The 144,179-nt window shown below is 42.2% G+C and overlaps 2 protein-coding genes across 4 annotated transcripts; one reads left to right on the top strand and one right to left on the bottom strand.

The window, feature by feature from the left end:
* Positions 1–13,947: 13,947 nt before the first annotated feature.
* TTC9 (tetratricopeptide repeat domain 9) lies at positions 13,948–45,564 on the top strand. Its single transcript, XM_069858167.1, has 3 exons — positions 13,948–14,391; positions 37,854–38,036; positions 43,425–45,564. Exons 1-3 carry the CDS (start codon positions 14,040–14,042, stop codon positions 43,502–43,504), a joined length of 615 nt encoding a protein of 204 aa, XP_069714268.1. The 5' UTR covers positions 13,948–14,039; the 3' UTR covers positions 43,505–45,564.
* Positions 45,565–76,122: 30,558 nt separating this feature from the next.
* MAP3K9 (mitogen-activated protein kinase kinase kinase 9) lies at positions 76,123–134,382 on the bottom strand. Of its 3 annotated transcripts, none has more exons than XR_011337528.1 (12): positions 133,934–134,382; positions 128,430–128,843; positions 106,293–106,473; positions 98,491–98,639; positions 94,848–95,023; positions 92,183–92,423; positions 90,902–91,024; positions 90,066–90,219; positions 84,726–84,838; positions 83,244–84,059; positions 81,379–81,987; positions 76,123–76,470 (listed from the first exon to the last, which is right to left on the bottom strand). XR_011337528.1 is itself a non-coding variant. In XM_069858166.1 (12 exons), exons 1-12 carry the CDS (start codon positions 134,214–134,216, stop codon positions 76,459–76,461), a joined length of 3,000 nt encoding a protein of 999 aa, XP_069714267.1. In that variant the 5' UTR covers positions 134,217–134,382; the 3' UTR covers positions 76,123–76,458. The 3 variants fall into 3 exon arrangements, 1 of the variants encoding a protein (XP_069714267.1); XR_011337527.1 differs by having other exon boundaries at positions 81,429–81,987; XM_069858166.1 differs by having other exon boundaries at positions 81,650–81,987.
* Between the last annotated feature and the right edge of the window lie 9,797 nt (positions 134,383–144,179).

Here is a 144,179-nt window from a genome sequence, read left to right as displayed (position 1 = left end):
TTGTGAATATTACCTTTCTGAATTCTGATTGCCTTTCACTGCTGATGAAGTGGAAGTGACCAGTCTTTTCCAGACTGTAACTGTATCATGTCCTGTACCAATTTTCAAAGCAACAACTTGTCTCAATGACATCCAGAATCTAGTTCTTTTTAGGAGCTGTGTTTCTCATTCTTGTAAACCTGAGACCTCAGTCACTTGTGCAGATAAACACTGGGTTTGTGGGTGCAAGATTATGTCATAACATCACCTATCAGAGAGAAGAAAAAATCATCAATGAAGCTCCAAAGATGTCGCTGCTAATCCAGTTTGTCTACACAAATCAACCTGTTCATAAAATACTTGCTGCAATATGAAAGTGATCTGCTTGCTTTCATACTATAGAAGACTGGGTTATATTATGCAATGATCTGACTGGTAACATGAGCATGATACCAGGTGATTGTATAAGTTCCTTTATCCTTAGTGCTGCTCAAAAATCTAATGTCAAGCACTTCTAAAACGCTCTTAACGTGTAGTATGGTAAGTACTTAGAAGCAAGTTTCCAAGTGTTTTGTCCATGTCTGTCATCTCTTCATCTCCTCATTCACTAGGAAAATGCTAAAAATGCATCATACATTTATAAGGTGGCTTCATACATACACTGATACTGGCCCTAGTCCCCAGCCCCTTGTAGGAGATGCAGCTGAGAAGCCTCAATCCAGCAGGTGGTGCTGGGACATGCCAGAGGTCATTGGGAGAAGAGGGAATGAATCAGAGAGCTGGGAAGTTCATTCGGCTGAGATGCACAAAGGAAAAAAGAATAATCAATAAAATAAACCAAATACAAAATGGGTTAGCAAGTAAACTATATGAGAACAATTGTGACATACCCTGTTACTCCCAGCAGACTGGCCCAATTCCTACCATCTCCAAAGCTGCCCAATACAGAATGAGTGATCTTGCTGAAAAGGTCAAGCATAGCTTTTTCTTTGAACTGCTCTGTATTTTTCAGTACTGGTCTTCCTAAGCCTAGCACTGTGATGAGAACAGTCAAATAATTGTGCAACTCCATAAAGGAAGGCAACAGCTCAGTAAGAGAATTTTCTAGGCGATCCTCATGAGCAAACTGTCCTTGCTTGAAAACCAACGGACTAAATGTAGAATCAAATCTGGAAACTGAAGACAGTGGGTAGTTGATGGGAGATGCAATCAGACAAGCAAACAGAGGCATGGTCAATGACTAATTTCATAAATCTATATTAATACAGATATTTTCATTTTAGAGGAAGTGTCCATTTTCTTTATGTTGAGTCAGTCTAGATTTGGTTAATATAAATTTGGAGACTAATGGGAACAAGAAAAGCCTGGTTTCAGATTAATTCCTCATACACTGCACCTGACCTCAGCATGAGAAAATCCTGGAGAGCACCTAAGTCTATTATATACTGTAAATTTGGCAGGTTTGCAGACAGGCTCTCAGGACGTCTGTCATACTCACGGGCCTTTGAATTTATACACAGGGATTTTGCAAGTCCATCTTTTGTAGAAGGGGTGCCTTACTGACTTCAGCTGGACCAAATCAAGCCTTTACAACTGTTTGTCCCTGCTTAGGAAATGGGTTTTCTCCTTAACCACTTTTCTCCACTTTGCCTATCTTGGAAATTTTGTTTATTCATTTAGGAACAGTATCTCCTTTTTTTTTTTTTTCATTTGTAGAGACCCACGCCTTTGGAGCACAGACTACAATCCACCTCTGGTACAATCCGGTAAACAATCATTGCATGCCACTTCACAGATTTGTCTGAAGAAAACAGTGAGTCAGTGCTCAGACAAATTCTGCTTGATGTTCCTGTCACAGGGATTACTAAAAAAAAAAGTAATTATTTTAAATTAACTTGGGATTAAATGGGCATCTCCAGAGAACAGTCATCTGGATGTCAAATGTTACCTGCATGGTGATGATAGATAGAAGGCCTTTGCACATTTTGACTGGTTATGCCTCTGCATGGGTTTTTCACTGCCACTGACATTTAGCTTTGCTTCCTTGCTCCTATGCATGTGGACTCTGTTTGTCCCAGCTCTAGAAATCCTGATTCCTGCAGGCATTCCATCCAGCAGTTCATCTTTCAATAAGTTGTATCAGCTCCATCTTCAAACATCCATTGCTTCAACACTGAAGTCCAAATGTACTGGTTTTATTGGGGTATTTTCCATTTTCTTTCTAATTCATGACATCCTTTTAGTTCATCTTTTCCACTTCACACTCTCTTTGTTCTTTCAGAGTCTCACTACCTCTGATTTCAAAGCTCCTGTTCAGTTCCTTCTCTGGAGCATCCATGTGATGCTCTCTAGATCACTGATTTTTCATTTTTCAAGCTGCCAGAAACATATTTTTTCCTTTCTAGCTAGTATTTAACTCTATCTGCCTTGAAACCACACAGTATTCTACAGAAACACTGGATTGGAATAAAAATTACTTCCAGCCTCCAAATCCAACATTAATCAGGACTGTAGCACTGTTTTTTAATAGATACTATATATCGTATATACTAAAGTTTTTACATAAGGCATTATGAAAGAGGAAACATATTATTGATATATCAAGAGAGGAAGCTTATAGCTACTGTCCAAGACAAAGGAATTTCCAGCTTTAGATGCTCAAAGCAGCAATTTCCCATATTTCTCTGACAACATGTGCTATACTTTTTAATGATTTTCATACTCTGATCTTCTAAGGCAAGTGCAGGGTAGGGAAAGAGCATCATGAATATAGTTCACTAGGCCTCTCCTTTTAGAGAAGCTTGGAAAAGCTCAGATGAAACTACCTTTTTTTACCTGGTGTATACTGGTGAAGGGACACAACTTGTACAAGGTACTTTCTCCAGAGCAAAACTGAGCCACGTTACAGCTTACTCACATTTTAGATGGCCTAATTTAGAAATAGTCCAAATACAGGTGCATGAGAGTAATGCTGAAAATGATATTTTACAATGGCAACTGTTTATTTTTAGAACCAAAGTTTTCGGATTGCATTCCCATTGCTCCTGATTTAGCTAAGGACTCTAATTTGCGTGTATCTAAGTACACATACACATACACATATACATATGCAGAACTTGCATTTTTATATTCAACAAGGACATTTCATCAAAAATCTTCACATATTGCCTGTCATTGAGGTTTGGGAGCCAAGCTACCATGCCAAGGAACATTTCACTGTCACATAAAATGTAGGAGTGAATTAGAAAATCACAGAAAAGGCCCAGAAAAGGCCCAAGGCAGGCAGCAACAAGAAAAAAATCTTGAAACGTTAGAGGAAACTCAAATGCCAAGGCATAAGACAAAGCCTTCTCAACAGCAGGAAACTTTCCTTTCCTGAGCTGCCTGGACGCTCCTGCTCAGGGTCAAGAAACTATTGTGACAGATGCACACAGACAAGTAGAGCCATGAAGACTGCTCTTTGGACTCTCCTCAGGACAATCTTGTTAATATAAGCTGTGCAAAACAGTTTATGGGGAAAGAAATACCTTTTCAAAGAGTATAATATTGCAACAACACTGTGTTGCAGGAACCCCTAAATAATTTTTCTGCAATGAAACCCTAAGTGAGCTTCAATCAAATAGCGATAGTGCTAATGTCTGTCTGTCCACACCCAGCACCTTAAGTTTGCAATATCACGTGGACCCTCTAAATGAGTTTAAAAGGCTTTCATAGATCAAGGTCCATTAGAACGTCTCTTTTCTTTGCAGGATGAAGCAATGTTGTTTCCTCACTTAAGGTTCACTTAAGCTCCTGGTATACACAGCGTTATATGGATACTACACCATCCTGGCCACCTTTATCATTGCAGTGTCCTGGGAGATGAGGTCTGGCTTGGAAAACTGCCTGAATGGGGAGAAGAACCATTTTTGCAACAAAAGAAGAAAGCTGAGAACCTCACATGTGAACTACAGGCCTGATGCTATGAGGATCACACACAGATGGTGAGCTTCTGGCCATGCTGCCTTTGCGCTCATCAGACCTCACAATTTGTTTCTAGCAAATCTAGGGTTGCATGTCCTTAGGAAAAACTGACACGCTACAGGATGATGAATTTGGGGGATGCAGCAAGAAGTGTCCCGCTTTCAGAGATTTTCTCCCTTTTTCTGCTTTCCTTTGAGCAGATACCCATACATGTGGTAAGTGACCTTAAACATCCCCAGTTTCCACTGCAGCTTTCACTCAAGTGGTTTTGCTCAAGCATTTCTTTAGATACAAGAATCCCCATGCTCAGAAACTGATCTGTCTCTAGGATGAAGTGAGCCATCTGCTTAGCTGTGCACTGCAGCACCCTCAGCATTTTAGAAGAGAGAGAAAAGCAAGCAGAATAAACTATATCCAACTGGAAAGGCAAGAGCAAATGCATTTACACTGAAATTTGACCCAGGCCCGGCAGCTTACACTTCAAACTCAATAACAGCACAAGCTTATTAAAGGTCAGAAGCATAAAACACCTTCATCTCATCTTCCAAAGATAGCATAGCTAACTGAGATGTAGGGCCTGCCAATCTGCCAAGAGAGTGGCTAAGTACTCTCTTAGGGGAGAGTACCATTTACTGCATCATCAGCCACACTTCCTGAAATAGCCTGTTTCTCCTTGGAGGCCACTCATCTGATCACCATCTAAAACTTGCAGGGACTTTTGAGACCAGACAGGAAAACAGTAGAAATTTCCCCTTTGACATCAGCCCAGTCAGGTGTGCCTAGCACAGCAAGCACCTTCCTAGAGGCCAGGGTTTGGTATGACAAAGTCTGTAGGCATTGAATCTTCACCGTAGCAATGATTGCCCCATGACACAAGACAATAAAAATGGATGCCACACATGAGACAATTCACGTAAGCCCTGATTTTCAAAGATCAGAGAATCATAGAATCATAGAATCATAGAATAACCAGGTTGGAAGAGACCCACCGGATCATCGAGTCCAACCACTAAACCATTCTCCTTAGCACCTCATCCACCCGTGCCTTAAACACCTCCAGGGAAGGTGAATCAACCACCTCCCTGGGCAGCCTGTTCCAGTGCCCAATGACCCTTTCTGTGAAGAATTTTTTCCTAATGTCCAGCCTAAATCTCCCCTGGTGGAGCTTGAGGCCATTCTCTCTTGTCCTGTCCCCTGTCACTTGGGAGAAGAGGCCAGCACCCTCCTCTCTACAACCTCCTTTCAGGTAGTTGTAGAGAGCAATGAGGTCTCCCCTCAGCCTCCTCTTCTCCAGGCTAAACAACCCCAGCTCTCTCAGCCGCTCCTCGTAAGACCTGTTCTCCAGCCTCTTCACCAGCTTTGTTGCTCCTCTCTGGACTCGTTCCAGAGCCTCAACATCCTTCTTGTGGTGAGGGGCCCAGAAATGAACACAGTATTTGAGGAGCGGTCTCACCAGTGCCGAGTACAGAGGGAGGATAACCTCCCTGGACCTGCTGGTCACGCCGTTTCTGATACAAGCCAAGATGCCATTGGCCTTCTTGGCCACCTGGGCACACTGCTGGCTCATGTTCAGTCGGCTGTCAACCAACACCCCCAGGTCCCTCTCCTCCAGGCAGCTTTCTAGACAGACTTCTCCTAGTCTGTAGCACTGCATAGGGTTGTTGTGCCCCAAGTGCAGGACACGGCATTTGGCCTTGTTAAACCTCATGCCATTGGTCTCAGCCCAGGGGTCCAGCCTGTTCAGATCCCTTTGCAGAGCCTCCCTACCCTTCAGCAGATCGACACTTCCACCCAGCTTAGTGTCGTCCGCAAACTTGCTAAGGGTGCACTCGATGCCTTCATCCAGGTCATAGAATAGTTAGGGTTGGAAGGGACCTTAAAGATCACCCAGTTCAAGCCCCCCTGCCACAGGCAGGAACAGCCCACTCGATCAGGCTGCCCAAGGCCCCATCCAACCTGGTCTTGAACATCTCCAGGGATGGGGCAGCCACAGCTTCCCTTGGCAACCTGTGCCAGTGTCTTACCACTCTCATGGTGAAGAAATTCTTCCTAATGTCTAGTCTCTATCTGCCCCTCTCCAGTTTATACCCATTCCCCCTTGTCCTATCATCACAAGCTTTTATGAATAGTCCCTCCCCAGGTTTCTTGTAGCCCCTTCAGGTACTGGAAGGTCGCTGTAAGGTTTCCTCGGAACCTTCTCTTCTCCAGGCTAAACGAGCCCAAATCTCTCAGTCTGTCAAGATATTGCCAAACTCGGCATTTTCCAGACAACTCTGCTTGTTGTGAGATCTTAACTCCTTCACAGATATTAAAAGGCAATCATTTCTCTAGCGGGTCTGCTAGCTCTGTAAAATTAGTGCTCACAGTTTTCCTCTTACAGCTCAGCTGTTAGAAGGGTGGGGAATAGCTGTGCCTCGCACTTTCTAGCTGTTGCACAAAGCAAGCAATTAGAAGCACAAGTGTCCCCATTTGCTCCCACATTTCATTTTTAGTCTCATAAATAGGGAGGGAGCCATCAAACTGAGAGAGATGGTTTTTTTCAAGCTTAAGGGTACTTAGATGCACATTTGATATATGTTACTATGGAAGAATTCAGCTGAATGAGAGTTACAGCTAAATGTGTGAGTTCAGCCCAGTGGTGCTGGTGTTAGTCATGTGGGTAATGGGCAAGTAATGACAAATATGCACTTATCCTGGAACGCAACTGCAATCATCCTGAAGGTGTAAGCATGACATAAAGAATAGGTGATCATCCTAACGCAAACACATAAACTGAGCAGGCTTTACTGCTGGTGGTCACTGGATGACATTTCTTCTTTGAGTGCCAGCAATTCAATGTTTATGGGGAGCCAGTGCATTTGAGGATTGTTTTTATGTTGTTCAGTAATCCAATTTCCAATTACACTCATATACTGTGGTTAGATACAAACCCAAGTGACATATTCCACACTCCTGTACAGATCTGAATGCCAAGTGTCACCTGCTTCACCTCTTGGAGTAAGTGATCTTTACTAAACTTGCATTACCCGCCAGTTATCTGGGCAGTGAGAGAACACCAGACACAAGCAGCTGTGCAGTAACTGCTTCAGTGCAGTCTTATTCCCTGCTAATGCTGCACAATATGCAGTCTTTCAGTGTTACAGGAATGAGCATCTTCACCTTCATGAAGTGTCAGAGGAGGCATCCTGCAGTCATGATGGAGCAGCTGATGTGCAGTAACTCGAGCCCATACTGCCGTGGCACAGCATTAAGCAGTTCTGCAGGTCTCCCTGGGGCAGCAGTTACTGGTATGATGGAGCGAGGGTCCACTTCCTTAGGGTCTCAGTAAAAGCATTGTTCTCAGCTCAGATCTAGGTCACTGCTTACTAAAAAACCTCACACCATGAGGCATCTACGCCTTTGCCTGGCATAGATGTGCCTTCAGTATTAGGACAGCCTTGGATGCTGCTAGATAAGATAGAGGGAAAATGAGGCCTGAAAGATACAGCAGTGCCTCCTTTGCAATTCTCAATATCTGCCTGGTAAGAGAGATGTGTGTGCATTTTTTTCCAAATCTACTCTTTTCACACACAACAGAGGAATCAACCTTGCTGCTCTTCAGTCCAGTCTGAGTGAAGTGCAAGAGCTTTCCCTGGACTCGGGGGTTTGCTTGAGAAATTATAGCTGCAGCCTTCAGATTTTAAGAGATTTAGAGTGTTTCTCAAACTTTGTTGACAGCATTCCTTGCCAGTGCAACCATTCTGCAAATTAGACTACTAATTTTGAATTAAAGGGCAAAAAGCATCATTGGGAATGATGACAAACGGTTTTTATTTGGCCTGTCCTTTGTCCTATAGCCTCCATGGCTAAGCCTCTCAGTTAGCAATTCACTATCATCTTTATGGAAAAGAAAGAAAGAATCCAGTATGTTAAAAACAGAATTTGGAACAATAATTTTAATTCTGAACAGCTGTTCTGTTTGAACATCTACCTCTTAATATTCTTTATCAGCAAACACTTCAGCAACAAAATGCTGCTCATACACATGCCCAAGGAATGGCTTGTCACGGAGACAAGTCTGTACACTATTCTGTGCTGGTTGTGTACTATTCCTGGGAAATTCATCGTTGTCCTGATTAACCATTCTCAACCAGGCAATCAGCAGGCATCAAACAGCCCAGCAGGATCAACTAACCGATCACACAACCTGGACTGTAGAAGAAAACAAATACACGCACAATACTCTTTATGGGAATTGTGCTGCATCTGATGCAGCACTTGTAAACAAAGGATCTCTTGTGCTAAAATGAATAGTTGTCTGCAAGAAATTATAAGAGACATCAAAGGAATTTATGCCAAAGTGACAACCTTTTGTTGAATATGATTTTATTTCCCTTTCCTCACTTCCTCGGATATAGTTGCATAAGACAGTCTCCCTAAAAAAGGATTTCAGAGCCTTCTCTGCTTTTTGTTTTTTTTCTCAGGTCCTTCAAAAGCTCTGTGTCTTCTTTTCTCTGTGCATGGATGAAAGGCTATGGTGCAGAGCTTTACATACAATTTGGAGATAAATAATAGATGATTGACTAAGATAGTGACAGGTAGTAGCAGGAGCAGCTGTGTATGCATGCTGGAAGTTCACTGCAACTTGGGAATTCTGCACCTGTGAGGGATCTCTTCTCCCATTCACAGGGGCTTGATGCCATTTTCATCACAATTTGGTTTTGGCCCATTCAAAAAGGGATGAGGCTTGTGGTTTGCCCCTGTAAGTATTCATGAAGGACTTGATGAAACAATTCTCATGCGGCAAACAGTCCTACCAACACAAACACAAATGAATGCACAAGGAGAACTAGCTTGAGGTCTTACAGGCTATACTGCTTTCCAAATTGATATCTGTTTTGAATGTACATAGACCGGAGTCCTCATAGCAGCCCTTGAAGTTTCAGTTCTCAAAATACCATGTTCAGTTTGGGGCCCCTCACTGTAAGAAAGACATTGAGGTCCTGGAGCATGTCCAGAGAAGAGTGATGAAACTAGTGAAGGGGCTGGAGAACAAGTCTTATGAGAATCAGCTGAGGGAGCTGGGGTTGTTTAGCATGGAGAAGAGGAGGCTGAGGGGACACCTTATTGCTCTCTACAGCTACCTAAAAGGAGGTTGCAGAGAAGTGGATGTTGGTCTCTTCCCTCAAGAGACAGGTCATAGGACAAGAAGGGAATGGCATCAAGCTATGCCAGGGGAAGTTTAGATTGGACATTAGGAGAAATTTCTTCACAGAAGGGGTTATCAAGCACTGGAACAGGCTGCCCAGGGAGGTGGTTAACTCACCATCCCTGGAGGTGTTTAAAAGGCAGGTAGATGAGGTACTTGGGGACATGAATGAGTAGTAGACAGGTATGGTTGGATTTGATGATCTCAAGGGTCTTTTGCAACCTATTCTGTGATTCTATGAATTTACAAAAATCCCACCTAAAAGCATAAACGCTACAGTAAATTCACACCTATCTAGAAAAATGTATCACCAGAGCCCAGGTGCCTAGCTTCCTTAGCTGTCCTCAGAAGCCCTTAGAGCTTCCTTATAGCACTGTCCTGAAATGCAGAGAATCTGTCCTACATCTGTCTCTGAATCAATCATCCATTGGACAGACACAATCACAATCACAGCTAGAAGAAGGTCTGAGATCTCACAGATATATCCAGTCCAGTATCTTTTTCAGTATTTACAGTTTCACCCAAGAACACATGTCCCAAACATAAGAAGGACCTCACAAAGACAATTTTGTTCAGGTAAGCTGTGAGCAGGAAATTATGGTTTAGTGAGTCACAGATCCTAAAATATCCCTATGAAGCATGTGACTGCTTAACAATAATAATAATAAAGCAATGCAAGTGTACGCCTTTGGAGCATGCTAAGGAAATCTCTGTGGAGGAGGAGAGTCAGGCACACTCAAGCAGCTTTAGACACTCACAGCACCTAGGGGCATACAGACAGACAGGCACACCCTATCTATTACAGAATGAGACAGATAAGCATGTTCTGCTTCTACAGACAAAACTCCTCACGGTGGGACAAAGGACAGGCATGACAGCTAATGCTGACCAACACCATGACCTCATCTCATGGCATATAGATAATGACTGCAAACTGGTTTCATTTTATCTGAATGTATGCCTTTTTTCATACTCCAACGTATCTATGTAAAATATAAACCTATTTTTACTGATGTTTTCAGGTTCCTCTCAGGCTTTAAAGCTAGATATCATTAGAGTTGTTGACAATTTGCAAGGCTGTATGGGAAGTCTGGTGGGTCGCAGGAAGCTGAAATCTGGATCTGAACATCATGTCATATTTTAAATTAAATGTGAGGTATCTCTCAACTACAAATCTTGTCTGACTTGGGAAGGCGGTATCTTCTCATGTTTCCCTCTAGGACCACATTCCCCTTGGAAAAGAAACAAACAAAAGCAGTCCTTTAGAGGAATGGTCAGTGTGGTGACCCTGTAATTGTCATTGTGATGTTTCCTAAATATTTTAGGGCAGCCAACACACTGATTTGCTCCTCTCTAGGAGGAAAGAGCTGATGGGCTAAACTGCCCTTTGCCAGTATTCCTGCACAAACCTCATGGCAGCATTAAATTCTCTGGCTGAGAAATCCAGTTCTCAGCTGAGGGATACTGTTTGGTATCAACACAGAGCCTAAGTCAGCCAACGAACAGCAATTGTTCAGACACTTCTGCTATCATCTATTTTGGGATTTACACAGTTGTGACAGTCCTTTTCATGTTCACCAGCAATCTGTCAGGAAGAAAGCTTGGACATTTCTGGAAGAACTACAAGATGAAAAACTCATTTGGGTTCTTAGGCAATATTTGGGATGAAGGCATAGTTTGGTATAGTCAGTGTAGTTCATAATGCAAGAAACATCCTGGTTTGTTAATATTATGACCTTTTCTGACCACATCTGGACCCATATTGGCAGTGACCACAGCCAGACTCTTCTGTAAGAAAACTGCAGCTTTGCATAGATGAAGTGATACTATGACCAGTACCCAAAGGAAGAAACTGCAAAGATTTCCTGAAGGCTATGACTATGACATAGTGGCAGGGGTGGGGGGGAGAAGAAAAGAAAGAAAAGTCACCTCAGTGCCCCCTATAGCATTATGTGCCTGGGCTCAGGCAAACTCTCAAAGAGAGAAGCAACATCACCTCCCAATCTCACTTTGCCACACCAGACTCCAAGAGACCCGTCCCTTTTTTCATAGAATAGGACGGTTTGGGTTGGAAGGGACCTTCAAGATCATCTAGTTCTAACCCCGCTGCAATGGGCAGGGCAGATTGCTTCTGCAGCTACTCAGATCTGAAGAATTAAATCTCCTTTCCTATGGCAAGGTCAGCATTCCAGTAAAAGAGATACACATTGCCCTTGTGATTCTCCAGAACAGCAATTAGTGATGGTAAAGCCGAAACTTCTCAAGTTACTTAAACTTACTTCATGCAATATCACCAGCAGGCAGATTGAAAAATGACCCAGCAGGAATTTTCCTTCCTTAAATTTTAGGTTGCATATATGAATTCAGCTCTAGTTTCTGTGACTAATATCTACCACCTCCACCACACCCGCCTCCTAGGATTTCCTAATTTCCAGATCATGCATACTTTGAGCAAGATTTGTGCGTAACTTATCTTATTCTTGGCTCAAGGTACCTGAAAATGCTGACCAACAATTTTCATAATGTAAGACTTCGTGACAATGTCTCTAGTAAGGCACCTGGAAATCAAAGCATTTGAAATCATGTAATCGTTGCTGAATATCTTAGCTCTAATTTCTCTCACAGAGTATTTTCAAAACTATACTTTATCACAAGTAGGATGCTCTATGCTTCTCCTTGAGGCTCTGGCTCTTGGATTCAAGAGACTAGACACCTGGCTAGACCACACTGCAACCACAACCCTAGCAAGGTCCAGAGGACTAGCAGCAGCGAACTCAAGTTACAGAAGCATAAAACCCAACTCATCAGCCCTGCTAACAAACAACTGTCCAGGCACCAGTTCCAGACCTGCATTGGTACCTTTACATGGAGTCTGCACTGCATAGCTGTCCTACTTTGCCCAGTACAGCACCGCCACAGGCCATCACGCTAGGCTGGGCATATCCCAAAGAGAACCCAAATCTCCATTTTAAAGTGTCCTCCTGGCTGGAGATGGAAGCTTGAACACATTGTATCACAGGTGCAGCTGTTAAGTAACAGTTACAGGGATAATGAAAATACTCCTCCAAATACATTATTGAGGAAAAAAACTCACTGTATTTTCATGCATCTTCTAATTTTCAAGCATGAGGTGCAATCTACAAAACATTTAGGTACACAACAAAGCACCAAAAATACATCACGCTGCTCTAATACACAACACAGACACGGTGTTTGGCCTAACAAAGCAAAGCCTGGTGCCACGAGCAGTTCTTCAGCTGTGTGCATGCTAGAGGAGATATTCCCCACTGACAGCCCCAAACCAGGACACATCAGTGAGCACCACCCCATTTTTCAGCCACACATGGGAGAACTTGATCCAGGAAAACCCAAGTCTCAGAGTGGTTGGTGCCAGAGCAGTTGCTGGGCGCTTCTGTTGTGCATCAGCAGAGGACACAGCAGGCTTGTTTGGCCAGGGCTTGTTCCGCCATCGATGCGGACTACACACACCAAAACACGTTTGGGCACCACGAGAGATGGTGGAGATGGTGGATGACCACCAGTGGGACTTGGGAGAGGCGAGAGAGAAGGGAAATCAAGGTGGAGAGGGGAAGGGAGGGAGAGGGGATCCCATGTGCAGACAGTGACATGAGACCCTTAGGTGTGAAAGGGGACTATCCCCTGCCCATCGCAGGGGGGCTGGAACTAGATGTTGTTTAAGGTTCTTTCCAACCCAAACTATTCTATGATTCTGTGATTCTATGATGCTATGATTCTGTGATGCATAGAATCGCTCGTATGGGAGGTGCTCCATTCCTCTCATCACCTTTGCAGCCCTCCTCTGGACCCATTCCAACATCTCCATATCCTTCTTATGTTGGGGATTCCAGAACTGGACACAATACTCCAGATGAGGTCTCACAAGAGAGGAACAGAGGGGCAGAATCACCTCCCTTGACCTGCTGGCCACTCTTCCTTTGATGCAGCCTAGGATATGGTTGGCCTTCTGGGCTGCAAGCGCACACTGCTGGCTCATAGAATCACTAGGAGGGGCCTGGAGAACAAGTCTTATGAGAAGTGGCTGAGACAACTGGGGTTGTTTAGCCGGGAGAAGAAGATGCTGAGGGGAGACCTCATTGCTCTCTACAACTACCTGAAAGGAAGTTGTGGAGAGGAGGGAGCTGGCCTCTTCTCCCAAGTGATAGGGTACGGGATGAGAGGGAACGGCCTCAAGCTCATTTCATGGAAAGGGTCATTGGGCACTGGAACAGGCTGCCCAGGGAGGTGGTTGAGTCACCATCCCTGGAGGTGTTTAAAAGATGGGTGGATGAGGTGCTCAGGGACATGATTTAGTGATTGATAGGAATGGTTGGACTTGATGATCCAGAGCTTCTCATCCACCAGCACCTCCAAGTCCTTGTCTGCAGGGCTGCTCTCAATCACATCAACCCCCACTGTGTACTGAAATCGGGGATTGCCTCAACCCAGGTGTGGAACCTCTCACTCGGCCTTGTTGAACCTCATGAGGTTCTAACAACCCCCTTCTCCAGCTCGTCCAGGTCCCTCTGGGTGATAACCTGTCCTTGCCGTGTGGCAGTTGTACCACCCAGCTTGGCGGGTGCAAACCCGCGGAGGGTGCGCTCTGTCTCGCCGTCTGTATCACTGATGAAGCTATTAAGCAGCACGGGTCCCCGTGCGGACCCCTGAGGGGTACCGCTGGTCTCGGATCTCCACCTGGACACGGAGCTCTTGACCACCCGAGCTCTCCCCTCCCGGTGCCGCCCCCCATCCCCATCCCCGGTGCCGGTGCCGGGCGGGCGGGGGCGGGCGGGGGCGGAGGACGGGAGCGGGCGGCGGAGCCGGGGAGCGGCGCGGGGGCCGGGCCGGCAGCGCGGCCGCGGCAGCGCCCGCCTAGGGCGTCGCGGGAGCCATGGAGAGGGCGAGCCCGGCGGCGGGGAAGCTGAACGCCGGCGGGCGCGGGGCGGGCGACGGGCACGGCCCCGCGGGGGGAACCCAGCCGCGGGCGGGCGGCGCCGAGCCCGGAGAGCTCATCGGGCGGGCGCTGGATTTCAAGAGCGAAGGGGCGCAGTGCTACAAGGACAAGAAATTCCGGGAGGCCATCGGCAAGTACCACCGCGCTCTGCTGGAGCTGAAGGCGCTGCTGCTGCCGCTCGGCCGGGAGCCGCCCGGGCAGCGCCCTCCCGCCGCGGCCGCAGGGCTCAGCGAGGAGCAGCGCCGGGCGGTGGAAGCCATCGAGGTCGACTGCTACAACAGCCTGGCAGGTCAGCGGGGACCCCCCGCCGCCTCCCTCCCTCCCTCCTTCCCCGCGTCCCTGCCCTCCGCTGCTCGGCGCGTTCCGTCTCCTCTCCGGCCGCCGCCTCCCCGCGGCCCCTTCCCGGGGCCAACCCCACCCCGTCGGGTTCCCCGAGTCCCTCTGGCCCTGGGTGACGGGAGAGGAGGCGGCGCGGCGTGCGGAGGATGCTCGGAGGAATCGCGACCCGGCCGGCATCGCACGCTGTGGGGTTGGTTTTTTTTTCCCCTCGGCCCGAGATGTCCTTCGGTCCCTTCACCGCCGCTCCCGCTCCGGTGCCTGCGGGTAGCGGGATTACAGACTCCTGCCGCATTTGATGTAAGGAAGGGGAAGGGTTTGGGCGCTGCTGCAATCATAGAATCACAGAATCGCTAGGTTGGAAAGGATCATCGAGTCCAACCATTCCTATCAATCACTAAGCCATGTCCCTCAGCACCTCATCCACCCGTGCCTTAAACACTTCCAGGGAAGGTGACTCAACCACCTCCCTGGGCAGCCTGTTCCAGTGCCCAATGACCCTTTCTGTGAAATATTTTTTCTTGATGTCAAGCCTGAACCTCCCCTGGTGGAGCTTGAGGCCATTCCCTCTTGTCCTGTCCCCTGTCACTTGGGAGAAGAGGCCAGCTCCCTCCTCTCCACAACCTCCTCTTAGGTAGCTGTAGAGAGCAATGAGGTCTCCCCTCAGCCTCCTCTTCTCCAGGCTAAACAACCCCAGCTCTCTCAGCCGCTCCTCATAAGACTTGTTCCAGGCAGTACTAGATTATAAAATGAATTTTTTTTCTGCCTTTTAGCGATGAAGGCTGAGAGCAAATATAGTACCGACTTTTCACAAGCCGTGGTCAGTAGGCATCTGATCGTCACTCCCTTTGCTCCCTGCCATCTGTTTAAAAGTGCTGCAGGAAAATGGAAGGGAGGGGTGGGGGGTGAAGTACTTTGTGGTCTGATTCTGAAGTCCTTACAAAGGCAGAACTCCTGTTGCCTTCAAGGAGCTATGCTCAAGTGAGAACCGCAGGATCAGAGATTATTTTTGGTCCCTAGCAGCGCATGCATGTTTTCTTTCCAAACCTGAACGCATCTCTAAAACAAAAGCTCCTGCTTAGGTGTGTACAGTGTAGAGTGCGTTCATAACTTGAACAAGGTGCACAAAATTGCAACATTAATAAAGCTCTGCTGTTTGCCAGAAGGATGAGGGGTCACTCATTACTCTTTATATCCTTGAGGGAAAAATATGGCAAAAATCAGGACATTAGTTTGTCAGCTGTCGCCATCACTTGGCATTTAGCTCTTTAGTCAGAGTTGGTTAGCTTTGTCTCCTGTTGTCTAGTGCTAAAAAAAGATGCAGAATAAAGCAAACATTTTGTAACACCAAGTCAGAACCTTCCTTTATCTTAATCCATGCCAAACTGTTAATATTCGATACGTCTTTTGGGATGTAGTGGAAAGCACAATTTAGCCCCCTTGCATCGTGTTTTCAAATACTCTTCCTTCAAAAGCCTGTTGAAATTGCATAGAGAGAGAGGCAGGTGAGGTTGCAGAGTGACACCGTAATTGCACAGATGTCTCTCCAAATTTCCGTTCACAGGTTTATTCAAATCTATTGTATTTGGAAAAGATCATTTAGATTGGCAGGGTTATACAAAGAGCCCATAATACTCTGAACAAGATAGCTCGGTGAGTTCCTGGGTTTGAAAAAGTACTCATAGGAAATACCTCTGCTAGATACAAGTGCAGCATGGTAGGTAGAAGGTAAGTGGAGTGGGAGGGAAGGATGGGATTTGCCTCTGTGGCACTCTCTGCTGAGTACACAAGTTCCACTTACTAGTAATGCCTCTTCTCCTGCTGACAGAATTGTCCTGTCTAATGGTTGTTGTCCGGCTCGTTTATTTACCGTTTCAGGTTTGTGCAGGGAAAAAAATTCACCGTATTTGATCTTGTCAGCAGTAGCAGTCAGACAGTGTGAGAAATGTGCTCCATCTTTAACCTAGATTTGAACAGATTTTATCCTAAATTTAATCAGTGTGAACACAGTAGGAGATGATTATAATTAACCCTCAAGTGTCAAGCAGTTTCCTGGGATAACCTCACAGCAGGTCAAGGTGTCACTTTGCACAGACGGTTTTCAGTAGGTGGCATGCACAGAGCAGAGGACAGAATTGGTTGTGGAAATGCATAGCTTCACGTGTGTCTGATGGGCAGTGTGAAAGCAATGTTAAAGGAGTGCCCTGCATGTTGGAGAGACGAGTGTGCAGTTACAGTGGAATTGCAGTGTTGTTACTCACAGCCCAGTCCCAGAGCTCCCATTCTAGCAGGAGGGTCTATGAATTTATGTCTAAAGGAAAGAGGGGAGGGACTTTCTCCAGGACTGTCATAATAATTAGTATACCTTTCCAAGAGCAACGGTAAGAGGTGCAGCAGTGGAACTTAATTTTCTAAGAAGTGTGGTGCAGCAGGAGCCACCAGTTTGTTGACACAGTGAGCTCTAGCAGAGGCACCAGCGCATACTGTTACAGTTGAAGTCAGTGTTATTCAATATGAGGAGGAGAGGAGATGCAGGGAGTTTTGCTTCTGAGCACTGAATGGGTGCCTAGAGCTGATAAAAAAATTCCACATAATGCAGAAAGCATAACAGCATTGCATGTTAATTCTAGAGAAGGCAGTTTTTCACTTAGCTCTTATGTATACCTGGTAGCATTAGCAGCTGTCATCTGAGTGTCCTTATTATCAAGTTCTTTTAGCGCCTCCACTTAGTCTCTAAGCTTAGCATTTAAGAAGCCCACCTTGCTTTTGCACTGTCATTTCTCATGTAGCCACCACACATCCACCTGTCAGTGATGTGTTGCATCACATAGATGCACACACACAATTACTTGTTTAGATGCAGCATACCAGTCAGAGAAGAGCATCAATTATAGATAAATAGACCCTTAGCCAAATAAACAGGTTAGAAATATACATCCAAAGGGGATTTGGGGCAGTCTCGTGGATAAAGGCTGGGGTTGGTTGGGTTGGTTGGGTTTTTTTATCTGACTGATTGCATGAGTAAGAACACGTGGGCAAAAACTATAAACTGTTGTCACTGCGTGTATCACCTTGCAGAATATAAATTTAGGCACAGTTGTACACACAGATTCTTGTTTTTCTCCGCTTCTTTTGTAGACCACTTTCAACAGGCAATTCTTGTACTATAAGGTAGGGTGACCAGCTCTTGAATTGCAGACACCATTTTTTGGGTTTTCTTACATTCCCTGTGGTGGAGCTGTGTCACCCCCATGACCTAAGTTATTTAGCTTGTTTCAAATGGTCCCAAATCTGCTGTTGATTCCAAATTCTTGGTGACTTTTTAAAAAATATTTTTTAAATTGGCCTAGGATTTTCAACACTTTACATTGGCAGCACTGCTTATACCTCTACCACTATGCCAGTAGCCGGGCTTCTTCTTAGTTTGAAGAGTTTTGCCTTAAAGGGACTCCCCCTCACATTTGCAAAATCCAGTGTTACTGTGTTCTTACATGGGCCTACCCATTCATTTTACCACAAGCAACTTTGATAAATGTCACCAGATGCAAGAGCAGCAGCATACTCGGGGCTCCCAGGAATTGCTAGGGTAAGCAGAGAAAAAGCCTACCAATGGCATAGAACCTCACAGAATGAATGCTGGGCTGTAAGACTAACAGTTCTTTCTTTATGACTCACCATCAGTCTCTGACCTTGAGGAAGTCACTTGACCTCTTTTTTCCTCTCTCAGCCCTATAAAGCACAGGGACCACAATCTCGTCCTGATGGTGCATTCAGCTGAGTTTCCTCCAAGTCAGTAGTTTGTGTTCTTCTGAAAAAAGATGAATGATGAAGAGCGACTGCAGCAAAGCAAACTGTTCAAATATCCTTCAGGTCTTAGTCTCCATTCCACTCCTACCGCATCTTTGATCTAGAAGAAGTTTAAATGCTTTATGAACTACATGCAAGTAGGGATCATTTACCTACTACAAATGCAACCATTAAATGTAGTGATTGTTTTATTCCATCATTACTGCCTAAAAGTTTACAGGCTCAGAAGGACTATGTCTGCTCTGCAGAGAGAAACAAGTCCTACTTGTTCCAAAGCGGCAAAATGCTCAGGGTAAGCATAATTTTAAGCTTTTCTTATGAGAGAATGTTGCAGCATGATAAGCAAACCTTTGTTGGTTTTCCTAAGCATGCAGAAATGCTAGAGCTAATCCTGGCAGGAGAAACAAAACAGGAGAGAGAACTAGGGAAAAGGACTGTCATTGCAGGATCTGGGTTTCTAATGCTTCTTCTCTATGCTGACCAGTTGTAGTATCTTCAAATTTCAAATCTCAGTTTATTCATCTGCATTTATGACCTCTTGGGTCCTCTTGTTAATTACATGAATGTAAATTAAATGTGATGTGTTTATATCCCCATTCAGGTATGTTTAGTTTATGAGTCTTGGCAGGAGGGCATGCATACCTGCACGGAGTATTACAAAATGTAAGCCATCCAAGATACATCTCAACCTGGATAGTGAGCTTTGGCCTCCTGCACTGGCAGAAACGTGCACTGGTAGCATTCATGACTGTTCTAAGGTCGTAGCAACAGTCCCACAAAACACGGCTGTCCCAGCAGTGTAGGAACCTCCTACCACCCTTGGGCTCTAGACCAGGGTGTAGATGCTACTCTCAACTGTCACCGGTTGCACAAGACATTGGTGAGTATTCCCACTAAAAAAACAAACAAAGATACTTATACTACTTAATCCAAGTAAAAATATAACTAAACGTGAGGGAAGCTGGTAGAACTTGCCTCCACTGACCACCCACTAGGACTCCTCACAAGGAATCTCTGCTAAAATCCCACCCCAGTATATAGCTGTTAACAAGTACAGATTCTACTAGGACACATGGTGCTGTGGGTGTTAAAGCAGTCTTGGATTGTGGCTTGATGTGAAGTTTTTTTTTATGTGCTGCATCAACAAAAAACACACTCTGTAAGGGTGCCATGCAAAGGTAAAGAGGGACAGCAGCAAACAGAGCAGGATATGGTCTGCACTTTCACTGACTGAGGTGGGAGTTTTCCCGGCACTCTCCATTTAGGTACATCTACCCAGCCAGAGAGGGTGGGAGTATCTTGTTTTACAGGCCTGATGCCATTATTGCTCTGGGTAGGTGCGATTACAGCAGAGAATAAATACAAATGACCTTGTGGTTTTTTTCGTGATAGGCCCAAACCCTGACAAGTATTTAAGAAAGAATTGGAATTTGAAGTCATCGTCATGAATTACCGGATATCTACCTATTCCCTTTTATTTTGGAGGACAAAATTCTCCCTGTTCATGGAGGAGTTTCTTGAGCATTGACGGTGTAGGATGGAAATACATACAGATACTGGGGGGGTGTGAGGGAAGAAAAGAAAGAATGGCAAGCTGGCTCCAAACTTGCTTTAAGAGGTACATGTCTGACAGCATCTCTCTTGCTGAGGTAGGAGATGTGGTTTCTTCTGTGTGTGTCACTATTCTTCCCAAGTCATTTCGAAACTTGAGGCTCTAGGGGAAGGTTTTTTGCAGACACTTCTATCACGTGTTTAATTCCCTCTGCATGAGAAGAAGCCTGTCCCAGCTGATCTTGTCTCCATTTGCCTGAAACAGCGAGTATTGATAAGGTATAGAGCCCCTTGCTAGACTGGCCCGAGGAGCTGCAGTTTGGTGAACAGAGATCTGCCAAGTCTAGGTATAGCTCACCATGGGAGATGAAGCAGGAGGTGCCAAAAATCAAAAAGCTTCCTCAAGAGCAGTAAATTTGTTTACCTAGAGGTTGTTCTCCACCTTGAGAACACTGGTATTTTTTCTCAGAGTTCTGTAGTGGCATGTCCTGCTAGCTTTACTCCATCCTCTTCTGAAATGCTGTCCTGGAGTTTCCTCCGCCAAAAGTCCACAATGAGTCATAGCCTCTTACACCTCCACAGTTTGCCATCAGTGCTATGCTGAAGATGGTTCAGCTGGTTCAGTAAACCTGTTGTCAAAATGAAAGCTGTCTACTGCTAAATACACCTATGAGCTCCATAGTTACCTCCTTTTCTGGGAGCTGGGCTACCTCTGCATGCTTCAGCAGGTGGAGCGTCCTTCTCTTCCTCTTGTTCGCTTAGGTGCGGACCCAGAAATTATTAACCCAACTCCAGACCCATTTCTCCAGCTGTTCTCCTGCAACTGCTAATCAGTTCAGCAAAAAAATCCCCAGTTCCTCGTCAGTGTTCTCTGAGCAGTGCAAATGATGCTGCAATAATGAGGGGTCATCAGAGGTTTTCACATTAGTATTTTAGGATGAGATCTAATCCACACCTGATAGAGCAACTGATGTGAAGAAAGGAACAGTAAAAGTAAACAGTATAAAATAAGAAGGGAGGTCTAAATATTGCCAGATACCAGTTTCTTCTTGGCATTGTGCCACCTCACGGAAAATAACATACAAAGGACTATGAAAATGAGGAAACAAAATGAAGAAAGGGAGAAAATACACAATGAAGTTTTGAGGAAATTTACTGGCTATTTATTGTCTTCTTTTTTTCTTCACGGATTAGAAACTGATAGAGATGGAAGACATCTTGTTTTCAGCTTACTCAGGTGACCATACCAGTTACTAATACTGAGAGTTAAAAATGGTTTGAGAAAGAGTCAATATTAACTGTCATTAATTAGAAAATTGTTGCTAATGGCTGGTTAGGAATCCATCTCCTTTTGTTCACTCCTGCACTGCATCTTGGATTGGAAATGGTAAACTTGGGACATTGATCAATGAATGCAGGTAAATCTTGTGGTGGCATGGAGCTTTACTATTCTCTTCTTTTTAATGAAGGATGTAGAGACAGTGCAGTTTCTGGAAGTTTTGCTGGAGTTGCTGAAGGTAGCTTCAGCTGGGGCACACTGGTGTGAGGCTAGGAGGTGGTGGTAGGACGTTATAGCTTGCTCTGTTCTTATATGCTTGCCTAGGTGTTGGCAGACATTGAAGGTAAGGTGGGAGTAGAAAGTCTGTCTCAATATAGCCATTCAGAATTTAGAACACTGCTAGAAACAATACTAAGACAATTCATGGTAATGAATAAGCCACAGTCACATTTTCTCTATGTGATAACCCATGGGAGAAAGGACAGCTGGGAGCAATGATGTTTAGCTGTCATAGCTTGACATGCCAGAGCTCATCTGTTAGTATCCATAGGCAATAGCTAATGTCATGAACTTTACTTCAAAATCCACTCTGTTCTCTCCACTTTCCAAAATTCTTGACGTACCATCGCCCCAAGGCTCATAAACTGGATAGCACCATCTGCTTCTGCTTGGCTTTGTCCTGTGTACCCAGTTCTCCTGTCACATTTCTCAGCTCGAGAGTCAGGGCTGTTTACGCAGTCCCTGCCTTCTCCTTTTGAATTCCTCCACTTGCTCTCCCAGTTGCGATGCAGCTACATCTGATTTCTTGACCTCCCAAAGTTTTGTCCCTTTCCAGGCTTCCCTCATCACCGTCCTGCCAGTGAGGTCCTCTCATCGCCTTTGCTCTCACACTCTGTCCCACAGCACCTTGTTGAACCTGATTCATTTGAGTTGATTTTGTCTGTGTCATACTGGTTCTGGTTGGACCTTCTCTCCCTTCCTCGCTCTCCTCAAGGCCCATTTCTGCTTCCTACAGGAAGCCAGTCATACCTACACATAGGTTACCTATTTATGTGTAACAAGGAGGAACAGCTCTCTACAACAGTGCATACATGTGCAACCATGGGACCATATTCCATATCTTCACACCCTTTGCCATTCACCTTAATAAAATTGCCAACTCTTCCTATCAGGGGCATGAATTTTAACACATGCTTGTCCTGTGTAGCCATGATCACAACTTTGCCCCTGACAACAGCACATACTTATCTTAAAAGCCTCGGGCTGTGTAAATCACCACCTCAGAATGGTTCTACAACAGTCTCTCAACAAGAATTAGGGGGGAAAAAAGCAATCTCATGCTGTTTGCACCTCTAATAGTTATGGATCTGTTTGCTGAAGAACCCAGAACTGCCTGGCAAGTCCCGTGTCCAGAGTTCCTAGCTTCATCATGACATCTCAGTTCTATTCACGCATATGTACCATCAACAAGGCAGGAACTGCAACTCTGTAGGTGTCCCTAGGTGAAGAGAACAACCATCTTTACATTCCTGCATAAGCCTTTTAGGATGCAGGACACTGATAATTGGTTGCAAGTCTGCAGCGTTTTCCTTCTCTAACATATCAACGTTTGACAGGTCAAATCTCTGCCCTACTAAACAAATACTTTTCTAGCTGCTGCTCAATATTCCCTTTCTTTCTTTAGTAGGAGTACTGTCCATTGCCTTCACTTGCTGCCACTTTAGGGGGCTGTCATGTAGATTGTTCTGCATCGATGGCAACAGCAACTCCTTTCATATCAGAGTGGCAGGCAGCAAAACTCTCCTAATCTAGTTGTCGATCTAGTTGCCTGGGAGCTGCTGGAAAAGAGCAGCTGGGTCAGCCAGTAAAGAGCCACCAAACTAGTGTTCCTCAAATTTTGATTCCGAAGCTCATATAATGCCCTGATTACAACTGTCAGTTCTGACACATCTGGTGTCACTCTGGTCTGGCCACCTCAAGGACATCTAAACCAGCCTATTTCCCACCTGAGATATCTACCTTGCTATAAGTGATCTTACACTGTAAAGCAAGAGGGTTCAGGGCCCTTTTGGTAGAACTTAATCAGGCAGCAGTGGAAGTTTGCTACCCATCTGAGGCATCTGTGAGGCTTAGCCAATCGTGCAAAGACTGATTTCAGATCAGCCCATCTGGATGCTGCTTATCTTAGGTCTTTTCCAACTTGAAAGACTTAGCTCTTGACTCCAGGAAGCAGAACTGTTTACTGCTCTCTGAAGCATATGGAGTGGAGAATAGAAAACAAGCAGTGGGGTACCTTTGCCCTGCACATTCCCCAGTGTAGTGTGTGGAAGAGGAAATTTACTCCTGGAAGCAAATAAAAAACAGAGGTAATGTCTGGGATTTGAAAATTTATGTCAGACCTTCAGTGCTTCCTTTGGTTATTCCTGGGCTGATGTGGCTAACAACATCTACCTCCAGTGTGCTGTGCCATCTCTAGAGTCACCATCTAATCCACAAATTCACCCTGATATGAAATGCATGATATAAAGAATGATCTTTCAACCATCTGCAGGGAAGAAGCTACGAGAATTCACATTCCTCTGCTCCGCTCCTGCTCCTAGAGAGGAAGAGGGCAGAAAAAATTGTGTTCCATTCACTCCTTCAAAGAATAAACGGGCCCCATGAAATGGCCATAGACTCTTTCAACCAGGAGCTGCCTGAATAGGTCATCACCCCACCCAGTTGATCTTGCAGAAGCAGGCTGAGGGGGGGAGGAGTCTGTTATGATGATCTGGAAAACCATTGTAAGTTGGCCCTAGCCATTGCTCTGCAAAGGCACCGTTTTTCTTGTCTAGTGTCTCAAAACGAATCAAATCAGAATCTCTGCCCCACGTCTGTAGTAGTGATTCTCTCATCAAACAGTATGGTGCAAAGTTAAGCCTCAACTCCTTTAGTCATCATACTTTTTTAATACTAGCATAATTCAAATCCTAGATTACTATCCTCTTAAGTGCTTTGCAGCGATTAATTTCTTAAGACACATAGTGCGTTCAAGTTGCAAGGAAACCAGAGCAGCAGAAGATCTTTACCTATACTGGAAGTACAGAGAAAATATATTAATTTTCTTTTATGCATTCTCTAACTACTGTGATGGAGCTCAAACTGAAGCAGCTCAGGAGCTTTGCTTGTGGGGTGAAGGGAGTAAATTAAATTAATATATTAATACAAAATAATTTTTAAAACTCAGGGCTGATTAACTTGGAGCACAGTGCCAGAAGGTATCATGGAGTTAAAGAACCTAATAAGGTTAGAAAAGAAGGCTTAGACACATAAGTAATCAGAACATTCACTGCTGTATTAGATAGATAGGATAAAAACTGTAAGGCAAATATTACATTTTCATGCTTGAGAATCACTGCTAACTGGTTTGGATGTATGAATACACCTCTCTGAGATTTTCATTTCCCTGTCCACAGCCATGTCACAGAAATGACTCAGTCATCTTGTGATCAGCTAGCGTATTTGCATCCTTTTCCTCTTTGGTTGTTTCCAGCTCATGAGCTCACAAATTCTACCAGAAATTCCTATTAATCCCAAAGAGCACAGTCTTGAATCTTGTATTACCAACTTCCATTCAAAATGAGTTTACTGTTGTTCACTAGGTCTTGTAGGGTTTTTTACATGGCATTTTCAGTCCCTATTCCTTTTGGCAGTACTCTCCAACTTTGCACTGTCAGTAGGGCACTCCTACTTTTACATCAAGAGCATTAAAAAATACTAAAGAAGCTCAATTCTGAAATTAATTCCTGAGGAGTTCTACTAGCGATCTCTGTTTACAGACTAATATGCTCATCAGAGGACACCACTTCAGCTTCTTTAACCGGCACCTAATTCTTTCACTATATCTCTTCCTTCCCTAGCTTAAACAAAAAGACAGAAAATGGCATTATTAGCCTGATTCAGTACAATGATTCTCGTGTTCCTGGTGCCTGAAAACAAGCTCTCTGCTTTGGGTGGAAGTTAGCCTCCACATGCTCCAAATCAAACACACACTCCTATCTCATTCTTCCACTGCCAGCAGTGCATTACATAGACATGGCTTATGAAGGATTTGGGAATGATCTGAGATCTTTACCTGAAGCACTTTGCCGCAACGTATATCAAAGAGCAGACATCTTATTACAGGACTGGCTTATGCTCCTGTACAGTTCAAACCCTGACTTTTTCAAACAAATAATATACTGAATCATTCCTCTGGTCTTCAGTTTACTCATTTTCAACCTGATTTCCAAAAGAAATTAGTTGTAAGCATGTATATTTTCTGTGGTCTGCCTGGCAGTCCCCTCCCAATAACTTTCAAACCTGTCGGCCAGATAGATTTAGTGGAGAGACAGATGTCTCAATGGTACTAAGTAAATACAATATAACTGGAGGACAGGGACGAGTCAAGGACACCTAGGTGCCCAACTACATGAAAGGGTAACGCTTAAGCTTGCTTCACATCATTTATCAAAGCTCAGCCAGGTGACACAGCCTAACACAAGCAGGGTTAGTTGGCTCTGTTGCTGACAAGCAACAGAGCAACTTCTCTGTAAGTATGTTCAGTGCTTTTTTATAGTAAGTAAGGTTGAGAGCTTTGTTTTATACTTCTCTCTCTTCAGTTGGTTAGAAAATGGTTGGTTCGGGCATCCTCTGCTTCTGTCAGTTTTCTCCACTCCATCCCTCCCACAGAGGCCATAAAGCATCTCTCTGTTTCAAAGCATCATTAAAGTGAAAAGGCTTTGGGCTACACTGGGCCTGGATAAAACACGTGAATGGGTTATTATTTTAATGAAGGAAATGTTCCTCCCCATTTGACATCTCCGTCTTGCCAGATGAGTCTTTTCATCTAGGGAGAGTCCACGTGAAAACCAAAAGCATTTCAGTCCCTATCAATTATACATGGCATGAAAACACAAGGAGATAGCCTCAAAGACAGCCTGCTCTCCGCCCCTTAGTGAACTCTGCAATGGTCAGCTCTTTCGTGTGTACTGGGAGGTGAACTGTGAGCCACCACAGGGCACAGCACACAAATGTTACGCAGCCACGTCATCCTGCCCTGTTTGTGGTACAGGATAAAGTGCTAGCTTTCATCCCAAACTGAACATGCTGCAGTAAGCCAGGCTTGAGGCAACTGCGGCACCCACAACTGTCAGTGCCTTCATTTGAGAGCCTTCAAGCTGTTCAGCTGCATTTCACTGCTGTCAGTTGCTTGAAGCACTATGAGTAAAGTACGCTTTACTCCTCACTAGAGAAGGCAGCTTGAAATCCATCACTTCCTTCAAAGCATTTCCCTACTTAAATAAATCCCCTCATTGTCTCAGAGGGGTTTAAAAAAAAAGAAACTTTGTTCCATTAATTTTGTTCCATTAAGACCTTAATTTCACTGTGTAATATACACTGGCAAGAGTCATGAAGTATTTGAAAGCACTTTTTATGAGTTGGACTGCTGTTGAACTCCAGGCATTTATGAGATGGTTGTCACCATCTGATGTTGCTGATTTCCAATAAAATTCTAGGTACTTTTCCTCTTGAAAATGACTCAAGAGACCAGACTCCTCCAGTGGGTGTCAGTAGCAACAGGGGGGCGGAGGAGGAAGGGGTATAAGAAAAGCAACTCAAGGTGAATGAAAGCAAATGGCAAGGAAGAGACAGTGGGATAAATAGCAGCTGGTGCGGTAGGTCTAAAGGCCAAACATATTTAAAGTTACATTGACTGGACTAGAGTGGACTAGCTGAGTACTGATTGTAAAAGATAAAGACCGATCAAGATTTACAAGATGAATATAAAATCAGAGACAAGGAGACCTCCAGGGGATTTAACTTGGCAGATCAATAATAACAGCCTTGGCAAAAAAAAACCAAAAACCAAACAAAACAACAAACAAAACGCCAAAAGCCAACAAAACCAAAACAGTAACCAAACAAAAGGGACTTCCATCTCTTCTAATGTGGCTGCAGGAGGAGCTACTGTTTATGAATACTATAGAATCAAAATGAAAATGATCTCATAGTTAAAAGCTGACTGAAGTTCTTGCTCTACTAGTGATTTTCTGGACTTTGCTCCTACCTCTCTTGCCTGGAGATGAGAAAACATAATATGGCGATCGTCTCCACCTTAAACTGTTTATTTTAGTAGAATAACGATTTGCTAGTACTCAGCTGGGGGCAGATTTTGGCTTCAGAAAACAACTCCTGTTTACTTGATGGCTAGATTTTAACTACTTAATATTACAATAGCTAAGAATTTCCAGTAAGCCTCTAGTTTTGATTTGAAGGACTGTAACTGTGGGAACTGGTAGGTCAAGATACCCTTTCAAAACAGAAGCTATAAGGATCAGATGAAAAGTTAGCTGAAAATCCTTGCTTCTCAAAGCTTCGGCCCTTTGAAGGAAAACTGCAGTATTATATTACAGGATTTGTGATAAAAAAGCATAAATCACCACAAACTTCTGAAAGTAGCTTAAGAATCATTTAGAAACAATGAACACTTCTAAAGAATTGCACTTTTGAAAATTAGAACAGTCTGATATGTGGGAACATAAACACACAGCAAAGGCAGGAAACATTCCTGCCTGCTTCTACTTAAGTGTTCACATATTCATAGAATCACAGAACCATAGAATGGTTTGGGTTGGAAGGGACCTTAGAGATCATCCAGTTCCAAACCCCTGCTAAACCCCAGGGACACCTTCAACAGATCAGGTTACCCAAAGCCCCACTGAACCTAATCTTGAACATCTCCCACAATGGGGCATCCACAGCTTCTCTGGGCAACCTGTTCCGGTGCTTAACCACCCTCATGGTATAAAATGTCTTTCAGCTTAAAACCAACTGTACTCCCTGATAAAGAACCCCTCCTCAACTTTCCTGCAGCCCCCCTGTTAAGTACTAGAAGGCTGCTGTAAGGTGGCCCTGGAGCCTTCTTTCCTCTAGGCTGAACACCCTCAACTCTCTCAGCCTGTCCAGTTCATCTCTGGTTAGGATGTTGATCTGACATCTCCAACAGAACCTTCTTCTAATAGGAATGGGCACTAAATGGCAGCTGTCAGGGAGAATTGAGGAGCGTTCGTGCTCTGAGTGTTAACAGCGCAATCCGTAATAGGACTGCAGAGCTGAACAACAATGAAAGAGTCTCCTATCCATACCCATGTGTGGTATAAGGGTACAAATAAGACATATCCCAGGTAATGATTGCTTAAGCTGTTCTTAAACACTCACAGAGGTCGGATCCTTTACAATTTCCCCAAGAAGTCTCTTCACTCTTCTCACTGCTAGAAAGTTCTTCCCTGCTGGAATGTAAGCCTTTTTCTTACATCCTGAATACAAGGAAGAACAGATTGTGTCATGGTTAAACCCTTCTTTGCATCACAAGTGGTTTTTTTTTTATTTTTACATATATGAACACTGCTGGCCAGTCTTCCCTCACTGTTTTCTTGAGGGTTTGTAGACTGTCTTCTCCAGACCTCTCGTTATTGTCAGGGTCCTCTTGTGGATTTCATCCATGTTTTCTTTCAAGATTGGCATCCAAACTGAGACACAGTACTCTCACACCTTCCAAACTGCTTCTTTTCATACATTTCAGTTTTCTTTATCAACAGTATAGCTTTGTTGACTTTAGCTGGTGATGCACTTCCCAGATCCTTTTCAGCAGATTCGCTCTCCAACAAACTGTTCCCGTGTTGTAGTTACCCAGAGGGATTTTTCCTGCCTAATTGTAGGACATTTCACTTGCCCCTGTTGAATTGCATCCTGTTTTTATCAGGATGCTGCTAGTTTTTGGGGATCCCATGGAAATCTAGCCCTATCTTCCATCATAGGCCAGCTCCTCACATCCTGGTGTTATCTGCAAACTGGCAAGGCAGCCCACAGTCTGTCATTTAGGTCTTTATTGACAATATTGAATACCATGAGGCCTACTTAATATTGTCTTTCACTTTGTTAACAGAGTTAAGTCTATTCATTTAGACTGTTCTCCTTCAATTTGCTTAAGAAAATGTCACTAAAATTTGTCATTTGACTAGAGTAAAAGCCAACATCTACTGTTCCTCCTTTATCCTCAAGATTGATCACCCTATCACGGACTGAAGTTAAACTGATTTGTTCTGACAGCTCACATTAGCTGTTTCTTATCTCCTTGTCATCAGCCTTGTGCACTCCAAGGGATGGCAATAGTCAGAGTCTTAGGATAGGCTGCCAGTTGCAAAAAGCCTGATACATAGGCTCATCAGCTCCTTTGAGAACTGCTAGATGCCTCTTAACACAAAGGATGGTGGAAGCTTCAGTTACTACTACTGTCTCTCTCTCCTAGGAAGCTAATGGGACTGGTGAAAACAGGGTCTTTGTTCTAGAAGAGGGATGAAGGACTCGGGAGCAGAGGAGAACTGAAAGAGATCATGGTACAAATTGGCCACAAAGGCAGGACAGGGAGGAGCAGTTGGTATTTGCCTATGAACTGAGGGGCAGGCTAAAAAGATGGGGAAGGCAGCATGGAAGAGGTCACTCCCATTGGGCTCCCCAAACATTTGGGGATCCACACCTCATTTAGCATTAATCCCTCCCTACAGAGAGAGACAACCTGTCATACAGTTTTAGTTTTAATTTTCTACACATTTCCCCACCAGGAGAAACATACAGGCACGTTTAGGCCTTTTTGTTACCTGGAGAGGAATAAATGAGAGCCACTGCCTGGAAAGTTGTTCTGTCATTCTGATATTCCCTTTTCATCCCATTAAGGTTGTCCAGGAACTAAGAGTCATCTGATCAGATTATCACCAGATATTATCAAGCTGTCTATAATTAGCTTTTTGTTGGTGAGAAGCCAGAAAATCCTCTTTGTTTGCAAGCTTGGACTATAGACAAAGAGGAGAAATATTTCATGGACGGGATTGTTTGGAAACTGCAGATCCTAATTAGCGTCTCAGCCTTTTAGTGAAGCTACATGCAGTGTTTCTCTGGGAAAAAAAGATATTTTAAACATCATCTTTTGAGGAGTGCTGGGTTGCATTCTTGAAAGGCACAGGCGCATGTGGGGCTCTGCATGTATGGATGCTTTACCACCTCCGCTCTGTTCCCTTAGTGTAGGCTTCTTCCATGTCTGCATGGTATACAACTTCCTTTCAGTGCCATTCAGCATTTAAAATTTAACAGGGGTTAAAACATAGGTTAAAAATTTGGCTGTGCCATCCACATGTAGCCTGTGCAGTCTGCACACTCAGGATCAATAACTTGAGCTTCAGAGGAATTTAGATAAGCATTCCAGTAGTCCAGATCTTTCTATAGTGTACATTAAAATTACAGTAGTTTAAGTCCAAGGTGACTTTTAATCTAAGATAACCGTTTACATTTTCAGCATCATCTTATGAGACACATTTTACCTGATTTATTTTAGAAGTTAGTTATAATTTAAATTACTAGCACATGGCTGAAATTTTCAATCTCATGTAGTAATTGTATCCTTTTTAATTCTTCCAGTGGATGCTGCAAGCTCCACATACTTTTTGTAAACACCATTTATACAGACTGCAGTACACAGAGATTAATGATACATCCATTAGTGGCATGGTTAGAAGACTGCAGTCTATTCCAACACAAACATTTTTCCTTTTTTCCCCTCCTGTTTATTTTTTTTTTGTTGTTATATTCCAGTAATTTTTCTCCCCAAACACTTGAATCAAACCAGAACTTATCACTATCATACTTTCTCTTTTCTGAGGAGAAGCATCAGCATGAAGGATGCCAAGACTCCTGAAGTAACAGAAATATAAGACTCTCCTAGTCGGCGCTATTATTTTGAATCATATAGAGATATGAGAACAAAGCCTGTTCAATGATATATAAAGGTCTTAATCAAACATCTGAATAAAACTCTGAAGCAGTTTTATCAAACCATTAATCATATGTTTTCCAAAACAGAACCAGAGCAAGAATATGCACCGTCTTCCTGCAATTTGAGTGGCTGGGGGAACTGGGGTTGTATAGTCTGGCAAAGAGGAGGCTGAGGGGAGACTTTATTGCTCTCTACAATACCTGGAAGGAGGCTGTAGTGACGTGAGTGTTAGTCTCTTCTCCCAAGTGACTAGCAGCAATAGGGTGAGAGGAAATGCCCTTAGAGCTGTGCCAGGGGAGGTTTAGATCAGATATTAGGAAAAATTTATTTACTGAAAGAGTGGTGAAGCACTGGAACATACTCCTCAGGGAAGTGGAGGTGTCACCATCCCCGGTGGTGTTAAAAAAATGTGTAGACATGGCACTTCGGGACATGATTTAATAGGCACGGTGGTGTTGGGCAGACACTGGACTTGATGATCTTAGAGGTCATTTCCAATGTTAATGATTTTATGATTCTGTGATAATTTAAACAGATTTTAAGTGAGCTATTGGCTGCTATTCTTAAGGTGAGATCGTATCAGAAAGTGAACTATTTTGCAGAGTTAATTGTGTTTATTTCTGGGAATGACACTGCCAGTTTGTGAAATAGACATTGAGTTTGTAGTGGTTGCAGTACGTAGCACTTGCTGAGGAGTAACAAAGCACACAGGCCGTTAAACTCCAGTGGTAGAGTCAAGAATAAATATGGTAAAGAGTGAACATCCGCTTCAAGTTTAAGTAGTAATGAGTTTAACTACTCCTCTCTGCTTTGCAACCAAAGAAATCAATACAGGCTTTTTTTTTTTCAGTCGAAGGGGAAGAAAACAAAGGCCATTTTGATTCAGGCCCTTTTGTATGGGTATACAAGAGAGGTGGCTTGCTGTTAGCTCTTGTGTAGTACAAAAGCTCCAGTTTCTGGGGACCATTTGCAAGGGCTAACTTTCAGCACTGCAGGTTAGTACTCCTTAGTGAGTATACTCAGTGGAGAAACAGATGATACAGAGCAGGAAAGGGATTGTGGTTATCTGGTAGAGGAGCTGCTCTCTCATACACACCTAGGGACACTAGTTTTCTGTACTTGGATTTCACTGTGGTAGATGTTCCTCTTGGTCCTCAGGCCAGCTGCACTGTGTCTCTATGTCCTTAGCACCTTGTCCTTCACTTCTCCTGCCAGACCTCCTCCTCAATAGACCTCAATTCCACACTTACACATCCCTTTCACCACCCCAACAGTTCTGTGCCTCTGTCCACACACAGCTCTCGGCCCTAGTTTCCTCCCCTTGCAAGTATCTCACAGTCTTTCTGTCGTAACTAAGACAACCCCTCTCAGCTTGGTTCTCACTTTTGCTTTTCTTTCTTCCTGTGACCAGCAAGCCAATAAGAGAATTTTCTTGCTTTCTAAGTTTACAAATCCTTGCTTTTTCCTGGAATGGATTGTGCACAAGGTGGACCAGATATTCATTGGATTTGGGTATCAAATTCTACGGCATGTCTATGGAATACTATATGCAGCACTATACTGGCTTTGTTTTCAGAAGGTTATCAGTTGGCCAGCTATAGATTACCCTGGGGATAACAGAAGGCACCTACTCGACACAAATGGTATCTGCCAAATTTCAGTTTGCAAAGCCAAACATTGAGAGGGCATGAGACAAATCCAAAGAGACACTCACCAGAGATTTTTAACAAGGGAAAAATAAGATATGTTTCCCTAGCCTGTTTTTCAAAAATACCTGAACAATCTTGGATGACATTTTCCAAAAGCAGGCATCAAAAGCAGACATTGCACATGGAATATTTTAGACCAAAAGACCAACAAAGTTAAAAGCAGCTGACTTGCATGAAGCAACCTTAAAAATAGGCAGCACAACCAGCTTACCTGAGTAATAGTGAACTGCAAACAATACAGGAGTTTGTGAAATCTGAACTTGCAACCCAAGATATTCCTGCAGGGCAAGGACATTTTCATCTCCCCAAACAGCAGCAAGTGGCATTCCTGTTATGACTAACACAACTGTTCTGAACCCAAGGAATACGCCACGGGGAAGGGATATGCTAACCTTGTTTGCACAGTCATTTGGCTCACTCTTTTAAGTATTCTGTAATACCAGCTAGGTCTTGAGTCTTGCCTACAGCGGGAATTTAGCCACTGGTATGGACTGTGTCTGGCGGATTGCTCTGGTATGCAGATTTACCCTTTGGTGAAAATTGCAGGGTAGGCAGGGCTCTTGATATAGTTAAAACCCATACATCCTACTGCCAGACTTAGCTCTTAGCTCAGCCAAACTTAGAAGCCTAAAGTCGGGGCCAAACTGAGCTCTTTGCATAACCTGCAGAAGTATTCACACTGAAGAGGTTTCTAGGTTTCTCTGGTAAGATGTTAACTGACAGCACTTTCAGTCATTTCAAGGGCCTAGAGAACAGCTATAAAAGTGAGGAAAGCTGAAGAATATGTTGGATTTTTTTTTCAATAGGAGACTCTAGGTACTTCTTTACAGAGGCTATTAAAAAGAAGGTGAAGAAGTGACTTGATTTGAGGCTCACAGTACTGATGCAACTTTTCATGGTAGCAAAGTGGTGGCTAGTAATTGCAGCTAAATAAAAAAAATCAGTATAGAAATGTAGTGACGTTTTTTAAACAATGAAAGTAATTAAACTTTGGGAGAAAAGGGCTGTGATTAATCCTTTCTTACTGGCATCTGTCAAGCCTAGATATCTTCCTGAAAAATATTTTCAAAATCAAATTAATTCAGGGTGCCATAAAGTAAAATCCAAAACCATGAACTTCCAGGGTTTTAGTTACAACTTCCCACCATTGCTAAGTACAGCTACCACTGAAGTGTAAAGATGTAGATGTATTTTGGCTCTACAGGTGCTTCAATCTATATTTTGCCTAACCTTGTGCTGAGCAAGGCCACGCAAATTAGCCTTAACAGTACCATTATTTACTGGTACCAGGTCTGTATTGCACTTCTCAAATTGTTGTAACCAGTGGAACTGTCTGGCATAGACTGAGTCCACAAGTTAAAACTTAGAAATCTAGGCTTAACACTCCTAGAAATAAAAACAGTCAAAATTCGTACCTCCTTGCTTAATTATTGACAGTCTAGATGTGGCACTTAGGGACATGGTTTAGTGGTGATCTTGGCAATGTTAGGTTTATGGTTTGGACTCATCTAAATGATTTTGTGATTCTGTGATCCAGTTGGGGAGTGTGATGGACAGGGTCTCTCCATTGGAGCTAGCAGCATTAACCTTCTCCCCCTTGCCATAGCACATTTCACACAATACTTTCAAAATGGCTTATTTTACAGCAGATAGGGAGCCTTCATCAGCATGTGTAATACAAGTTTTTAAAAATCAGGAGTTACTTATTGCTTAAGTTGGCACAGTAGATCAGCTGCGAAATTGAGAATGATAACCAAGGAGATGTAGCCACTGGATACTGTGTTACAATGACAATGAGACCTACAGGGAATAGCTGACTATAGGTTTTCATCTGCTCACCAAAGAGCTACTAGAGATGGTGGTATGTGGGACCAAGCCTCTGCAGTTTCAAAAAAGCAGGAGGAGGAGAAGGTGGATAAACCTCTCAATTCTGTTTCTTTGAGTGAGCTCTGTTCCTTGGAAGGATTCACTGGGGGCACATTATGAACCCAGAAAGAGGGTGTTGAGGTGTTTGTTTGATGTCCTAAACAAACAATTCCAACCAGAGATGCACATGTCTGTTTAGGAAAGCAACATGTTTTCAAAACAATTCTCCCTTGACTGAATTAGGTAGGAAGCACGAGGATTCCCTGTCTCTTCCATTTCTGAAAGCTAACTTACTAACAGCCTTAATATTTGCAGTGAATCACCATCCATTAAGATCATTTTAGTCCACCAAGAGCTGAGAGCACACACCTCTAAATATTTATGAGAGATACTCTCTCCAGGTTCATCTCCAAACACCACTTCCAATACTGGCTTTCCAAATGGCCAACTCTTCCAGCAGAATTGTTTCCCGCATGTCCATCTGCTCGCTTTGTTCACATGAACATGCATCTCTCCTGCTAGACATGTGGTACTGACTTCTTTCAGCTGCCTGCACGGTTAGTGGGGATGCCCTGCAGAATCTTTGCTGTGAATGTGAATCACAGAAAGAACCCAGCTGGATATCTGGAAGCCCGTTTGGGTTTATGAATTAGCAGGATGTAGGAGACTTTATTTTCTTTTAAACCCATCCATGAAGCAAGTTCAATATGGAATTACTGAGTTAATATACACAAATAGACCACCTGTCATTTTTCACAGAGTCATTTCTGTGACTCTACTGGAAATACCAAGTAGTAAATGAACAGAGAGACTGAAATCCACCCCCAGTTGCTCTGAAAGGCAGTTTCACAGAAAATGAAAGGCTGGATCAGATTGGCAGCGTGCAGAAAGCTACTGCCACTGCTGTACATACTACTGGTCAGCAGATAAACAAAGCAATCCCGTTTCCAGGGCTGTGAAGCCAGCAGTAAATTTACACAGCCATCTTTTTAATAGCTTTGAAAAAGAAAGGAAAACAGGTCACACTCATTTCAAGCTCCATTAGAAACAGAGAGAGAAAAATCAGTATTTGACAAATAGGAAGGGACAAATTCTGGATAGGGAAGTGCTGCTAAGCTTTTAGAAACATCTGTGTTTTTTAACTGGCAATCAAATAGTGAGTGACCAGATGTCTTTGAAATACATATGCAATTTAATGACAGTTGTTAAAATATATTGAGAGTCCATCATTAAAGCAAATGGGACAAAGCTCTTGTTAGTAATTACTGCGTCACTCAACCAAACGTATCAGCAGTGGGGCTGGTTCTGTAGTCCTTGCTTAACTCATACGTATCATCAATTCTTTGCTGGTAAAAGGCTGTTTATGGTTGTTTGCAGTTATATATTTAAGCTTTAAATGTGTACTTGGATTAGGAATGTATTCTGTGCATCTTAACTGATCATAGGTTTGGATTAATTTGGGTTGGAAGGAATCTCAGGAGGTCATCTTGCCAACCTCCTGCTCATGAAATATAAATTGAGATACAGAGAAGGTGCAGGGCTTACTTTAGGCGTGCTGGGGAAGGGGATCAAGAACTGTACTATATTCCAGATCTAGCATCATATCCTTTCAGCTGCAGGTTGCGGTTACCATACAAAAAGTCTGTCTGTTCATTCGTGGCACCTGAACTGTGCCAACTTGGATTTCCAGGAGCAGTGAATCGCCTTGTTGCCAGAGGCCCACTGAGTAACACCACCTGCCATGGGAAATTTATCACTAGGCCCTGGCACTTGACACTGGCAGCCTCTGATCTGATCCTTGAAGCAGCATCCTGTCTTCCTTCCACAAAATGTGTCATTCCAAAAGTTACCTTGGGTTGCAGCGCTAGGTGGGCTTGTGGACAGCACAGCTTTCTTTTTTCTTTTTTTTTTTTTCTTTTCTTTTCCGCTCCTCGAATACTGTGTTCAGTTCTGGGCCTCTCACCACAAGAAGGATGTTGAGGCTCTGGAGAGAGTCCAGAGAAGAGCAACAAAGCTGGTGAAAGGGCTGGAGAACAGGCCTTATGAGGAGTGGCTGAGAGAGCTGGGGTTGTTTAGCCTAAAGAAGAGGAGGCTGAGGGGTGACCTCATTGCTCTCTACAACTACCTGAAAGGAGGTTGTAGAGAGGAGGGTGCTGGCCTCTTCTCCCAAGTGACAGGGGACAGGACAAGAGGGAATGGCCTCAAGCTCCGCCAGGGGAGGTTTAGGCTAGACGTTAGGAAAAAATTCTTTACAGAAAGGGTCATTGGGCACTGGAACAGGCTGCCCAGGGAGGTGGTTGATTCACCTTCCCTGGAGGTGTTTAAGGCACGGGTGGACGAGGTGCTGAGGGATATGGTTTAGTGTTTGGTAGGAACGGTTGGACTCGGTGATCCAGTGGGTCTCTTCCAACCTGGTTATTCTGTGATTCTGTGATTTCCCCAAAGGCTGTGACTGCATCATGTCCTGTTCTTGTCAGTGTTCTTTAAATCATTCTTAATGCCCACTATGCCTAATGAAGTTTAGACCACCAGAGTAAGCACTACTGTAAGCCACGAGCAAGGCCCTAAAGCATGTCTCAAGGATCTTGCTTTTTCCTCTTTATTTCACTCCTAGTTGTGGGAAAATCACTATGGGAATTTTCTCCAGCTCCTTGACATTTATGCAAAAATTGTACTATAGCACAGAGTCCTCAGCATGCTGTTTCTTCACTATGTTACCTTTTCTATTAGGAAGTCAGCAGAACTGACATCTCGGGATGAACTTGTGTTGCAATACTTTGCAGAAACCACACAGCCTAGCACATTTATTCCCTGTACTGCAGGTCCGGGTGCCTCTGTTTTTCTAGCAGCACAATGCCTTGTTGTCTCCTGTAGCAAAACTCAGTACTGGATAAAAGGCAATTAAATATTATTTGTAAATCTAACAGCCCTGGATTAAGCTCAGTAAAAAATTTGATCTAATTTAATCCCTTTTTTCCTTGTCAGATGACTGCCTTTTTGTACTTTCCTGAGCTCCAGCCCTCACTTTGAGAAGCAGTTCTTCTACAAACGAAGCCAGTTGCTGCCACGATACTGTACGGTGTTCCCACTCTGTGGAGGGATGTTTACGTTCTCGTTCTATCCCCATTAGTCCCGTCACCCCCCAGCAGACACAGTCCCTTCATTATGCAATGCCAAAAATAGAAGCATTGGTATTCAAATTGTGAACAATTGGGATTGGCAAACAACCATATGACTGCACAGTTCTGAATCACCAGTCTGAGTAATTTCCCTCACCTAAGCAGGCAGGGAGAAATATCGCACTAATGTTCTCCTGTGTGTCTTGTCTGTCTCCCTGTCTTCCCTATCCCCTGCAGCCTGCCTGCTCCAGGCTGAGCTGGTGAATTATGAACGAGTCAAGGAGTACTGCCTCAAAGTGCTTCAGAAAGAAGGTGAGAACTTCAAGGCACTGTATCGATCGGGAGTGGCGTTTTACCACCTGGGTGACTTCAACAAGGCCCTCTACTACCTGAAGGAGGCAAGATCCCGCCAGCCAACAGGTATGAGGGGAAAGCAGGGACGTGGCTTTGCATTGAGCACGTCTTCATTTCTTTTCATGAGACTTTGTCCCTGACTTGATTTTATTGATTTCCACAGGGACAAGCATTAGTCACTGTATCCTTACCTGTACTCCCCTTCAAGCACTCCTGAGTAGTGCAGCAAGGTTGCAGTGCCTGAGGATTAACCACTGCTGTGGCTGCATCACAACTTGAAAGGTGGCATTGTTTCTAGAATGCCCTCTGTGCAGGGGTCCTGCCTCTTTGTCCCTCCCTAGTTTATTTTTTAAGAAGAACGCAGGATGGGGAAGAGTGTATCCAAATCGTTACGTTTTCTGACTCTTTGAGAACAAGCTTCTACCCTTTAGCAAAGACAGGAGATTATTTGTAATCCCCAATAGCTATGCCTTCCAGCATCCCAGTAAAGGGTTAGTATTTTAATTTGATCAAAGAGACAGACGTTTACTCACAAAGCATTCATCAAAGATCTTTAACTTCTGCTGTGCAATCAGCGAAGTGTCTGTCATCCGTGCATCAAAATCCAACAATAAACTTTGGAACAACAGAGAAATTATATATTTGAACAATTTGGGCTTCCCAGAGTAACCGTCTTTATGCTGACCTACCCAACCTCAGAAGGCAGGTACAAGGTCACAAGGAAGAAATGCTGCTTTTTTTTTTTTTTTTCAAAGAACCACCTAACAGGGAGATAAAACTACACTAGTGTTTAAACCATTTGCCTCAAGCTCCTCCAGGGGAGATTTAGGCTGGACATTAGGAAAAAAATTTTCACAGAAAGGGTCATTGGGCACTGGAACGGGCTACCCAGGGAGGTGGTTGATTCACCTTCCCTGGAGGTGTTTAAGGTACAGGTGGACGAGGTGCTAAGGGGCATGGTTTAGTGTTTGATAGGAATGGTTGGACTCGATGACCCGGTGGGTCTCTTCCAACCTGGTTATTCTATGATTATATGATTCTATGATTCTATTTCTGTTAAAATAAAGGAATTTTGCAATACTTAAAGAAAAGTTAAAGGATCACAAGAAAGCCACATGTAAAGAAAATTCCACATGACAGAGCTTCTACCCAAACCTGAGAAAGTAGAGTGGGAACTGGGCATGAAACAGGAGTGAACCTGGGTCCGAGCAGAGCACAGAGAAGCTGATATTCATTGAACTTGAGGAAGCAAGGGAGGCTGAGCTGGCTGCGGTTGGTGTCCTACAGGCATTGGCCCTGCAGGGCTCCTGCAGTGGCTGTGCCTTGGAGGAGCACCAGGGAGTGTGTGTGCTTAGGGGTGTGCTGGGTTCTCCGTCCTTGTCCGTGTCCCATGAGGGTGCCTGGTCCCATCTGCCATGCTTGGCCATGGGCTCTGGGCAGTCTGACAGCACAGCTGTGCACCCCATACTGCCTAAGCAAATGTGCTTAAAAGCTCAGTTTAGCCTATTTTAGTTTACAGCATGCCCTTCTGCTTTCAGTCCTTGCCAGAACCAGGAAATGGAGATGCCTATGCAAGAGAAAAAATAGATGGTGGAAAATAAGAGGTTATCGTAACCTTTAGGTTCTGACTAGAGTCAGATGTGAATGAGAGCTTTTGGCTGAACCATTTTGCTTCCTTTTTTAAATATGTATTTTTATGCTTCTCCCCCCTCAATGATACGATTAGATATCCCTCATTGCATCTTGAAATAAATACTAATTTATGCAACAGCAACAGCTTCAAATACCGCAGCTTGTTGCAAAAACATACCAGAAAGTGTCTCCAAAGGCCCTTAATGTATACAGAAAACAGTTCTGGCCTTCAGCCCTGCATCAGAGACTCTTCCCTTCTATTGTTAGACCATTCAAGGCCATTGTTCCACTGTTTTATTTATGATTATGGAAAACTTGAAGGGTATTCAGGAGAAAGAAGGGAATATATACAGTAAGAAAGGACATGGCTGTTAAAACACAGCAGTAGGAATCAGGTAACAGTATAAAAAATTACTGTGTGACCTGGAATAAATCAGTATCACCACTTTCAGTGTCTCCATCTGCAAAATGTGACTGTTTCCCTTTATCTGAGGTTTCACAAGGCTCACTGTAAAAAAAGCACTTGGTTGTTGTTACAGTCATGTTCTGTGTATTCTTTTTTTTCTAATAAGGAATGTTTTGGCACAAATCACTGGCAGTTATTCTGTTTGGTGGAAATGATTTAAAATGGTAAAGAGGAATTAGCTAGTAAAGGGTTTTACTGTTCTAAAGGGCTGTCAGCACAGCAAATCTCTTACGGCTATTTACTGTCTGTCAAGGGTGAAGGTTGGGTTTGGCCTGATTTCTTATGCTACCTCCAAACAAAAATCACAAGAGCAGATTCAAATAACACAAGATAATTGTATATCCCTCCTTCCTAAGGGAGGGGAAAGCTGCTGTTAAATTGTACAAAGCATACATGCAGCCCTCTACATACCTGCTATCCAGAAGGTGGTGCAGTACATTACGAAGCTGAAATTTGGCAGCCAAACATGCACCTGACCTTCAAGGCTTCCTCAGCACTTTCCCACTGATGGGGCCACACTGTCAAGGTAGGTACTGACTGGGATTGAGACCGGACCGTCATCTGGCCTAGTGATATGAAACACCCACAGCTATTCTTTGCTGCAGACTGCATGTACTAGCCAGATTTTCCGTGCAGTGTGGAGTGGGCTCACAGCTGAGTTTAGGATCTCTCTTCTTGAATACCACTGACTCAGAATTCCTGGATGCAAACCCCAGGCCATGGTGTCTGCACCGCAGATAAGCAACTGGGCTCTGAAGCTACAGGGGAGAAGCTGCAATGACCTTTAAAATGGCAGGAGGCCACTCTGCACCAGGGCACAGGCATGGTCCTAAGTGCCAGGAGATGTTCTCATTGCAGCTTTGCCATCATCTCTTACCATGGGTCTGATCAGTGACCGGAATCCTTACCTGTTACTCCCACATCTGCAGGAAGGGAACACTTCTTCCTCACTGAGAGATGAGTCTCTTCATTAACATTTGCATTTAGCTTTGAAATACTTCTGCAGGCAGAGCTAGTCTGGTGCAATATTATTTGATGGGAAAGACTTGACAGGGTTCCACTTCTGTAAACAGCATGCTGCTGTCATGTCTTTGGTGAAATAGTGGCTCTCGAAACAGAAGCAAAACTTGCCAAAACCTGCACAGGAGATTTATAACTAGCTTGCAATAGGAGTATCTCCCACCCTCTATCAGACTACACCTTATTTTGCCCCTGGCTTCCCATGCATGTGGAAATCTCCCAGCTGAGTGAAGCTGTGCCAGGAGCAGCTATCTACCTTGTCTTCAAACTAAAGGGAGTTGGCAACCTTGCATTGCATAATTATGTACTGAGCCCCCCTCTGTCCCTCAGCTGCCCATCGACTCCCTGCAGGCCGAGGCAGGTGTGATTTCCTGACATGCCTATGCAGTTATCACCTGCACAGGGCAGACGTTCAAAGCATGAAACTCAGCAGCAGGGACATTTACTCAGGCTGCAGCCCATCAAAGCCTAGAAGGGCGCGGGGCAGAGGGACTGCAGTGAGGGGCAGGCAGCGCAGCAGGACTCTGGCCAGGCTATGAGCCCTGTCTTTACACTGCTGGGCATTAGCCTCCTGCCTGCCACCTGAAGTGATTTTTAGGCTTAAAATTCAGGGCTGCCCTCTCAATTGAATTTCTTCACCCTGTGAGGTGTCTGTACAACTAAAACCAATCCTGTTTTTTAAAAAAAACTGCTTAAAATTTGCTGGGCTGGTATGAAATGCTCGTGCATGAACAGCCAGCGATGCTGGTGCACCTTGGCTAACACAACAGCAGAAATTCATGGCTAATTAAGAACGCCCCAAACAGTGCAAGTAATTTAATCACTGAATCCCACTGTCTGGACTGACTAGGATGGTACAGTTGAACCTGCAGAAGACCTAGTAGGGTGACCCACCTCACCGGAGACACCCCTGAGAATTCACAACAGCATTAGCAGAGCCTAATGGCATATTTGTAGAGAGCTGTGTGCGAAGGGGAAATTATCTGTTGCTCACTGTCTCAGCTCTGTCTGAGGGCACAGTAGAGATGTCCCCTTTTTCTGTTTAAAGGAAACTTCGCACACACAGCTACTTTGGGGAGTGCAGTATCCACACTTGCTAGTGCTGGGTGTGTTACCTGTAAGTTGTTCATCTCTGGAGCTCAAGCACTTCTTGTTTCCTTAGCTTGTGTGGGGTACCACATTGCTGTTTGGATCAGGAGGAGACAAGATTGCCCTCTTGACTGTGGACTGCAACGCACTTCAGATTGGTCTTTGAGGATCTAATAACTTAAAAGAACTAAGCTGGCCCTGGATGGCCATATGAGTACAGCTGTGAGCAAAGAACCATTTTTCAATCAATACATAAATGAAAATAGCTGATGTTTTACTTGCTTGCTTCTGATAATGCATGGCTTTCACCACTATATGGGTGCGATGTGCATGGGATATCATTTGCATGATAGAAAATCCACATGATTTGAGAAAGGATTGACCATGACTGCAGAATCCTGGGGTCTGTCTGGAGATACGTACTCATTCAGATCAAGCTGTGCTTCAGGGTGAACAGGTTCCCTCATTGCTGAGGCCAGAAGGTAAAACAAAACTCACATGTTCCTTATGCTGTGTTGGTGCACTGAAATACCAGAAGAGGGTTCAGCTGACTGCCTGCACAGTGCTGGGATCTCACTGTTCTCTACAGGGATGAATTAGTATTCTCTACCCCTCGGAACTTCATTAGACGGAAGAGACGAGGCAGTATGCAGCATGCCACATATGACAAAAATGCAGATAGAGTGTCAGGGCGGAAGGAATTACAAATATGAAATGTAAGGAAAGCAAGGGTACAAAGAGAATGTGAAGGACGTTCTTCCCGGTTCAACTCATCATGGAAAAATGTGAGAAGAGTGAAATAGGCTCTAAAAGGAATAGGAGGGTGAAAAGGCAGAGCATAACTGTACGCAAAAGTGCCTTTGGGGGCTTAATGCAGGCACTGAGGGAAGGGAAGCCAATGAATGCGGCATTCCAGAAGAACGGGCAAAGGTGACCTGGGTAGTTTCAACTCTGTGAGTTCAACTGTGCTGACCAAGAGTAATCGGAGAGAGGGTAACAACTAGCTAAAACAAGATCATGAGCAACCCAAATTAGACCAGGATAGAAAACACAAGTTAGACCAGGTTCTCCAAAACCAAAGCCACAGGATGTGTTTCAGAGGCCCTTCCAACTGATGCTGTTCTTGTAGGCAGCACTGGAGTCGTGTTGCTCCCTAGGTGATGCACCGGGGATAAAGGTGCACTGTGTCTGTCTTCCACAGGGAGTTGTAACCACTGTACGTGTATGTGTGTTCTCTTTCCCTGCAGATACCAATGTCATACGATATATCCAGCTGACAGAGATGAAGCTCAGCAGATGTTCCCAGAGGGAGAAAGAAGCTTTGTGAAAATGAAGCTGCTTCAGCTGAAGTGCCCAAGGGGGAACATTTCCTTCCTAGAAGCTCATTTGGTGGATTTTCCTGTTTGCTCTGCCTCATCCTCATCTCCTCATCCGTCCACTCTCCCTTGCTCTTCATTGAATCCCAATTTTTAAAAAAAAAAAAAGACTTAGATGCTGGATATGGCTGCTTGCCAACCATGGTAATACCCCTTCCCTGTGTCAGGAGAGCACAACAACCACAGCCAGCTTTGTTCCAAGGCAGTGTCACACACCTGGAGTAGGCAATGCCGGGGGACCTTTCTGGTCCTGAGCTGACTGTCTATTATTTTTAGGGAAGCAACCCCCAGAACAATGACTTCTGACCAGGCAAGTTGGAGACAAACAGTGATTAGTGGAGCTTGGAAAGAGCTAAGAAACCAAGAGAGCTATTGGTCATTTCATAGGGGGTAGCAAATGCCTTTTTACCATCAGTTCCCTCTGCCTGCTTCTCCAGTGTGTGTTATCAGTCTCCAGTGAGAGCTCACATGCTCCCAGTCTAATACCAGTGAAAACTGTTTCTAAACATCCTCTTACTGAAAGCACAGAGCACCCTATGAACTCCCCTGGCAGAGCTGCCCAGTGCTGGAGGAGAAGGCTGTGGGCTATCACAGAACGCTGGACAGACTGTGAAAGCATGGTGTACAGTGTGAGGGAAAAACTGTGAAATAATTCATTAAAAGCAAATAAAAATTATTAATAGGCAACAAGTCCAGGCATTGCTTTTCGAAGGGACCTCTTGGGTTCCCCATGTCCCAACAGACAACATTGTCTAGTGGGGGGTGGCATGGGGTGGGCAGCAAGGGACATCTCCATTTTTATCTTGACTCTGCCAACGTCTTGTGTGATCTTGGGCAAGACACTTAGCCTCTCTGTGCCTCAGTTTCCCCATCTGTACACTGGGGATAATACCTCCCTACCTCGCAGGGGTGTTGTGAGGATGTATTAGTTAATGTTTATAAGTAACAGTACAGTGATGTACAGTGCTAAGTATTATTAGAACATTGGATTGAGGTCTTGGTTCTCCCACCTTGTGTTGGTGCTTCCTGTGTCCTGATTTTCTTTTGTAGGAGAGCACACTGTTGACAAACAGGGCAGGACCAAGAGCTTTAGAGCCTGTTTTAATAGTCCATAGGGCCTACTCCGACAGTCTGATTCCTTCTCAGGTTCCTTGGCTCAAGGTTCTTTTTCCGAAATTTCCAGTAATGGGATTAGTAAGTGCCAGAAACACATTACCGGTGTGACTGCCTCATCTGTGGCCCAAAGACACCTGCTCCCAGTGCAGGATGTATGAGTGATCTCATCTTATGGTCAGTGGGAAGTCAGTGTACTGGGAGATACTTCACTGGCCCTCAGCTGAAACATGGAAGCTGAAACAGTTTCCACGGAGCTGGACAGACAAAGTTCAGCTAAGTGCTGTGTGCTTTGGTCTGAGCAGATGTAGTGTCTGAAGACAGTTGGCTCTGGCATCCCAAATGCCAGCTGTGGTATATCACCACATATTTCTCTAGCCAAAATTTGAAAGAGTTGATAGAGAAACATCATGAGAAAACGCAAATCTCTATCACTGTGTCTGAAAAAACTGAAGTCATGCTCTTTAGCTCAGGGACAGATACAGCCCACACTGGCTGTGGGGAAGAGAGCATATTAAAGTGAAGTATAATTCTCTGAGATAAGGTGGACCTACATCACGTGTGTGAAATTTACATTATCTGGATGGCATCATAAGTTCGTGGTCCAGGTGGATGGTGGGAAGCAGCTGCTTCCCAAAACTGAGAGCACTGTGTGCAGCTACTGTGATGGAAGGGGCTGTGTCCTGGAGGCAGCACAGTCACCTTCCTCAGATGACCCATAGTTCATACATCTGTACCCGAAACAGCAAGCATCTCTCCCCACCACTACATGTCTGAGTTATATATGAGGACACAGCTGCTGCTAGGACAACGATTGAGTTAAAGGCAAAGAGGACAAATAAGGAAGATTCTCTATGTGATTATTAACTAGGAAAGAGAAAACAGGGCAATGTGTGCTTGGGTGCATGTAAGGTGTACTGTTTAAAAAACAGAACTAATAAAATTCCACTTCTTGGGCACATGCAGTCTTCCATAACTCAAATACATGGCAGCACACAGCAAATTCTAATAGAAGTGACTCCCCCATGCTTCAAATTGATCATGACAGCTGCGTGTGTCTCTTCACTAGGAGTGAAATGAGGATTCAGCCTGCAGGCCATGCAGGAGGAAAGGACACCACCTACACAAAGTCTTTGCCCCTGGAAAGCTCAGGCAAGCAGAGGCAGGCTTGTTACTCATGACCTTAATGTAAGAGAAAGGGCATTTTCCAGTCACCAAAGATGTAGGTGCATGGCCTGTCACTTTTTCTGAAAACAATTTTAACCCTTGCAATGGCTTCATGGACTTAATATCACTGCATCCGTTCCATGTATATATTAGTACAAAAAAAGGCACAGCGTATTTCAAAATACGCTCTTCTCAGTTCTCAGCCTCTTTCCCTCCAGGAGCGCTGCAAAGTGTAGGGGAAAGAGGGAAGTTTGTGAATGTGTATATGAAAAAGGTCTCAGAGAACCTCCAGGTGCTATATAACAACCTGCTTTCTGCAGAAAGTGGCTGTTCTTTCATCCCTTGGCACCCGGGACATCTGCAAGCAGTGCACACACGCCAGGAACTGTAAGAAGGAAGTCAGCAAAGAGAAAACAGCCTCTTACTGTTTTGTCAGCTACATAGCATCTGCATGTTTCTACCGTGAAACAGAGCTTGAGAGAAATACGGACACAACTCCAGGTGGGGGCCCTCCACCTGTCAAGGAGAGAGACAGCAGCAATGCCACCAAGGCCAACAGAGCTCCTGAGGATTGCACTCTCCCCATAGAAGTCCGTTCTGCTTTGCAGTATCAAAGATCTCAATAGCATTTATAATATAATAGGAGTCTAATTGGAATGATGTGCAGACAGATCACCACTTCTTCTGCATGTGTCAGGGGAGTAGGGAGGAGCTTTGGAAACTTCCTAAAATGCTTTGTCTTCTGCAGAAAGAAAGAGAAAGCTTATTTGACATCCAGCACATCAAGGAGCTCTTCAGCTGTAGAGGAGCAATGCCCTAAAAGATCATGAGTGAGTTTATCTCCTGGCCACTGCTGAATTTAAGAATACCCAAGAGAGCAACTTGTGGTTTTGTCCAAGGACTGCCTTAACAGGAAGAAGAGTAAAGTAAGAATTGGCCAGAAAGGGGAGAACCTAGTATCAAGCCCCAAGAAAGATGTCTATGTATACAACAAGAGTCCACATAGAAATTGAGTTAGATGCCTTTTTTAGTGAGTGGTTCTTAACAGCCAGATGTGGAGATGTGGGCAGAAACCACCGAGTCCCACTCAAGCTACTCAGCCAGTACTGTAGGGAGCTGGAGAGAGAGAGAAGGACACTCTGTTGGAGGTGGTCATTTCCACTACGAGTTGACGGTATTTTTTCATGGAGCAGTCAAATGGCAATGCAAGAATACACATCTTGGAAGCCAAAATAAGGCTTTAGCTCTGCCAGGTGATATGTGTGTATTTCTTCAAAATGTGGTACACACAGGAATGACTACAGGCCTCTCCATGTACAGCAGGGCTAAAATGTCTCCAGTGCAATGGGAAGCGAGCCCATTCACCCATCACATGCAAAAACAGCAGGAATGAAATGGCATGGCATATGCCAGATGGAGCATTAGGAAAGCTGACAGCAAGCAGTAACTGAGGTTGAAATGACAGAGGAACGAGCTGATCATGGGATGCAAATTACAAGCCAAACACAGGTTCATGGGTAGAATGAAAACTGAACTAGAAAAAAAACCCGACCAAATGCTTAGCCACACTATCTGCAGTTCATAACAAGATCCAGTTTTCACTGGCAGGACACACAGCAGGAAAAAAGGCAGTAAGATTAGAGGTGATTTTCCAGCTGGAGGGGGCACAAGAGGGAAAGGCTTCCTTCCTCCAGCACAATAATTTTTGGAAGTGTGAGGAGAAGACAAACATATGCTGGCTGCAGGATTTTTCCAAATATGTGTTAACCATTGCAGTTGATAAAAGTAGCCTGGACAGGGTGGAGAAGTCTTTGTCTAAATTAAGAAGAGGGTATGACTTATTTCCAGAACTGACAGGAAAGCAAAGATCTAGCTATTCTTGCTAGTGGACCCAGGAGCCCATAAGACAAAAAAAAAGGAGGCTTGTGATTGCAGAGCAGCCCCCTTAGCCATGCATCTCCGTTTTGCTTTCCCAGGATTTCTCTGCAAGATTCATCTGTGGAAATGCTCTCCCCAGACTACAGCCCAGCAGGCCCAGGAGCACCTGTGTTCTTGTGATGTTTCACATTAGATCTCCAGAGGTTTTGTCTGCAGTGTTTTCTTTATACTCAGTCCCTTGATGATATCCTTTCTCTTTTGTTTTTCCAACGGGCAGGAGAAAGGAAGGGGGAGGGTGTATTCTGGGCAAAAGGGAAATCAAGCCAAATACACACAGGATCTGCAGACTACCTCTTTGTTCACCTTGCCTTCTGCATCCTGAAGAACACTGACATTCCTCTCAATTTTCTACTTCAAAACTCCTTGCTCCTCACAGTAATTAAGAGGCTTGGGCAGGGTTACTTTAATAAGAAGGAACAATGGTGGGCTAATGTGTCACCCAGATGGGATGCTTGGGAGGGTGCAGTAAATTATCAGGTTCCTTAATACTATCCATAGGTTTGCATAACCAGTTAGTAGGACTTTGTATTGCTGCAGCTGATATGAGATGGTCTCCAGAAATTGTTCGGACTTTATCTTCTTACAAGGTCCTTGGTTACTAGATGCTGCAGGCTATGCTAGCACACCAGCAGCAGCCTTGATGCTGCCTGTTATAGTGATGAAAACCCACATCATCCTGGCTCCTATCACAGCTACAATTTAAGGAGGGTAAATTCATAGATACTTGCTAAGAAGATGAGAGGAAAGCTGTTGCAATTCGTGACTTCAGCAGCCTGTGAAGTGGAATGGGGTGTATGTGGTCCCACAGATGTATGGAGGGGAAAAAAACCCCTCCAACTCTTTTGTTTCCCAGAGACAGATGCTCCCTCTGTCACAGCAACAGACCAGCTCAAGTTCTGTTCAGCCCAGAGAGCTGTTCCCACAGCAGATGTTTCCAGTAGCAGGTGTGGCGGGGAACCAGGAAATAAACAGGGTGCCCAGGAAATTACCTTGTTACCCTACTCCTTATCCTGTAGAAAGCATCTGTTTTATTACACAGATAGATAAGAGGGCACGAGGAAAGAGACAGGATGGAAAGAAACACAATACGCCTTCCTCCCACCCCTTCCTAGCAAAATTGTGCAGGAGCAAATTCACTAAACAGTCTCCAAATCTTTTTTGCCGGTTAATTGGAGGACCTCTTTAGAAAGTTGAGTCGTACGCCAGAAACTGGGAACAGCAGGTTGTGCTCCTGAATATTTCTCTTCCACTTTGCAATGAGCACTGTGTGCTGGGGCTGCCCCTGTGCCAGAGCTGTCTCTGTCAGGCACAGCAGCCAGCACGGTGCTTCTCCCTGCCCAGGACCTCCTGCCTGCCCCACTGCCTGCCTTGGACAGGCTGTAGATCCATTTCTTACCTGCTACTGCTATGCTGTGGAGCAGGCACATGGGCTGAACAAGTAGATGGATTTTTTTTCCTTATGTAGCAAAATTACAATTTACGTTTAGTGGGTGAAAATGGCCTGGCTGTAGCTGTGAGCCCCACATACTGCACTGTGCAATCACAGCATTGGCAAATGATGCTTGTTGGCAAGAGAGGCTGACTTCACGGGCCCTACCCACAGCCTTTCTCCTTCCTTTATCGCCAGTCAATGCTTTAAAAATAGCAGCAGCCCTGCAACAACTAACTGCCACAACTTTTGTTTTCTTCCAGAGGTCTGCCCTTCACTATGTTTTCCTGCTGGAGAGCATGAACATGTGCCAGCTCGTAGGTGCCTCTGGCAACTCCCCATCGCTGATAAAGAAATAACCTGTAATGTTGCCAGGTGGAACTGGCAAGGACTTTAGGGGATAATACAACAAAGCTGGCTGGGTCTTTGGGGCCAACATGGATCCTCATACAAGTACTGCCACCAGATCAGCAGTGGTTGAATGTTCCCAGACACCCGTTACACACAGCACTCACGAGAGCTCTCTGTTGCCCACCACAGCCTACATAGGCAAGGGAGGATTAGCTCAGAGGAAGGGTGAATCACCAGTGTTCTCTCTTCATTATGCTTTTTTCTCCCCAGACCTGAGCTAACAAGCATATGAGCATATGTTCTCTTGTCTATTGTCAGAGCTACAAATCAAAACTGTGATTCATATCAAACTGTACTTTTTCTGTTTTAGATCCCAGCTTACTTCACTGACATCTAAAATGCAGTGTATGAGCACTGAAGATGACAGAAAAGCTTTATTTAAAGAACTCTGCCAAGAAACAAAAATCACTTCAAAAGGAAAGGGAAAAGACCTGGTTACTAGTAACAAAAACTTGATTTAATATCAAATTATGTATGAGGCAGAGGTGGACCACCCCTTGTCCTGCTGTTCAGTCCCTCCCACAGCAGGACCTGGTCTAACTCAGCCAGTCCTGACACCTTTGAATTGACTATTTGAATCTCCCTAAATGAGAGCAGGGCAAATGTTTGATTACCGATTACTGCTTTTATGAGTTCCTCGTTCTGCAGGCTTTCATCTGGTCATAAATCTGCAGTGAACACAACTGCTAACACACACTCCCTGTGGAGGGAGAGAGGGGAAAAGATATCCGAAGGGAAGCAAGAGCTCTGTTAAATGTGGAAACCTGCGTGAGTGAGAAGTGTCATGACAAATCAATCAAAGAAGACTCACAACCCAGGATTCTGTTTGGGTGAGAATGGAGAATGGGAGTATAAGGGTATGGAGAGAGGAAAGTGAAAGAATGACAGTTTAGATGGGAAAGAAACAGAGGAGGAAACAGAGTAAAGGAACAGAGGAGAAAGAGACACAGGTAACTGTAGCTGAAAGTCTGAAGGGCTTGGCAGGAGCTCTAATTCCAAGGTGGAGGAGGGGTTTGTGGAATGGGAGACAAAACAAGGAGTGGAACACAAGATTAAGAGGAAATAGAGAAATGGAAGAGGGCAGAGAAATGAAAAGATGGACCTGGTAGCATGTATTCCCATCTGTGACAGAATTAGCAAGTAGGACTTGGGCATCTGGGTGAACAGTCCCTACTGTAGCTCTGACCCTGGAGACAGGGGAAGGAAGAGTGAGATCGGTATCTTCCTGGGGATGAGAGGAGGAGAACTCAGGCAGTGGCTGTCTGCTAGACCTTTAAATGCTCATCCCATCTCTTTTGCCTTCATACTGTTTTCCATGTGGTGAACAAAGAGACAGACCAATTGCCTTGCCTTAATGTATTTTTCAACACCTGACAGCAGCATCAGGGAGGATCTAGAGAACGTGTAGAGGGTCATCATTTTGAGACCTGTATTATCTGGAAGTGGTAATCCACCTTCATTATGAGTTCTTTTGAGACCTGAAACAAAGCAAATGAGATCCTTTTTCCAAAGCTGATTTTCTTGATGACATCACATTTTAGCCCTTCTGCCAAAGTTGTCCATAAAGCAGGCTGCTGTTCCAGCTTTTTGGGGAGAGATATTTGTGTCGATGCCTCTGCTTCAGCAGTGATTCAAACTCAGATGCAGTTGCATCATGTTTCTCCTGCAGCAGCATCTTAAACTCCTGTTCTAGACAGAAGCTGTTGCTGAGCATGCGATACTACAATTACAATGTATTTTAATGGCTGCAAGGATAAAGAAGTACATATTCAGATTACCCAGAATGAAACAGATGGACTAAGCATTTCTCTGATGTTGCTTAGCAAAGACAGCTGGGGGATTTACAGTTGGGAACACAAGGGTTTTCACTTTCTTAACCAACAATGGATGGTTTGCAGCCAGTCTGACTGCCAGCGTTATTCCCATTCTGTGATGGCCCAAAGGAAGCAGCTTAGTATGGCCTGGAACAGCCTCAGGGGAAAGTCACATGCTGGATGGCCTGTGATATCAGCTCCCTGAAAAAGGCTGGTGATAGAGCTACAGACTCCACAGATATCCTCCCCTTCACAGAGCAGCAATACTGGGTTACAGCAAATCTTTTGGCATGAGATAAAACCCAGCTGTTTCATATTACCTCCTACAAACTTCTGCTTAGAAAAATGGCCACATGCAAATGGCATATTCCTTCACTCAGAGCTGGTCTCTTGCATCTTGCTGGAGCAGAATTAGATCCAACCAACAGCTTGGTGAATTCAGTGGGTTATCTCTGAGACTTGACTGCCTGTTGGCAAGCTCTGAGCACTGACTCAGGGAGAGCACAAAAGCCCAGTCCCTGAAATAAGCTTAGCAAGCCAAGATGCAAGCCCTTTTATGGAGTCTTTTTGATGGCCTCTGGCTAAGCAAGATATGGGGCCTGAGCCAGGATGCTCACAAAAAGCCAGGTCTCTGCACTAGCCAAGCAAAATAATGGTGTGAACCATTGGTGGTCCAGAGGCCAGGCTCTTGCATCAGCTCTGCAAGATGCAGGGGTGGCTCATGAAGCCAGGGCTGATCTCTGGCTGGCATATCCCCATTGCTAAGAACTCTCACAGTTTTTTGCTCTCCCAGTCTTTGGTGCTGGGACTGCACACTCATCCTGTGGTAGAGGTAGGTCCCCTAGCCCTTTAAAACCTGAGCAGTAAGGACTCAAAATATCAACAGGCAAACTGTAAAAAGCTGTGAGTTTTTATTCAAGCTCTGATAGATTCAGAGAGGCTCCGCTCATCACTTCTTAACTGTGGCAGGCACTGCTTCCTGCTGAAGTATCACAAAGGTCTGGGCTTTCACACAAGCACAGAAAAATAGTTATTTAGTCAGTGGCCCAGCAAAATGAAAGGGCTGAGCAAGAGAGAAGCCTGCCTTGAATGTCATCAAACCAACAGGTCACAGCAGTAACCCAAATTTAAGTTTTCACTTCAACTTGACAAGCTCAAGTTGCTGTTCAGCAGACTTAAGGCTGTCAGTCTGGGAGATCTGATGGAATTCTGGAAAACTCTTTCCATAAAAGAGAAGAAGATGAAAAGCTGTATGCAGGAATAGGGTCTGAATCTGTGGATTACAGGTAACTGCAATACAACACTGACAGTTAGGAAAATCCTGTAATTTATAGCATACATTGTCAGTATTCAAATCAACAGAAAAATGAGGATCCCCACAGCATCATTAGTATGGGTTCTCATTATAAAATTAACTCAGTTTTTCTTCTTGAGTAATCTTCTTCGAAGACACATGCTGCTGTTGGGAGACACCTTAATTCCAGTGTTTTGGGCCAGCCATTTCCCACTCCACCTGTTATTAATCTAGAGACAGATGTGGAGCTCTAGGATCCTCAACTTCTACATCTCTGTGATCCAATGTCAGATGGACTCAGTTAACTAATGAAAGATGACAGTCTAATAAAAGATGGGATCTCTCCTTTTCGCTCATCACCAGTATAAATACAGATTCCCTGCAGGGACTTCACAGCTCTGTTCATGATGAACAAGCCAAGTTATGTCATCTCATACCGTAAATCTGAGAAAGTGCCAACTCTGAAAATAGAACTGGAAAAGATCCTCAAGAGAGCATCTACATCACCTCATTGCCTTAAGGCAATTAGGTCAGTTCGAGTTAAACTGGTCCTGAGAGATGTTTATCTAACCTGTTGTTAAAAGCCTCCTATGACAGAACAGTCTTAATAGATGGAAAGTTAAGAGACTTTTTCTAAAGCTTAAACTGTCTCCTTCGAAGTGATATAAAACAATTAGTTCTTGTTTCAACTACAGTAGGTATAACAAAAAAATTCCCTTGCTCTGCAGCAATTCCTGATCTTTGTGAAAGACTCTTCTCTAGAACTGATCTTTCAACTTCCATCAACATTTCTTCAACTCAGCGAGTTTTCTGGTTCTTTGCATTTTCTCCTCTGGATTTCTTCCAGGTGGCAGTGCGGAAAGTAGAATGGTTCTCCAGGTGTGGCCTTGCAATGCAAGATAGAGCAGAAGCATTATTTTAGAAGTCCTGTACATGATAGGCCTACCTATCTACTCTTTGCACTAGCAAGATATCATTGTCTCGTGTTCAAGTCTCACCCCAGACTGATTTGACTCATCCCAGTGTCACCATCATGTTCTTTTGCATCTGTAGTCAAGTCTTGCTTCTTTATTGCACCATTTAACACTCTTCAATGAGTTGCATCCTATTTGATTGAGAAACAGATTCCAGGAAGTTAGATATCACTATTATTTTTCCATAGAAAGAACAGATCTGCATCCCTCTGCTTTTTCAAAGGCACACATGATGACATTTTAAGATAAAGGAAAAGTAAGATTTTGGCTTAAATTACAATCTTTTGGTTGGGGAAAATTGATGTACCTGTTTCACTTTTACAGTCTTGCTAACAAGTTCTACAGCTGCACAAGCTCTGCAGTGCTTTAGTAGCTAAGAAAAACTCTACTTGACAGTTGAGTCATAGTCTGTGGAAAGCATCACTCACAGTTTTCTTTCACCAGGCGAAGCAACTCCTTCTGCTCTTTCAGACTACTTTGCAGAGTCAGGCACATTCAGATCATCCAAACCAAGTAAGATTAATAATGCCTGAGCAAGGTGGGAGTATTTAAGAACAACAGCACAAAAAGAAAAAATCAAGAGCTACTGTGTTATTCACCACATCCTGCAAATTTTCTCCCTGCCATCCATTAGTCAGACAGAAGACAGGTGTTTCTTTTAAAACTTTCTATGTGGAGGTCACAGGCAGTGCAAACCATAGATTTGAATTCCCAGCTCTCCTGAGTGTCTTGTTCTTCAAGAAGCTCATGCACCTGACCATGCAGAGAAAACCAGAAGATGCTTGGCAGAAATGAAAATTAAAAATGAGAAATGGAAAAAAAATGAAGAGGGTAAATGTTAATCAATGTTTATCCAGATTCCAGTGAAGATTATGGTTTGGAGTCTCCTCTTCACAGATATTTTATGCAGTACTTACAAGTAATGAGTAGCTCAGTGACATCCAGAAAGATATTCTGGATGTCTTGCTTGCTGTTTGCCCTTACCCAACAGGAGAAAGTGCTTGCAATAGAGGATTTGGTTTGATGTTTCATGGGATTTGAGTGCACACATTCTAGCGTTTCCTTCTTTAACATTGCTGAAAAGTAGCTCAGAGGGGAAGAAAAGTTGTGTAGAACAGTAGAAGCTAAACATCTCTCCTAGTTCTGCGGCTCCCTGTTTTACTTGGCCTGTGTCAGAAAGCTGTGCTGAGCCTCATTTCTCACTGCATTGAGCTAACCCCATCTTCTATTGCCGAGTATGGAAGGATTCAGCAAGTAATGTTTCCAGTACACTTTTGAAGGGACGCTATGAGCAAGAAGTATTGTTGCTGCTGCTGAATAATTCATTTGATGTGAAATACAGCCAGCAAGTTGTTGAACAGAAACGCTGGACAATAAGACATAATTATAGAGTGGTTACAGGGACCAGGATACAGATGGAGCTCTCAGGTTGTCTGGCATTGATGTCAGGCCACAGACAAGCACAAGTGTGTGTTGGGTTGCATACTTCACTTTCAGAATTATTGTAACACTTCACCTCTTTAACCTTTGAGATATCAAGGGATTATCTGATTTGGACTATCTGTGGTGGAGAAAGTGGATTCAATATCCCAGCTTTTTTGATACTTGACCTTTCTTGTAAAAGTGGAGAAGCAGCAACTACTGCTGCTGACAAGGAGGTACAACCTATCACAGCAATACTGTTTTTCCTGACAGGAGGAATGTTTTTCCTGACAGGAGCTGCTCTTACCAACAAATATGCCATGTTGTGGACACCAAAGTTTTCTGTGGCAGCTTTTTTAAAATGCCAATGAGATTTTCTGTCTCAGAAAACTATTTGAAAAAGGATATTGGCATGCGCAGAGCCCAGCTTGCACTGTGGGAGCTCTAGAGCTAAGTCTGTTCTTCATCAAATCATACAGAAATCCCCCCTCTGCTTTGGCTTGGGAAGAAAACCCATTCCTCTCCCTAAGATTATATCATTTCCTCATACATGGCCAGTTATTCACTTGAAAACAGATATGAGACCTAAAAAACTGCTGCAAAACTGTATTGTCGATTATATGCACAGGACTATGTGTCTGAGGACTGCAAAAACTTTCAGTGTACCAGTGAAAAACAAGTACGAAACCAAACAATAAACCAAGAAGCTGAAACCTACTTCAGCTCACCTGTCATCAGAGTAAACAAAACCCAGAACTTCCAGATATTACTGACAGATCCAAGCCTGGCTTAAGCAATTGAAAGACAAAAGTCCCTCCTGCATCCCAGGTCTCTGGCTAATTCTGGCTTGTAAGCTAGATTCAAGTGATGGGGATCCTGGAAGATACAGATGCCTGGAGCCAGGGAGAGAAAGTGGAACAGGAGAAGAGGCTTTATTACGCATTTTCTTTATAATAGTCAAAATACCATTCTGTTCTTTCTCAAATATCCTAGAGAGAGCACAATTTAAGTGTGAAGAATTTTTAATGGATTTACTAATAGTATTGACCTTCTGTCATCTAAAAAGGGACATGGAGCTTAATCAGATCTGTAGAAGTGTCCCATTATTTACTTTGCCAAAGGAAAGGATTAGATATCTGAGAAAGAAAAGGCCTTTCAGCAAGCATAGATTTGCTCTGCAGGATGAAAATCCATTCATTTACTCTTACCTATATATGGATTTAAATTAGAAAGAATCCAAACAACTTGCTATGAGATTCTGCCTTGAGGAATTAATACAGCAGCAATAATCAGAGGGAGGCTCAGCAATGCAGCAAATTGGCTCTTAGCTTTTCAACACCCTGACTTAGCTCTGTAATTTAGTCACCTAAGCATTAATGGCAGGAATTTTATTGCTGGTAACAGTCAGAGACTGAAGAAATTTTCACCATATGAGGTGTCTTCCTGCTACTGAGAAAGAAAGCAATGTTTACCTGCAAGCTGAATACATCTGATCAGGAAGGAGCACTGAGAAAGAATAAACTAAAAACCCTCTGATGCCATTTTTACAGTCACTTTTGAGACAACAGAAAGTTGGCTTATCACATTGTTGCCCATAATATTCCCTCAGGAAATTCTAAAATATTTTCATTTCCGTGATGCTTGAAGCCGTAACTCCACAATCCGTCCTTCAGGGTGGCTGCAGATGAGATGGCTGGTTAGTGTATCTGTGTTGTGACACTAGTGAAGCCATGCTGACATGGTGTAGAGGTTGAAGAACTGGCTAGGCAACATGAGCTGCCTCTACCAGGAGTGAGCAAAATATTTCAGGTTGAACATAAACAGTGACTTTGCAATGAGAATTTTTTGTTAACCTTCTCAGAAATTCTTGATATATTCCAGGACAGGCACACACAAACACACACACACACACACACATTTACAGAATAACTGCAATGAATAATCTGCTCTGATGTGGCTTACCTGAAACAGCTAATCCAATTCCATGCAAACTCTACATTAGTTTCTACCACTGAATCCCACAAAAACCAGAGTGAATTCAAGAACCTATGTATGTCTCATCACTGGAAAGATTTCTCATTATTTTTCTCTCAGTTACATGGTTTTGTACACTTTTGCTTAAAACACCTCCCTATTTAATACAGAAAGCTTGCAGGTGGCTTGATTTCTTGGATCAATAATGATCTACCTTGGTCAGCACTGCCATTGTACTTCTTCATCCTGGACTACACCTGCACTCAGTCATGGGTTTCCTATTGCCCTGGCAAATTTGCAGAGAAGATAATGGAATGTTTTTGAGGACTTGGAAGTTTTGGACATCTCCTGTCTCCCAAATACATATGTGAGGAAAGGATGTGCACAAAAGCAAATGACTGAGAAGGGGTTAATCCTGTCATTTTTTTTACAGTAAGGAACCTTCTTCCAGGACAGGAACAACCTCTGAATCAGACAACTTAAGTGAGGCAGGAAGAGCCGCTGCCAAATGTCAAGAGAAGCCTGAAAGCGTCTGTCAAGCCCACAGCCTATGCCAAAGCAGCAGGGAGCAGCAGTGGGTGTGTGGCTCTGCCATGGGGAGGTCTGGCATTTGGGAGATGTCCCCCAGGGCTGATGGCATTCTCCCAGGGCAAACTGGCAAGAACTGCCAGGGAGGCAGAGGAAGAGGAGGAAGAGATGGTGGGAGTGCAAATTCTCACTCAGTATAACTAGTGGATTTCACCCAACAGTCACTGACAGGTGGTAAACTTAGCAGAAAAGGAACCCCCTTTTTTTACTGTTCCTATTAAGAAGGCGACAACATTGGAAAGGCACTGTTCATTAATTATCTACACTGCAGGTAAGTAAATAGGACTTAAATCTGATATTAGAGTCCGGTATCTCAGAGGTACTTTAAGAAACCCGTGCCTTTGAAATTCTGATATAGATCCAAAAAACTGGCACAGGCATGAGTATCCAGCAGCTACAAATATATATTCTGATTACAGGAGTCCCAAGTGAAGAGCAGCTTTATCTAAAAAGAGAACTTTCCCCTCATGCTCAACCATCTATTTCATACAGTAATTGAATGTCTGCTGAAAAACTGTCTTGTCATCTGCTGCAATAAAAAGAACTGCTTGATTATAGCTTGGCTGTGTGCACTGAAATGCTGCAGCCCACAGCCTTGAGGGCAGAAAGCCCAACAGCTTCCTCCTCAGAACACTCCTTATTCATATGGAAATGTTTTGGTCCCCTTGCACATTTTGCTTACAGTGCCAGAGCCTTTCCCTTCCTAAGGCAAAGTGCCTTCAAGCTCTCCTTCCACTGTATTTCTTACAGGAGTATCTTGGGCTTGCTATCAGGTTTATAAATTCGTTCCCACATTTCATGCTCCGTATTATATCCACACTCAATTACAAAAATAAACGTCATTTTTTACTTCCAGAGTTCAGTCTGAACCCTATTGACTTAGCGGGAGGAAGGGAGATGTGGTGGTTTCATCTTAGCTTGTATCATCTCTGCACTGCACCTTTTTAGCTGGAGGAGGACCTGCCATTTTGTGAAAACAACCTATTGCAGCACGAGCCAGAAAGCAGCCAAATGCTTTGCTTCTATTTGTTCATTTGTCATCACATTTAATCTAAATCATGTCTTACAGCTTTAAAAGCGATATTCCCTGAAAACGTAGAAAAATCAGCAAAAGCAAACTGCCTTTTTTAGAACTGCTTTCTATAATAAGCAAGTGTGTGTTACTAGGAGTGCTAATGTCATTAGCAGTGAGGAAAAAAATTTGGTTTGGTTTTAATTCATGATGCTGAGAAGCATATCACAGTCATTCTGGGTTGTTCTGTAGTGGCTGCTGAGACACTAACTATAATTCCCTCTTGGGAACTATAAAGAACAAATGTGCTGTTCTGAGCTGGGCGCGGATGCCTCCCCAACACACACATGCACGGGTGGGAAAGGACATGAATGTACAAACACATACACACTTTAGAGGTGTTTTATATTTCCCTTAAATTTATCCCATCTGTAAAAGGAGACTGTTGAATCCCAGCCTTTGAAGCTCGGTGCACAGCCACATCAGACCTTCTCTGGCTGTTTCCTCCCTCACTTAAACTGTTTTTAGTTGCTCATCAGACTTCCCATCATGTAGATGAAGTTCAGCGATTTTCATTTTGATGTGGGGGACCCAGTGACACCTTGTGTCTCAGAGAGGCATGTCTCTCCTTGGCAATTTTTAACAGCTCAGCTATTCCCACTCTGCCCTCAGTCTTACCCCTGGGCAAAATGACTGGAGTGCCAACCTGTCACATTTTGCTGTTCTTTGGTAAGAGCCTGAGGTTGTTTATGGGAGTGATGCCCAGAATGTCATCTGTCTTTGTTGAAGGCACATAGCTAAGAGAAGGCAAAGGCATAGGGAGAGAAGCACATGCTCAGGAAAACAGGGGAACTCTTCCTCCCCTTGCCATTAAAGGTGAGATAATTCTATCCTCTCCTTTAATTTAAAACTGTGCCAGGATGTTGTCTTGCCTCTTTCTTATCTACAGGAAAGGATGTTACCTAGGATGCCAACCATTTAACTCTTAGGGGAGGTCAGAAATTATTTTCCTCTCCTCGTCCCCAGCTGGAGGTAGAAGAGCAAAAAGACTGGATACAGGAAGGATGTATTCATCCCATAGTGCCAATCAGAGGGGCATTAAACATGATCAATACTCTCAAAAATCAGCACAGAGTAGTTGCTAGGAACAGCTGGTACTTCCCAAAGTGAAGCCCATCTCCATTGTACAAAAGAACATCAAAGACCAGTTTCCGGAGAAAAGGCAGTTCCAGGATATACTATGTGCAAAGGCACTTTTGTTCCCTGGGCTCCTGTCCCCTCACTCATTTGCCCTTCGAGGGAGGACACATTAACTTAAAATAACAGCTTGCAACTTAAGTCCATCTGTCCTGTCATTCACCTCCTTCAGCTGCTATGCTGATGTTGAACAGTAGAGCTGAGCAAGACTTTTCCACTCCTCAGGTTATAAGGAGAGTCTTGACCCTTTCTCCACCAAATAATATTTTGCCATTTTCCCTTTTATGTTATCATTCAATGTTAATCCAGAGGCAACTCTACTTCCAGCCTCAGATACTTTTCTGAGGTTCTACTTCTCAACCAGCATTTCCCTATTCCTTTCATGTCTGTGACGCTTATTGCTTTCCTTTGAATCAATAGAGCTTTATTTAGGATGGCATCTTTCATAGAAACTGCATCCTCAAATGCTTGTGAATAGCTCCAGATTATACTGTCTATCTGTGCATCTCATGGATTTCATGTCTGCATACTTTTCCTCCTCCCTCAAACACTGATGTTACCCAGTTTTGTCCTTTATGCACACCTGATTACAGCTGCGTGAAATCCTGAGGAAGGAAGATGCTCTTAATTAAAATATATGTCCAGCCTGAATTTGCAATGGACATTTGAGATTCTCAACTAGATATCTCCCTACCTACCAGTATAACCAATCTCATTAGTTCCACCTAATTTATCTGAAGTATAGATTATTCAGAATAGGTTCTAAGCATTGACCCCAGAATATCAGCACTGAGGTGTGCAACACGCTACTGTAAGACATACCAGAAACAAATACTGAAGGGCTAGTGCCTGTCCCCAAAAGGACACTTTAAGCCCAGAATTGTCCAGTCTTCCTGTATCAGTAACATCAGGCAAATGGCCAACCTGTAGTAGGAAGAGGATGAAAGGCATTTAGTTGGCTTCCTGGAGGGCACTAAAAGGAAAAATTATAGTTCTCCCCCAGCAAAGTTTCAGGCCCAGTTATATCCTCTCCCCATTCATCTTACAGCAACTTCCCGTCCCCAACACATTGATGCAGAGGTACCAACACTGACTTTTCCAGTGACGTTTCCTGTGTGCTGAGGATCATTCCCCCAAAATGTGAGCAAAATAAAGGGCAAAATGGGAGGAAGAGCATCTGGTGTTAAGACTTGGTTATTTTTATATGATCAGAGTGTGGGGGAATCGCGGTTAAAAAGTATTAGCATTTGCAATGAAAACAAGAAGCAGCAAAGACCCCAGGTACACTGATCCCAAACTAACTTGGGTCCTCTCATCACTGTTGAGGACTGTTCTCCCAGCCCACCAGATTGTGTGGCAGATAACCACCACCTGCAACAGGTGACCAGCACTCTCAGGAGGCCCAATGCACTTCTCCAAAGTGCAAGAAGACCCTGCCACCTCCAATACCATGGGATGTACAGTAAACATTGCACAGGAATTCATCTCTGGTGACAGGCATAAGGAAACAAAAAAGCTCGGACTACGTGGGCTCAGCAACCTGGTTCAGAGATGCTTCGTGTAATGTATAGCACCACTGAGGAATGCTGACACTTGCTGGACTTTGAGAGAAATGCTTTATCCTTCTGTACTCACACGCCTGTCAGTAACTTCCCTTTTAATAGCCAAGGCCCACAAAACTCACAACAAAATGTTTGACTGCCCCTCTGGGTAGAATACACATTTTCTTAGAAAGCAATTATTGAAAACCAAAAATAGCCTCAATTTCTGTATGTTACTTTTCTTCTTAATTGGCTGTTAAAAGGCTGGTTCTTGTGTTCGGTACCTCACTATAGCATTCATTGCTTTCCTGGTAATACTGCTTTTAGTGGAGCATCCTGTGCTTCCCTGAGGACCTCTAGAGTTATGCAGACATTGTGTTTTAATATCATTATCATTACTAGCAACTGAATGTAATTGTCCAAGAAAGCACGATAATGTATACATCAAGCGAAAAACACTTGCAGAAAATCAAAGAGAGCTGTGGCTAGAAAATGGAATTAAGAGGGAAGACTCCCCAGCTCTACTTTAGAGCTTGCACCTTGGGAAAGATTTTTTAACCACATTTTGCCTCAGTTTCAGAATTGTAGAATAACCCCTGAAAGAGGCTTATTCGGAATATTAAACAGTGTTTGCAAAGATCCTGGGTTCAAGGTGCCAAGGGCACACACAAAACAATCAGTCTGCATTTCTTATGCCCCTTGATCACACTTTCATCCCCAAATGCCAATTCTACCCATTTCCTTCTCCTATCCTCCATCCTCAAATTTTTCTGCTTATGAGTTTTTCCTGCTGTTTGGTTATTGTGTGCCCTTGTTTAAACTGCAGCCAGAAACATCTGTAGTGGTTGTCAGGAAAGCAATTCTAACAGGAAAGGCAGTGAGGTAATGATCATTTTCCTCATCAGGTATTTAAAGGAAAGGAAACAAGCATGTAGAGATGCCTGCCCTGCAATTATTCATTGTAGTTCCCAAGTGTTCCTGCTCTTTGGATGACACAGCTGGAAAGGCCAATGGTGCTGCACTGCCATGGTTTCTCATCCTTACTGTCGGAGTGGCTTCACTGCCATCTCTTAGCCTTCAATCCTGCAGTGTATGCCAGTTTTCTTTCATTGTTCACCACATGGCTTTGCTGCTGCATGGCCTTGCTGAGTCAGAGGCGCCATCCTCATGTAGATGTGTGCGTGCAGTTCCCTTCCTCGGAGGAACACAACTTGCTTCAGTGATCTGCACTTATCCGTCTCTCTCCTTGAATCTAGAGAAAATAAAAGTTCTTGAGTTTGAGATTTCTTAGGGCTCTAAGCACCTCAAGGATGTATAAGGCTAGCCAAAACGCAGCTCACAGAGGTAAATTAGCCAGTGAACAAATGACAGAAACCAGAAGGGCCAGGAAGACATTTTAGGGGGCTGGAAGCACATAATCTGCATATAATTTTGCATTTGAATCCTGATACTCACTGCCAGACAAAATCAGCAGAAACCTTAGCCTATGTCTGGGACAAAAGCAACAAAAGGCTGAGCCTTGATAGAGAGACAGAAGAAAAAGATCTGAAAAGCTATTAAAGAATCACATGTAAGTAACTGCAAGAAGAAAGCCAGTTCTGTGATGATCATATGCTCACCTTGGTTGTTATTTTCTACCTAGCTACTAATCTGTGATTAGCACATATAAATACAGAAAGCCATCTCAGCTGGAAATAGATGTGATCTACAGCAATAAGTATCTCATCTGCTCAAAAATAGAGAAAAAGGCACAGCCACATAAGCTGCAAAACTGGGTGCTAGCAGATGGGGATCTGGAAATGCATTCAAGAAGGCTGGGTGGCAATCAGGAAACTAAATGGGTACACATGGAAGCAAGATGAGGGGAGGAAGGGTATACACAAAGCATGTGGGGAGCTCATCACTCCTAGATTTAGCAATGGGACGTAGGGTTTCACCGTGCCCAGTCACCAGACTGAGATGTGCAGGCATCCTTCCATCTGACTGCTCGCTCTTGACCTGTGTGTGAGGCTACTTTGGATGTCAGAACAGGCAACACTGAAAGCCCAGCGGCACCTGAAAATGCTGGCATTTTGTAGCTTTTGAAGATATCAGCTGCATGCTGTCAAGTCATCAAATGCCTACTGTAAAATTCAGACCCTCAGTGAAATGCAGTTTCCACACAAGCTGCATGCTGCATGACAAGAGGGGAGCAAGATGCTGGGACTGAGCCTATGCCAGCTCCCTGCTGACCTACAGCTCCCCACCCTTCTCCAGGTGACACAGGCTGAAGCCCATATGGTTCCTCCTATGGATCTTTTATAGCATCATCTCTTCTCTCTGGAGCCCTGCTCCCTGGTGTGGTTCAGGCTGCAGAATCCAGATGGGAGCTCTGGATGTTTTCCTTTCTATCCACAAAAGCCCTTTTATCTTTTAGCTTCCAGAGAAGCATGTGGATCCTGACAGGAAAACAATCAGCAAGTCTTGCTGTCAGCTAGAGACATCAGGGATACAGGCACGTTCGAGCCTCCCTCCTGTTCCCAGCCCTTATCTGGCTGTATGCATCTGTGTGACCCTTGGAAGAGCCTGAGCTGCTCCCTTGCCATGCCCTGTGACCAGGGTTGGGACCAGTGAACTGCCCAGATCCACTGCAGGAGTCCTGCCTCACCTAACACCTTAGGAATAGCCCTGCCCTTTTGCCAACCATCTCAGAGGAGTGATGAGAAGTGTTGAACGAAAAGGCAGTTGTGACACCCTTGGGGCCCCTTGTGACTTGTCACCTGCTAGAGTAGTTCCTCCCACTTCATCTGCACTGAACCGGCACCAAGGGAGCCACATCGGACACTGCTTCTTGGCTAACAATCATGCAAAAAAACCTTAATCTATTTTTAAATAAAGGATGAGTACTCTGAAATATGAGGGACTAGGGCAAGGAATATACCTAAAAACTTAAAACAGGAAAGCAAATACACACCTGTTCCCAGGGTCTTCCAATACAAGCTCCATAAAGGTTATGCAAGATGGGCACTATGCTATTCACATCCATTTTCTGCTGCCATTCAGAGCTGCTGCGCAGCCTTGGGAATAAGAAGCTTTCAGCCCTGGGATAGGTTGCTCCAGCCTGCCTGGGCAGTGCCCTTCAGTTCAGGAGTGAGGCAACGAGCAGTAAAAAGATCTGTAATTAAACACCACCATCACACGTACCAGCAAAGAGAAAGGCTTCAGATAAGATGAACCTCACTCCCACAGAGAACTCTTGTTCTCGTAAATCTCTTGGGAGTGTGCAAGAGCCATTTCCTTGCAGGGGGGAAAACTGAGTGTCATGTGCATTAATAAAGGGCTACCAAGAAATTGTGTGGCTGGACTGTGCAATGTGAGCAGGTCTGTGCAATGTGAGCAGGTCTGTGCAATGCCCCATCTGTAATGCCTGGATAAAACATCTTTCAGGTGTACAACAGATCCTGAATGGGGTAGTCGCTTTCGAGTTATGACTAACAGGGGAACCAAAATCTATACAGCACAGAGCCAGCCAGTGCTTGGTGCCTAAGAGTGGCTGCTGGTTACCACATGAGCTAAAGCAAAATAAATCCAATGACCTGTCTGAGCAAGGTTTCTTTGCCACATTCTTTTATTGCACATGCGTTGGACAAACTGTTTTATTTTTGGCCGGTCACTGACACAGCATAGCACTGAGATGTAGATGTGGTAAATTTTCTCAGGCATTAAAGTGCTGAAAGGAAACATTCATTGCAGCAAATTTTGTCCTTCATGTTCTTAAGCAGGACACAGACCATCACAGCCTGAGTCATCCAGCCTCACAGCAGCACAATCTTGCTGTCAGTACCCTGGGTTGCCTTTTTACTGTAAATCTGCCTTCTTACCAGCCTGCCATGGCACAAACCATTTAGCAATTAATAATATTTCTGCACTGGTAGGAACATCCCCTACAGTCTGAAGATGCAAACAGTGTCTTCCTGGCAACTCACAGTGCAGCTGCCAGAGGCTACCAATCTGAGCCAGAGCCTTGCTGTTATTTTAAGCACTGCTCCTAGCTGTAGCAGCACTGTGTTTGTCAAAACCATTCCTTCTAGAAAGGAATAAAGCTGGCCAGGCTATATGGTGACTTTCAGGGAGATCAAGTATTGACTCTTGCCAGTGTGTTGTGAGGATAAAATTAATTCATGCTTTAGCACAGCCAGTGAAGAACCCTATACCCCTCACATGTTCAAATCCATGTATTTTGCCTGTCCCTTTAACTCTAAATTTAATATATGTCCCTAAAACTCCAGCCTGATGCCAACACCTAGATTAGTAACTTGTTCATTTCTATCACTGAACAAAAATGTGGCACACTCATTGAGCTGTGTTAAAAGCTGAAGGCAAGGACACATCTGTAAATGAGGATGAATGAAGTCATTGAGGGATAGAAGGTTGGTGTCAGACTGACACAGAGCAGAATGGCAAGAACAATGTGCACATTTCTCATTATTCTCCCTCTGTACCTGGCACTGGTGAGACCGCACCTCGAATACTGTGTTCATTTCTGGGCCCCTCACCACAAGAAGAATGTTGAGGCTCTGGAGAGAGTCCAGAGAAGAGCAACAAAGCTGGTGAAGGGGCTGGAGAACAGGCCTTCTGAGGAACGGCTGAGAGAGCTGGGGTTGTTTAGCCTGGAGAAGAGGAGGCTGAGGGAAGATCTCATAGCTCTCTACAACTACCTGAAAGGAAGTTGTGGAGAGGAGGGGGCTGGCTTCTTCTCCCAAGTGATAGGCAACAGAACGAGAGGGAATGACCTCAAGCTCTGCCAGGGGAAGTTCAGGCTGAACATTAGGAAAAAATTTTTCATGGAAAGGGTCATTGGGCACTGGAACAGGCTTCCTCGGGAGGTGGTTGCATCACCTTCCCTGGAGGTGTTTAAGGGATGGGTGGACAAGGTGCTGAGGGGCGTGGTTTAGTATTTGATAGGGACAGTTGGACTTGATGATCCGATGGGTCTTTTCCAATCTGGTGATTCTATGATTCTATGATTCTATGATTCATTCACCAGTGGCTGGGTAGCCAGCCCTCCCACTTACCTGCACAGACCCAGGTATGGGCCTCAGACTGATTTTTCAGTTTGTTGCTTTCCTGATTAGAACTGAGGTTGGGGTAGAGAGCCCAAGACACACAGAGGGAGCATTGATACAACCGGGTTAAAATCTGTCTAAGAGTGACACCCTGGGATTATAGCCCATGCAGTAAGAGCGCTGTACATGCGTGCTATCCCAGACACGGGCAAGAGCAAGCAAAGGAAACACACAGGTGTGCAGCACTTACTGAGGGCTCTGTAGTTCTTGCAAACTTGGTGATGTGCACTCATTCCTGAGAAGAGAAATAAAGACAAGGGCTCCTTTTCAGGATGAGCAGGCGCCTCTGGCCGAGTCCTGCTGCTTTTCTGCTCCCCTGCTTGCATTGAAAAGCTCAGGCATTTCCAACAGGCACCTGTATAGAACTGTAGCAGGTGCCAGGCAAGTGCTCCTGAATGACGAGAAAAGCTACACCTTTCCTAAGGGACAGGGGGACAGAATCTGCAAGCTGCAAAACCCTTCAGGAAGCCAGAAGAGGTGTTTATCTCCCCATACATAATCACTGCAAAACAGAAACCCAAACAGCTTCTGTGTAAACCACCCATCAAGAGAAACACTCAACTAACACCTCAGTCAATTCACCAAAGGGTCACTTTAGATAAAACAAAACTGAATAGGCAAGAGCCTTTTAAAAGCTAAATCACATTTACTCGCACACATAGAGTAAATAAAAACATATTTGGTATGTTGTGCACTGCAATCTACCAAGAAGTATTTGTACAATAAAGACACCCATTCTAAAAGCAGCTAAAGGAGGAGAGTAATGAGCCATGTAGGAAACACATCAGGAAGATAAATCTAAGTTCTTGGCCTGCTCTAAGGCCTCCTAATATCAGTCTGCTTTCCTATAGTGGATCTCAGCAGTCAATACTAGTAAACTGATGCAGATCGACTGGCAAAGAAAATTGGTGTACGAGTTCTAGGACTTGGTCTGTGACACTTAAAATGATGACTTATGTAGTGCTTCAGTCACAAAAGAGAGGTGGATGGGGACGCTGCTGACCAGCACGCAGTGCTTTCAGCTGGTTTTGTTTAGAATATATAAAGGCAACATCCTGACCACGCTAAAACCTTTGGAGAAGAGTAAGTTTACAAAGGGTTTGCCACAAGGTTAATATTGCCAGTCTGAAATGGAGCCCTAAGTGGTAAAAACTGCATCAAAATGAGGTGGTTCAGGTGTGCCACACAGCCCCAAGGGGACCTTCTGTTGGATAAGAAAAAAACAGGAGCTGCGCAGAGCTGATCAGTTCCTCTGATTTCCTTAGCCATGTGCTCACAAGGCTCTGCTTTTACTCTAGAAACCTCGTGTGCAAGCTTTCCAACTGCTACCGAACCACTACATGGTTTAGATGAGGAAAGGAAAACCTCTTCCAATACCCTTACTGGTTGTTCATGCAATACTGGACATGATTGATGCTCAGAGGCTCTTTTGGCAGCTTCTGCTTTAGCCCTCCCTAATTCTGAAAGCCCTGTTGTTCTGGAGGAATATTAGCACTTACGTTCTGAAGACCCTGTAGATAAAGTCCAGAACAGACTTGCCTAAGTAGCAAGCTATTACAGACAATTTCTAGGCTCTCCAGACACTTTCAGTTTTGTGTTGTCTAATAATTATTTTTTTTAAATCTATTCTATGTTTAATTGGGAAGAATTTGTGATAAAGAGGCAGGCAACAGTTTTTTTTGATGGCTATTGAAGTTAAGCGACTAGGTTGCTGTGATGCCATTTCAGAATTAAGAACAGATAATGTTGATTCCTCTTGCGTGTCTCTAGGCAGGCAGAGAATGATGGATGTTGCTTGAAATAGCACTGCTTGAAGGCATGTGTATAATCAAGGAGAAAAAAAGAAGTGGCTGCCCTACCTTGCATGTAATTCGTGAAGGGAAAAGTACTTCAGGCTAACCCAGAAGAGCTGGCATGTGACTGCAAGAACAGCATGGTCTTAATGTCAGAATGGCATGTAGGTGAGAAGTCAGTTGGCAAACCCAGTTACAATAGTCTGCTCCAGAGAAATATTTTGGATTGCAGAAAAGGATCTTGGATTATGAAGATGGAAAAGCGTATGGGGGAGGAGAAAGCCAGCAGAGAATGGTTTTTCATCTCAGATGTTTGTACTGGAGACACAGAGCATTGAGGGTGCAGGAGCTGCTGCTTCCACCAGATTCAGCAAAACCTGAGGTTCTGAAGCCCCCAGCAGTAGTGAACACTCCTGGGTCCCAGCCCTTCTCTCTTCTTTTAACTGCGCTTGATTACAATTATGAACTACAAAACTAGACAAGCAAAACCCAAGATAATTATGAAAATTATGAATTATGTTCAGTTTTGGGCCCTTGAGGGGCCAATGTCCTTCCTACAAGAACACTGAGGTGCTGAAGCGTGTCCAGAGAAGGGTAACGAGGCTGGTGAAAGGTCTGGAGCAAAAGTGTGGTGAGAAGCAGCTGAGGGAACTGGGGCTATTTAGTCTGGCAAAGAGGAGACTGAGGGGAGACATTGCTGTCTACAGCTTCCTGAAGGGAGGTTGTAGTGAGATGGGCATTGGTTTCTTCTCCTAAGTGACTAGCAACAAAATGAGAGGAAATAACCTCAGGGGAGGTTTAGATTGGGTATTAGGAAAGATTTCCTTACTGAAAGAAATGCATGAAGCACTGGAACAGGCTACCCAGGGAAGTGGTGGAGTCGCCATCTCTGGAGGTGTTCAAAAACATGCAGATGTGGCACTTCAGGACATGCTTTAGAAGGCACGGTGGTGTTGGGCTGACAGTTGGACTTGATGATCTTAGAATCATTAAGGTTGGAAAAGACCTCTATGATTCTATGAACCAAAAAACTATTCAGCAACTACTCACCCTAAAACATCTGCTGTTGTGTTTATTCTGTATCCAGGCTGACCCTGGCAGCTTTTGTTCAGGATCCTCCCTCTCTGCTAGAGTGGTTGGATTACCTTGCTTAGAGAACTTCTAGCTTTGTTTTTACGTTCAGCCCCAGTGCCCTGTGCTCCTGCCATTTTGTAGAGAAACTTCATTTGCCAGAAATTTATCTGCCATGACACATCTATGTTTTTGCTCTTGATGAGGCTAGCTTGAACATTATGGTAACCTCACAGTTGTGACAGTTGACTAAACTGGTGCAGACAATCTGATTCCTTTAGAACAGAATCCTACTCTGGAAAACATTACAGAAGGTAGAAATACAACTGCTTTTAGTTTGAGGCATTCAGGATTTGTGGGAGGGAGGGGAAAGAGTTTGAAAGATAATCCATTGCAAGACACCTTTTGTTATAACAAGTGAAAAAGTGATTCTTTTTGCAAGCCATTATTTCTAATGAACTAAACTTAATTGAGTGCCTGTCCACTCTCCTCCCAGCCTATAACAAAAAGCCCCATCACTACAGCACTTTAAATGGAACATATGACTAATGATACTCAACCTATGCAGTCTCTGTATTTGCTGGATGTAGGATGTCTTGCATATAACCACATTACAGAAAAATTTCTTATCAAAGGAAATTACAAAACTTAAGTTCTTGTAGAGTGTAGTTCTTTCTTCAGTGCTGCTACATTTCTTGAAGCAGAGATATGTGAAATGACAGCTTGGTGGCAGAGAAAAGCAAAGGCACAACACCTAGGAATCAAAACTACATTGTTCTGGCTTTCACACCGACAGCAGATGAAAGACAGCTTGGAAAGATCCTTGTTCAAGCAACTGTGTCTCACTGAATGATGTGGCAGGGACAAAGGCATAGCACCAGAAATGAATCTAAACCATCTGTTAAATGTCATCATGCACAAAACGTGTTACTGCGTTAGCTCCAGATCCAGGCATTCAGATTCACATGCTGGCTGGGATACTAAAAGAGTAGAAAAAAATTAAGCTTAGAGAAGGGAAATATTAACCTTAATAAAAATTATATGCACTTAATTACCCTGTTCAGAGAAAAGGCAGAAGGGAGTTAGCAGAAGGGTACAGTGCACGAGACTGATAGTAGGCTGTCTGGGGTTTTGCAAAACCAGCTTTCTAAAACCCTGTGGAGGACCCAGAGCTAGAATAGCTAATCAGGACTGAGGTGCACAGCAAAGAAAAATAAACTCATTGTGACACTGGGAAGAATTCAAAGTTCCTCAGAACAAGGCAATGCCACTGCTACTCTAAATTCCTGCTCAGAATTATTTGAAGCACAAACCCAAGAACTCAATGCCTAAAGACAATCACTTTTGTAACAGTTTTATTCAAGTCTGTGTGCTCTAGTGTTGAGACAAGGCCTAGATCAGCATTACACTGTAATACAATAACTTTAGCCAATGAACCAAGCCTGCTTGGCATCCTTGGTTTACAATTTACAGTACATCCAAAAAAAGAGCAAAGAGAAAAGAAATCCCCAAACGCCAACACCTTTCATTAGCTCTTTGCTTTGCTTAAATATTGTTCTATAACATAAAATAATTTAATACAAAAAAAGAACTGTAATCCAAATACACGTAATACATTGACACAGAACAGAGGAAAGATACAGTAGATTATGCACAAGAGTATTCAGTTGATGTGTTACCTACAGTGAAACAAACTGGACATTAATATAATTTAACTATTTAAGCCCAAGAGGGTCAGAGGCAACAAGTCCAGGTCACAAATAAAGCTTTTTAAAAAATAATGCAATCTTCTTTTCCTCTAAGCTTACTGCTGTACAGAAGTTAAAGGAAGGCTCCAACAAATCACTTAATTTGACAACATTTCATCACACAAACAAGAAACACTTGGTGGCCTCCATTTTTTTTTACTCAGCTCTGGGGTACATTACCTTTTGCTAATATAACTGCTTCATTGTGGGTTCTTCGGGCAAAAGACACCGTCAGGTGCTACTTCTGTAGCAACAGACTTTTGAACACCATGAACAGAAGACAAACAGAGGTCTCCAAAATCAGACTGAAATACTTAAGTGTAAGATGAATCCCAGTCCTGCAAAGTTTAGAGTTACTTATGAAGTACCCAACACCCTCCACCCAATAATTTCAACACAAGCAGGAACTATCCCATATCTCAGAGGAACAGACATGGGAGCGTGATCTTACACTAGAGTAATCTACTCACCTGGTTCTTCAGATTTACAGCATTGTACCTAGGAAAGTCAGGTCACTAATTTTTGCATCTGACTTTAAATAGAAGCAGGAGCAGATCCACAATTAATAAGGCAAAAGAAAGAAGTAGCTTATAAAAAAGAGGGAGGAAATACATTCTCTGGCTGAGAAATTCTTGGACTTTCAAAGCCACAGAAGAAACATTGTTAGAAGCACAGGTATTTTCCCTGATTTTCCCACCACTGTTGCCCTGCCCACTCCATAAAAGCCTCTCAACTTAAGTCAGGCAAAATATCTCAGATATTTCCAGCTTGTCCTGAATTTATGACAAAGATATTGTATACATTAGCATGAAGTGCTGCGCCAACAGCTGACAAACAAGAACCCAAGAAATCTAGTAACAGTGGTAGATGTTGATCACTGCTGAACTTGTTGGGTCTGTCTACCAGCCTGAAGGGATGTGTTTTTGAAATGAGGAAAAACACCTGAGAAAAGGCCTCAGGTTAAACTCACATTTGCACATACAACCTGGATGCACCACTTACTGCCCCTTTGCAGCCATCAATCTGCTAATGCTGAAGTCTTTCTGTGCGATAAGAAGTTCTTTAAGCCTACCCTGTTAATGGTAAGAATTAGCAGTCAAATAGGCATGGCATGTGCAGTCATGGAAAGGCCACAAGAGTCATCAATCAAACCAGCGTTTACCCAGAGGCTTGTGGAGAAACTCTTCCCCCAGGTAAACTGACTCTTTCCTCTGGCAATCAGAGATTGGTCCCTCACCATTAATCTCAATAGGACAATCCTCCAGTTTAGATTAAAAGAGCTTTGCTGAACTGAGGCCTTGTGCATTTTAACCCACAGATAAAGATCGCTGAAGTCAGTGCAATCTAGGTATGTAATAAAGAGTTTTCTTGAATTGAGGTCTCTTCCCTTTCAAGTTAAAAGTTCAATTATCTTGAAAATGAACTTTTACTACTAAATGTTCTTGGCTTTATGTGGTTTCTTTCATGACTGCCAAATATAAGGGGCACTGCTGCCTACTGACTTTAGGTGGATCTGGGTACATTCTCCACTTTGACTTTAGCCATCCCCCAAAGAGACCTATGTTGCACAAAAATGGATTTTACCCTCTGCAAAGAGCACTGGCCAGACTGGCAAATACTCGTATGCTTTCTTTTTTAATTCCCCCACTTTTTTTTTTTCCCTGTGGCTTTATTCTGTGCAATCTAGAATTCCTGGATGTTATGGCTGTCAAGATCACCTCAAAACCAGAACAATGGCAGAACTGATGCAGTAACATCTGCTTGAGATGCAGTGTGAAAAGCTAGTTCAGAGGTATTAGCTGCCTTGTGCAGATACAAATGCTAACCCTGTTGACACCGTAAGAGCCGCTCACTAAAGCACGCAAGACAGAAGAACAAGCCTACTATGAATATGTGGGGAATCAGTCATCCTGTGACATGGACTGGGCCTGGGAGAAGACACCTTACCAAAACTGAGAAGTGGCCACATCCACAAATCCCAGAAGAACCGAACGAAGCAGCTCAGTTCTACTCCAGCTGTAGTTAAACTCAAGAAGCTCAGTGTGCAACTGAGCTATGCCAAACAGTAATCAGAGGCCAGATTTCTTCTGAGACTCAAAAAGGAGGAACCAAGATCAACGGTTCCCAAAGAATTTGTTCATTTATATACCAAAATCTGCCACTAACATCATGATCAATGAAGCTTGGAAAAGCACCAGCATATCTTTCTGTTCCGATACAACATGTACTACTTAGAGAACAAGAGACAAAAGCATCAGGACATGGCTAGAAACATATTTCTTCTCCCTTAGACCCATACACCTTGCCAAGGCAAGGTTACCTTTACCCAACCTCGACATCTGTTCTTGAGAAAATACTGGAACAACCAAGGTAGAACAGGGAGACAGTGTTAATCGCTCCAAAACAGCATATATAAAATACATTTTTCTAGTCTTTATGTTGGGGCTTCAGCTGACAACTTTCGAACACTTTTCTAGGTTCTCACTAGCTATCTTGGAAGCTAAATTGTGAGCATGCGTTAGAGCCTAGAAAACTACAAATAATTTATTTTAAGCAAATAAAACTTCGGCATTCCTCCTGCAGATAGTTCCAAGCCCCCTTTTGCTAGCTGTGCATCCATCTGACCTATCAGCTACAGATCTAACAGTAGCCCACTTGAAGCTGAGCTTACAAATCCACTACACTATACTGTACACTAAAAATGTGTCATGGTTCCTTAATAATCACTATATTAGGCTGTCTGCACAACATTAGCATTCAGATACAATAAGGACTGTATTAGGATCTGATACACTAGGAAAACAATACTGCAAATACAGGGAAACAATCAAGATTGTGTGTAGGTCTACTTTAAGAGCACATGAGATTTGAAAAAAAATGTGTTCAAAAAACAGACCTTCACTTTCAAAAGCAGTAGCGACCAATATGAAATCACTACCTTTTGGTCTGTGGACAATCAACTTTTCCATAAGTGGAAACCAGCAAGAAAAATTTCCTATCATTAACTGTTTATTTTGGAGACATACATAGTAAACCAAAGTATAATCTCAATTTATAAAACTGAATTGCTGGTTTTATTTTTTCATCAGGAACTTGCATGTCAAAGAGCCACACATAAGTGTTTGCCTCTCTCCTCCTGCCATTCCAGCCTCAACTGCCTACCTATAGCAATTCTTAGCAAAACTTATGCTCGCTTCCCACTCCATCTCTACAAATGAGGTAGCTCAGGGTAAAATAAACCAAACCAATCAGAAATTAAGTAACCATACATTTCTCAAATTCTTCTTTAGAACCCAACTTACTTATGATGCCAAAAGACTATGAAGCAGCTAGCATCCCTCTGTCCTTGAGTTATTACGTTAAGAAGGATAATTTCACTCTTTTATTCTCTGTTTCCTGCCAACCTCTGCTTTCCCTTGTCCTAGTTGTGTCTTATGCTTTAGTTTGGAAACATTTTAGGACAAAGTACACCTAAAACATGTATTGGTTTCTGGTTTATGCCCCAAAATACTATAGTAACAAGAATTAATAAGTGGTAAAGATGGGACAGGGGTAGAATTCTAATAGAGAGATACGGAGAGCCTGTGATAGCGCACTTAATTCCAGAGAGAATTCATTCACATCAGTAAATGGGAGGACACAAAATGTTTACTGTGCTGGTATTTGGCCTGTTGTGTGAAGAACGCTACTGTACTTAAAGCCACAATGAGGAGTCCCTCTCAAAAACCAGCCTCAAGCACTAGCAAGAAGACATGTAAAATAGAAGGCACCTAGGAATACAGAATGCATCTAACACACACATAAATATTTCACAGGGCTTAAACCAAAATCTAAATAGTCCTAGAAACCATTCTCAGTAGGAAACTTATGCTCCTGGTCACTTAGAACTGAATAAGAAAACATTTTTTCATTCCTGTACAGGAGATAAAAAGTGTTTCTTGTATACAAACACTGATGAAATGCTGAAGAATTTCCAGTTGCAGAAAAGGGGAAATGCTTGCTAGGGAGGAACAATATTAATTTTGGTAGCTACAGCAGACCCATCACTCAGTCACCAGTGGGATAATTACCTTTTAATGAAGCACACACACCTCAGCCTGGGAATGACTATTTTTAACATAAAAAAGTAAAGTCGATGAATGTCATTTCAGAAACTGCATTCATCAAAGCTGCTTAAAAAAAACTGAGCATGAAAAAGAAACAAAAGCAAATGCACATTTTAACTCAGCATGTGACCTTCTCACTAGCCCTTTAAATAGAGTGAACCACAGAATAAGCCATAAATGCATTTCCATTCTGCCTTGCAAAACTATGAAAGCAGAGCCCAGCAAACAACAAATATAAGTTCATCTTAATACTCTCGTTTGTTAAACACACACAAAAAAAGGAAAATCTAAACAATACAAACTGTATTAGATCCTTTCTGTCCAGCTAGATACAATACCACTGGCTGTGCAAACCATCATATTCTAATCTTTCTGTAGGGAACTTAATAGAAAATCAAAGGAATGCATTCTTTCCTAAAGTTATCCTAATTATACGATTGAACAAATGTTTATGAAATCTAATAGTTACCCTCCATGACAGCACGACTGTTATGGTTCTCATTGCACGCACATGATATATTTATTGCTTGTTTGCAAATGCATTTTAACACTCTTTATGTCCCATTTTACCCAAATTACAGCCTGAAGTGTGTTATAAATATGGAATTTAAGAAACTCTTCTGCAGCAACAGGATAAGGATCAGAAATCTTCGTTTCCAAATATAGATGTCCTTGTTTCATACTGAAAAGGGTGAAGCCAAAAGGAGGACCTGTATCGCTGTGCAAGATATGTCTCCTTATTTGCCAAAGAGTTGGTAAAAGCTCTCAATTTCCAAAGCACATGGAAAAGGTTAGAAAACAATAAGCACTTTTTCCAAGAATAAAGGTTTATAAAAAAAAAGATGAACCCCTCCCACCCCCACAAAAAAATTACTTAGAAAAGTAACAGGCTATCATTGAATTTTGAGATACAGTTTGGTTCCATGCATCTAATGGGACTCCAGCTCCCATATTCATCCCAGAGATGAATTAAGTTTCAAACAAAAGTTAAGCTCAAGATAGACAGGTGACTCAAGATAGGAGGTTTCCTGTAATTTTCTATTTAACCGAACACCCCAGATGGCAAAGACTTTTCTTTATCTGACTGTTACTGCCTCACCTTCAACAGAATGAGAGGCGTCCGGTTTCATGACAAATCGAAGTAACATCTCTATGCAGTATTGTCCATAAAGTCTTATGACAACAGCATGCTATGAAGAGGAAGGCAACTACTCCCATTCCTAGAGGTACAGAAAAATACTGCATCATAAAAGCATGCCAAACCAGAACAGGTCTTTCCACATCAATAATAAAAAACACACTTTGAAAAAACTTATTTTGTTAGAAAACTATTACAAAAAGACTATTTTTGTGGAGATTCCCTGCCCGTACTGAATATCAATCCACTGCAATAACCTGCATGGAAAAAAAACCTACTAAAAATTACATTTGCACCTCTGAAAAGGACTGAAAGGAAAGAAGACCTACTTGCTAACAAAACAGAGTATTGTGCAGTTCACAGGGAGCAAGAGTGTTAGAAAAAATTCCTAATTACTAACACCTTAATTTTGACACAAAACCTTTCATCTATCCACCTGTCCTACACTCAATTTCTATGAAACCAGCAGAGATTTATATAGAAAATTGTCATTTTTTGCACTGGTTGTTATATCTGCGCTTTCCACCCAAGTTTACAGGAAAAAAAAAAAAAACAGGCTACAAAAGTGGGCAATTTTTTTCTTTTTCCTCAATTAGCACGTCCGTTACATAAATAAGTGATAAACACTGCCAGCTGACTATTTAAACAAAAATACATATATATTTCCAGACCAGAAAAATTTCTCTCAGCAACAATCTTACTACTATTACTATCAGTTAAAAAATTTGTCACTGCCTCTTTGAGACCTGCAATTAATACATTTTGCCCCATTCTTTTCCCATTGTTTTAGTCTGTTCAGTGATTTTGTGTTCTCATGTTATCTTCATGAAATTTCCTCGGCAAAAACAAACCCATGCAATTTATACAGACTTTTAAGAAACAATACGTTCTTTAGAAATTTTTTATGGCAAGACTTTCACTTTCTTCCCCAAGAACACTGCTAGAGAAATATGTCAATCAACAAAATTCTGAAACTTTTGTCTCCCTGACAAATGGAAATACTAGTAACCCATAGAAAAAAAGGATTTGTGAGCTGCTGCCTCATATCATCTCAGTATCTAGTGGACAACAATGAAGCACTCCTTTGGAGATTTGGAGCACCTCAACTCCTACAGCTGGGAAGGAAAAAAAAAACAATGGATAATAAAGGAGAGAAATAAAGCCAGGATGGGATAGATGGACATAAGGAGAGGTTACAAGCTAGTCTGAACATACACGTAGCCTCAAGACACCAGTTCCAACAACTTCTGGGATGCATAAGGTAAAACATTTGACAAGTCTTTGCCTTCAGAGTCCCCTCTGCCTGGAAGACAGTTATGGGTTGAGAGTCAAAGACTAAACCATTTTATTTCGCATGATGAATTCAATGAAGATTATTGCACACAAGGAGTATTTAAAAAAAAACCCAACAAAACAAACAACAAAACCCCAACACAAAACAAACGTTATATGCTTCCAACTAGTCTTTCTAGCAGCTCTGTAACAGGGAATATCTAGATTGGAATCCCCTTTCCTAGACTGGAAAGCCTTGATCCCATGTCAGCTGCCCTCCAAGTTTCTTTGATGTAGCAATATCCATTTGGTGTTATGGAAGATGCTCTTTGGGCAAAATACTTCCAATAGGTCAGCTACACTCCAACTTCACCATGTGATTATCTAAAAGAGAGATGGGGGAAGAGGTTTTGATAGTGCATCATTAACTTTCCTAAGTAAAAGAGGTGGCAGAACAACTTGGTTTTACAGCTGTCTTGCATACTGGGAACTTGACAGAAATCTTACAGTTCACTTGGCCAACTGGTCAACTGAGGTAGACCAACGTGACCTAGAAATCTAACCTCCCAGTCCACACAAGTAAATGGGTTTTTAAGATTTCTATTTTACTGGAGCTATTCCAGGTGATGTCTTTTGCAGAGCAGATGATGCTTCCAATAGTTTGAGAATTGTAGGAGTTGGAAGGGGCCTCTGGAGATCATCCAGAACTGCTAAAGCAGGTTCACCTACAGCAAGTTGCACAGGATTGCACCTGGTTTAAACACTAAGTTTTGAACATTTCCAGAGAAGATGACTCCACAACCTGTTTCATTGCCCTGTCACCCTCAAAGTAAAGAAGTTTTTCCTCAAGTTCAGACGGAACTTCCTGTTTGGCAGTTTATGCCCATTGCCCCTTGTCCTGTTGCCCCATCCTCTTGTCACCCATCCTTTAGCTATTTATAAGCATTGATAAGATCCTCTCTCAGTTTTCTCTTCTCCAGGCTAAACAGACCCAGGTTTTTCAGCCTCTCATCATAAGAGATGCTCCAGTCCTTCAATCATCTTTGCAGTCCCCTACTGGACTGTCTCCAATAGTTCCTTGTCTATCCTGAGCTGGGAAGTCAGAACTGAACACAATACTCCAGATGGGGTCTCACTAGGGCAGAGTAAAGGGGAAGGATAACCTCCCTTGACCTTCTAGCCACACTCTTCTTGATGTACCCCAGTGTACCATTGGCCTTCTTGGCCACAAGAGCACATTGCTGGCTAATGGTAAGCTTTTTGTCTACCAGGACTCCCAGGTCCTTCTACACAAAGCTGCTTTCCAGCAGGTTAACCCCTAACCTGTACTGGTACAGGGGGTTATTCTTCCCTACCCTAGGTGTAGGACTCTACACTTGCCTTTGTTGAACTTCACTAAGCTCCTCTCCACCCCACTCTCTAGCCTGTCCAGGTCTTGCTGAAGGCAGCATAGCGTTCAGTGATAGTTTTTGCATAGAAAGTATTACATTTTAGAACAGCTGATCTAGTTTGTTTCATACTTTTTAGAATATGGAGATAAGGGGGGAAAAAAAAAAACCCTGATGGTTTTAACCTCCTGCCTCAAAAGTCCCTCTGACAGCCTCTGACTGGGCTTTCCTTGAGTTTATTTCTATAGCACAATCATAGCAAATCAACTGTCTGGATGGGTTTTGGTTTTTGTTTTTTTTAAGTCTCAGGATCACAAAATGAATTTTCAGAAATGGAAACCAAAAGGATGAATGCTTAAGAAATCAAGAATGCTAAAGACCTATGCTTAACAGAAGCGTCTGAAATTTAAGTATCTTAGCCCCACATAAGAATACCTTGTCTACGCAGTCAACAGTCTATCCACCTTCAGCAGCTAGTGTAGCATTATCAAGGCTGGCTCTGAAGCATTCAATGGGGAAGGCAGCAAAAAGTACTTCTGCCATTAAACGCATTTCATGGAATGTGATAAAGAAGAAATGCTTGACCTTTCTCCACAGAAACATACTGTAACTGCTTGAAAAAAGGGTGCACTTGACTAATAGCAACATGCTGGTTTTAGCCCTCAAACAGAATTAGAAATGTTAAGTATAGTACTCTTCCACATATGCTGGTTTTTAACATCAGGTTACAAAAATCTTAACACTCAGGTTCTCTATACTGACAGCTGCAATAGTCAGCTACACTGCTTTCACAACAGGACTGACTTCCCTAACAGGCTGAGTGGTGCATTGGCAGCACTGTCAAATCAGTTATTTGCACCCAAATGGTCAGTAGATTAGCAAAATGAACACAGATCTGTACAAAAAAAATGAAACAGATATGCTGCACCCTGCAATAAAGCAGACTAACCTATTACACTCATATAAAGACTGCATCTGTTATTTATAATGCCAAAACCGAGGAAGAGTAAAGCTCTCATTACAGCCAATAAAATGTACTTGCAGTGGCACAGACACGCTTGCAGTCTCTGTACAGAAAACTGTGAGCACAGGCACACCCTATTTGTGTGACTTCTACCTTCAAGACAGGGGTCTGTTCTTGCTGCAGTTAGCACTTTTTACTTATTTGAACAAGAATAAACTTTCACAGGTCCCTAGAGCTTTTCAAAGGACTTTATAAATATTACATATGTCCCAACCCCTCCCCCCCTGTGAGGTAGGTATTATCCCTATTATTTACAGATGGGGAAATTCAGGCACAGAGGTTACATTATTTGCCCAAGGTCACACAGTGAGTCAGTGACAAAATAAAACAGAATCCAGATATTCTGATTCCTGTTTGCAAAATCCATCTGCTATCAAACCTCAATTTTCAAAACAGCCTTAAATAAGTATCAGTGTGCATATGAACAGTCTTGAGTTTCAAGGGCCACTCCTAAAAAGCATAAGAAAGGAGGAAAAAGGGGAAGAAGAAAGAGTGAGGGGACACAACTAACTTCTACAAGCCAACACAGCTCTAAAGAGAGTACCTGCTAATTCCCTTTCCAAAGCTAAGGCAGCTTGACTATGACCCTGGGATCCAGGGAGTAGGAAAAGGAGGCTGATGGAACCGAAGTTTGAAACCACAAAGCAAGCTAGACTAAACAACCATACCATATACCTTCATCTTTTTGAAAGCACAGGGTCATAGAAAAATAGGGCTGAGAGGGACCTCAAGAGATCTTCGAAGTCCATCTAACCTGACTTTAAGCCAGAATCAACTACACCTACTCATTCCCAACAGCCTAGTTACTCTGTTCTCAACGATCTTCATCAGTGGAGATGCCATGCCCTTCCTCTGCAAACTGTTCCACTGTGCACTATCGCACGAGCAAAAGAGCACAAGTGAGTCTAAGGTAGCTACTTCTGCTCCTTCAACAGGGGTACTGCGGTTCCTAGGCCTATCTAACAGTCTGAATACATTTCAGAGAAAGCAGTCTCCAGATACGTACTTGTTCCTGTCCTAGATTCCTTGGGAAAACATCAAATATTGGCGTCTGCTGTAGTGTAGTATTTGAGTTTCAAAAATACTGATTGATGCCAGAATAGATACCAATATACTTACTGCAAGAGCCAAATCCTACAAGGCCAGTAATGAAGACTTTGATATGATAGTTTTATCTCACTGCAGATTCAAACTGCAATAAGAGGGCAGGGAAGACTACAGAAAAAACCCACAGCAAAAGTCAGCAGCTCAGAGTTGCCCAGTTTCATTCAACTGCAGACAAAAATCAGGCAGTCAAGCAACACACCTTCAGCATAGGCAGCACCACACGATCTCTGTAGCATCCCTCCATCTTACCTGTCTTCAAAGTGCATTCTCAGTGCAAAAAGTAGGATTTAATTTAGAGGGGCTCACTGTCCCCAGTGGATTTCATACTAAGACCAGTATTCTTGCTTAAGTTCATATGCTGCAGCTTTGTGTGTGTTAAGTTCACTTCTGCATAGCGGAATGGTGCTGTCCTGGCTCTGCCCCTCAGCATCTATGTCCAACAGTGTCCGCTCCTCTACAGGAAGACCCACCTGGAAAGGAAGCAGTGCAGGCAGTCCAGGTCGCTCTTCTACAGTGCTGCTGCTACTAGCAAAACAAGAGTCCAGATTGCTTGGAGTATCAGTACTTGAACTGTTAGCAGAAGATTCACCCTTGGCATTGCTGGGTGACACAAACCACCAGGGATCAAGCCGCTGCCGACTGGCTGCTGGACGTGGCCGAGGCAAGAACTCCAATGTCTTGGGTCTTTCCAGTGTGGGGTCCTGCTGCGCATTCCATCGTCTTGGGGTTGGAGGAAAAACAAGGTTGGGGTCTGGCAGGCGAGGGACCTCATTGGGATCTCTACTTGGACTAGGTGTTTTTAATACACCTATCCAAAACAGACAATGTAAGAGAAGAGGGAAACATGTTAGATGTCACTACCAAATGGTTCCAATAGATCTTTATTTATTTTACGTACACTGTGCAAATATTTTCAAAGTAGAAAGCCTCCATACAAACTCTACAAACTCTCTATCTTCAAGATTACACCACTCTGAAGTGAATGACTGGCTTCTTTATCCCTACACTGATTTCACCACTTTGCAAGATATCCGTTTCACCAGCCTAGCACAAGCAGGAAGTTTTGTTCATTCTTTCATTTGCTTTCTTCAGCTTTCACACTGGAGAGCACGGATTTGACCTCCCATCAGAGGTGAGGACTCTCCAAATCCTTCAGTGGGCACATTACCAATTAAACAGCTTGAATGGATCAGGATACATGGCACCTGTTTCCAGCAAGCAGGACCAGCTTTCTGGGAGAGTCATTTAACATTACCTACCATGGATGTTTCCTGGATTGTTTTCGTTCAGAGTGGGGGATGGCATTTTGGGGTTTTTTTTGCTTTGTTTTATCAACACAATATATTTTTTAAATTTTCATGAATACCACTTTAATGAGTATTCTCAGCTGCATTAACCCACATTTTACTGCAGATTGCCATTCAACAGACCATCTCACATCTTGCTTTACCACTGGGAAAAGTCTAATTAAATCAGATTTGAATTTATTATTCTATTCCTTTTTTTTTTCTGAATTACTAGGGCAAGAAATCAGAAAAGCATTTTTTAAGTTATCAAGCCACAGCCACTCCTAAAGACTGTAACAGTGAGAACACTATCTACCCACGAAGATCACTCTTGCTCGCAAAGGAGCAAGAGCAATAGTTGCACAGCACCAAACTGCTCTAGAGATCTGGTTTTTACTGCCTTAAAGATCAAAATTTACTTTGAAATTGTCATGGCAATACAAACAAGTATGTAAAGGCAATGGAGATGGAATCCTGAGGAACTGCTAAAAATGCTCAATATTTGTACTTTGGTACCATCTTTGTCTAAGAAACAATGCCATACCCTGCCTCACAGTACAGGGGAGCAGAAACATTCCTTAGCTCAGAGATGCTGGAACAGAGATTACTACTGCATTATTCTGTTCTTTATTTGTGTAAAGACAGCATCTATAAGCTCTTCTTGTGGGCTGGCCATCACAATGGATGCTGTACAAGCAACATGTTTACTTCCTGACAAGTAGTTATACTGTTCGGCTCTTTATTCTGAAGAGGAAAAGGAAGATGGCTGAAAACCTACCTGCTCCCAGTGCTCCAGTTAAACAGCTACTGGAAGGGCATCCACTGGTTGGGCACCCATTGACAACTAGTCCACTCCCTTTGATGGCCCCATCAGAAGGTGTGCGCCTGTGCCCACTTTGCTGGGTGTGAGAAGAGACTGTCACATGTGTGGGAGTCAAGGACTGGTTGGGGTCTTGTTTGAACCTCTCAATCTGGACATTGACTAGTGGGTTGGTAATGGCTGGCAAGGGAGCCTTGACTGTCACTGGGCTGACAGGCATTTCATATACCACAATCTCATCACTGTCTGACCGCAGTAGGGATCGGGTAGAATTACATTCGGAAATGGAAGACAGGGAAAGAAGGGTGAGGGATGTGGATGGCTCGCCTAGCAACAACATGGGATCCTCTTTCTTGAAGATCTTTCGGGAAGGTGGACTAGTGCTCCTGCGTGGGCGTCCAGCTCGCTGGAAAATACTGTCACGCTTCTTTTTCTCTTCCTTGGTTGCCTCTGGCTCCTCCTCAATCAGCAGCTGACACTTCCCTGCTTCTAACAGATCAAAACCCAGGCCTGCAGCAGCCAGCACTGCTCCACAACCAAGCAACGCAACCTCACATCGCTTGTGGTGAGAGCCACTACGTTTGAGGCTGTTGGTGGGTGTCAGCTGTGGGGTACTAGTAGCAGAGTTCACAGGGGTGGACTCTTCATTGGCATCACTAGAAGGGCCATCCCAGTCTTCATTCTTCTGAAACGGGATGCAGAGGTATGACTGATTGTGCCCAGGTGAAGGGTGCACTTTGCCCTCCCCATTAAGACATTCACTGTCTTCATCATCTGCAAAGCAAATGAAAACAGACTTTACATGGATGTAACACTTTCAGTGGTTAATTTCATGGTCTTACAAATATACATGAAAATAAACTTCTCAGAAGATGCAACTGTCCTCACGGAAAGCATCGTTCACCAGCTGCTAAGTACTCACAGGCTATTGTCCCCAAAGCATATAGGCTGAGACAAGTAACTGGAAACACTATCAAAGTGGAAGATACTACTGACACGTTAATCTATTTGGGATAAAACGTGAAGGGAATTTCAGAAGCCATCTACACCTTAGTTACTTCTAGAGTAAATTTATATGCTTGGGAGCAAGAAGCGAAAGGTAAGAAAATTATATCTCACTTTGCAATTGAAGGTGTAACCACACTACGCATCTAAATATCAACAGGAAAGGAGCTGATAGGTAGCACGGAGTTAGAGGGGAATTAAAAGAAGCTTGTTAGATTGACAGATAAGAAGCACAAGCAGAGGCATGAACAAAAAGAAAGTGAGAAGCAGAAAGTAATTAGTTCACAAAGAATAGAAGAATAGAAGAAGAAGAAGAGATACCACCAAAATTAAAACATTGCTGCAAGCTACCAGGAGAAGGTTAGGAAAGGAGGGGCTCATTTAAATGTGAATGGAAGCAGGGATGAGAATATGAAGTCCAGGGAATTCCCTTACCCATCTCTGCTAAGCTGGTGAATCCTGGAAAAGCAGGCACAGTTCTCTGGATCTTCCCAAGATTTGGTGCACTGGAAGACCACTGCTTGTATCCTTCTACCAGAGCTTTCAGACTGGAATAGTAGAAAGATGAGAGAAAATGTATCGTGCTCACAATCAATTTTCTTTCCCCTTTCTTAAATATATGCTCTATTATTCTATTTAGGGTATGCATGTATCCATCTTAATTACATAGATTTGAGTCCTCCCACAGCAAGACATTTTGCAACATCTTTATAGCAGCTAGAAATACAAAAGTAGTCAAAAAGTCCCTCCCTCATTTATTATACCATGGCAGTTAAAACACCTCTGCAGACAACCAGCAGCTGTGAATGCAGAATAACAGAAAGCACCACTACAAAAATCAGATGAAGCATTCTCGTTTTAAACCAAGGCAACCTACCATGGCGAAAATGAAGTAAAAAATAAAGTACTCGGCAGGAAAAGGGGAAAAATATCTCCAAAAAAATTTGCGTGTGAAATACAAATGAATAATGAAAGTCAAAGATCACTCACTGGTACAATAATATGCTAAAGTCATTGTAACAGCAATAAACTGCAATATTTCTCCTGTAAAGAAAACATCACATTGAAGTACAGACAGTTAAAAGCATAAGTTCTAGATCACTGAAAAACAGGTAACGAAAATCATAAATCATGTACTTCTTTCTTTCACTTACATAAAGCCCATAAAACTTACAAAAGCAAACAAGTGAAAAAACCCAAACCCAAATCCCTGCTTTGACATCACCTGTATTTAAAGTATGTCACCAGGCATCCGAGCTTATTAGTAGTCCTTATTCCTAGATATGCGTTAGTTTGAACTGCGAGATTTCTGGTGCCTTTCTCTAAACTTCAATGCAAAACACATCGTAGTGTCGGTGAAAAGCTAACATACACTTAGGATAGCCAGATACCAAATGAAAGGAGTAAAAACATCCATGGATAGTCTGAATGATCTCAACTGGACACAAGAGCACCACCTTGTTATTGAAAGAACAGAGAACTTAGGAGATGAGACCTCTTCCAGCTCCATTACTAACTTACATTGTTCTCTGATTAGACACACAATTCATTACAATCCTTCTCTTAGAGGGAAAGAAGGATGAAAGCATATAGAAGCTTATTTTCCACCACAGTCACTGCTTTTCTAAGATGGTTTCCACTGCAAGATTTCAAAATTTTTACTGTATCATGTTTTTTTTGCCTTGGTATTTATTTTTCCTCTATTCTCTCCCTAACTGCGATACCCTGCTCGTCACCAAACTATACTACTATAGCAAGGTCACAAGGTCTAACCTTGATTCAGCCCATGTTCAGTTGGCTGATGACCATGCTACAGGCATTACACAATGCATCCTATGCAGTTCTCAGCTGTATTAGAAGTCCCTCATTTCTTCCCCACTAATCATTCTGGCACATGCAGTACCCTGCTATGAACCTGAACCAGGCAGCACAGTGCTGAACCCCACTGCTCAGGACAGACAACCACAGGGTTTTATAACAGATGCGGTTCAGTGTGTGGGTCTGTTCGGATTTACTCCTTCCATACCATACTCAGCTATGCAACAAAGCCCATGACAAAATGTATGGTGTATGTAAATTATCCGTATGTATAACATGCGTAGTTAGGATAAATACTATAGAGCAGCATTTTAAGGGAATGCTGGTCAGTGCAGGCGAGCCATGCTAGTAGTGTGATTGCTTCCAAAAGTAAACGTTAAAACTCTCACTCAGGCAGCCTGAGCTAGTGGGAGGTGTCCCTGCCCATGGCAGGGGAGCTGGAATCAGATGATCTTTAAGGCCCCTTCCAACTCAAATCATTCTATGACTCTATGATTCATTGTCTTTAACAGTAAGTGTACATCCCCATGAGCTAAAGGAGCAGAACAAAGCTCCCACGATCCAAGAGGAGGTGGTTAGATACTTGCTTGGCCAATTAGACACTCACAAGTCTATGGGGCCAGATGGGATCCACCCGAGAGTATTGAGGCAGCTGCTGGACGTGCTTGCAAAACCCCCTTCCATCATTTTCCAGCAATCCTGGCTGACTGGGGAAGTCCCACTGGACTGGAGGCTGGCTGATGTTGTGCCTATTTATAAAAAGGGTCAGAGGGAGGATACCGGGAACCACAGGCCTGTCAGTCTGACCTCAGTGCCAGGGAAAGTCATGGAACAGGTGATCTTGAGTGCTATCATACAGCACATGCAAGAGAACTGGGTGATCAGGCCAAGTCAACATGGGTTCATGAAAGGCACGTCTTGCCAAACTAACCTCATCGCCTTGCATGACACTACTGGATGAGGGAAAGGCTGTGGATGTATCTTCTTGGACTTCAGTAAAGCCTTTCGCACAGTTTCTCACAGCATTCTCCTTAGGAAACTGGCTGCCTCTGGCCTGGACAGGCGCACACTCTCCTGGGTGGAAAACTGGTTGGACGGCCGGGCCCAGAGAGTGGTGATAAATGGAGTTAACTCCAACTGGAGACCAGTCACAAGTGGTGTCCCCCAGGGCTCAGTGCTGGGTCCAGTCCTGTTCAACTTCTTTATCAATGACCTGGATTGAGTGCACCCCTTGCAAGTTTGCGGATGACTCTAAGCTGGGAGGAAGTATCGATATGCTGGAGGGTAGGGAGGCTCTTCAAGGTGATCTGAACAGGCTGGACCCCTGGGCTGAGACCAATGGCATGAGGTTTAACAAGGCCAAATGCCAGGTCCTGCGCTAGGGGCACAACAACCCTGTGCAGGGCTACAGACTAGGGGAAGAAGTGGCAAGAAAGCTGACCAGCGGAGAAAGACCTGAGGGTGTTGATTGACAGCAGACTGAACATGAACCAGCAGTGTGCCCAAGTGGCCAAGAAGGCCAATGGCATCTTGGCTTGTATCAGAAACGGCATGGCCAGCAGGTACACGGAGGTTTTCTTCCCCTGTACTTGGCACTGGTGAGACTGCACCTCGAATGCTGTGTTCAGTTCTGAGCCCCTTGCCACAAGAAGGATGTTGAGGCTCTGGAACGTGTCCAGAGAAGAGCTATGAAGATGGTGAAGAGGCTGGAAGTCTTAGGAGGAGTGGCTGAGGGAACTGGGGTTGTTTAGTCTTGAGAAGAGGATGCTAAGGGGAGACCTCATTGCTCTCTACAACTGCCTGAAAGGAGGTTGTAGAGAGGAAGGAGCTGGCCTCTTCTCCCAAGTGACAGGTGATAGGACAAGGGGGAATGGCCTCAAGCTCTGCCAGGGTTCAGACTGGATAACAGGAAAAAATTTTTCACAGAAAGGGTTATCGGACGTTAGCACAGGCTGCCCAGGGAGGTGGTTGAGTCACCATCCCTGAAGGTATTTAAAAGACGGGTAGACGAGGTGCTCAGGGACATGGTTTAGCAGCAGATAGGAATAGTTGGACTCAATGATCCAAGAGGTCTTTTCCAAACTGGTGATTATATGATTCTACGATATATCCTTGAAAATACACCATAAGATCATAACTGAACTAGTCCAACATAAAGCCTCATCCAGTTTCTTCAACTCAGCACAGCAACCTTCTGATGCTGGACTCAAAGATAAATGCAGAAGAGTGAATAATCACTGCATGATCTTTTCGTGACTGCCTTTACTTGATGTTAATTATAGGTCAGTTTACTCATGCTAGTGAACTTCACTGAAATTCCCACAACGTAATTCACATAAATTTGGAATAACCTCCTGTGAGGAATGTGGAAAGTGATAATAAAAGATAAAGATTTTAGTTCCCTTTACCACTGAGTCACATAAGCAGCTGCAATAGCAGCACTGCTGTAACCAGAACAGTGTCACAGAGAAGACTTGAACTGGACTTTTCTATCCTAAGCTTAGCTCTTCACCTGAACCCAATTTTTATCCCCCGACCCTTTAAAATTAATTTTAAAATACTAGAAATAGCAAGCATTCCATATTTTGGGTCACTAACTGCAACTCTGCTCAATTTAAATTAAAGTGTGCAGTCTGGCATGATTTCACCAAGAAGCAGTAGTTCATTGTATGGTAACCAGACTGCTCCCTCAGCAACACGACCACGTTTCAGATACTCTGCAAAATGCCATAGCTGTACTGAATCTCCTTGGAAACAGATGATAATACTATAGAACATTCCAGTTGTGTAGAGAACAGGACAGTTTTAAGTGTAACCACGGTTAGCAAGCAACTACTTTGCAGCTGTCTGTACACAAAAGAAATCCAGTGCTTCACATCACACAGTAGTGGAGAGAAAACTGAAGAGCTTTATTCCCTGAATTCTAAGACATGATTTCAAGGTAGAATTGTTTTTCTAATAGCTTCAGTGATCTCCTACCCTTTTATATAATTAATGATTGTAAAATGTGACATGTTTTAATTCTGTAGAATGCTATACTTCATCTACAGAATATGTAAAGCACAGGCAGGAACTGAAGAAACTTCCTTCACACTGCCCTGTCAACATGTCACGAGTACCATTGAGGGACAACATATTTTAATGTCATTAGAATAGTTAGACCCAGATCCTCTTGCAGAGGACCGCAATAGTAATACATTATGTAACATCTATTTTCCAGGAATTTCACACCTGAGAGCATTAACACTTAAGATGAATTATAACTAATTATTTTATTTTCCCTGATTAAAAAAAAAAAATACGGCAAGAGTCAAACTACCAGTTTAGAGGGAGAAAAAGATTCACATTCCACTAAAAATCACAAGGCATTCAAAACTTTTAGATCAAAATACTTCTATGTCTAAAGCAGCATTTTGGCAAAGATCAGTGGAGCCCTGGTATAAATAATTCACACAGACAAAAAATGAAAGACACTGAACAAGAATGCATAAAAATAGAGATACAAACTGTATCTCTGCAAAGTCACTTTCAGAATGCATTCCTTCAAGTTACATGTCCTTTTCAGAAGCCTGAAGAGAAGATATTTGCCTGACTCTGCCAAACACTCTGCATATAATAAGCATTTGTGACAAGAAAAAGCATAGCTGAGAATTGTAAAGGAGAAGTATTTTCAGATATGGTATGAAACCACAAAAAATATAGAAAAGCTACTAGAGCACAGCTATGTTCTACCACTTACATAATAAGGTAACAGCAGACACTGAGAGAGAGCATCAGTGAATGCTGAACCTCTAGCAAGGGACTGAATGTAATGCTGTTTTCTGATCTGTTCTGAATCTCTGGTACAAGCAAATAAGTTTGGAAGCAGCATGCAAGAGGACAGGCAAATCTCCTGTGAGCGACCTCATAACCAGTTTCAGAATCTAGAAACCTGTCGGGTTCCAGGCCCTCTCTTACCCATCTTCTCCTGCACCTAGCTCTTTGTGACAAAGTGAGCTCGGTCCCCAAGTGCGTCCCTTTTTCTTCTGACCTCTCTTCTCTTCTTCCTCTCCTTCCTCCTTTGGAAGGACTGAGCTTCGTCCCCATGTTCTACTGCCTTCAGCAGGAGTCACTTCACAAGTAGGAAGAACAGTAGAAAACAGAAAAAATAGATACACAAATTAAAGAATTGGTTCCACAGAAACGTAAAAAATAAAACATAGGTCAGAACAGGAACAGTTATTAAAACATCTGTTCAGGCTGCTTTCCCATAATTCTAATAGTTTATAAACACAGATCTAGCAACTAGATCCCTTCAAAATCAGTATAGGTAGGCTTTACTGCTTTATTCCATCACTAGTTTCTCTTTTACAACCACCAGTTTGATATCAGACACACGAGTGTCATGATATTAAACAGAAACACATTAATAAACATCCCTTTCACACATCTAATACAAGTTTATCTGCCTAACTCTGTTTTATTATGGAAGCACTATTTCAGGACAAGTGCCACTTTTTTTTACTTCCAACAGTAACTTAATCCATTTCAATAATATTTCACACATGTATTCTACAAATTAGTATTTTAAAAAATTAGCCTGTACACCTAAGGAATGTATTTTCTATGCAATCAAACAGCAATATTTCGAGAACTTGAGTTAGTAAGGTTTGGACTCTAAAGAAGGTGAAACTTCCTCTCATCACCAGCATACTCCAATTTCCTCTCTAAAAACATACATGTAGGGCACAAGGCAAACATCACGCTGATAGATTGCACATTTCTGAAGTTCAATACTACATTGAGGTCCTTACACTGTATGGCCCTGAGTCTGGGAATAATGGTGGGACTTGCAGGAGGGCTGGAGCAGCTACTGATCAAGCTTTTCCTTTTATCCATCGTTGGAGAAGCCTGCACAGTGAATTTATGCTGGAAATCTGTTTACCGAAAGAAAACAAAAAAAGAATCAAAACAAAACCAGAAGGACATAGTTAAAATTCTTCTTTTAATATAAAGAAATAATCATTTATGGTAACTTACAAAAAGTGCAATTTACAGGATCTACGTAGAAATAAAGTTTTACAGCCAATTGCTGTCTCCCCGTTGTACACGCAGTTACTTCAGAACAAAGATCTGTGCTCATACTCATGAAGATGTATCTTCTTAGTGTATGTGAGAAGCATACACGCACAGACGTAGATCCCAATATGTTGACTGACATTATGCCAAAGTACACCCCTGTATAAATTCCTTACACCTTATGTGTCTCAAGCTAATCAAACCCACCAGCAACAGGTTACAGACTTAAAGAAAGGCATAGTTAACAGGCACATTTTACCATAATTGCTCATCAGAAGAGCCAATCTTTCTCAGAAAACAAATAATATAGTGTAAGCCATCATCTTTCATGTAATGATGAGCCTTAGGTGAGTTACAAAACCCACACTTTTCTTCTTTTACAATTTTGAATCCCCATGCAGAATCTGCAGTAGAAATGCTAAGGATTCAATGTGTCTGAAAATCACCATCTTCACTCTTGAGTGACTTCCCTGACACCTCACCAATGTTTAATATTTCTTCCTGAAGGGTGGTATTAGAAGTCGCCTGTGTGTTAATATGAGCTCACATATGAAATAGCAGTGTAGAGCTGTAGTCTCATAGCTATGAAATTACTGTTGATAATTTTTAGATTCCTGCACAAAAAATCCAGCACACCATGATTTCAGCTGCAGCATTACACAAAATATTCACAGAGCAAGAACATCTATCCTATTCTATGTATATCCTTTATTAAACTGATCACTTTTAGTATTAACATGTTAAACTGCAATACCGACATTTTTACCATGAACCATATACAGGCACTGACTAACAAACATGTTACATCTCAAGTTTACTTCTGGCCTTCATACATGGAACTTTGGGGAATGCTAGCCAGAAGAACAGATTTAGTTTCTTGATCCCAAAGAGGCACGTTTTTCCTAATGTATATCCAATATTTGCTAAAGTGTATGTATCAGTAGAAAGGAGCTATAAGAGCTAGAGGCTCATCTCTTCCTACCATTTCACCAGACACAACGTAACGTGTCACCAACCTGAAGGAAGGCTGATATGATTGCCATCTTTTAACTTGAGTCTGTTCCTCTTGAACTTCCCCATGCGTTTTTTCACCCGAGGCTTCTCCTGACATAGCTGGTGGATGATGATGTTGAGTTCTCTTTCCAGTATGTCAATCTCGCGTTCTGCCAGCTCCTGTTCCCGCCTTCGTAACAATTCCTCATGGTTCTTCTGCTCAACAGCAGCACGAGTCAGCTCTTCTTCCCATGTGCGCAGCTCCTGCAGGGAGACAAGAAAGAAGAAACAAAAAGCTAACTTGTGACCTGTAGTTTAAGACTAACATTACCTATTTTGAAGGTACAGCAACAATCATTTGTGCTTGCAGCACTGCTAGCACCACTGCTTAAAGGCTCAGCTGAAAGCCAAAGACCTAAAAAAATCCTTAAGAACTTCTATGCTTGCCATTCGAAGCCCTTCATATCAGTACTAAAATTTGGACATCAGCACTTTTGAGGCCACAGCTGGAATTCTGTGTCCAGTTACAGGCTCTGAAAAGGGCCCGTACAAGAAAGACATAGACATACTGAAGACAGTCCAACAAAGGGACATAAAGATGATTAAGAGACTGAACTATCTCTCCTATAAGGAAGGGCTGAGAGAGATGGGACGGGGTAGAGTGGGAGAAGGATCTTATCAGTGTATACAAAAACCTGAAAGAAAGGTGCAAAGTAGATAGAGCCAGGCTCTTTTCAGCAGTGCCCAGTGACAGGACAAGAGGCAACTGGGCACACACTGAAATACGGGAGATTCCCTCTGAGCAATTTTTTACTGTATTGCTACTGAATGCTGGCATAGGTTGGCCGGAGAGATTGTGGAGTCTCTCTCCTTGGAGATACTCAAAAGCCATCTAAACATGGTCCTGGGAAACTGGTGGACCTGCTTGAGTAGGGGCACTGGACCACCAGAGGTCCCTCTAGCTTCAACCATTCTGTGATTCTGTGAAAAGGCACTGAATCCTCAATTCAATGTCATGACAAAACATGCTGGATATCTGACATGAACATATTTACAAGTGCCATTAGAGAGTACCAATCATATGGGAACCCACTCTGGAAGATATATTCATAACATTGAAAAGCATTAATCCTGGCTTTCCTGCCCAGTAATGTTAACTTCAGTGCGACATAAACTGCTTTTAAAACAGCCTTGCTATCAACACGTGTCATAAAAATGCTGAAAACACAGCTCTAACAAAAATTAATTAAATCAGGAGGTCATTATCATCATTTTCCACCAAGCATGGCTACTTCTTGGGCATATACATGAAGAAGGCAAACTTCTAAATCTTTCCTTCACTGACAAAATGAATCAACTGAAATTGCCCTTGAGATCTCAAAATGTATTCTCACTGCACTCCTCTCCACTCACCACAAGGACAAAAGAATTTAGCACGCTGAATAATTATCTCCAGCTGGCTAGCTCCACTGCAGAAGGTAAAAACTGAAGAAATCAAGTTAAACTTCAGACAGATTATCAGATAGGCTTTAGTTAAGATTTTTTTTTTAATAACGTCACTGTTACCCATACCATCAGCATGGAGGCTTTGTACATTTTATAGGATATAGAAAAAGGATATAAAATTATCTTTTCCTATTGCTACAGAGGAATACAGTACTCAAAACCTGAGGGCAGACTAGCTACTACTGTTTGGTCTTCTGTTTGCCTGTTGAAGTTTCTTGTTTTCAAAAACTGTTCCAACGCTGTTACATCACAGGACAATAACAGCAAGGAAATGCCTACTACCTATTTTATTTTTCCCAAAATGCTATTATAATATATGAATAGAACTGTTTTAAGTATTGTTGTCTCAAAGACTCCTTTTCTTTCTCTCTGACCCCTAAACCCAACTTCTGAGTCCAAATCAAGTTGGCTGCTTATTATGGATTTACTTTTAGGCAAAAGATCACAAACTTAGAAAAGTATTATTACTTCAGTGATTCCAATGCAGTATTTCATACCAGCAACTGTAAAGACAGTCTCTGCAAAGGGCCTTTAGATAGACGCAAAAAGCTGTGCTTTCTACATGTATGCTTGAAGAAAAATTCAGCTTTTTCAGTTCTACTCTTTGAGGCTAATGGTCACAATTCCTTTTATTCCTGCTAGCATTTTCGTTTCCTGCTATCTATCCAGATGGACTTCAATTATAACAGTTATTGGACCACTCTCCTGGTAGCACCCATGTTTATTGTAGTCTATCCACTTTGGCTGCATGCACAAGCCGGAAAACACAAACCTGACAAAACCAAAGCTGCAATATTTGCTAGAGTATATATGCTGAAACTACTACTCCTACTTTTATTGTGACAGTTATCATTGGGCTTCTCAATTAAGAGCCTAATAGTGAAATAGTTATTAGATGCATCAAACAATGAAGACAACTCATCATAGCAGTTTGCACAGTGTATAATGGAAGCTCACAACAATATCAGACAGACTAGCAGCTCAGGAAGCAAATATGGTATTCATGATTCTGCCCTTGTGTGCATTGTAACCCACCACTGATTTGGGGTCTTATTACAAGCTCCAGTAAAGCACATACAAAAATAACTCTGGGATGCACTAAACAATGATCTCTGCTTGAATTATGAAATGGGAAAATTATAATCCAGAGAGCACACACATGGAGTGTTTTTCTATACTTACCTTTTCTTTGGCTCTGAGCTGATCAAACATCTCTTGGATCTCTTGTTTCCAGTCTTCCTGCAGGGAGTGGAAGGAATCTTTGGGCATTTCAAAGAAACCAGACTCTTCTATGGCGGTGAGGTGGTCTAGGATACTGGCAAAGGAAGGTCGTGAGTGTGGGTCAGGGTTCCAACAATCTATAACAGGACAAAGACAAGCAACTGTTAAGCATATCTCCTAGCAAGGAGGACTGAGAGGATGAGTAGTACTTTGCTGATCCCCAGTGGCTAAGAGTGGCATGCACACTCTGTTACCCCATCCTTCCCATTTGCCACTTGTATTACTATTGTCAAGTATGGAATTCACGCTTTCATGCTTACGCCATACCACTTGAGAGCTTGAACTACCTGGTCTCTAGGTTCTATTGCAGTAATATACTAAGTAAAATAGAGGTTTACTAATTTTACAGAAAGTTACATTTTCAGACATATATTTAAAGAATCATAATTTCCTTAACAATTTTGCTTTAAGTTGTACGTGTTCACGGAGTAGAGATACTATGCAAGATTCCCGCAAACAGTTCTTTCATCACACTTACACTGCAGAGTTAACAGCCATACTGCAAAAGGATATCTATCAGAGTTCTTTCTAATGCCAAGCTAATACTAAGTCGAATTATTATGAATCTCTTCCACAGAACTGAAAATGCCTCCTGCAAAGCAGACTGGGTGCAACTTGACTGAAAAGAGGAGATTTGAGTAAATAATTACATCAAATAGTGCATTCAGACGACTTGTATTTTTAAGGATTCTTTTTTATATTTGAGAGATTCGTCTGATTGGGCCTTTTCTTTTGCATTTAAGAAAAATGACAGATAAGCAAGCTTTTTTTATTTATAAACTAATGCAATGATGTACCCAATTAGAAAGCTCTAAACCCACAGAATTTAAGGTACCCATCTTACCACATAAAACAACTCAACTAGCAAAAGTACAAAAAGGTACTATGTTTACAGTGATGGGAATTGAACAATGAAAACAAACAGAAATATAATAGGAAATGGTATGCGGTAACACCTCGAGCTATGAAACCATTAAGAACAGGATAAGAAGCCATTAAGTCAAAGTGTTTGACTTACCACTTTTGAACAGTAAATTCTAACTCATTCAGTTCTCCCTCTTTGTTCACCTTTATTCCTACTCCTGCAGAAAACATGACTTTCTCATTCTATATTGTCCTGTACTGGCATTTAACACATGTCCTTGTTCAGCAAAAATTATCTTTAGTACTGCTAGACTCCTGCATACCAAGACTTGAGAATAGCCAAACCAAAAAACTTAGCATTCAAGTATATTTCTAGAGAATACAGCTTTTGTGCATAAATGGAAGAGCTTAACACATGGGTCTGTCTCAATATCCTCATACAAACACTGCTGTAAATGGTCACTGGATTCATGACAACACATTACTGCAGTTTGAGGCAAGAGTTCTCAAAATGTTCTAAACTCTCCTAGACCTTACAACTAGAAAAAAACTTGCTGATAACCTAAAAGACATTAATTCCTCAGTTTTGTGGATTGAAATACACCAAACAGCAGCTATAACTAAAAATAAATAACACTTGGCAAAATCTGTGTAACTGCCGAACCTTTGTTTGTAGGTCTCTTCTTTGATTTTAGTGTTCCTGAGATTTTGCACCTGGGAGCTTTGGTTTCAAAACTGCTGGTGTCATGATGTTGGTGCTTAAGCATCTGATCAAGTCCCAGGAGGTATAAGCTGGAACACATTGTTTATGGATTTCATATTGCTTCTTTTTTCAAAATAGAGAGCTGAGGATGTTAAAGAGTGCTCTGAAGGTCCCCTTCTGCTGACCAATTAGTAGCAATGGGTGATACAGCTGGACTGCCAGTGCCATAATCCCTGCCTCTTTACCCCAGCTTTTAAGCACGTCAAAGCAAACATGACCCAAAGTAAAACAAAATGCTGCACCCGGCCAAATGCATGAATGAGCGAACAGGATAACTATGCAGGTGGCCCGTGACTTTTATTTTCCCAGGCCTATATCTGCCATTACATGCACTAATGAGGACAGTTGTAACATACAAGTTTTTTCTGTGAAGAGGGGAAGTTCAGCTTTGTTGTCTCAGTGAAGACCACCAGGGCAGTAATTCAAAAGTAAAAGCAGAATTGGGGATACAAGAGTTCACCCGAGACGGGTAACAGCCTGTTCGAAAAACAGTTTTGGTGAAGGGGCAGAAAGTAATTGTTTTCTTGTTCTCTTCTTCCCCCTGCACATTGGAGAAGCCAAGCGTTCCAAAGCTACGTATGCAGGTGCTAACCCCTGCACTGCTGGGTTCAAGCACAGGTCATATGCCTCTACCCAAGTTCCCCAACAGAGTGCACTATTTTTAACGCCAACAACAGATACTTCACTTAAATTAAAGAAATCCAGAATCCTTGTTTTAAGGAAGCACATCAAAATAAACTGCCTTAGCACAACACTAAGCAGGTAGTACCACTCTTTCTGATGGAATTTCTTGCTTTGCATTGCTTCCAAGATACTATACCTGCAACTCTACTGTGTTTACTATCCAGTAGGATATTATTTTTTAGCACAACAGTATGTGAAATTTTCTACTTGAACTTAAGTGAAGCTTATAATCTATACAAAAAGACCAGAGATATGTAAAAGTATTCTAAAAGCAGAGTTATCTATCAACAACATTCTCTCATGTGAATCAAATTCTATTCTTGGGCCTAAAAACAGCATCAGAGGCCACAGAATGTCAGTTCTATGTTCAGACATGTTCTTTGCTCACTAAGGCTATAAAACATGTTTGATTTCTCTTTGTATCAGTTTTTCTTTCTGCCAGATAGGTATACAAATGTTTATTACACATAAACACACTGAAATCTTTGGGAATAGGGGCACTGAAAAAAGAACCCCACTAATGGCTCTACCGTGAGACTACAAGAAGGAAGGAGGGAGGAAAACTGAAGCTCAGGAGCTATGTAAGTAGCAGCAATAGCCAGCAGAGTAGGCCACACAGGTATACCCCAAAACCTACCTCACAAAATCTTTTTAATAACTACACCGGCTCTGATAACAAACTCCTGTATTTCTTTCATCCATACATAGCCCACCTTGAGCATGAACTATCTCCACACACAAAGCAGAAAATCACATCTTTCTGACTGAAAATCTGGGTTGTTTTCAAATGTCAAAGCTACAATTAAACCATCTCTCTGAAATGTCAGTAGGAAGTTTCACACCAGATCAGTTTGACACTGCCTAGCAAGACGTTCAAGCTATGAATTTCAAATCAAGTTGAAAACTTCACACTAGACCAAAATACATGGGCTTGGTGTTGGTAAGTCTTCACTGCTAGAAAACAAGCAGCTAGATAATGAAAGCAACAGCCCCATTTTCCTATAAAGCTGGCTGATAATAAATGGCAGTGAAGTTTCTTTCACATACTTCTCTTGTTAATAGTAACTGTCACAGCACACTAACAGACAAACCCAGCTTCCATAATAACTTGCACCACTGAATAAAGCCATTTGAGAATTCTATGCTCTTAGGTATCAAAACCAACACAAAGAGGCAATGCTCAACAGTACTCTAAAAAATGCACAAACCATAGTCATGCAACAGATGGCTTACCTTCCATGAGTTTGGCAAAAGGCTCTGGACATGTAGAAGGGATTGGGAGGGCAAGTTTATTCATAGCAACACCATACGCTACAGCAAGACCATCAATTCCTCGGAATGGTACTTCTCCTGTTAACAGCTCCCACAGCAGCACGCCATAACTACCAGAAAGAAAACAGAAGAACAAACAGGTGTTTGACTTTTAACTCATTATTTTTTAAGCAACAAGAAAGTACCTGCCCCTATCAGGTGAGTTTGGTACACTGAAGAAATAGCAGTTTTCTGGACAAGTTCATCATGGCTGCCAAGCTGGTGAAGTACCTTATTTTACCTCCTTTTTTTAACAGGACTGAAATAAGACGCCATTTTCGCCTTTGAAGCAAAAAACCATTTTCTCTGGGGAAACTGGGAACAACCTGAAAAGAATTAACATAAATCTAACTTAGCAAATTTCAAACCAGAGCTCAGTGAAACTTTCAAAAATGTAGAAGAGGACTGTTTGGCAAATTGTGATTTTTAAAAGTAAGTGAAAAATACCTCCTCATAATTAAACTGTTCTTAAGATATTCTATGAAGTAGTAACTACAAAGTTAGGGAAGTAATTCCAGGATGGTTCTCACTCCAGGTTTATGACAAACAACATAGCCTCAGAATATTCTCTCTGCTTCTAGGAAACCTGAGCCAGAGACAGATTCTTCATACTTAGTGATCTGACAGTTTTTTCTTCCCTTAATCTGCCTTATTCTATTCTGAACCTATTTACAGTCCATTATGTTCTAGAGTAGCGAGTTCCAAAAATGCAACAATGCATTGCCAAAAAACACTTCCATGTATTTGTTTTGAGCTTGTCACCTGCTAATTCCATGTGTTTCTCTGTAGCTCTTTCCATGCAAGGAAGGTTGAACATATGTTCCCTATTAGCTCCTTTCATGCCATCCGTTATTTCACAGGCTCCCACTATATCCTACCTAAGTCATCTTCCCAAAATCCTAATCTAGCTAAAACCTAATCTAGTTATGCTCCTGAACAGAAGTGATTCTGTATCTTTCATTGACCTTGACATCTTCTGTACCATCTCAATCAATTTAAAACTTTCATGCTGGAATGACCAAAGTCACAAAGTTCTAAAGACATGGGGGGAGGCACAGTATTTCCTGTTCTCTTCGTTATTTCTTTCCTATTAAAATTTAACTTGCCACTTGCCTTTAAGACTCCTTACAAAATGTGGTAGGTTACCCACAGTAATTCCAATATCTTTTTAACAAATCATCACAGTAAAATTCAGAGCCCATCATTGTACACATGAAATTTTCCCATAAGTACTACTTTGTATTTATTACCATTTCATCTGTTTTGTCATTCAGTGTAGTAAAACTTTTCCTCAGCTCTCTGCAGTAGATTAGTTTTTCTTATCCTGAATAACTTGGCATCATTAACAAAAACAGATGTGATCTCTTCTCCCATATCAATTTACTTTCTTTAAGAGCTCTTGACAAGAGCTTTTGTTAAAAGTTTCTATAAATTTAAATACTGTATAAGCAAGCTTGCCCCTCGTCCACATAAGCAACTCCTTCAAGAACTTCCATCTTTTCACAAGGTATGATTTCCTTATACAAAAGCAGACTCTTCCCCAGATATGCTCATACGTCCACCAGCTCCCCGCTCATTAGTGCTGTTTCTACCATTTAACAGAACTGAAAATGAGACTTGCTGATCCTCAGGAAACTCCTTTGAAGACCTATCATCATGTTTGCTGCCTTCCATTTCTCTAGCATTAAAGGCAGCTTAAAGCAACAGATTACACAGCACAGCTATTAACTCAACTGGCTCTCTCCTGTCCCTGTAGAAATGTTTGCTGTTACTGTAAATCCCAGCAATTTGTTACCATTCATCTTAACAGTCAGTTTTAACACCTCTGCAGACAGTACTTCAGTATGAGATGTCCTCCAGCTCGGCTCCCTTAAACAGAAATTTTCAGCTTTAAAAGCCTCTCGTAACTCGGCTGTAGCAGATACGAGTCACTAAATTTTTTTTCTGCTGTAGCCTTACCTTCCTTACACAGTCTTCTGTCTCGGTCACCTCTGGGCCACATGTTCTCCCACAGGGTTCTTAACTGTGCTGTATCTCAAAGCAGTTTATTTGGTTTTATGCTTTTCACAAGATTCTCCTCGAAACTCTTTTAATCTTCTTGAGTGTTTCACATTCAACTTGCCAGCACACAAGTCCATGTCTAATTTTCCTCATCTAGATACAGGTTCAACATTCCAAAGAATGTCTTCCAGTAGTCTCTTCCACATAGTCATCTTCATTCATTTAAAGCCTTTCCTATGCATTCACTCTGACCTTTAAAATAGTGTCCTTAAAAGATACCCATGTTGCACATTCCCATTTTGTTGTTTTTTACAGAAAATTTCTTAATGTTCTAATTAATCTCCTTGAGATTAAACACTACCACAATGGACTAATTTTTTTAATGGCTCTTGCAAAGGTCTTGAATTTAAGCATACATACATTTTGACCAAGGTCACATTGTACAATTCTGAAGTTCTCCTAAGTACACCTGAAGACCAAACAAAAAACTGCCTTTCCTCCTACAAGGTCCCTGAATAGCTGCTAAATAGGTGCTCCATGAGACAGATGGGCATTTCTTCTAATATGACAGTAGTAGTGCTTTATTGTTGAAGCTAGAAGATTAATCTCTTCTTGTCTCAAAGAAACAATTGCCCTATCCATGTCAGAGTAATCAAAATTTTCATTATCACAACCTGTACTCTTGCAATCTAAGCTGGTATCTAAGCAATACTAAGCTGGGTGGAGGCATGGATCTGCTGGAGGGTAGGGAGGCTCTCCAAAGGGATCTGAACAGGCTGGACCACTGGGCTGAGACCAATGGCATGAGGTTTAACAAGGCCAAATGCCGGGTCCTGCACTTGGGGCGCAACAACCCTATGCAGTGCTACAGACTAGGAGAAGCCTGCCTGGAAAGCTGCCTGGAGGAGAAAGACCTGGGGGTGTTGGTTGACAGCCGAACATGAGCCAGTAGTGTGCCCAGGTGGCCAAGAAGGCCAATGGCATCTTGGCTTGGATCAGAAACAGTGTGACCAGCAGGTCCAGGGAAGTTATTCTCCTCTGTACTCGGCCCTGGTGAGACCGCTCCTTGAACGCTGTGTTCAGTTCTGGGCCCCTCACCACAAGAAGGATGTAAAGCCCTGGAGCGAGTCCAGAGAAGAGCAATGAAGATGGTGAAGAGGCTGGAGAACAAGCCTTATGATGAACTGCTGAAAGGGCTGGGGTTGTTTAGCCTGGAGGCTAAGGGGAGACCTACTTGCTCTCTACAACTACCTGAAAGGAGGTTGTAGAGAGGAGGGAGCTGGCCTCTTCTCCCAGGTGGCAGGTAACAGGACAAGGGGGAACAGGCCTCAAGCTCCACCAGGGGAGGTTCAGACTGGACATCAGGAAAAAAATTTTCACAGAAAGGGTCACTGGGCACTGGCAGAGAGGTGGTTCAAGTCACCATCCCTGGAGGTATTTAAAAGACAAGCGGATGAGGTGCTGAGGGGCATGGTAGAATGGTTATAGGAATGGTTGACTTGATGATCCTGGGGGTCTTTTCCAACCTAGTGATTTTGTAATTACTTCCCATTCTCTTTTTGGCCTCGTAGGATTCACAAGACACTCAAAGATAACAACTACTGCACTGAATATATATTTAGCCTGTCTAAATCTGGTTGGTCATTCTTGTTATGCTTCAGTGTGGATCTGAGTGTTAATATCAAAACACAGAAAAAACTACCAAAGAGTTGTGTTATTACTTTATCACTAGTGCTGGATAAAGCGTGTATTAGATATTTCTTTTAATGGATTTGTTAGGAAAGCGCTATTGATGTGTTCCAACCATTTCTTCTGGAGTGCAATTCTTAAATTTTTTAAAAGAAAAAGGAACGGACAAATTGATGTTATTTCTAACATGACAACAGAAATACATATTGCAGGAAATGCAAAGAGGCATAGGAAGAGGGAGGAAGAAAAGCTCATCAGGCTCATTTATTTTTCTAGTGCCCAATAGTAAATTTTGGACTTTAATTATAAAATGAAACAGGTGATACAGAACATGCATCCAAGTCAACTGACACTTGTATAAATAATGAACCCTCCCCCAGTGATCCAGTAATCCCTTAAGCCATTTAACATCAGGTTCAATCCTACACACTGGATTTTCAGGGAGAAGGAAGCTGGAGGTCTGCAGGATTTCACATGCAATTTTCCCACCTCCCTTATAAATCCATGAATTTAGGAAAAATAGTAGTAATTTGTTCTCTCACTGGTATGTTCAATAGCATTTGTACCATAGGTTCCCCTTAACCATCATCTCCCTAGCTTCAGCACTTCCACTGAGAAATGAACTATAGGCCTAACAAGGAGATCCCAGAAAAAAACAGAAACTAGAATATTACTTTTGTTAAGTAAAAAAACTTAATTACATTTTAACAGCTATTAACAGTTAGCGTTTTGTATGTTACTGGACTGGCAGTTCCAGAGATGACATCTCCAGCTTATTTCACAGTCAGTTGCGTACACTTCTCCCACATGAGTTTAAATTGATATTGCTAGTCAACACTTATCTGCCAGGTACTGAAGTCTTGCCAGTGCTTCATTATGCGCAGAAGACTACAGAAGCCTGCAAGCACTCAGTTGTTGATGGAAGTGTTTGCCAGCACTTGATTCAAACGAACTATTCTAATAACTGAAGTTCCTACACACACCACTGAATGCCTGAAACATCTTGACCTGCTAATCAGAAGGTTTTAAGTAGTTCTGGTATTCTATTTCTAAATTAAAAACAAATTCCTAATTATTTCGCTCAGAGTAGACACATCATAAGCGCTTCTAAACTAGGGAACATCGGGAACTCTGAAGAAGACTGTATGTGGCTTTATATTCTGCATAACAATCATATTGAGAACTTGATTGCCTTTGAAGTGGCACAAGACAAAAATGAAGCATGCAGCAAAAAAGAAATACATTTAAGCAGTTAATATGAATTATATACCCACTAATATAAGTTAGCTGTACAGTACCGGATAAGCTGCAATATCTGTGCTTAGCTTCACCCCGTAAATTCAAAGTAAATACATAACTGTCCTCTCTAACACTGATTTATAGGAACTGACATATTTAACTAAAACCACAGCTTCTTTGTCCTCTGTGCAATATAAGCTCAAGGTTTCCACTGTATATTTCTAACCTTGTGGGTGCAGCACAGAAAAATTCACAGCAACAAATTTCCACTAGCAGGATGTACTAAGTACTGTTATTACAAACACGCTTTCCAGTGGCCCAGCCCGTGGTGACAAACACCAGCGTATGATAGCACTCCTCAGTCTTTTTTTTTGCCAACTCTCTTTTAAATTGGGACAAGAAAAAAAACACTAACAGATTGAGTTCTTTTGAAATGGAGCTTGATACATGTTTCGAAAGAAACTCCATGCAGCAGTTATTTATAGCGAGTTAAGACTGACTCAGTAAATTTCAGTCCTGATGTGCATCTTCAAAATCTTCTCCAGCTGTTTGTGCAGCAAGAACACAAGCAGAACAAGATTCTTGTTAAAAGGCTGGTCAACAATTCAGCCAGCAGTATTATTCTAATAAGCTTCAAAGAAAATGGTTTGTGAATGTTAGAGAGAGACACAGCCACTTTTGTTGATGCCATACAGACTAACTGGAAGGTTGTCGGGTAAAAAACTTCCTCTACTTCAGTGATTAACCAAGAGGTTAAAGTGTACAAGGGGAGGGGCAAGTCTAATAGGATAAAAAAGTTCACCATGCTAAGAACTTCAAGTTGCATCCTTGGATGGGGACAGGATTTATTATACATGTCCATAACAGCTTCTGTAAAATCCAGTGCTTACAATCATTGACACACTTGTAGCGACCACACTGGCAAGTATTTGTCCTCTGCATACATGCCTCAAACATGATGTTCTTTAAGCTTATTTAGCTGTGACTCAAGGTTTTGGCCATCAGAGACAGAAGGTTTATTCAGAGACAGTGTAACAACTCTCTTAATGGTGATGACCCTTTTTTTAAGGAAGAGCCCTGAGAGGAACTCAACCTGTTTTCATGGGAAGACTAGTAACTATAAAATGAGAAAGCAAAGAAAGAATCTTAAAAACAGAAATACAGTACTGTAAAAAACTAACAAATAATTTGTTATTTACAATACTTAAGTCCTGAAGTAATTCACAGTCCTTAGATCAATGATCAAATTGGTATTCTTGCACAGCTACAGTGGCACTTGAGCTAGCTTCATGAAAATCACCAACTGACCTATTAAGTCTCATTTTTAAAAATGAGGTCATATTGGTACAGAACATCTATTCGATCTGTTCACAGTATACCTGGATTAGTAAAGTTACAACCACAGGAAAATTGTCTCCCCCTTCTCTGCTCCCCCAGGTTGCCCTTAAAGGCCATTCTTGACACTGTTTCAGAGAAAAGCAAATTGAGGATTAAGCTTGACAAGCTGCGTACAAACCAGTACTGTCAACACATGCATGGAAAAGGTACACAGCCTTGAGGTTTTCACTTCTGCCAGAATGAAAACTCAGAATAAGAGATTAGTTCTTGCTCAGTTAGTCTCAGATTAACTACAGAGGCTACCACATTTAATTACAGGGTCAGAATTTTACCCACAGCATTAGCCTGCAAAATACAAGCTAACAGACTTATCACAAGGCAAAACATTATCTATTCAGCAAAACTGGATAAGGAAAGTTAAAAACCCCACATCAAGTGTTAGCCATAGCAGTCAGACAATTCTGCCAGCTGGGATATTTCTTTATCCTGAACAGATTTCACAGCACACATACAGTTGCGTGGGAGCATTACTGGCTAGTGACAGAACCTTACTGCTCTACAGATGAAGTCACCCTGACATTTCAATACCTCTCTACCCACAGGAAGAAAAGCTTCATCTGCTTCATCTGTTTCATACATTCCGTGTCACACAACATCCAGAAAAGCCACTGTCCTAGAGCTATTTACTGAATTCTGGATTTACCAATTCATCTCATGGTCATATTCAAACTCAATTTCCAGAAGTCAATGGGCCAACTCTTACACTCCTCCACACCAAAGTAGCTCCTATTCTCAAAAATCCCAGTGTGTGAATGGAAATGACAAAATATACATGCAAATTACTATTAATGCATTACATTCTCAAGACAGACCTAGAGAAGAGACTTATTATTTCATGGGAAAGACTAGAAGGGTAGAAATAATTCATAAGATTATTATCAAAGTGAAAAACATTGTATTCAGGCTAACTGCAGTGGGAATTCGATTAGGTGCAGTGTGTTTGTGTACAAACACATCAGTGACAGGTAAGTGCCAAAATATAAAATGATCTTACTGTTGGTAAAACAGTAAAAAAGTAGTAGCTTTAAGTACTTCACAAATTGTTTTACAGCCTTTGATTATTTCAGCCAATAGCAAAATAAACACAAAAAACTTTGGTTTAGATAAGGCAAAGGGAATTGAGATTAGGAATCCTAGGATAATCTCAATTTAAATGTATAGAACAACAAAACTTTAAAGGCATGAAGGAGCTCGTTCACCACTTTCTACAGTAAAACAAAAAGTTTACAATTAATACAAAGCAGTCTTAGCCTGATAGATGGCAAAGTGGGGGATAGTTTTCTTAAAATCTGAACTATAATATTTGGTGAACCATCACTCATTCTTAAACATAAAAGAGGTTTCCTGGCAGGTCTAGTTACTCTTTAGTATCCAATCACTTAAAGCCAAATCAATACCTCCACACATCGCTGCCTTTGGAGAACATGGAGGAGCGGATGACCTCAGGAGCCATCCACGCATATGTCCCAGCTGCGCTCATTTTGGTAGTTTTATGCCATTCCCTGGCCAAGCCGAAATCCGTGATCTTCAATACCTTGTTGCTCAGATCTCCATTTTCCACCTTTTCGAGTATCAGTACTGGAGAAAAGCGGGGGGAGGGAAAATAAAAAGTATGCAGAGTAAAGCTAGCATTTATGAAAAAAATCCCCCTGGAGATCTTCCAATTTTCAAGATGCTTCCTGACTTTCAGTTATTCAAACATACCACACACTATTACAAGTTATTTCAAGCTGATCCCCTCATCTGACAAGTGAAAAGCTGTCTAACAGATAACATCAAAATTAACTGATACCAAGCCCCAGAGAACAAATAGATAACAATTATTTAATATAGTGTCTACTGTTATTCCGTATAATAGTTCTCTGCTAAGAGGAAGTGAACCACTGTAACTTCTAGAAATCCAGATAAGGGACGACATTTCCTAATTAATCCTCTCTCAGCAAGCCAGTAATAGCATCTTTTTCTAGAACAGCTTAGAGGAGGGTTTGGTTTTTTTTTTTAAATCCAGATACACATCAGCTGGGCATACCCCTCATGTAAATGTATTAGGAGTGGAACCTCTGTGCACACTGATTTTCTTTTAAAAGTCACAATTATAAACAAAGATCAATGATCAGCAATAATATGCCCAATTCAATATATCATACATGCCATGCTACAGGTTCCCTCCCCACCATTCAGACTATTTTTAGTTAAGCTGCCAAAGTTTTTACCACATTTCAGTAGCAAAGCAGTCTATACCCAAGAAATTGGAAAAAAAACCCTGGAGGCAGAACTCAAAAATGCTTTTGTGTAAAGCACATATTCCTCTTTACACAAAAAGCTGTACTGTCACACCACTGTGACATGAGTGTAAACCAGGAGCATCCACTCAGCTTTAGCAGCACCTCATTATCCTCTTTACCTTAATGTAAAGAGACTGCACAAGTTGTGCCATTAATGTAAAAGAATATAACAAGCAACACAATATGAGGCCACTAAACTTCCATAACTCAAAGAGCCATAAGCCCGTAAAATGATTTTCAGCCACTTTGTAAAGGGCCACTAAGAAAAAAAATATTTTTATTACCATTACTCCAATGACTTCACAGCAAAAGCCATCAAGCTACTAATACACCATCATTACGCAGCTCCTCTGGTTTTAATGTCATTACAGATACAGGTTCTTAGAAAGCAAGGGTTTCTCCCTAATTCCACATTCTCGTGTGTGTGAACTACAAAAAAACCCGAATGCCACAACCAATCAAGAATCATAACAACAATTATAAAAGGCAAAAGCATTGCAAAAATTGTAGTACATAAAAAAATTACCTTCCATTTTTAGAAGCCCATTAAAAAACTCAAGTATCAGTCACGCTAACACAGCAGGGTTTTGGTTTTTTGGGGGGAGGTGGGGAGGGCAGACATATTCATTCTCATTCTTTCCCTCAATAATCAAAATGAGATTTCCCATTAAATGAAAGTAAAAAGGGTTATTTGAAGCCCTCTGCATAATAATAAACAAACGCCTAAATGTTAAAATGCTGCACTTACTTTAATCAAACTTAAACTATGTGTTTTCTGAAAATAATAATAATAAAAAAATTAGCTACCCTTTCTACAAGTCTCCAGAATTCACAGAATACTACTTCATTAAAGAATTTTGTGGGTCAACTAAAACTGTGAATGAACTTCTTGCTACTTTTGCAAAATCTTTTCCAACATTACTGAATGTTCCATTTTCCTGAATGCAGAAGGAGGAGTTTGAAGCCTGGAGCTACTATTCTCCTAGTTTAGGTAGAAGTGTATTTATTTAGAGTCTGTGTACAACAAAACCACCACAAGTAACAAAGATACAGAAGGTGGCTTCTGTGGCGCCTCTTCTTCTGGCAAACCCTTTTTTCCCAGCAGCTGAAGAATTGCTATGAGAAATGGCTAAGTCGCTTGTTAACTGCAAGAGCGAAAGCTTTCCTACAACACACATTCTAAGTTTCTTCTTATAGTACGTACCCACTCTACTAAAAGAGTTGGCAGAACAATATAATCTGATTTTGAACTTAAATGCAGTAATACGTAGATATACAGTGACACCGTAAAGGCAAATTAAAACTTCAAAACAAGAAAGTATCCTGGCGGGGGAGGTTGGTTCCCTCCATAAATAAGCACAACGAGCAACAAGCAAATTTTTTGTTCACAAGGTAGATCAGATTCTGTCTAAATAAACTCAATAGCAGGACAGAGTGTCAGGCATCACAGCTGGGTTGTTCATACCTTACTGACAACAGGTTATTTAAATCTAATTACCTTGATTTGTATTAAATTCTAAGAAAATAATTAGTACTTGTGCAGATATTTTGTATCCATGAACTTGTTCTCATGTCAGATGTAGGCTAAGTGAGATGAATTACCATGACAAAAGACCACAGAGAAGGACAAGGAAAGAGCTGGATTTATTGCAAGTCCTTGATTCCTTAGTTACATCCTTGGCTCTCCTATTTCTTTGTAATAACTGTTTGGGATTATAATCTTGCAACTCCGAATTGTAAAAATTAGTCTTAAGAGTCATCTCTCTCTCTCCAGCATCTGTTTCAGCTCTCGTTATCTTGATCACTATCAGCAGGCTCACTTGTAACTCCTAGGAGTCTTCCTAACCCACATGTCAGATTTGAGAACTAAAACCCAAGAATCTCCCTCTTATGTTTGCTCAGATTTCTATGAAGAATCTTGTAAATAGGTGATCTATACGTTCCTCTCAGTTTCCTCCTTAAAAAGCTTTTATGGAGAACACAAGCCAGGTTGCTAGGACACTGCAAATGCATTTTACTCATGCTGGTGAACATGGTCTCATTTGCTTGTCAGCTATATCTACAGCCTGTTATTGCCTCTTGTTTAATACTCTGACTGCCAGTGCTCTTCTTTAAGAGCCACTTCTTCTGCACTCCTATTGTGACCCTACAGACTACCAAAATGCAAAACACAAATAAGCAACTTGTACCAAGGAAGTAAATCTCATTGTATACTGATTTAAAAGATCTGCATGAGATAAAGCAATTAAACAAAAAGGTAGAAAATTGAATTTGAAATCTTTCACATTCACAGCCTTAAAAAGAGCAACTGTTTAGCAGCCAAGTTACTGGGCTTAGTTTTCAGACAATCAGGGAAGAACAAAAGCTGAATCAGCAGGAACATGCAAAGTATGTTGTTAGCGGTGAATCATCATTTCACTGTTGCTGCAGGGCTCGTGCAAGAAATCGCTTCCTGTGTGCACGCACAGAGCCAGCAAAGTTGTAGATGAAGGTATGCTACATACTACTCCTCCTTAACAACTCAAAACCATCTTTTTCCTCTGTAGCACAGTCTAAAAGCTGATCTTAAGTAGCAGGGGTAAGGATCAGGCGGGAGTGTGCAAAATGGACTGGGGAAAAAGATATTAACAAGCCCCTTCAGACAGCTCTGAGGATCCATCTGCTACAGCAAAACAAGTTCATGTATCAAATCACCGATACCATGTTCTTTGCATGCTGCAAATGCAAGCACAGAGGCTTAAACTAGGATTTAAAATTGTTAGCCATTTTAGGTGAAGGGTATCATGAACATGTGTGCTTACAGAAGTAATAATCCAGAAGTGCTCACATACATTCTTCATATGTTCCTGAAAGACTTGGAACTTGTCCTCTGGAAAATAAGTATTTGACAATGAGAAATTAATTACAGCTTATATGAATTCTGTCCAGCAAGACAGCTCTTCCATATCTCAATGTCACAGCTCAGACAACAAAGGAGTATAATCCAAATAGGCCTAGTATCTCCTAGAAAGACCTTCCCTGAATCAGTCCTCCAGAAAAAGGTACCTATGACTCACATGTGCAATTTCAACCACAAAGAATTAAGAAGTTTATTACCACAGGCACCCTCAAGAATCATTACTGGTAATTATTTGACCCCACTGTTTAAATTCTTGAGAGCCAGGCAGACAGCAAGTGCTGAAAGACAGTCAATTGAGATACATTAGGTTTGAGCTCAGAGAGATACAACGGCAGAAATTAAACACTAGGCCTCCTCTTATCTACATTATGATGTAGACCAGGCTATTCTCTTCAAAATGAAAAGGTCTATTGATGTTCCTCCATATTCTCTGAAAACAGCTTCGGTGCTTTTCAAGAAACATCAAGGATATTTTCATATCAGACTCTCGTGAGAAAGTTCCCTGAAGTACAGAGAAAGGAGTCTGCACCACATAAAGGGGCGTGTTAGGTAACCAAAAGCCAACACTTACTGATTTGATGATGAGGCAGACACTAACTAGAAGAACAGTACAAGGCAGAATTCAAAGAGCATTTAACAAGACTGTCTGACATTACAACAAGTAAAAGAATAACTGCATTTGGCAGAGATGAGAAAACCAATCATCATTACATAGTATTTTCAGTGCTTTTTAACATAGGTTTCCATCTATTCAATGCTTCAGCTTCTGCTCATAAGCTCCAGTAGAGAGGAAAGGCAGCACTGTGTGGTTTGCTTTCATCATTACCCTTCCAGCATTTTCAGTCCTGTTACTGTGTAGTTCAGAGCTATAGGTAACTCACTCTGAAGATTTAAGATACCCTGTGCTTGGGATCTTGACACTGCATGGACAATTACCATAATGTTCACACTCCTGACTGCAGCACCCTGGCCTGTAAGACCATTCCAGATATTAAACAGCCTTTCTTAATTATGTCCTTTGATTTACCTTGGTTGCCATGAGTGAACTCAGCAATCAAGAGCCATATTATCAGAGAATCATATTTAGTCAGCAAGTCCTGGCATTTACCCCTTCAGAATCACAGTAACATGGAGAAGTATAATTTCCACAAGAACAAATCCAGTTGCTTAAGAGAAGGTTTGATTTAGTTGTTTTAACTGTTGAAGCAATAGTTAAGATGCCAGAGCCAAAGGAGACTGATAAATTTTACCATGAATATCTTCAGTACATTCTAAAGATCACTGAATGCTGGTCATTGACCAGACCTTTCACCAGTTCCCATACTCTTCGGGTACTAGGCAATACCAGATGCTGAAACAGGAGTGTGATTAGAGGCCTTCATGATACAACTGGAGTTCCTCATTCCAGACTCAATCTGCACAAAGCAGAGTTAAACCAGCCAATGCTGGTATCACTTAGAGGTGGTTTCTTAGTTACTAAGTGGGCGGGGGGGAGGGAAAGAGCTGATGATGTACCCAATATACTCATATAGTTTGCGATTTGAAATAACAGCTATTCTAGCAGGAAGAGATGGAAATCAGCTTCTTGAGGTAAGGTGAAGCCTCTCTACCTTCTCCACTTTAAGTATCATTCTGTATGTGTAGTAATAGTAAGCAGGCTTTTGACATAATTCAATGTCTTAGTGAAAGTAAACAAAACTTTAAAAGGACACAGATCTCAGTTATAACAGATCCCAAAGGGGATGATTCTCAGTTTCATAAGTCACATTTGTGCATCAGTGACTTCAAGAAGAATGAGATATTTATTTTTTCTAGAGCCAGAGCCAACTTATGCTTTTGTTCTTTAAACAAAGACTTGTACTGAAAACAGGCATCATAGAAACAGACCCACTGAAGTACAACTGACACAATGGTATCTGACACCGACTCAGCTCTTCCTCCGGCTCCAAACCATTCCACATTATAACGCTTTACTAGAAAGAAAAATATCTACCTTCATATTCAAAGCAATAAAAAAAGCAACTTGATCAAGATTTCTAAGATAGCATTATCTCCTTCAGCCTTCATCTACTTGCTCCTACTGGATCCTTCAGTTCTGTCATGTTCTTACAAGTCATTACAGAGATGCCTGCCCTGTGGGGTACCTGACAGGGCAAGATTATTTAATAGGAGGAGTTAAGGCTGCTGTTGGTTTAGTGAGACCTTTAAGGACGGTTCCAAAGGTGGAGCTTCATGTTAAAATATTGAACTCTGACCAGCAATTCATGAACTTCCACTAGCATGTTTAGAATCAGAACTGTTGTGTTTCTACATCTATTCTGTCCTTTTAGAAGGAAAAATCACTGCGGACATCCTGCACCAGTACCCAAAACCACTGGTTAGTTCTAAATAGGCAAAACAGAGGATCAAATGAATTCTGAAAGAATACAGATTGGAGTTAAAAAAATTAACAGATTAAATGCTAGCCAAGTTTCAACCCTGCCATAAACTATAAGGTAAGACTACCAAAGGACTGCCCTGGAGGCAACTGCTAAACACTTCTAGAGAGATGAAATTCTGTTTTGTGTGCATGAAACACATGAACATACGGAAGCCAAGGTAGGTGTGCAAAAAGGTGACTTTCTTCTGCTTGCTCCTTCTCCAACATCATGGATGATCATGATGAAAGCTGGTTTGTCTGAAACAAACTCACATCATCTCAGAAGCCATTCTTCTTAGGCTCCCAACACAGTCAGGAAATCCAAAAGAGGATTCCAAGCATAAGTCTAACATATATGGTCTGAATTAATCTCTACAGGAGCCTCTCTTGACTAGAGACACATCTGTGCTAAGTGCCCAAATTCTGTGGTCTGGTATAAGTGATTTCAATTAGCGAAATTTCCCAATACACCAGAGACTAGAGTTATCTGGAGAAAACCAATTGACTTATAGGTGCAAAATTACCTCAGTGCTCTGGACTTATTTTAAATTACGGTTTTGGAAATAGTCTTCTATTAGTAAGGCAGCTGATATAAGTTGAACAGGTACTACTGTTAAATCAGTCTTAAACAACTGCCCTTTAGCCCACAAAGGCAGCTGGAGATCTTAATTCATCACATCTTGCACCACTCAGTGGTCACTGAACCAACCGAGAGGCCAATGATGAACATCTTTGTTGATCACACAAAGTCTTACTGCAAGGAGGACCTTCTTTCAAGATGTTGGAACAACTGTATTTTCATTGCTTATGCATCTACCAGAAAGACATGAGATCAGATATACAAATCCACTTACGACAAGGTGAAGATACAGGTATAAAGCCGTATATAATTTGATCTACTCGTACTGACAGTTTAAGAAAACCCTAAGAGGGCTGGGTAAACCACATCTAATATGTCAGTATCACTCATGCTTCTTAGCCATTGCAGTCAGAAGTTTAAAACTGCTGAGCAAATTTTGTTTTGGGAATATTCTTAACTTCATTGCAGTTTTCAAATGCAAATGACAGCATTGTTGATAAGTTTTACATTTTTTTTAACCCGATGTTTCTACTACAACATGTTTTTCTCTTCCCAATTATGCTAGAAGCACTAATTGGTTTAGATCTCTTCTCTTCTTCCAGAATATACACATTTCTATAGTTTTCCTTTCATTTTTTTCTTCTCAAACCCATTTACTCTTCTTCCAAACACTCCTCTACCCTACATAAACAGGTAAACCATCTGCACTGAATCTTCCAATCTAATCGCTAAAACAAACATGGCAAATCTTTACTTAGGTGCTAAGTTGGTCACTTTATAAAACCTCAGTAATATCTCACATTTTTCATCCAGCACCACACCATATTCAATATGCATGAAAAGACAGTTTAAGGGGGTAAACTATGTAAACAGAAGGAAAGCTTTCACAAGAGAAATTAAGAAAAATTTTTGGCAACAAAATTAAACTGCTGCAGCTTTAATCCTCTGTTCTGCTCATGTTACACCAACAGAGCCAGAAGACATGTTATAACGTCCTCTCACAAACACAAACTTTCCCTGGAAAGTGGTAACTGTCAGACTTTTTTTGCTTGCTTCTTTTGGGAGCATTATTTTAGTTTTCAGCTTAATTTTTTGACAGTTAGGAAAGTATTCTTTTTCTCCAGTGGGCCAAAAGAGTGGGGAAGAGCAAGAAGGGAAAAATAAATACTTAAACCCATGCTGATCTAGTTACTAGTAACAAACGATTGGCAGAAAGTGGCTCCTCATTTCATGTCACTGTCAAACTTAAGCAACAAGGCAGCAAAATGCAATCATGTAACTGCCTTTTTCTGGTTTCTCAGCTTAGAGAAAGGATTAGGTTTATCTGCATAGTGTAGTGCTGAACAGAATACTCCTTTGCTTTGCTTGGGCTAAATGCTGACTCTTCACTTCAGAAGCAGAATAACATTCAGGGAGGAACTACTACAGCATGATCACCCATAGCAAAACCCACACATTTATATATGAAGGCAGAATAACATGGTTGCTGCCTACTGTCTGCTGCACAAAATAGTAAGAACAGACAGGCATATCAAAACTTTCTGGCTGTACTGGCTTCAGCCTCTTCACCTACTTACTCTTCTGTTATATTCCATATTTATCCGGCACACAGCACACCAAGAAAATAAAGAACTTCCTGACTTAGGAGGCAAAAACTAAAAATGACAGAATACTAAGGAAAGCAAGATTACCTTACAATAATACAACAACAGTTAACCACCAAACTACCCATCGCACCTGTATTTCATGACAACAGCTTCATCAGCAACTTCACACTCCCCTTCCCAGTCCAGACTCTGTGTGTGCGTTTATTAAGGAACAGGAAAGAAATTGTAAAAAAACAAAAACCCAAGACAGTCTCTGTATGGTCCAGCTCACTGTTCACACCAAGTCATTTACCTATGCATGATGCTACTCAATAAGCCTGGCACCCAAGTACAGAAATCTAGCCCAATGGAAATAGTTACAAACATTAAGTGAAGAGAGAAGTAAAAAACAAATAAGAGGGACTAAGTGCAACAAGTACTGAAAGTGTACAGGAAGAAATATGCAATGGAGTAGGCTAGAAGACGAGGCTACTTATTGTAGGGGAAAAAAGCTGAATTTCCTGTCTGTGGTACACTGGGACATATCTGACTTGATGGATGACTGCTGGCTTCACATAGAATGGCTTGGACTGGAAGGGATGTTAAAGATCATCTAGTTCCAACTGCCCTGCCATGGTAAGGGACAGCTTCCAGTAGATGAAGTTGCTCAAAGTGTCATCCAACCTGGCCCTGAACGCCTCCAGAAATGGGGCTTCCGTAACTTCTCTGGGCAACCTGTTCCTGTGCCTCATCACCCTCGCAAGTCAAAAATTTCTTCCTAATATCTAATCTAAATACCCAAGTTTTCATCTTAACACCACTACCTCTCATCCTATCACTGCACTCCCTGATAAAGAGCCCCTCCCCAGCTTTCCTGAAGGCCCCCATTAATTACTGGAAGGCTGCTATATGGTCTCCCCGGAGCCCTCTCTTCTCTAGGTTTAGCAACCCCAACTATTTCATTTGACTTCCATATAACTCTTCCCTAACTGTTACAACACAGTATTTCAGTGACAGAATACCTGCCACTCTTTTATTTAAATACTACAATTTCAGATGGATCATGAAACAGCAGGATTACTACCTGATAATAAAGCAACAAGTATTTTATTTGTTGTATTTTGAAGCTTTATGAGTTCTTCATAGAGATGCCTACCTTTACAGTATTTCCAGTGTGCTAGAGTACATAGCGGTGCTTTGAGGTGGAAGAACAATCTGAAGAAAGTTTGCCAGAAACATAAGAATATCTAATTATGAAAGTACTTAAAAGTTAGCATAAGCTTAAAGGGAACTCACAGACCTAGAGACAAAGGCAGTTGTGGAAGTTCCAGGTGAGGCCCTAACTGTGAACTACCAAATGGACAAAGCAATTTGATGATGTAGAGTTGAGAAGGCCTGAAAAGGCCCAAGGTGGTGAAAATATCTGAATACCTCTAAGTGTCAGCACACTTCAGTAGTCCTGTTTCAGTCTTCACCAATGTTAGCACTGCTGTGGGTTCAATGCTTTGTCATCCAAGATTCCAGGAATGAGGAAAGCAGCCATATCCAGAAATGAGGAAAAAATCCAGCAAAAGGATTTAACCTGCAAGCCCATTCCACTCACCCATTTCCAAGAGCCTCTACTTGTTATTTTGTGCTGCACCCTGTCCCCTTAGAGCCATGCCAGATGGTTACACAGTCCAAGAGCTAGATGGCAGCAACAGTGATGGGTGGGTGAGAATGACAAGAGGAAGAACTATAAACATGATAAATATGTCATCTTTGTTATTTTACTTGAGGTAGAAATATTTAATTATAATATTTATATCATTAAGCAGCCATGCAACTACCTGCACAGACTTAGTTAAGTTTCTTTACCAATCATATTCTCATCTGGACTCTCAACTAGGTTTCTGCATTAGTCCTACTGCTTCAACGTATCTATTCTTATTTAGTAAGACTGAGAAGTGAAAAGACCACTACTTAAAACTTTAAAGGCTGAAAAACAGCAAAGGAACTCAAACTCATGCAGAATGATACAACTCTAACTTATCTTTTCTTTCCCAGAACAATACCATGCATCTTTGCTGCAGCTGGGTGTTTTTGCAGATCACTCCAGAGCAAATCAACCACCTACAAACACAACAGCCTGGTACCAGACTTGTTTAGCCATAGGCTTCTGCTCATCTGTTACTGTGTGATCACTGTTCTCAAACGCAGTAAGGTCAACAGGCAGCCACCAAGAGCGGAACTAATTCTCATCCTGCCATAGCTGGAGTATTAAAGACCATTGCTGCAGCTGAGTACTCATTGTAGGTGGGAATATTGGAAGCATCTTATTCCTTCCTCCATCCTGCAAATAGAATAGCTTACTATGGCTTCACTTACCAAAATGCAAGATCATCCAATTTTTGTCAGATAGTGGATAAGCATCAGCCCATCAGCTTCCTCCATTTAGATAACTGAAGTACTCTAAGGAGATCTATCAGATAGAGTACATCAAATCCCAGGTGCAAGAGCTTTGCAGGAAGAACAGAGAGCAGAGTAAAGCCTTTAAGGAAACCAATGTTTTTTTCACTCTGAGATCCTTAAACGCAAACATAAGCATGGTTTCAGTTCTAAAAGCCACAAGTCCTTTCCACAGTAGTAATTAAAAGCAATTTAGACTGATATGAGGAAGTACTACCATTAAACTTCTCCCTGCCAGCAATACAGTTGAAGGAAATGGAGAATACTTCCACTTTCAAACAATTCCAAATCTATCAAAAAAATTCTTTACAAAAGTTTTAAAAGTCAGCTAAAGGCTTACTGAAGCTGAAGGTGTGCCAAAGAGGAAAAAAGGTCTAATTAATATCACAGGATCCAGACTCTCCCACCCACTCATGGCAGAACATTTCCAAAACCAAGCCAATCTGCTACAGGAAACCTTGTCTTGAACAAAGAATCTCCTCACTTAACCCCATATGTTTTCTAAGGGTTTGTTTTTCAGAACACAGAATAAAGTTATCTGAGCTAAAACAGCTCTGAAGGTACGTTCAAAGAACTACTACTCCTAGCCAGAGGGTCCATAAACACTAAAATAATACTACACTTATATTTTAATTTCTTCCCTGACACACATACGCACCCTGGAATTTCACAATTGAGACAGCCAATTTCAGTTTACAATACTTTTTATACTCATCTCCCCACAATTTAGGTATATCCAGTCCAAATACTTGCAACTACCGGGCAGCTGTGAAATTCATGCAAATGTGGATTATTTTTTTTTAATGAAGACTAATTCAGAAAAATTAGACAGGCATCCTTTCACTTCTTGCACAGGCCAATTACTATCGTTTATACTTGGTTTGGTCTGAAAAATTAATAAAAATTTCAACTGTACTCTGAAGAAATACAATACGTCCTGAAAATTTCAGGCTTCTTATTTAGAAGGTACTATAATAGCATATACTCACCATAGTCCTACAGTTATTGTGAAGGTCTATTTGATGGATAAAAGTACATATAGATTAAAAAAAAATGCTCTTAAACAGAAAACGGCTTCACTGAACTTCTGTGTTGCAATCTCATTTTGCTTCCCCATGAATAAGCAAAACTTCCCAAGATGGTAGTAGGAAATACTGGTTGCTACATAAGAAAACGCCCTCAACATTTTGCTTCATGCTGCTGCATTGTGAGTGTGACAGTCTCAGAGATCCAGAAGCTAGCTAGTAAGCCTGTAGTTTGCCTAACAAGTCAAAAAAGCAATGTTATTGCAAAGGCAATGAGGGACTGAGTTTTCCAGGTGTTCCTTTTTTTAATTATTAAGTCCAATTGGCAGTACACTGGCATACTGCCTTGAGGACAGTAATAAGCTCTTGGGAAAGAATTTAAACTTGCTCCAAAATGAGACATCATATTGTAGCAGTTTGCCAAAATCTAATTTGCAATTTTAGCCCTACTTTCCATAGTCATCCTGCACAGCTTTGCTTCACAAGTATCCAGATAATGAGCAATCTGCTCTTGATCCTGCATTCAAAGTACTTAAAGCGATTAACAGTCCTGCACATGGACTGAGTCTGGGCTTTCCGCATGCAGCCTTTACCCATCTTGTGTTGGGTACTCTGCCATTCGTTTCAGTAGGACTGCATCTTTATCTGTTTGCGGTATAGAAGCCTAAGCGTTACATAAGATCCTGTAGAGCACAGAATTAAAGACTCACTCAAAATTTAACATCTTAGAAGGAAAAAGAAGTAATAGAAACATCGTCTCTAGTGATAAGCAAATTCTCTCTTTTATTACTAACCAGCCAAGAACAAGATGTTTTAAAAAATATATACCTTAGATGCAAAAGCTTTTTAATTATTGGGTATTCATGAGGGTTTAGCAAATCCATAAAGCTCACCAACTGTCCTCTTCTATCAACCTAGAGGAAGTGATGGATGTGACAGTATAGCAGTTCTTGGATTTTAAGCCATGCAGTACAGTAACTCTTAAAGAGCTAATGCATAATGGGGGAGGGGATAGCAAAGGCCTCCAGAGCCACTATATATTTAGAATGGATCCTTTCACCTAGGCAAGCTGCAAAAAAGTTTCATCACTTAAGCAGTCTGGTATAAAACAATTTGAATGCTCCTGGAGAACATGCAGGTGAGTTTCTGGAAAAACAAGAGCTGTTCAGCCCTGGTTTCAGACTATTACTACACTGCTTCACATTGGAACAACTTTTAGCTCAGGCATAGATTATTTTACTCTTCATTAATCAGGTAAATACTCCAAGGAATAAAATATAATTACATCTGTACCCAATAGTGCTTTGCCATATCAGTTTGAAAGCCTGACACAAATCAAGAACTACATTAGGCAACAAAGAAAAAAGAAAGGGAAAAGTAGAATCACATTAATAGCACTCAGTACTTGTCACTCAAGAGACTGTCTGAAAAGAGGCCAAACACAAGGAAGCGCTCTAACATACTTTTGTGGCAGGTGGACCACATGGCCCAGTTCACACATATCCCATTGACCATATACATACAATCTTTACAGATTGTATACATACCATCTTTTCCATTGTGGCACTTCTTTATAGTGCCCCATGAACCCACCAGGAATCCTCAATTTAAGCACAGCAATTGTTATGATAAGCAGAATCTTAGTGGCAGAAGTATTCACCTGTTACTAGTAATGGAGCTATTGGCACACAGACTAGACAGCTAAACAGTAAGTCTATAAATTATAAATCAGCAAGGCTGAAGCCATGCTCACATTTTAAATTAATATTTTCAGCTGTAATACAAGCAGCAAATCTTAACATTTATCAACAGCCCAAGCAAATTCCAGAAGCTTGCTTGATGAAGCATCAGAGGAAGACGTACAGCTACCCAGGGGCTTGGCTTGTAGCCTCAAAAATCATCCAGGACTTAGATAGCAGAGCATTCAAAACACATACAGGATTTCAGAGATAGTTTTTGAATCGATATGTGCATTTAAAGTTTGGTGGTTCAGAAGGGTATTTTTGTTTTTAATTAAAAAATGCTGTTATAATAAATGCCTGAGTAATAGAACAAAGCTTTTAGGAAGCAGAGTGGAAGGACTGGGTGTGGTACAATTACAAAGTGATCACTGGAGGGCTATCTATCCTCTGGCTACTTCCCTCTGAAGAGAATCCTAAACTATGCTGCATGTTCCTGCCATTAACACCATAACGACTTTTCTACAGACTGGGACCCAAAGATTTAATAACATAGGAGTGAGATCTCCCCAGTGTTAAAAAGCACTGATGGAACTAAACAACATAACTATAAATCCTCATACATTATGATAGTTTCTCTCCTTAGTGCATGAGGTTCTGTTACTATTCCTTTTCCAAACCTGGGAAAAGTTCAGGTCTGAGGAAGGCCGAATTTAGCCTCCCACAAGCAGTCAGACAATTAAGAAGCAATTATTACATATGCCAGTCAATTCAGCAACCTTTTGGAAATCAAAGTCGTACCAGTTTAACTGGAACTGTCCTAGAATCAGAAAGTAAACGTATCAAAAAGCATCTACTTAAAAATCACCTGCTATATCCTGTATTCTTTCCAACAGACTTTCCTTGTCTTGTCATAAGAGAATATGCACCATCTTCAAAATAGGATATTGATTAAAATTAAGGAAACATCTTGGATGATGAACCAACACTTTGAAGAGCAAGACTGTGCTTAATTTTTGATGCTCCAAGAGTGAGTTTGCTTGCTTCAAATAGGTTGAAATTCTGAACGAATTATTTGATGAGAAAAGCAAAAGTGAAGGTACTGACAAAAATCTCTCAACATTCAATTAAGTTTATTGATGTGGGAGCAATACCCACCCCAAGCACAAAAAAGTGGACCTGAAAAGGTTTTGCTAGCTTCCCAGAAATGCCACAACAATCCTGTTCTCACTCTTGACTTGCTACTTAGAAGTTTCACAAAACACAGATTTATCCCAGCTCTGTCTCAGACAGTCAGACACTGAATTAATGGGAGCAGCACACAGATGTCTAAGGACACCTCCTCCATGATGTTGCTCAGGTCTGCTCATAGCTGTTCTATGGGTCTGTGTGCACAATTTAGAGAAGGTGCTTAGTGTCTTAGCTCATGGTTAATTTTCTCTTAGGAGCAGAAAGAACCCTGCAGAAAAATATATGCAGTGGCACCAAGACATGAAAAGGATATTAGCGAGGATTTAAAAAGTAATAGACAACTTCATTTCTTCAAAATTAGAGTAACTCTTTCCATTCTTGTCTAGAAAGATAAGGCATTCCATTTGTTAAATTGCCTCTTTGTTACTTTGTGGGAGCAGGAGAATACAAAGCATTCTTGTGGACATAAGCTTATTCTATAAAGTCATTCTATTTCTGACTTGCACTTAACAGTGAAAACATCAATTCATATTCAACTAAACCAAACCACTTAGAGAATATCTATTTTTATTTAGGACATCTCAGAAATCTACTAAAATATACTGAAAATAAGACTGCAACATGAAAACATCTCTCAAACCTCTCAGAAAGGAAAGCAGCTACACACTAATTTAGACAACTTAATTAAAAAACCAAAGTAAACAGTGACCTTATTTCTGTTATTTCACAATGTCTCAGCAGCTTAAAAATTAGCACCATTTTCAGGGATAATGTGCATTTCTGAACTAACAACACATGAAATTAATTTTTTTTTTCATTCTCTTCAACAAAAAGTTGTAGCATTACTGGCATGAATTTCATCATCGTATTACCATGTACATAACTTTTTATTGTAGTCAGCTGGAATTTTTTAACCACAATACAAGTGACCAGGATATCAGCACAAAGGCTGATACTCTGGGGAAACAGAGAACCAAGCAGAGTAACTAGAACTAGGAGTTATACACCATTAGCAATATTGTATAGCATGCCCATAAAATCAGATAACTGCTTAAGACAAGAACCAGAAAAGTCATCTTTAATCACCCTCAGGAGTACATTTAGGCTGTTTGAAAGGCTTGTTTCTACTGTAATGCAGATCTAAAAAAAAAAAAAAAAAAAGTAATGATCAAGAGGTTTCCTGATTTTTGTTCCTTGAACTGAACTGGAGAACATCTGCATAAAATTTCTCTCTCAACTTTTTCATCCCCATCCACTCCCAAATCTCACATTCTTATCCCTTTCCTCTTAGAGGGCAAGGACCACCCAACTAAATCCAAATCAAGTATTCACACACCGTAAAGCATTCAGATGCCACTGAAATAGTTTCACTATACTTTACATGAAGCATTGCTCACACTCATTAACTGCATTGGCATTGGAAATCCATTATGATAGTAGGTACAACATTGGAGAATTAGTCAGCAAATTACACTGAAGTACCAGAAGCAGCAACAACAGCACAAACTTCCAAACTGCTCTGTTGAAATATTTTAAGATGACCCTGGAAGAGACCTCCTCCACGACACTACCAGACAGAGGTTTACATTAAGGATTTCTCTGAAAGGCCTTATGAGGAACGTCTGAGAGAGCTGGGGTTGTTTAGCCTGGAGAAGAGGAGGCTAAGGGGAGACCTCATTGCTCTCTATAACTACCTGAAAGGACGTTGTAGAGAGGAGGGTGCTGGCCTCTTCTTCCAAGTGACAGGGGACAGGACAAGAGGAAATGGCCTCAAGCTTCTCCAGGGGAGGTTTAGGCTGGACATCAGGAAAAAATTTTTCACAGAAAGGGTCATTGGGCACTGGAACAGGCTGCCCAGGGAGGTGGTTGATTCACCTTCCCTGGAGGTGTTTAAGGCACAGGTGGACGAGGTGCTAAGGGGCATGGTTTAGTGTTTGATAGGAATGGTTGGACTTGATGATCCTGTGGGTCTCTTCCAACCTGGTTATTCTATGATTCTATGAAAAAAACAAGAAAGCATCAATTATGAATGGATTTGGAAGTGAATGCTGCAACATGGAATGAGATAATGAATTGCACACTATCAAGATTGATACATAACATTCAAGTCCTGTTGTCCTTGAGCTGGATTTGAACGAGTCATAAGGAATCCCTGTTTCTAAATTCTGCCCATACTTTAAAAACAATAAGGAACAAGGAATATTTTAAGTTGTAGGAGCAACTGCCCAGAGACCATGCAAAAGTCAGCTCTAGTAGCACCTTTATGAACAGAAAAAGGCTTAACAACTCCATAAAACAAAACCCAAAGCTACAGCCAAGTTTGGAATTCTTCAGAAAGCTAAGGCATGGAATCTCAAATTACCACAAGCTTAATTTGGTGGTCAAAAAACTAGGTGAGGTAAACACCTTTAAAGAACTAGAACGGAAGAACTACCGACTTGATTGAATCAGAATTGTGGGGTGTTATTTTGAGCTCTGTCTTTACCTCATTCTTTGACTGCAGCCATGTCACTTTCCTGCTAATCTTCTGTGCCACATTGTGGAACACAAACATGGTGACTTTTATAAAGCACTTTGCTAACTGGCATGAACACCCTCAGCAAAATCTTTCAACATAGTCCAAATAACAAGCGTATTTTGCTGACCCAGTCAAAAAAAAGAGCAAATATGCTTTTGCAAGTTCTCTGCAGCATTAGTTAACTGGCATTATTCCTATAGTAATGCTGGCATATTGAACATTTACAGACAAATAGAAACAAATAGGACAAGCTTCATAATTTACAATACTTCACTAAAACCAACAGGTCTGCCATTTTTGATCCTAAGCTCTACATGCCAAGCACCTTCTTCTGTCCAGAAATAAGACTCACATCACAGAAAAGTTAAGAGAAAGGGAAATTGCAAGAGGTGAGTTAAACACACAGTGATACAGACTTCAGAGAGCATTCCTAGTTGCCCTTTTTTTTTTGTTTTGGATCGGAATTTAGATTATTTAGGAGTTTTCACACTGGGAGAGGCCTACTATCAATCCTGCTATCATACACTTAGAGGAACACCAACACGTATCTGAAGAGGGAAAGGTTAGCAATATCACCAGATGAAGAGACAAAAAAGAAACTAGAGAGGATTCTGTCCAATTAATAAGATTAAGTTTCATATGGAAAAAATTGAATCTCTTGAATCAAGTGCCAAACAAATAAAAAAATAAATACTTATATCCTCCTCACAGAACAGAACAAAACAGCCTTCCTGGGTTATCTTCTTTCTCTTGTGTATTTATGACTGACATGTGAGTTAGTAATACCACAGGAACACTCACCTACCAGACACTCTGCCAACTTAATTGACTTGGCAAAAGATTTTCAGGGTCCTTACAAATAAATCATAGATCTTCATAGAACAAACTGCATACCTGTATATACTCATTCCCTGACAGCATCCTCAAAGCAATGAAACAGGTAGAACCTGCCTGTCAGAACCTCCAAGATTTACAATAAAAATCTGCCTCAATAAACACACTATTTAAACATACAGGGCACTTTTCCTATATTCTATATGTATTACCATTGATTATCAAGATATGATAATGAAATGGAGAAAAAAAAATGTGGGAACAGAAAAAATATCCACCTTTTTGGTTAAAAGAATGAAAACAGACAATTGGTTTGGAGAGTGTTTTCTGACAAGGAGAACCTCCAAAACCACACCCCTCTTGGAATCTTCAAATAATGCCCTGAAGTTCAGTCCCAAGTTACCTCCCAAAGCAATTCAAATACGTTTTTTACTATTCCCAGTTAAGAACTATTCTGAGCATTGCTTTGGCATCTATTACTTGAGTCCACAGAAGTTCAGATTTAAATGGATATTCTAACCTTTATATAATTACACGATTTCTCAGACTTGTGCCCACTTGACTTATTTTAGCATTCAAAATAACATGACCTTCTTAAAAGATTCATTATGAAGTACTGTCCTTATGCAATCTGTATCTGCCTAAATACAGGCTGACAACTGAAAACAAAGCATTCTTTCATTTTCTCCTATTGTAGTAGAAAATTTTACTTTAAATAAGGCAGCTCTGTTCTTCCCCACTCCCCCATCTTGTTCTCCAGCTCCCAAACTCATTCTACAGCTTCAGACAGATAGCTTAGATCCCAGCTGGTGCTCAAAGGCAAGATGAGAAGTCATAGGCAGTATCAATCAGTAGAGCAACACAGCTGATGCTCCCATGACAGCTCTACAGTACTTGTAGATGTTTAGTACATGAAAGAAGTGTGTCTGCACGAATCTTTCCCAAGTTCTTGCAAGCAAAAGCCGTTCCTTCTCCAGAGAAACACGACTGCCTATGCTAGGAAAATGCTACAAGCTTGTAACTTTACAGGGACAAAGCTAACAATATAACCTGTTCTCCATTATCCACAATAACTGAGAAAAGTAAGTACATCAGAAAAACACAGAAAATGCATGTCATATATAAATGAGGATGCAGCAACATACTCCATTTCCTAATCATTACAAAACTTATAAAAATCTTTCCATGGAAAACAAAGCAAAGACATTTCCAAGATGCTTATTACATATAACTGAAAAGGGATTTCAGCAACGCAGTGACAGAGTATTCGTGAAATACATGACTTGGTCAGTTCAAAGCTGGTTATGCTACAGATAACCAGAAGTTAAGATTACCTGTATGTATAGGTAATATGTACTTCCTGGGGGAAGAGGGGAACAAAACAAAACAATAAAAAAAGACATCACAAACCAGAAAAGACCAACAGTCTTTTCCCCCCAAAAAAACTCCATCCTTGTCATAATTAATATTTATGGTACTTGCTTTATAGATACACACAAAAACCAACATACATTTTAAAATGTTTAAAACAGTATACATTTCTAAAAATTTCTCTTCCACCACACAGCACAGACGAAAAACTCTATACCGCCAAACTGAATAGCTGTTTTATTTCAAATAGACTTGAGGTTACTAATTCATCTTATTTCAAAACAGAGTTAGAAAAAAAATGAATTTTCCTTAAAATATCTTAAGTCCTTCCCTCTAGTATAAGGTCCTGCATTTATTTAGTTTCCCCAATATAATACTGCTTTCTGCAGACTTAGCTGGGCTACATTTTTCCTATACCCATCATTTCTGTAACCAAAGATAACATCATGTCTTTTAAAACCACTGTGTAAATTCTCAACCTCTATCCTCCAAACATAGTACGCGTCTGAACCCTTCTGCAGGTTTTCCCACTCATTCTTCCACTTCCTTTATTATTGATTCCGCACAAATAAGGAAAATTCCACCAATATATGTAGCAAAACCCTCAACTTCTCATTGAGAATTTAGAATGCAACAGATACTATGTGCTGCTGATTCACTGTAGCAAAGAAACGTTTATTCTTGCTGCTGACAATACAGCTGTTTTCTAGTACCCATATCTCTGGTTGGTGACATTGGCATCCCTCTTGTTGGGCTGGTTCTCTGGTTGCTATGTTTCCCTTTTACAACTAGTAGTCTCTAGTCTGAATAAAACAGTGAAATACAGGAGTTATCAGCTTTTCATCTTAGAAATAACCTTCATTCTAAACTTCAAAAATGTCCTGACTTCATTAAGCAATAAAGTCTTAACGGCCTGCTAGCAAAATGAGAAAGTAAATATTTTCTTACATAAGGAGGAAAGGCCCAACATTTAAAGGCAACTATTCCTTATTCACATATGAAGCAAGTCATTCATTAACTAAGACAACCGAACCTTCATTTTACGACATTTATCAGCATGCCCATGCACATACTGCCACCTGTTTGGGAAGGGGAAAGTTTAGACATCAGGAAATCTTTATAGACATTAAGATTGCCTTACTCTAACAAAATGGAAACTTTAATAGTATAAGAATAATGTCACAGAGACTAATTTGAAAACTCTTTAAGTTTCTATTTTCAAACTTACTAACAGGAGTTAATAATTTATTAATTTTTCCTTTCACAATAAGCTATGTAAATTCACTGCCATGAGCTCTGAGGCAAAAAAAAACCATCGAAAGATTCTGCCAGGCCTGTAAATTTAGAACCTATTTAAGATATTAGAATTTCCATATCATACCTCATTGCTAGATGTTACTGCCCTCAAAACAAAAGAAAACATCTGCCTGGATCCCAGCCACACAGTTCACAATGCTTATTAACCCAAGCCCTAAATCAAAGAGTTCATACTAACATACCTATCTAAACTGCTGCAGCCAGCATAGAATCATAGAATGGGTTGGGTTGAAAGGGACCTTAAAGATCACCCAGCTCCAAACCCCCTGCCATGGGCAGGGACACCTCCCACTAAGCCAGGCTGCTCAAGGCCCCATCCAACCTGTCCTTGAACAACTGGAGGGAGGTCCTATCACTACATGCCCTTGCAAAAAGTCCCTCCCCAGCTTTCTTGAAGGCCCCCTTCAGGGTCTGGAAGGCTGCTATAAGGTCTCCCTGAAGCCTTCTCTTCTCCAGCCTGAATAACTCCCCCTCTTTCAGCCTGTCCTCACATAGCAGAGGTGCTCCAACATGCAGATTTGTGTTTGCACTTGCCATCTAGACACACACAAGCAGAGAGAAAAGGCTGAACAGCTGCATGTAGATATCAGGAAAGATGATGATGAACTTCAAACCACAGCAGCAGTTTGCTCCCACACTGTTTTATGCATGTGTTAGACATGAGAAAAAAGATAACCTACAAAGTATTTAAGTGGCAGATAATAAGGCTATTGGTATTAGAGTAGCTATTCGCCAAGATTTCTATAATCTTAACTATCCAAGTTTAGTCCCCATGCTCTAACAGGTCAGTTACATTGCTTGTAAAGTGCCACAAACATCAGCCAAAGTTCTGAGTGTATAAGGGAATGTAATGAGATATTTCATTTACCTGAGTTAAATATTTCTGTCAACACCAGCTCTGTGAGGGACAGAGTGAAGATCCAGTGCAAAAGAGATGGGTTAAATCTCTCATAGGGAAAACAGGTTTGCTTCTCATCTACATAGCAAAATCCAGCAACTAAAATGAAAGCTTGGCAGCATTTATCCTACCAAAAAGTGGAAGAATATGCATTTTAAGTTCAACAAGACTTCCCATCATACACGAGTCTGCTGAAATGCCAATAAAACCAAGACATTGTAAACATATAGAAAAGTATGCTCCCTTTACAGTTGTTTTTGCATTCAATCATTTAAGCTGTTTCTGCAGAGTGAAAGAATTCACACGTTTTCTGTGGTCTGTAGCATCACATTGTAGAAAAATAAACCCCTCTGGGATTGAATTAGAGGATACAGTGGTTCACAAGAAAGGATCACTAAGTTAACATTACTCCCCTCTTCTCTTTGAATGATTTCTTTCCAAAACTCTACCCCAGCACCCTGGCTGTTCACTGTGTAGCACTTACTGTTGCTGGACTTCAAGTCACGGTGAATTATGGGAACAATTGCTTCCTCGTGCAGGTAGTTCATTCCCCTTGCAATCTGTACTGCCCAGTTCACTAGTATGTCAGGAGGTATCCTTTTACCAGACAACACTCTATTTAGCGATCCTCCACGGGCAAACTCCATGATCAAGCAAAGATTAGGTTCCTTCAAACACACGCCCCTGAGGGCAATGATGTTGGGATGCTTTAACATTGCAAAGAGCTTGGCCTCTTGACGGACATTCTCAATGGTCTGGCTGATGTCCTCATCAGGATCATAGCGAGCTGCCTTGACAGCAACTTCATCTCCTATCCATACAGCTCGATACACTTTTCCGAAGCCCCCTATGCCAATGATTTCCTCCAGAACAAGCTCTGAGAAGTCAATCTCCTGGACTAGGGAGAGAGGGAAGGAAAAAAAAAAAAAAAAAAGTAAACATTGCGCAATTACACAGCCTGTACATCAACTTAAGGTCCATATTGCCCAACCTCACCCTTACCCCTGGAGGAAGGACCAATTTTCACACCAAAAGAATACAAACGAAAAGTTGCAGTTCCTTCTGAGACTCCTTCATTGTGAAACAGTGTGGTAAAACAAACCTTGCAGTATCAGAAAACCTGTATGAAGTACTCGCTGTGAATTGTCACGAAGTTGACCTAATTGTGGCAAATGACACACTTAATAAAACAGCCTCCTCTTGCCACACTTAAACTATTATAACACTGACACCCCCTTACGGATGAAACCTCATTTGCTGCCCTCAATGTCCGTACAAGATTCAAAAAAAAAAAAAAAAAATCCACACACCCATGGGCTAATCTTCACTGACTTTATTACACTGCTTAATGTGACATAGTTAAAAGTCAACATAAAATGCATCTCTCTTTCCTTTGTCCCTTGGTTGAAGGTTCCTTGTTCAACCGAAAATAACGATCTTTTAGTCCTTCCCAAATCATGTTTATTCTTCCACATCTCTACAACAGAATGCAGGGAATCTGCAGAATCGTTTCCCACAAGAGATCTGCTAACCAATTCCGACACTACTGACAACAGTGTGACAAACAGATGGATCAGACCACATACAGACCTAGCAATAAGAAAAAAAAATTTTTTTTCTTTATGCATACTGCATTTTTATTACAGAAATTATATGAAATAACAAGACCATCATTTTCCATTCCCACGCATTCACAGTTATACTTTACAGGCTACCACAGTAACTGATCGCTACTCTGCATTGTATAATAAATATCTACAGATGTCTTAATTCAGCAAATAAATTTGATCTGGATCAAAAGTTGTAAGAAAATGTATCCTGCACAACTATACAGTAAACATAGTTTATGTTCACAGATGGCCAAAAGAACCCACGCAATAGTGTTTAAAATAGAATGGGAAACCCACAAACCGACCAAGGAAAACATGCTGACATGACTGAATTTACAGTAGTTGTAGGCCACTGCCACTGACCCTAGTCTGTCTGATATTTTGGTGATTACTAACTACAGTCAAAGAAATTTTAAAAGATTTTGAAAAGAATGATACCACAATGCAAGGATTTATGCAGAAAAATCGCCAAGACTTTCAGTACTTTTCCCTGCTTTGTCTAGTAGAAAGAAAGTTAAGTCTGTAATGGACTTACTTGATATAGGTATTAATTCAGAACACTGAACTATATTACATGGTTTTGTAGTTATAGACTGCATCCATAAAACTCTGCACTGTTACGTAGTCACACAAGGCAAGGGAGCAGGTTAGATTCTGCTTAACTACAATATTTTACTTATTTCTATCAAATTTCTTTCCTAAGTATAAGTCTGTAGTACAAGATGTTGTAACAAAACTGTACGGAGTTAATACAAACTCTGCTGTCCACAACTGCAGATCTTTTCTTCTTTTTTTCACTAAGTTCTGGCTTACTCTTTTAAGTCAGTCAGATCTATGAGTTGACTACATATAGGGATTATACCACTAACCTCCCTGAGCATTGCAGCCAATAAATCTGAAACCTTAGCTAGTGTAATAAGGATACCTATGCTCTTTTTCCTAGTGTTCCATGAACAAAAGATTAATGAGCAACAAGATAGGACACTGACCAGGAAAGTATTCCAATTGAATGTAAGACTCTTTCCAGTCCAAGACACAAAAAGATTGTCTGTTACTGAGAGTACATCTTTTCTGTAGTACTCTGAACTTCAAAGATTTACACAATAAATAAGGTTTCACTCCTAGAGTAGTAGCCCTAGTGTTCAAGAGCTCATAAGCTGCGGACTTCTAGAGAGGTTGGAGTAGATTCCAACAAGAAGCAATGAAATTTTAGAACAAGACTGTAATGACAATAACTACAGATATAAGACTACCCTGCCATCAAGAATATACAAAATGAGCTACTTCGGTATTTCCAGCTGATAAAAGAGATGAATAAAACAGATGCTGAGTCCCATCACCTTCAGTCAGTAGAGTTTCAGCACTGGTAAAACCCTCGCTCACCCTGTTCTTAGGGACAAGGTCAATTAAAAGACTGAAAGCAAACTAACACACACCCACAAAGCAAGATCAACAGTCCGTCCCCGAGCCCCTGACACAGCACATTCTGGTGGTTTTCCCGCCCAGCTTTTTCCTCAGGTCTTTGGCGGCTGCAGAGGGCGCCGGGGGTGCTGAAGGGACAGCTCCGGCCGGCCCCGCGCAGCGCCCGCCGCCCCCGCCCCCGTCGCACAAAACAAGGGCGACAGGACGGCGGCAGGCGGGACGTGGGCCAAGGAGAACCGAGGACAGGGAAAGCACAGCTCTTCCTGTAGGCTGTCACCTATTTTACCTCCAATGAAACAAACCCCTGCGGCATGCACAAACTAGAACAAGTTCGGGACTTAAAAAGGGGATATTTATGCTTCCAGATGAAATTTAATGTCCTACACTTCAAGTTATTTTGTAAATAAAGTTTTCTTTGATTTGCAAGTATGACCTTAGCTTCACTTTGAAAAATGTATGTTTCTTTAAGACAGACCAGCTGGCTCACCCTCATGGGTAGCTTAATCAGAAAAAACAACAACTCGTCTTTACAAAACTTTTGGCACTTGTTAAAAAGTATTACATGTTGGATTAGTGTCTTCATTTACACAGACTGTATACAGCGACATTAGTGCACAAAATACTTGGGTATTTTCACCCTTCTAAATACACTAACCCTTCTTCTAAACGCCAGTTGAATTTAGCAGACATGCTGGATGGCACTGTAAGGGCAATGGGAAATGCATTTATTGTCTTAGAATTTAAGAGCTGAAGTGCCATCATACCTCTGGGGAACAAAACAGAATTAAAGAACCAGTACAACATGAAACAGTGGCCATGTCGACAACTGCAAAGTAGTTCCTGTTTAATCAGCATTTATTTTAACACATGACTAAGCTGTTTAACTCAGTCTGTAGTGCCTAAGAAGGGTCCTTCAAGCTGGCCCACTGCCGACAGCCTCAAAAGGTTACTTGTACCATTCATGGTCACCCCACTGAGGTAAGACTCAAGCACACCACATGGACGGCTGAAAGACAGCACACAATTACTAGTTATACTACTACAGCTCTGTGTGGAAACAGAGTCTCTAGGAACTACATTCCCAAACCTTCACCCATGAAGATAAACTTTAGGAAGGCAACTAAGAATAGCTTCTGTGCCAAGGTGCACATCTGGTATGATACCTTGCATTACTCCTGCAAAAAACTTTTAATACTCCAGTAAATTAGCAGTAGGCTATTATTCCAAATGGCTATCAGATTAACATCACCAGCTCTAAAAGAGGGCATTACTCCTTGCAAAGGGATTTTTTTAACATTAAACTTGAAAATCCAATTCAACAGAAATCAGCTTTACCCCCCATCCAAACTGCAGTTTCTTATAAAAATATTATAAATAAATTCTTATTTAGCATATTAAAAACTTCACTGGAGGACAATAGATTACACCCTGTCATAAACATATGGTTGATGACTTGAGAGAACAGAAGTAGTGTAGTCCTGTTTTGGCACTAGAAGGGTAAGACAGACATGAAGGGGGAAAAGTACAACTCTACAACTGTTCCTGAACTATCAGAAAGCGCAATAAGGTAGGAGAATCCAAAGTTACAAACCCTGCACTTCAACAGTCAAAACAGGAGGGGAACTGAGACTTCAAGAAGTTCTGTAGAAATGATTCTCCAAACTATTTCAAAGGCCTAATAAGCATTCACAGCGTATCCTGCACATGAAGGGGAAAAAAATTTATCTATACTCTTCCAGTATGAAGAAAACACCACCACTGCCAACCTCATCCCTTCACACTCCCAACTGTAATACTACAAACTACTCAGTCTCTAGCCAAGTGCTTTCAAGCAGAACACAAAGTAAGAAAAAAAGCTACAGTATTCCTTGGAGACAAGTCCTACATAGGACAAAGCATATTTTTACTCCTCTTACTTTCTAGAAAAGCCTACTACCCTGAAGATTTTTCTCCACCCCTCCAAAAAAAAAAAAAAAAGGTTTATTTTTGCCTGAACTGTCAATAGAGATAAACAAACAGGATCTAGAAAAAGGCATTGCACACTGTTTCTCTTTTCACGATTGTATGTAGTGACTATACAAAAAAATTGCTCTTCCAACCGAAGTTCACAGAAACTAATGGATCCCTTCTTGCCTTGAGCACCACAACATAGATAAGCAACACTTAGGTAGGCCCCGATATCCAAACTTGGATAAAACTCATTCACAGATATTTTAGAACAGAATTTCTAAGAAGGCTAAAGAGGAACCTGGTAACACGAGTCAACTTAGGAATTTTTAAATCAGAAATCACAAGTTTTTAGTTAGGAGAAAGGAAGATTTTGAACACATATTAGCAGAGAATCCACATTACAGAAAGCAACCACTTCCTATCCAGCAACCTCTCCTTAATGACATCCTTAAAGGGACTGCTGCCAGAGCCCCCGGCGACTCCACCACTGTCGAGCTACCAAGCTTGAGTCGTTCCCTGAGAATTTATCAGCCGCTGGGAACGCAGGACTAAACAATGGGAAACGGCAATACGCCCCGATGAAACGCTATCGCGGGGAGCTCGTCCGGCCTCCTGGGAGAGGAGCGTTAGCCTGGAAGGACACAGGGGCTGCAGGAACGCGGGTGGGAAAGGAAGATGGAACATTAAATCCCTGCTCGAGGGGGTCGATGTCTCCGGCTGTCAGCGGAGGGGCTCGGGCTCCCCCTTCCCCGCTGCGGCGGCCCCGCCTCCCTACCGGGGCCTGGGGACGGAGAGGGTGTCCAGGTCCCCCCCTCGAGCCCTCCCGGTGCCCGCCCCCCCAGCTGGGCCATGGCCGGGGGGGAGGGGGTCCGGGTACCCCCCCGAGCCCTACCGGTGCCCGCCCCTTCGCCGGGCTATTGGGGGGGTGGGGATGTCCGAGGCTCCCTCCGAGCCCCCCCGGTGCCCTGGGTGAGGGGGTGCCCGCCCCCCCCCCGCGGGGCCTTACGCTGTATGGCGGGGGGCGGCGGGTAGCGGGCCCGCAGCTCGGGGCCGCCCCCCTGGGCGCCGCTGCTCACGTAGTTGCTGGGGAAGATGCCGACGCGCTGGTCGATCTGCCCGGTCCACCATCCCTCGTCGCCGGACACGTGCGAGTCCCGGGACAGCACCTGCACCACGTCCCCCGGCCGCAGGCTCAGCTCATCCTCGCCGCACGCCTCGTACTCGAACACGGCGGTCCAGAGCGGCGCGGCGCCCGCGCCCTCCTGGCCGAGCTCGGAGAGGGGCTCCATGGCGAGGGCTGCTCCATAAGGCGCGGCGGGCGCGGCGGGGGGCGGCGGGGCCGGGGGGGCCGCCGCCTATTGTTCATGCGGCCCCGGCAGCCTCAGCCCAGCGCGGGGAGAGGCGAGGGCCGGCACTGCGCGCCGCCGAGCCGCCGCATCCCCCGCCACCGGCCTCCCCGCCCGCCTCCGCCCGCCGCCGCGCATCCCGGAGCCACCTGACTCTCTGGCAGCTTCGGCGGCAGGAGGGGAAGGGAGGGCACCCCCCTCCCCCCGCCTCCCTAGCGTGGCCATTGGTCACCGCCGCCGCCAGTCAGCGCCGCCCTCACCCGATTGCGGGGCGCGCGGCCCCTCCCCGCCTCCCGCCCCCTCCCGCGTCCTCATTGGCTCGCGGCTCGCCGGCCTCCGCCTCCCGGTGGGCTGCGCGGCTCTCGCCGGTCAGGCGCCGCGAGCTCGCCGCTCACGGGCTGAGCCGGCGCGTGACGTCACGGTGGGGCGGGGCCTCCGGCGGCGGGCGGTGCGCGGGGGCGGTGCACGTGGGGCGCGCGCCATCGCCCCCCAGCGGTGTCCTCGGGTGGTGGGGGCACAAGGAGTGGAGATCTTCGTTTAGCCTAGGGTACCCTTAAGTTTTGTCTAAGCGGTTGCAGGGTTTTGAAAGTTATGCAGAATGTCCCTCCGAAAGCTTGTTTTGCTTCTCTGGGAGGATGGTTGCTTAGGCAGTTTGTTTTCTAGTCAGCCTCACCTCTGTGCCTGGGAAGATCATGGAACAGATGCTCCTAGAAGCCCTGCTAAAGCACATGGAGGACCAGGAGGTGATTGGTGGCAGCCAGCATGGCTTCACCAAGGTCAAGTCCTGCCTGACCAACCTGGTAGCTTTCTATTATGGGGTAACCACAGCAGTGGACGCAGGTAAACCAACGGATGAGATCTATCTGGACTTCTGCAAAACCTTTGACGCTGCCCCCTACAACATCCTTCTCACTGAAGTGGAGAGATATGGATTTGATGGGTGGACGGTATGGTGGATAAGAAATTGGTTGGATGGTCGTATTCAGAGGCCAGTGATCAATGGCTCCTGCAGCCCAAGAGACCCTCACAGCTCTGGGGCAGTCGCCTGGAACAGAGGCTTAGGCCAGGGACCAAACAGAAGCCGGAGCCGGGAAAGTCTTTGTTTTGGGTTATTCCACCCAGCCAGCCCAAACCTCAACACTGGTGATTTTTGTACAAGGTTGACATGGCTGCATCCCTGCTGAATGCCTGTATTAAAAATTAAACAATGGCATTTCTTTTTCACTCTAGTAATCTGTATATACCTTGTTGGTTGTGAACATAGAAATTTCTCTCCCTGCAACCAACATTTTTACAGCTTGGGAAGATACCAGACCTTGTTTGTACTGACTGATATAAAAAGGAGATTTTCTTTCTGTTTCACTCCAGCTTTCTTTAAGACCCTCATTTGATTTTCGGTGGTAAAATTGGAAATTAAAAGTCGCTGTTCATGCTTCATTGTAACAAATCGCACTGATGCTGAATGACGGTCCCAGGTACCCTGACCACACATGATGTCTTCCCTCTTGCATGAGAACCCAGGCTTAGTTTTTCTTCAGTGTTTTGTAAGTGGAGTTACACAATTCTTCTCTGGAAGATGCAGTCTCTAAAAATTCCCCATTCCCTAGTGAGGCCTTTGTGTGTTTTTTATGTACAGAGTAACTGCTAATAGTTCTTAAATTTTGAGCAGTGGAGCTTTGCTATTTATCTGTCCCTCTGTTAGCCCTATCCTAAGCCCAGGGAGCACCAGGGTTTGGGCTTTAAAAGGAATGATGTAGATCTTACAAATGTTATGCTCTAAGTTAAAAAGGGCATTCAAAATTGGTTTAGCTGTTTGTTAAGTACTTGAATTTGCTTGTGTGCTTACTGGGGAATACATCCACTAACTGAAACTTAGTAAAAAGTATTGCAGAGAACCTCGCAGGGAACAGATTTTTTCTGGTTCCTTCCTTCAAACTTCACAGTCTTTATTTCTGACAGAAACTGAAAACACCTTGCCTAGAAAAAGTTATCATGTTACTATCCTTATTTTACAAATAAAGTAAAGAGCAAAATATATATAGTTGAGGTCAGAACTAACAATTCCATGTGACATACACAAGATCTGGGCATGCTGCGGCACTAGTTTTCAAACTGAACCTGTCTAAGAAATCAGCTTTAGATTTTCTCCTGTATCTCCAACTCATCCTGACAGTGAGGGTGGAGCTGAGGATGCATCTTTTCGGCTATTCTTTTGTTGCTTAAGGGTGTGTTCACAATTAGCATAAGCTTATCCAATATTACTCTGTTGCTGAAAGGGTCTTTCCTGCCCCTTGTCACATGCTTGACCCGCTTTCCTGATTGCAGCAGTAGTGACTGCATGGCTGTAGAGTCATTTTGGCTCATTTATCTAATTGAAAGCTAAGCTGACAAATAAAAGCTGCCAGTTTTCAATCAGCTTTTTAGGTTGATCTGGCTTGTGCTAGGACTGTATGCACATCCACTAAAGCCAGCGCAGCATACAGAGAGAAGACAGGACAGGTGAAGGGGAGAGTAGACCTGGCCCTTTCAGCAACAGCCCAGAGTTAAGTTACCTTGTCTTGATCACGAAGATGAGGGGAAATAAATAGCTGCATTCATAATTTTTGGAGTTTAAATAACAGATGACTGAGATGGAATCTGAAGGACGGATGTCTGTCCCTCTGTTCCTCTCTTGTGAGACCTCATCTGGAGTATTGTGTCCAGTTCTGGAATCCCCAACATAAGAAGGATATGGAGCTGTTGGAACGGGTCCAGAGGAGGGCTACAAAGATGATCAGAGTGCTGGAGCACCTCCCATATGAGGATAGGCTGAGAGAGTTGGGCTTGTTCAGCCTGAGAAGAGAAGGCTCCAGGGAGACCTTACAGCGACCTTACAGTGCCTGAAAGGGCTACAGGAAAGCTGGAGAAGGATTATTCATAAAGTCTTCTGGTGACAGGACGAGGAGGAGCAGGTGTAAACTGGACAGGGGCAGATTTAGACTAAACATCAGGAAGAATTTCTTCACCATGAGAGTGGTGAGACACTGGCCCCGGGCTGCCCAGGGAAGCTGTGGCTGCCCCATCACCGGAGGTGTTCAAGGCTGGGTGGGATGGGGCCTTGGGCAGCTTGGGCTGGTGAGAGGTGGCCCAGCCCATGGCAGGGGGGTCGGAACTGGATGATCTTTAAGGTCCCTTCCAACCCTAACTATTCTATGATTCAGTGATTCTATGTTAATGGCCCTAGATCAAACAGCCTCAGCTGCACACGGTACTTTCCTGTCTGATTTTATTTAGGGGAAAAATGATTTATTTGATTCACATAGTGGGAGATTATTACGCTTTATGTAAATATTAAGCTTTAAAAGTTGTAATATAAAAATACTAGTGAGACATAAGAAAAAAGAAGTCTCCTGTCTTTCAGCTGTTTGACAATTAAGTTGATCACTGCTATAGACACTGAAAGACTTAAAGTACAGAGTTATATTACCGATAGTGAAAACTATGATGGTAGAAAAACGGCTTGTGTAGAGGCTGCAGCTGCCTTCTATAGTGACCTGCCAAGAACCCTGCCATCTTGTGGAACGCCTTGATATTGAAGCACACAGTCAGCTTCGCTTCCCAAAGACACCGAGGGAGGATAGGGGGGTGTCCTCATTTTTTCCCAGCGATGATGTGTTTGATTCTACAGAAACCGTGTGACTGGCTCAAGAAGACCAAAGCAGACGGTGCCTGGAGCTGAGACAGTGTCCAGGGAAATGCTCCGAAGAGCCGTGATAGGATTTTGCCATCCTCACGGACTTCTCTTGTCATCTTTTACCAGCCATGTCAGAGATTGGCTTGTGAATGAAAAAAAAATTGGCCAGATTAGGGAGGCTGTCCTTAGGATCAAGGTAAATAGAAAGCTAGTAAATCTTGAGTTCATATTTCATTTACTGGAAAAAAGGCAGAAGAAAAGAAAATTAAAGACATGCAGTCTGAGAAAGACAACATCTTAGCTTTTGCAAGGTACAGAACGATTTTCTGAAATGGTGCGTGCCTTTCTGTTGAGCATATAGCCTAAATGCTACGCTGGAGGCTCTTTCTTTTGTATTTTCTAGTAAGACTGTAGATGTTCCATTATTATTCAGCAGATCTGAATAATGGGCATTAGATTCTAGGTATAACACCAGTTCTCCACCTCTGTATCTGAATATATACTCAGCGCTTCCCTAAGTTTGGATATAGATTTTGTTATAATATGTTTGAAAAAGAGAGCCTACTCTGCAAAATGCAGATGATTTTCTGAATGTACTTCAAAATACCTGCAAACTGGGAACTTTGGACCAAGGACTGTAACTCAGACTCATTTTTGCATCTACATTTTAACAACGAATTACTAGAGGATAAACAAAAAGGCCAGTCTATCCTCAGCCCTTGTATTAAGAAGCTGTGGAAAGCACTCTGCATATTCGATTCCATTATTCATATAAATTTAGGATGATCATCTGAGCTCTCGCCCTGTCTTTTCCAGATCTTTCTGCACACTACTAAACTAGTACTCTCTCTTCCAAGGATGTCTTTCTTCTCTCAGCACTGGACTTAGCAGCTCTATAACAAGTTTTCCACTGTGCCAGTCCATAATTATAAATCTACATTGGATATCAAATGTTGGCACTCTAGGCTCTTCATCTCTGCTCTTTGTGAGGGGAAAAAACCAGAATGCAGAATGCAGAATGCAGAATGCAGAAAAAGAAAAAGAAAAAGAAAAAGAAAAAGAAAAAGAAAAAGAAAAAGAAAAAGAAAAAGAAAAAGAAAAAGAAAAAGAAAGGAAAAAAAAAAAGAAAAAAAAAAGTAGGAAGAGGAATGTCCAGAAAGAAGAAGTACTTGCACAGACAAACTACACTGGTACCAGAAAACCACTGTATTTCCAACAATAACTTCCATGAAAGCGTATCTTTATCAGCGCAGTAAGAAAGTATAAAATATTAAGGAGATGCTCCTTGGCACATCTGCTTAGTGCAGCTGACACCTTTTACATCCTGTAGTGATTTATATTGCATCTTAAGTTAACCCAGCACCAGTGCTCTCTCTTGGCTTTTTTTTACATTTCAGAGGATGCACCTTAGCTTTGTTCCATAGTTATATCCACAGATATAACCATATACTCCTCTCTGGAGACCTATCTCCTGCCAGTAGACAGATTTGTTTGATCAGTCACTGATAATCTCTCCTCAAGCAATGTAAGCTTTACCAATGAATGAATTTTTTTTATTATTATTATAAATTGCCTCTCCGCATGGCTTTAAAGCCAGACTGTGGGTTTGGTTTTTTCCCCACTTTAGAATGGTACCACTTTGCCAAATCGCTTTAGTGTGGGTTTGTTCTTCAAGCAGGGGAGAGAGGTAAGCCACTGGCAACGGAATCTTTATGTACTGTGCTGTGCTAGCTAAGAGGCAGGCTGTAAATCTGGGTCTTTAGTATCTGAGCCAGTAAATGAAGGAGCTCTACTCTGCTTCATAAAATATATATGCCAATCTCCCAGATGGCTATATCTTCTTTCTTCATAGAACAGATGACCTGGAAAATAAAAGAAGACAAAAACACTGGAGAGTGGAAATACAAGGCCAAAATCTGTGAGCTTCCAGTGGACTTTACAGAGAGATGTAGCTTTTAAATTTATTTTGAATTTGTTTCGATAATAAAATATTGCAAGGATTACCTGACTATTATTATAGGTCACAGTATAAACATGTAGCATTAAGCATTCATACATTTATAAGCATCTCTATAAGAAAAATAAAACAAAGAAAGATTTTCAAATGGCATTTCTGCCTACACTAAAAGATGCACAGTTAACAGAAACAATGTTTAACTTTGGCTTAGTAATGACTACCATATGCGTACTGTGAATTATCTCAGTCCAGGCCACATTTATAGCTCTTATTTAATTTGCCTTTGGTTGAGCTGCTGCTTCTGGGTAGGAACACCAGAACCCTACTGCCAGAGTAGCGACCTTGCACCACAGTTTTGTTAATATGTGGACCAAAACTTTAAATTACTTGAACAGAGGAACCGGGAGTAGTGTAATGCAAATGCTCCTGATGGAGTTCAGCAAAGGCGCTGCAGAAAACCCCTTTAGGTTTCTGAAATCATTATAGGGCTTGATGGCCTTGACCTTCCTTTTCATGTTTTGTGCAGCACCCTTCAGTGCCACAGTCCGCATATGAGCACTCCCTCAGAGCCTTGGCTCCCATTTGAGGCCTTCTGCCAAAGCAATGACCCAGTCTCCCTTGTGTTTGGGGCCAATGAGGGTTTGTTTGGAAATAACAAAAACAAGATGGAAAACAAGATATTAGCTAGTCCATGGTTTTGTTTAGGCTTTATGGTTGTCAAACAAAGTGTTTGGGCCAGTTCTCAGGTCGCTGAAGCCAGCCTTGCATACTTTCAGAAACACAACACAAAAATGAAGAATCCTGCGTCTGAACTCAAACCATAGGAGATGGATGTAAATTTTATTCCTAATTCCAATGGTGCGTTAAAATTACAACATACAGAGACATACAACATCCATTAAATACCAGCATTCTTACTCAAATCATAGCTTTATATCCAAATCATAACTCTACTAAATCTCCTGTCATTATGAAGACAGAGAGTCTTTTTATTTGGAGTAAAATAATCCCTTTGTTGATTGAGGGTGATGTCTTTTTTCTCTAATTTGTATTCAGTAAGTTAACTTACTAGTCAGAATAATAAACCTCAATCCAAAATAAGACTGACTAGGTCAGTGCAGTAGTAATTGTTTTTTTTCCATGTTGTCTTGCGGGAATAGGCAACATTTGCTTGCTGTCTCCTTTTACTTGCAATCACAGTTTAAATCCTTAGCAGAATTAGTTAGAGGAGCCTTTTTCAAAAAAATGTATCATTCTTTACTGGAAAACTTTCTGTCTTGGCTTTCGTATAGAGTATCTACTATTCGCCAGGTGACTAAGCTCAAATATGACACTGTATTTGATATTTCATAAGGCGACTGGAAGGGGATTTCCTTGTACTTACATGGAAATGGACCTAATTCTGTTTTGATCTTTTTGTTAAGTGTGGGTGGAGAGACACATCATGTGTTTGTTGTAGTGCTGTCTCTCAGTACTGGCAGCACCAGATCCACAGCCAGCCAGAGATATCAACCCACTGAGCAGGGATTTAATGTCACACTGTTGCAACCACATTAAGCAGATTTAAATGCCAAAATTAATTTGCATTATCTATTTACTTTTTTTTTCCTCTTTCCCTAATTGGCACTCTTAATTGGTGGGCTCTTGTCCTGCATGATGTCAAGGCACCATACAGTTCACTGTACAGCTGAAGATTTTGTAGAATGAAGGAAGCGCGATTCATGGAGTTAGCCCACACAGATCAGTTCCAGACTGCAGACTGTTGAGTGTCTTTGACCCTAATTGGTACCTGAGTAGTTTTCAAAAGATAACATTAAACATAATTAACTACTGTAGGGAACATGCCTCATTCTTTCTCATGGTATGGTATTTTCCCTCCAAATTACACTGCTGGAAGGGCCTGTAAGAGTAAGATTTGTTAGTGTGTGAATGACAGACTTTCTGCACATATATACTGTTGAAGCAGAAGTCTTCCTGCTCTTCTGCTGGTAGAATCTGAAATCTACTGTCACTGGGAAGAGGGGAGATTCAGCTTCAATCCCAAAAGGTCTCAGTTATGATTCTTCCTACAATGTTTACAGACAGACAAGTAAGTATCAGATCTTTCTTGAAGTCAGCTTTGACCCCTATATTCTAAACAAGTAAGACACTTGGCTTACTGGAAGAGGGGATTTGAAAAAGGAGTTGCAATAAAAGGTTTTGCAGTTCTCAGATTTTGTAAAATATCTATTTTTCTGTAACTTGTGTCAATCTAATGGGGAACAGGGTAACCATGAATCGGCACTCAACAGAATGAGCTACATAATTCAGTCATAGCTTTAATGCTTATTAAGTGTTCACCTCAAATTCATGCCTTTCCAATTACTCCACAACAGTGCCTACTCTTGTTAGACTCTTAAGGTGTTCCTATGTGAGTCTAAAAGGACTGAAGGCTGTAACACAAGCAAGCAACTTCCGGGGCCGATGGACAGGTAGCTGGTGGGATCGAACCACTTAACGGAACCGATCATTTCCTAATTAGCTTCAGAAAAATCTAGCATGAAATTTGACTGTGTTACTTCAAATGCATATTCATATAAAATATGTTACAGGGGGACTATTTTGATGGCTAAAAAAAGTTCATTTCCCCATTTTCACACAGTTACCTCATCCTTTCTAGTGTAGCATAGCCTTCACCACAGTGAAGAATTACACTTCCTTTCTATTCAATTATAGTTCACTAACTGTTTTGCCTACTTAACCTTAGTAGAAGATATCCATCCCTAAAATGCCAACACTGTCACAATTTCTTGATGTGGATAATAAAAAGAAAAGTCGAGAGCTGGCTAAGAGACAGGTCTTATTATGGATGTGCCAGAGGAATGGTATCCACGCCGAAGAGCAGCCCCTGGGCAGCCTCTCTTCTCCTCGGACCCGCTCCAGAGACACAGGAGGTGAAGTTTACAGTCACCTTCTCACCTCGGTCGTTCTTGATGGTGGAGCCCCGGGACGGGGAGGGGAGGGACCTGCGGTGCCACCCGGGGGCGCCAGGAGCCCACGGGCAGCTGCGTCCCCGCCTGCCCCAGCTATCCCCTCCTTGGGACGACAGATGCTTTTTACATTCCTTGGTCAACAATGAAGAGATTCTCACTCAGGTTATTTCTGGTCCAGCTGGAGCAGCAAGCAGTTTCCTCAGGGCTCAGAGCTCATTGGTTTTACTCACTTAAATGAAACAATTGTAGTCTGCATGGGACACATTTGTTTTCCAGTTCCCTCAAACCATTATTACCTTTTCCTGTTCCCCTTGAGAAAATGGACTTTTGATACCCTGCCAGGTTGCGTTATTGAATTCCCTGCCCATTTCTATGTGAACGCGTGACAAAGGCAAGCGCTTTTACTGAAAAGGAAAAAAAAATACAGAAAGAATGTGGAAGAAAACCTTACACTGGAAAAAAAAGTAAGTTGTGTAACAGTGAAGGAATGAGGTAGTGTGAGTCATCTCACTCATGAGCACTTCATCTGGTCGAGTTCTCACCCATCCAGGAAGGAGTTTGCCAGGCCCCATTTACATCTCTCAGACAGCAAACCCAGCCATGGATATAGAACACTGAAAATAGAACTGTACCTAGTCATCTCCTGGCATATATGAGAAGCGATGTCACAGCTGCCCTCAGTAGAAGCATAAACTCTCTTTACCTGCATTTTATTATGAAAAACGCCACTGAACCCAGCCTCCACAAGGAGGTCTGGAAGGTCCACAGGCTCCTGTAGACAGCACTCAGCTCCTCCTTGGAAGACATTTTCTCATGGTCCATGATTCGTACTGCTGTTACCATACTTTTTCTTCAGCTTTCCCCCTCAGAACAACTCCTGTTATCCTCTGATTGATTTCAGTTCTTTCCTGTTCTCCCTCCAGTTTACCCTTTTTAATCTGCTATGTGACTTAAGTATGCCATTACAAATCCTGAGGTGCTCTAAGAGTGAGAAAGAAGAAACACATGCTTTTGGGAGGTAATCTTGTTTCATTTTCTTAAAACTTGCACAGTAGGGGGAGAAAGGTTAATTAAATTTCACTTAAGCTAATCTTAATTCAAATGTAACTGTACATGTACATCTAGGACTCCTGGCTTTTTCTTCTGCTCGGTTACCAGCTAATTCAGAGAACATGACAGTTTCCAGGTTTGTATCCACGGAGACTGACTAACTCTCAGCACACTTCTACACTTATTTTGGATAGAGAGCATTAGAAAGAATGATGGATCACAAAGAAAATGGCTGTTGCTATCTTATCAGCGGA

This window comes from Phaenicophaeus curvirostris, chromosome 5, assembly GCF_032191515.1.
Source record: "Phaenicophaeus curvirostris isolate KB17595 chromosome 5, BPBGC_Pcur_1.0, whole genome shotgun sequence".
Classification (NCBI taxonomy): Eukaryota; Metazoa; Chordata; class Aves; order Cuculiformes; family Cuculidae; genus Phaenicophaeus; species Phaenicophaeus curvirostris.
The sequence above is the reverse complement of the archived record's forward strand: the minus strand, read 5'-3'. Positions and strand labels throughout refer to the sequence as shown.

Excerpts from the sequence above, each read along its gene's own strand:
- MAP3K9 (XM_069858166.1), bottom strand. The coding sequence starts at position 134,216 with ATGGAGCCCCTCTCCGAGCTCGGCCAGGAGGGCGCGGGCGCCGCGCCG. Across the intron at positions 92,424-94,847 it reads AGCTCAGAGCCAAAGAAAAG|GAGCTGCGCACATGGGAAGA; the intron begins GTAAGTATAGAA and ends GTCTCCCTGCAG. Across the intron at positions 84,839-90,065 it reads CTAGGTGCAGGAGAAGATGG|TCTGAAAGCTCTGGTAGAAG; the intron begins GTAAGAGAGGGC and ends CTACTATTCCAG.
- TTC9 (XM_069858167.1), top strand. The coding sequence starts at position 14,040 with ATGGAGAGGGCGAGCCCGGCGGCGGGGAAGCTGAACGCCGGCGGGCGC. Across the intron at positions 14,392-37,853 it reads CTGCTACAACAGCCTGGCAG|CCTGCCTGCTCCAGGCTGAG; the intron begins GTCAGCGGGGAC and ends TATCCCCTGCAG. Across the intron at positions 38,037-43,424 it reads AAGATCCCGCCAGCCAACAG|ATACCAATGTCATACGATAT; the intron begins GTATGAGGGGAA and ends CTTTCCCTGCAG.